Genomic DNA, 144,179 nt, shown 5'->3' with positions numbered 1-144,179 from the left:
GGGGCTATTTTCTCTCTGTATTTCTCAGGCACTGGCCAATGCTGCATTCAGCAGAATTAAGGAAATGTGGGGAGACCAGATTAGGTTCACCAACATTATTATTTTGAGATGTCAAAGTAAGAGCTGCTGATTGTATGTAGGAACTTGGATATAAAACATCCACATTTTTTCAGAATGTTGAATTCAGTTAAAATGCCGCTGCTAGGAGAAAATGTGCACAAAAATATGCATATTAAAGAACATTATGCAAAAAAGGAGGTAATTTCCTATGGAAATGAAAAATGCAAGAAGGGGAAAATGTATCTACAGCACTGAATACAATAAGACAATGGTGCATAACAATGGATGCAAAATTATACCAAAGTTTTCTCCTGAATGAGTCAACTGTGGAGCTAAAGAGAATTTTTGCTTTAAAAAGTGAGAAATTGGGCAAAAATGCAATCGACAGACATCCAACACCAGCATTTGTTCAACGCTGATTCCAAGTGTTTCTGCTCCCAAGATGACAGTGCCTATCCCACTGATTACAGCACTGCCTTTCCAGGGCTAATTCTTCACTGCAGTTTCCTAAAAGTTAAATGAACTAAGAACTTGCCTTCTGTTGAATCAGATCTTTTACTTATATAAGGGTCTTCCTTAAGACTGAGTTGAAGTGGTTTCCACCAGTCCTTGGGCTGGCCAAAAAATAAGCTGACAGAAAACGTACTGCCTCCATTTCCAGTGCTTCTTGTTCCACAATACCCAGGCTGGCAGAGTTAAGGACAGGAACTGATGGGGTGCCCCTGACTTCATTTCCTCTCCCACCAGGTTAAACTCTCAGGTGTGGTATGGGGTAAAATGGGGCAAGTTTAATAGGTCCTCAGCTTTAGCATCCTGTCATATTGCCCAACTAACAGGTAGCAAGTGCCAAGAGAAGGCACCAGATGAGCTGCATTAAGACAGGCAAGCACTATGGAATGTGCCAGGCAGACATTATGCCAGCAGATGCCTCTCTAGAAGCCAGATGTTTGGTCTTTTCTGGACCCAGGCCATAATGACCATAAAGGGCAGAGCCCAGTGACTGGAGTAGAAAGGACAGGCCCTCAGAAACCCAGTGCGGCCAATAGGAGCTGGACAGCTTCCAACTCTTGTCTGTGTCAGCAACCAAAGCATTAGTGAAGCACACCAGATTGTATCCAATTGTGTTGGTAGAAAAAGGAAGACCCTACTTTAAGACTGGAGCTACTAAGAATGCCTCAGGGGCTGGGGATGAGACAAAGGCAATGCCATAAGTAATTGGAGAAAAAACAACATGGTCACTGAGGTATATTTGTGCCATGATGAAGAGCAAGTGAGGAGGACCCCTTAGTGTAGTAGTATCTTTCTTCTACAACTGGCAGTAGCTCTTCACAGTTTCAAGCAATTATTTTCACCCTGCCTGAAACCTGAAACATTGGAGATGCCAATATTTTATGCCAGGAGTGGGACGTGTTTCTTCATCCAATAGCCATTCTCTTCTATTTTCTTCTTCCTTACTCTTTTTTGCCTTGATGCTCTTCTTATTAGTGACATCAACACTCAAAGTACATAATACAAGATTTAAAAAAGAGTTTGAGTTCTGGTTCAACATTTACTCTTGAATTGGTACATAACACCATTTGGAGTACAACTTGATATGATATTTGAATTGGAAAACTGAACTGTTTATAGTAACATAAATTAAACCAAATATGAATTATTGCTGAAGTTTTAGTAACACATTTTATGAATTAGTTTTCTTCATTTGTTAAACAAGCCTTTTGGAAGTAACCCACTTTGGTTTTGTTGCAATCTTTTTTTAAAAATGCAAGTGAGTTGGATTTACTGATTTTCACTGTGTAGCTCATAAGGGCCTGTTTATTTGATTCAGCCAGATTTACTAACTGTTAAATAATATTTATTTATTTATTTATTTAAATTTGTATGCCGCTCATCTCCCCCAATCGGGGAGGGGGCAATAATTTTGAATTTGAATTTGCTTAAATAAGAAAAAAAAAATCATTCAGATTTCAGCCAGGATAGTTGCAATGGCTATCAAAATGAGCTGTGATATGGTCAGTTCTTAGATCCTCAGTCATGTAAGGTCTTGGAGCAGTTTTACATATGACAGTGCCTCCAAGGCTCACTTGGCAGATCACTTACTATGGGTCAGAAGACACACTTTTCTAAATCGAGCGAGTGCTTAAATTAATGAATAAGCAAAGCCTGATTTAACTGTGTAGAATAGAGTCTATTCCTGTATCAGAGGAGAAGACAAGAACCTCACTGCAGAAGACAGGGTCTTTTTATTTGCATCTAACTTCTCTACAATCCAACATCCTGTCCTTTCTTGTCCACTGATAAAGGGGCTTGCCAAATACTTCTCTGTTTGCAGCAGAAGTGCAAGGCCCAGGCTTTAAATACTCCAATATCTATTTTTGTATCCAACAGTCAGTTCCCAGGTGGTTCTGTGTTCCTAAAATTAGAAGTGATTAAACTAATAAAAGTAGAGACCAGGATAGACTAAGACAAAATAGGGTTGTGTAATCAATCCCAAACAAAAGAAGAGCTGATGTGGATTACAATTTGCTTCACCTTGAAATGAGAACATGAAGTCCTCCACAGCGAAGGAATCAAAAGTTTGTGTCTCAGTATCTGGATGGCTGTCTGCTGCTGAGGAAGCACATTATTGCCTTTGAAGAGCATTTGGTGCCATTACTTCCCACCTCCCAAACAGTCTATTTATTTTTCTTCCCCAATTACTCTTCCAAATCAAAAGATTTTACTGTATATCAGCTGCTTTAAGATCCAGATGTTCTGATCTTTTTTTACTTCTGTAGACAAAACCAATGCATTGTATCTCAGCAAACAGTCAAACTGAACTCTCAAATTCTAAAAATTGAAAGGAGGGAGGAGACCAAATTTTTGGAGAGTCTCTCCTTTGGATGCAGAACTCTGGTGTTAGCATTTTTAAAATGTCAGCCTGTAAAGGTTGTTTGTCACACAATGTCTTCAGCAGTATCCAGTAGGTGCCTCTAAACATTATACTAGTGTATTCTGGGCACCATTTCAAAATATTAGGGCCTTTAAAAACGTCACAGCAAAAATACATTACAATTTGAATACTAGAAAATAAAATACTGGAATAGAAGTGTTTCCTCGATAGCAGATATCTGAAACATGTACAACAAATGCCACACAACTGTACATCTGTTATGCTCTTATTGTATCATCTAGGGGGAAAAACACCACTTGATGTTCAGTGCTCCTAGGAGGCTCCAACATGTTTTTGGGGGGACACTCAGAACATACTTGTAACAGGGTTCTTCTTCCTCCCTTGTGGCCTCCTAACCACATCTCAGTCTCATCCCATGATTACGATATTCTGATTCATGAAAGATAGGTTTCTATTTCAAATCTCAAATTACACCAGGCTTGTACCTGTGTTTACTACCATGAACAAAGATGCACACCACTCTTGCTATTTTCTTTCACACAACGTTTAGCCTAAAGTAGAATGCAAACTTTGCTTAGGATTATATAACTTTATGGTTAATCTGAACTCAGAATCAAGAGGTTGTTGTGGGAATAAAATTGGGAGTAAAGTCTTACGTAAGCCTCCCTAAGCGTGTACTGTAAATGTAACTAAGCGGCTGCAGCAGTTAACACTTTGTTGTTTTTCTTCCCCAACATTCCATCTTGGTTGTAAGCATTCTATTGATGACTTTGCTGTCGGAAGTTTTGTTTTCATGGACCATTTTATTGCAAAATCATGCATTATCCCCCTGATGTCAGATTAGTTTGCAAATTCATATCCAGTAAGTGGATATCCATAGTAAGTGAAAAACCGGTACAGTACACCTATGAGGCTGAATAAGAATTACACCCACTTTAACGTAAATTAGTACAGTAAGGTAAAAGCCTATATGTGTTGTTACTTGCATATATTTTGAATCTTAAAATTGTCTGAACTTCACCGGCTCTCGCTGATCTTGGGATCTATGTCTCTTATTATGATAATGCACTATCCCTCTACCAGCTGTTCTTTCTCCTGTTTATGTACAAGGAACTCTAGGATCAGTAGCTCTAGAGAGAATATATCACATAGGAAAGTTCCGATCTCTGTGCTTCTCCAACTATTAGATTAATTGCATAAATCCACATTTACTGTCCAAGAGAAGGGCCTGGCTCTGCAACCTGCTGCTCAGAATGTGACTTCTTCTGTTGCAATACTGCTTGTAACTGACTCCAACAAATCTCATAAAATATAGACAATGTGGACATAAAAACAAGGAAGCAGCTTTCTGTAAACATCCTGAAACACTATCTAGTATTTGGCCTCAAATTTTCCCTCATGATAATAAAATTACAGGCTAGAGCATGTCCCCACCATCTCTTAATCTGTTTCTAGGATCTGCCTGGACAATAGAAATATGGGCCTCCATGTCACACTTTTCCAACTCTGTTGCACTGACACTACAGCAAACTGTCTTAGTCATTTCCAGTGGTACTCAACAAGATCTAATGAAAGCTTAGGGTGCCCTTAAGAGTGCTTATGCTACAAGAAGAGGCCATTTTCTTGCTAAGCGTGAGTAGATAATTGACCATTGGAGTTCTGGTGCTTTTCTTAGCTTGGCTCCTGCATTGATAGGTGGTGACATTTTGGAATTCCCCATCTTGCAGTCCAACTGGCAAACATTTAATAGAACTTGGAGTGGCTGACTCTGCCGATGACAGAAGCAGGTGAAGCAATGGACAGATTTATTTGAGCCTTGGCAGTAAAACCCAAGGCACCCTATCTCCTATTCTTTTCTGAACTCCCACACCCAGTCCCCCACCATGCAACTCACTAAGTACTTGATTGCTAATTGCTTAATGAGCTGGTGAAACAGAGGAGGAGCTGCTTAAGAACAACTGAAGAATTGTAGGCAATTAAAATCAATTGAAAGGAACTGAGAGGAAAAGAATGAGATTCACTTGGAAGAAGTTAAAAGTGCATGAGCACCAAGGGTTAGTTTGGGTGGGAAGTACTTGTGGTAACTGCTATTATCTCTGATTCTTCTATAGTTATGAAGTAACTTTCTCAATTAGTTTCTCTAGGCCAGAGATGTAAATCTTCCTGGTATGGCATTTAGCCCCCAGAGAATTCTTGCCCGTTAATTGGAAAGGGGGGAAATTATTAAATACATAATGAATTCTATTAATTCTATTTATTTTTTATTAAATGTAAATGAAGTGAAATGTACTTTTTGTTTTGATCACACCCACTACTTTGGTGAATGTGGCCCCCAGAAAGTTAAGGGTGTTCCTGGGCCCAGAAAACATTGCACATTGTGCCAGGATGACTAATGCTGCGTTATTAAGTTACTGATGGTAATAAGTTAACAACAACAAAAAATGACAAGGGAAGGATGTGGTTTCATGATGTTTCAAAAGAATAAATTTTATTGCAGAAGATAAATGAATTATTTTTGATTGAACTATAATTTATTTTTCACTCCTTTAATACCAGCATGAGTTCACTCATCGTCCAAACTCTCACAGCCTTTATTTGGACCAAGCTTAGTGAGACAATTCTGAAGTTATATTTTGTTGTCTCAGCTGTTCTTATGAAGAAGGCAAAGCCAAGGTCTCATGGTTTGTCTTTCCTCAGTTAACCTGTTCATTGTCCATTCAAATGCACTGGTTGTCCATAATGTAAATTATGTATCCATGATAGAAAGTGAAAAATTGAGAAGGACAAAAAAACTAACCTTATATAGCTATGGTTACAGCTAGGGATTGGTTGCAAGCATCCCATTCTCATAATCCTGATCTCTTTCAACCCCACTGTATGGACAATAAAAACAAAAGCCCTACAGAGAAGCTTACCCTGATAAAGGGCTTTAGTTAAATAAGTGGACATTCGCTTGCCTATCCTGACAAGAGACTACTCAGGGCTGCTCTTGCATGGAATGTAGACTTACTTTTACAGTAAAAAGCCCTCAGTAACTCTGATCCTCTCATCCATATTACATTTTTCTCCCAGGCATCACTACAAATTGTGCCTTCATCTACTTCAACTTGATTGCTTTTCAGAGAAGTTGGCCTTTGCTTTTCATAGAATCATAGAGTTGTAAGTTACCTGTGAGGTCCTCTAGTCAAACCCTTGGCTCAGTGCAGGAATCCCTAAAGCATCTCTGATGGATGACCATCAAGTTTTTCTCCAGGGAAGGATATTGCACCACTTTGTATGGCAGCCCATTCCTCTGGCTGATAACTCCTACACCAAGATGGAAAAGCTTGTCTGAAGGGAAGGGAACGTGATATGTCATCCATGTGCTGAGAGCTTTAATAAAAATAAAACCATGGATGATTAAAGTTCATGCCTTAGTGAAAGCCTTCATGCATATAGCTGTACATGAGGATATCCAAGGAGGGGTAATGTCATGTGAGCAAGGGTAATGTCACAATGCTTCTGTGCTGAACAGGTCATCCTTTGTTAGTTTGCCCTACTTGTGAAAATGAGGGTTCAGGATAAGGGTTGCTAAAGACGAATGAATGGTAGGCAAGTTATCATCAGAATCTGGAGAGGCTGTTGCAGTAGGCGGCATGTCGCCTTTTTTTTTTTTTTTTAACTTGAGCCTTAACAATCTTGTACCATCTTGCTTATAACAATATGGAGGCTGTCTTCAGCTATTTTCCCAAGAAAAATAATCTGACTGACAAGGGGGAAAAAGGTCCAAGGTAATGCAACCTTGACAGCATGTGAAGAGAAATAACGAGATGCCAGTCTCTATTTCCTGGGATTTTGTAAACATTTTCTGGTAATGTCACATCACTGGCCAATATAAGATAAATCAGAAGTTCTGGAAGAGTTCTGTATAATCTTTTGGGAGAAGTTCAACAGTTACTAAATAGATGTAGACTCACTGACACCACAATAGGTTTTATTATTATTACTTTATATTATTACCATTAATTGTATTGTTCTTGTTATAACTTGGATTTTATATATTTCCTTGAGTCTATATCAACCTGTGGTGGTAAATAAATCACATAAACAAAGAAACCTCTATTAGCACTTTACTCTTCACCTCTGCCGTTACAAACATTACAAATTTAGGAATCTAGTTTAATAGAGTCAGCCTTACTATTAAAGTAAAGGAGGAAAAAGGAACATCAATGGAGGCAGAACTGGATGTACCATGTGGCCTGACCTATACCCCTAAACTAGCCTGTTGTCCCCAGATAGGCAGAATGCTGTTCCATTACCAATGTTGATACAAGACTTAGCAGAGTTTAGGTTTAGCCACCGAAGTGAAGGAAGCTTTAGTTTTCAAACATGAACAAGCTGGAGACGCCATCTTATTTTTTTCACCTCCAGAAATAAATGTCTGGGCTAGTTCTCTGGTTGTCAGCTGTTTCTTGGAGGACACCAAAGCTAGCAAACTCATGCAGAGGCTTACTTGCAACAACAGTCCTGTCTGTGCAAATGCCCAAACCATAACCCTTCCAGCATGGAGACCCTCTGTGCTGCACTGAGGAAGAGTTACAATCTCTCCCAAGAGCATTTCTTTTGCTCTGGGAATGAAGTAGACATTCTACTACAGATAATAAAACCTAAGGTCTGCAGTGCTAACAGTTCCACACCCATTTGACATGCTCTTTACAAATAAATTATTGTTACCAAGAGGAGAATAGGCCTCACTGGACACCGTGCAGATTCTCCACCAATGAAGGACAATCATTTCCTTATTCCCTGTGATCTGACCATCCTCCACCTATCCCCCTTTCACATACTTATAACCTTGCTAAGCCCTGAGATAATCGCCCCTACTGAGATTAATGATCCGCTAGGGCTTGTGGACCCGGGTTCAAACAATGAAGCCTTTGAGCACCGCACCCCTTGCCTTTTTTCTCCCTGGGTACAGTAGCCTTTTGGTCCAATTTTTTTTTTTTTCAGTTGAAAGTCTCACTTATTCTAAAGCTGAATTTGGCAGCTAGCCCAGAGCCAGATGGAACTTAACTGCTCTCTAAGAAAAAAAATGTGAGCAAAGGGAATTAGAGCTGTAATTTCTTCATCAGGGCATTAATTTCTCTCCACACTTGCCTGCTCCCCCACCCCATCCCCAGTGTTTTCTCTCATCTGGAAATTGGTATGCAAAAGCCAAGGAACCTGTCAAGCAAACAACCGCCAAAACAACAATTTACAAATAATGTTAGTTGTGTTACATTTGGAGAAAGAAGACATAACTGGACCGAAAAACAGCCTACCTGTGATGGGATGATGGCATAAGAAGAAAGCGTGCAGCAATCCATCAGGCCATTTCATGTAGTTGAAATACTGTTGCTAAAATATTTGTTCTTGAAAACAGGAGTGACCGGTTTGACCCAGTCACTGGGGTGCCCGTGCTGGGAGGTTGTGCACTCGGACTAATCTTTGAGTAAATGGAATTGCTAACAATATTTTGATGAAGGAAAAGTTGAACTTAATTTAGAATCCTAGGTAGATGCAATAGGTAAATAACCCAGAGGGAAAATAAAATAGCGTAAATGTTGGTAGGGGAAGGATGTGTCTACCCTTACATTTTCACTGGATTTGGCCCAAAGTGAAATTGGAGGATAATTCTTCCAAATGAAACATCTGGGGAATTTTGAGGGCAGCCCAAAGATTTTTATAAGGCATCATTTCTCAGAATGTGGTTTTGCACCAAAGTAGGAATTTTCTTCTCCACATAAAGAGACAGAAGATCCACAGTTTAAGTATGTATTTTGGTAGAAAATACAAGTCTTTCACTTGAAACAGAAATGACAAGTCTTTCACTTTCCTCTTAACACCAGTGATAGCCAGGAAGTGGCCAGCTAATGGAAAGCACTGGCCCCCATTGTGTTAGGGCACAGGGAAATTCCTATTCTTCCTAAATCACTGAAAGGTGATAGGATACCTGTCAAGATATACTGCTATGTTTTTCAATTGTCACCAAACAAGTGAGCAATTGTTCACTGGGTAATTGTCCTTCCTACATTCAGGGTGGAAAAGAAATTCAGTCCATGAAGATTTTTCAATTACTAGAACAGTTTGGACAGTCTAACTTTATACACATGAAAGCTTAAATCTGAGATGCACACCATGCACATCTTGGAAAAAACTCATGCAAAAACATACACATGTGGAGAACATGCAAATAAGGCACACATTGGAGCAGAGTATACAAAGAAGAACATTTTTCTGCAGGAAATCTTGCTGGCAAAAAGTGCACCAGTAGAACAAAATGCTTCCTGAGGAGGATAACAAATGCACATTTATGCAATTTTTCCTGCCAAATTTCTGAACGGTTCGATGAAAAATTCAGGAAAACGAAAGTCAATACAATCCTTTGTAAGAAATAAGAGACTTGTAGGCTGTTGACTCAGGTGCCACTGCCTGTACCACCACCACCTGCTAAAAACTCTTGATAAAGGCAAGAATTCTCACTCCCACAGTAGGGTGGAATCCAGCATTTCCCACTTACAGGCCAGGCAGCCTGCTTTGATTTTACATCTGTCTAGATTGGGGACAGGGTGCAGTGGGCATGAGGGTGAGGGTGGGTAGAAAGATTATTTTCAAGAAACTCTGAACACAAAGCTATATCTTGAATAGCTGTTGGGTGAGGGATTGATGTGACAATATTTGTAGTAAATACGTGTGTGCTAGTGTTCCCATTTCTCCCCAGTCCTTATGCTAGTGGTACTTTCAGGCTGTACTAGTACAAGAGTCACTTAGAATTAAAGTGCTTTTGTTCACCAGTAAGTGCAAATGAATTTATCTACAAAAAGGGGCTGCTTGCATGCAGTTATGTTCCCAACATTATCAGGCGAAATCACTGCTTGGGTAACAATTTCCACTGCAGCAGATCCTATTGGTAAGACTGCCCAGGCCTTCAAACTGCTGGAAAAGTTCCCACAGAAACCGGTAATTAATGTCAGACTAATAAGAGTTTTTGCATCCTCCTTATAAGAGCTTATAAAAGAGAATATAATTTTTCCTGGAATTGATTACCTAATTCATGGCTCATTGTGTTAAGTTTGCCGATATTTATTTAGTAGGTTAGCTAATTGTTTGCTCTGGAAAATTATCATACAGTGCAGTGTTTCCCCATCATGGCAATTTTGAGGTTGTGTGGATTTAAAATTGTAGCATTCCACAGTCAGCATGGCCATTGATGAGAATCCTGGGAGTTGTAGTCCACACACCTGGAAGTTGACAAGGCTGGGAAATTCCAACAGAGCATTAATTTGTTTCTAAGGCTGCTGCAGAAATGCTCTGGACAAGACACCGTTGCAGTGATTGAAATCAAGGGTTGTCAGGTATGTAAGGTGAAAACCTTCCCCAACTTCAGAGTGGAAGAAGAGATTCAGGTGGAGAGATGAACCTTTGGGCAGATATAAATTAACCTACAATTAAATAAAGAATTAATAATTCAGGGAGTCTAGATCCAAATTAATCTTATTCTATGCAGTTGTGCTTTCAGAATAAATACAGAAATTAATGGGGGGGGGTTCCCCCTGGGGATGACAATATATAACAAAATTGCACCACTGTCATGGCATGATATAGGCTGCCCTATAATGTGTTTTTTTTTTCTCTACATTGTCTGTGACAACAGTGCAATGCCATCAATGAAGTACTTTCCTCAAGGAAGTTCATATATTTAATTGGTGATTTTGAAAGTGCAAATGCAGGCTAATTATTGCTTTTAAAAAAAAAAACAATAATAAAGTCAAAGTAGACAATTGGCTTTTTCCCCCCTGGAAGCCTTGTTTTATTTCCCTTTCAGTCTTCCCTGCTATTCCCAGCATCATTTTGATTTTCTTGATACGTCTCTAGTATTTATTCTTATAATGCCATAGAATGTTGCTATAACTTCTGTCTAATATGAGGAGAAAGGTCATTATTGGAGATCTGAGAAGGACATGCTCAGGAAGGCAATAGTATGTAATTTAGAGCCCAGGTGGATTACAGTGTGCCTATTTATATATTTTAAGCTTGCTACAATTGCCTCAGGAACAGTTTATCTGATTCAGTAATGTGACACACTCTCCCTTGTTTTGACAGTTGCTTCCAACTGATTATTTCAGTTCAGTGTATTTTGGAAACTGTTGCATCAAAGATGATGCTCTGATTCACAAGATTGACCCCTGGGGGGGGGGGGGATGTTGTAAGTTTCATATGCTCCAGTTTCCAAAATAGCAGATAAGTATAGTGTTTTTTGTTTTGTTTTTTTAAAAAATCCATATGTCTGGATTTGGATACCAGATACTTACAGAATCCTCAGACATGCCCTTGGTTGGATTACACCAAATTTGCAATAATGCTAACTCAGGGAGGGAGTTGTATCATGATAGTACTGTAATAATCTTGCAAGAAATCTCTGTACTAGTCTGTAATGTACTTTTACAACTTCTGTTTCATGGAAAGGACATACGAATAGCAGAAAGAACCTCATTGGTGTCATAACGGTCACCATGAACAGATCTATTACAGAACCAAGAGTAGATCCCTCTCCCTCCCCCAAGGGAAGCTTTTCCTTTGCACAGATTCAGTTGCACTCATTCCTAACTGGGGGGGGGGGGTCCAAATGGTCATTCACACCCTAGTCATATCACATGTGGGCTACTCAATGTGCCCTATGTGGGACTATCCTTGAAACCACTAAGAAACTATAGCTGATCCAGAATGTGGCGGTGTGGGCTGTGATGGGCATGCTGCAGTATGTCCATGTAACACCACTGCTCTCTAAGCTGCACTGATTGACATTTAGCTTCCAGGTACAATTCAAGGTGTTGGCTACCACTTATAAAGACCTTCATGGTATAGGGCCTGACTATCTCAGGGACCACCCACCTCTGATCATTTCTGCTTGCTCTGTATGATCAGAAAGAGTGAGCATGTTCCACATCTTGTTGATTAAATAATGTCACCTGACAGAACCCAGGACCCAGGCCTTCTCTATCATGGCTCATGCCTTCTGGAACAGCATCCCCCTAGAGATTGGCATGGCCCCCACCCTGAGTTTTTTTAAACGATGTTTGAAAACATGGCTTTTCCCCAGGCCTCGGGCTAGGGTGGGCAGTGAACCTTTTTTAGGATTCTATGTGTTAGATGAATGTTTCCTTTGTTCTACTTTTAATGTTGTACGCCACTCAGAGTCTTATAAAGTTGAGCAGTTCTGCATAACCAATCAAATTCTGCAAGCTGCCTACACTATGTGTTACCTAATACCTTGAACCCTGATGTCAAAATTTCTTAGTGCCCTAGACTGGTGCCAAAATGACAGGCATGTTTCAGAACATAGGACCATACAAGGCCAATCAAATTGTGGTCTTGGTGGAGCAGGTTAGACCTTTTCATCTTGCTTTGTATAGAATAGTACATGGAGTATTTCTTCCCCCATGCCTATTTCCATCCCAGAAAGAACCAGGGAAAAGAGGTGCATTGCACCATTCAAATACTGGTCCCTGATCTGCATTAAACAATCTATCTGGTTATGTTAATAGATGGGAAAAACAATGTTTCTGTACCTTTGTCAGATGTCTAGAAGAATGAATGCTGGGACCCAGAACATGCAAGGGAAGATAAAAATGCTGGCTTTTGCATAACTACTAAGTTATGGGTGAAATGTCCTCTGTTGCTTCCAGGTGTGAGCCACTGATATGCATTTCACCTGACTTCTCTTTGGGTTCCCTTGGACACTAATCTTGGCCTTTTTTTCCCTTCTGGAAAAAAAATTGTGATTTCAAGGGTGGGTGCCACTTTGCCTCTTCTGTGGTTAAAAAATAAATTTCCTTCCACACCTTCAGAAAGTCTGGAATTGTGACATCTGCTCGGTCAAAGTCAATAGCTGCTGCTGCAGCCCTTTCATATTGCCAGCTCACTCTACCAGGCCACCTGTCCAAAAGCTGGTCAGTTTTTCTCCTTGGCCTGACCTACATCTACCCTAGGAACGGACTTTCTCAAATAGACTGCCTTCAAGGGTTTTTTGCCTCCAGCATTGTGATTGCGGTTGGGGGGTGGAGGGCAGGATGCATTCGTTTTGTGTGTGTCGCGCGGGGAGGCTCATTCTCCTTTTTAGCTCAGAGTAGAAGCGCTGCAAAAATTGAAATGCAAACCAAAGTGGATGAGCCTTCCTCCTCCTGACAGAAGCCAGGACAAACAAAATGCTCTAGAAAGCAATCCTGACATATCTATCTGAAAGCCCGATCCAGTGAATGTCTTGAAGACTATTTCTGAGTAGACATGCACACCTTCATAAAATTTGGGGTTGGGGGCAGTAATCCTAGGTTGGAACTTCTCTAAAAATGCAATGAAGGCACTGACATGAATAATGCCATGTTCTCAAGAATCTGACAGATTCAGTCCTCCTGTACATCTATGTGAGTTGAATAAAAAGTCAGCAACAGGTTGCAAATGCATTCAGCTGATTGTGCTTACAAAGTTTCCTTAACAGTTGGATTTCTCATGGAGGTAAAGCATGCAAGATTGTTGAGCAAATGTTCTTACATTCCTTCTACCAGTAGACCTTAATAAGCTACACACACAAAGCTTTCGAAATGTCTACATTCTCACTAGTGTTTCAGGCAGACTTTGTGCATGTTCTTACCCCATCACGGTCTTAGGCTTTGAATATCTGTAGAAAGCCACCAAATTGCGCCAAACTTACTTCTTTGTAAGTACTTTATTTGAAGTCTGGCCTTAATCCTAAACTTAATTGATTCCATGAGTGTTAAATAATCATGCTTTTCCCTGTTCAAATATCTACCTGATCTTTTTGCATCATAGATTGCATTCCTTTACACCAGCCTTGACACTCTCCAGATATGTGACTTTCAACTCCCAGAATTATTGGGAATAGACAACCTCGCCAAGGAATTCTGGAAATTGAAGTCTTTACTTTTGTAGAGTGCCCAGTTTGAGAAAATAACTATGCATACTTGATTGGGCATAAGACCCACCAAGTAAACATGCTTCTAAACAAATACTTAGGATAGTAATGCATTGATGTATCAGCCAAACAAAAATAAAGCAAACATATCAAGCATTGTCCAGCAAGGTTAACTTATTCCTATAGAAAGGCAGTGTGACCATTGCAAAAGAAAATGACTGTTTGATTTCACAAAAATATTGAATTAAAATTAGCAGCTGGGTCAAACAAATATAACGCACATATGGAAACCCTCACAAGGTTAGTCACTCATAGTGAATTGAATAAAAGAGGAGAAATGGAATAAACATGGTAGTAACATCCTATATCTTAGCAACTGCAACATCTTAGCACAGGCTTTGTTCATACAGCATGGATGTTTTTTGAGCCACGTTCTATTAAAAATGTATTTATTTGTCCCAGTTCACATACTAACTTGATATAACCCATGGTTTTCACATTACACTTGCTGGGTTCAGACAATAGACAATAGGTGTGCTCTGCAAACCAAGGCGCTAACAGAAGGATCTGCTTTTGTATCCCATTCTAATCAAGGCCAATTTATTTATTTATTACAACATGTTTATACTGCCCTGCTTCTCGTGACTCAAGGCAGTTTACGCACTAAAAATACAATTACATAATACATATCATAAGAACCAGTTTGGTGTACTGGTTAAAGGCACCTAACTGGAAACTAGGAAACCATGAGTTCTATTCCCCTTAGGCATGAAACAAGCTGGGTGACTTTAAGCCTTTCACACACTCTCTCAGCCCCGAGAAGAAGGCAAGGTCAAACCACTTCCTAAAATCCTACCAAGAAAACTGCAGGGACTAGTCCAGACAATCTCCGGGAGTCAACGTTGATTTGAAGGCAACAACAACAAACATGGGCCAGACCCCTTATATACCCTAGAAAACTGTTGGAACGAGATGGTTTTGTGGAGCGCAAGCAAGATGGGGGAGCACGTTACCTCAGTGGACACGATGTTCTACAATGTGAGGTACACCACTGAGGAGGCACAACTCTAGGTATCCATCCCTTCAATCTCATTTGGGGCATGGACATACAGCAACCCTTCTAAACATTTGTTTGCTTGTTTGTTTGTTTATTTGTTAGAATTATATAAAGCCACCCTTCTTGAAGCACAACTCTGGGCAGCTCACCACAACAATAACGCCCCCCCCAAAAAAGCAATAGAAACAATAAAACCAAAATCTAGCATTTCAGCCACCCTTCTTTGATGTATCCAACAGAATCATCCCTAGACTCCAACCTTACCCTATCCCAATGCTTAGGGGAACAGCCAGCTCTTTACAGTCTTCTGGATCTGTTCTGCAGGGCAGGGGATGCTATGGAAAAGACACACTTCCCAGGTCCCACTAGATGGCAAAATTTAAAGGAATTATTGGAATGGGCAGATACCCCCAGAGAGAGGTGGTCTCACAAATAATGTCACTCAGTGCTTTAAAGGTGATAAGTAGCACCTTGAATTGTACCCAGAAAAAGATTAGGAGCTGGTACAGCTCACACCACGATGGTGTAATATAGAGAAACCAGGGGGTACCCAACTCTGCACACACCCCAACGTTCTGGATGAATTGTAACTTCTGGGTGGTCTTCAGGGCAGCCCCATGTAGAACTCATTGCAGTAATCCAACCTGGAAGAGACCAAGGCATGAGTGGCCATGAGCAAGTCTTCCTGATCCAGGAATGGGCACAACTGTCACACAAGGTGATTCTGTGAAAAGGCCCCCTGAGCCCATAGCTGGCATCTGCTTTTTCAACCCCCAAACTGTGCACCAGCTTTCTTCAGGGAGGTGCTACTCCATCCAGAGTCAGAGATCACATCACCAGACCCAAGTGCCAAAAACCCAAAGCCACTTTGTTTTGCTAGGGTTGAGTCAGAGTTGGTTCTTCCCCATCTGGATTCCCCAGATCCTCACAACCTCCAGACACTGGATCAGCAGTGAAGTGGCATCACCTGCCCAGCCAGGGGTGGAGATGTCTAACTCCCAATCCCTGAAACCTGTACAGAAGGATACCATGGTCAGTAGTATCAAAAGCTGCTGAGAGATGCAGCAGGGCCAGGACAGCTGCACCACTTTCAGAGGTCATCCACGAATACAACCAACGCCATTTCAGTAAATCTCACGCAGTCAAAATGGGCTGATTCTGGCAGGAGAGATCATCTTGCAGTCCTGCTCAGCCATTTAGGCTTTAAAGGTTAAAATAGGCACCTTGAATTGGGACAGAAATCTTTTAGTAGCCAATGCAGCAACCCTATCAAAGTGTCACCCTTCTGAATCTTCTGCCTCCTATCAGCCATCAGGTTGCTACATTTTGGCCCAGTTGCAGCTTCTGAGTCATTTTCAAGTCCAGACCCATTTAAAGCATGATGCAGTAGCCTAACTGCAAAGGGATGGGGATAAGAGTCAAAGTTGCAAGGAGATCCTCCTGATCCAAAAAGGCCTGCAATTGGCCCACCAGCTGAAGCTAGGCAAAGGTGCTCCTAACCATGGCTTCCATCATATTTCCAACAGCTGCAAATCCAGGTTATCATACAGAATGCTAGCACACACCAGCATGACAAGTGGCAATGCTAGGGTTTGTAGCTGTATACAGTTTGCTGCTAAGTAGGAATTAATGGGTGAAGCTTTTAAAGAACATAAACATCAGGCTCTACCAGGGATGTTACTAGTAAAATTTGGCATAAACTGAAAAACTGCCTATTTGTGTCTTTGTTTGTGTGTCATAGCACTACCAATAGCACAACCATAGCACAACCAAAGAATAAAATTACCTTAGAGCTCCTAATTTCCTTTCCCTTTTTTCCTCCACTGATTTCAGATGAAGAGAGAGAGAGAGAGAGAGAAAGAAAAGAAAGAAAGAAAGAAAGAAGGAAAGGAAGGAAGGAAGGAAGGAAGGAAGGAAGGAAGGAAGGAAGGAAGGAAGGAAGGAAGGAAGGAAGGAAGGAAGGAAGGAAGGAAGGAAGGATTGTGTTTCTAGTGGGAAAGAGCAGTACAGTTAAAAACGCTGTAGCTGTTTCCTGTGAAGACCTCAGCCTGGCACTTCAAAGTGTCCCCTTAATAAAGGCCAGCAGGAAGTTCTGGAGTTCAACCTGCATAACCAAAGGAATGACACAACTGGTTGGTTTCCAGGAATTAGCTCATGTCAAGCCTGCCACACACATCTCTACACTGTGTTCAGATAACAGGATCAAGCCAAATTAATGAAAACCACCTTTCTTACAGTATCACTACATGCATCTTAATCATAATGGCAGAGTTTTCAACCTGCCAGTGCTTGTCATTATCTGATATCCAAGCAAAAGGATGGCCCCAGGCCATGTTCTCTTTGCATTTTGCAAGCCAATTGCTAATCACTGCGTTCATTAGTCTTGTTAGTTAACTTCATCCCTCTGCCTTAGCCAAGCAAAACCATATTGGGACACTATTCAGTTCCCTTACAGAAAAATAGGGGGAGAAGGAAACTCTATTTCTGACCAAGTATTGTTTGGAGATTAGATAATGTAGCTCAATGCTACATCCTTGTTGCACCACCACGTAAGCCTTTCATTCGAATCTGGGCCCTTTGAACTGAATTGTTTTCCTACAAGGAAGCAAGAAGAACCACCATTTGATGAACACCAAGAATGTTAAAGGAGGGAGGGAATGTAACAGACATAATAATTTTAGAAGAGGTCAGATCATTAGTTCAGGATGATCCTGAAACTATCCAGGAAAATTCATACAGAAATTAGGCAATGTGCTTCCCTCCAGTTGTTCTGGACGGCAGTTATCCTATTTCCTGACAGTGGGTCATGTTAGCTGGTGTTGATGGGCAATGCCATCCTCAACATCAGGATCCACCACATCTGCCTATGTGGCATACTTCTACTCATCACAGTTTCATCATAAACTCCAAAGTCAGTCTTTGTTAATCAGATATTTATAACTGTAGGTGCTAGGAAAAGAAAAACATAACTGAACAAAAACAGTGCCAAGAATGTCTTTTCTGCCTACCCTTGCTATCTGCATTTGTCTTGTGGATAGTGTATTTGACATGGTTCCTGCACGGTCACCCTTTTGCACTGTGGAATATGACAAAAACAATTTCAATAGTATAACGGGATAGAACTATTTAGGGCCGTATGGGCAAAAACAGCATCTTGGATTGCATAATATATGCCTGACCACACTTACCTGTGAAGAAATGAATGGCTTACTTTGTTGTGGACCAACTGAGACTTGCAAAGCTAAGGGACTCCAGCTTGCTTTGTTATTGCTTAAAAGTTGGATTTGGGCTGGAAAGGAAAACAGGATTCTCCTGGTGTTTGGAAGTTCTGTCTGCACATTAATCAGCCAGGTGCAACATGCAGGATGACACGGCTGAGCTGGCATGACCAGATCAGACAATAGGTCATAGCAGTTTGTTAAACTTCTGCCCCAACAAGTTCTGCTGTTGATTGAGAGAGAAATACAAGCATATCCTGGCATGAGGAAAAAGGTTTGATAAAACAGATGCTTATTCTGATGCCAAGAGCAAAGACCAAGCCAGTGGCAGACAAATCAATCATTTATACATTTGTGATTTGCATAATATGTAGTTCGCTTTGCCAGGCTATAGGGCACCCTAGCTCAGGAGTGAAAAAGAACATTGATTGTGATTTAGCTGGGATCAAAGTGCTTTCATGTATTTACCAATTATGAGACTCATCTGTTCTGTTCCTTCTGAAATCGGACTTTCAGCCATTCAGCTTAGTCTGAATCCCTGACTCTCTTTCTTAGTCCCTCTGCTACAAAGCTTCTCACTTTGGATTCTGTGCATTGTCAACAGCTCTTTTGGATTAAAATAAATTATGTCAAGGTTCATGCAATGGCAATTAAAAGAGGGAATAACATGCAAGAAGATCTATCTTGAAAGAGATATGCTTGTCACAGTTATGGCAATAGGAATGGACAAATAAATGTGCATTGGCAGCGGTTTTGTCTGATTGTACTTTTGTATACCCAGTAACAGCTCTCAGTGTGCATTAGGTTGTGTGGCTTATGGAATCTCTTGTTTGCTGCTCCTGTCTCTGCCATAAACCTCCATTTTACTGCTCATGTAAGGCCTCAGAAAGTCATTAAAAAAAATCAAATAATGAAAAAAAAATCAAGATATGTAGTCAGGACACAACACTGCTATCATGTTGCCCTGTGCTCAGAGTTACAAAGGTACTGGCATTGAATTTTAAAATTTGGGGAGATGATGGTCTTGTAGTGCTTACAAGTCCTTACAGTGTGATGTGACATTTTAATTGTTGGAAGAAGGAACTGCCCTTGATGAAAGCAACACCTGGCAAAGCCATAGTGGTGAAGTGACAAATTTGGCTGTTCTGAACAAAGCAGTGAGCATGCTTGAAATGCTCTTTAACGAGTAATAACAACATGTGCCAGGGCTGTTGTTGTTTTAATCTTGAGGATTGATGTGGGTGTTGAGAGGGAGAATAATCATTTTAAACAGCTGGTTTACAAATACTCCCAGCCAGGCCACATTAAGGCAGCTGTTTGCTTTGCTTATGGGCTGGGACCTGTCTGTATTCTTAGGTGATTCTTTCAAACAAGCAAAGACTTTTGGATGCTGTTCTGTTTTGTAGGTGCCTCTCTATTTCCCTTGCTCAGCTGCCAGCTGTGTTGATGGTCTGGGGCTCCTTGCTCGGGTGCACTTGTTAGCACCTGCAGAATATCCATGTATCGTTGCAACCCACCCTCTCCCACTCACTCTGTTTGTTCAGTGCTCAGAATGTACAGGATCCCAGGGATACGAAAAGGGGTCTGCATTCCTGCATTCTCTGTGATATTCACTTCAGCCCGTGTCACTCAACCTCCTATCTCAAATTCATTCGGATTCTCAAGTATCAATTAGAGGGACCACACGCAGCCGCTCCTCAGAGCTGGTGCGCCGCCAAGCTCTGACACTCTGCTTAGCCTTGCTCTGCTTAATTGTGACATCTACCCTTGGTGTGCTTCCAAGAGGTACTCAGAAGAAGAGGGCAGTGGCAGACACTTTGGTGGCTGAGATGGAAAATCCCCCTGGTGTCTCTTCTGATTGAAATGCCAAGGTGCTCTAAATAACTGAGAATAGCCAGAACTCGCTGCAACTGGAGCAGCTTGTACTGATCAGTGGTCCAACCAACCTTGAGGCATTCTGTATGGATACAACAAAAGCATGTGAATGGCACCTTTCAGTTGCTAGTCAAGGGTTGGCAAGACTTTTGTGGCCATGAAGGGCAGAAGAGAGCGTGTGGGTACTGCTATGCCACCTCTGCAAGAGAAGATGAAGCTAGAATGTTCCTAGTGTTTTTTACTAGAACCTGTCTGAGGTTTAACCTATTTTACTTGTTATGTACTGGAGAAAAGTAGAAAATTGCCTTGCGGTGTGTCTTCATTTTACCCTGAGATTTTGACAATGCAGCCAAGTTGTCCACCTTGAGCTATGTGCTTAAAGAAATCCCAAATAAAAATGGAAGCTAAAGTTCAACAGTGCTCTGAGCTGGCTATTATTACTTGTTTTAGATGGAGTCAAAGGGGAAATTTTTGTTGTCATCCTTTGACTTCAAATGGGAGATTTACTACATTTTCCAAGTAGTCATACACTGAGTTCAGAACATCAAACATTTTTGATGCCAAAAAATATAGCTAATTATCCTGATATGTTGATGAATCTAGAAACTGAATGCAGAAACTGGCCTGCTTCCACTTTCTAACATTAAACTCCAAATGAGTTTAATGTTTTTTTGGGAAAAAAGCAGCATAAAACCCAGTGTCAGATGTTTCCTCCAGGGCAAATTGCATGAAGAATATTGGAAGTAGTTTTTGATTTGGTTTGGTTTGTTTGTTTTGCCTTCCTCAGCAGTGCATGATTTAGTTTATTTGTGTCTAGCTTGATTTATGCGTTTCAGCAAATAATAATTTACTTTCTGCAATTACTACTGGTGTAGGTTTGCTCATTCCTGGTCTTTATACTACAAATCACAGCCTAGCTCAGCACGTCAGACATTTTAGTCTCCAACACGGGGCTGCTCAGAGATCTGGATTCAAAGGGCAAAACCAAAATGTGATTCGGAGCATGTGTGGGCATGCCTATTGCACCTGTTGGGAACACCTTAAAACAGTTGAACCTTTTCCTGGACTTGTATGGCTATTCTCCTTAGGTGATACATGTTCCAAGTGGGGAGGGGGAAGTGTAAAGATATAGTATACTTACAAGCAGAGGGGTGGAGGACTTTCCAGTATTGTACCCTGAGGAATGTATAGTTTGGAAAAGAAATCTAAAGAGCAAAATTCTGAACTGAACCATAAAAGATTATTATGGAAAAGCTTCCCACAGTGGAAAATAATATCTTCGGGGCAACGGCATAGCCGCTTGTGAATCAAATCACTCAGTGATATGTGTAGGAGATCTTAGATCTTTTTAGAGCATGGGTAGATTACCTTATGACATGCGTGGCACATATAGCCCATCCAATAGGATGACCCTGGAGATCAGAGCAGGGGCCAGGGAGTGCAGGAGTTTGGTTACAGAGGTTAGAGGAAGGGTGGTGTGCCTGTACTGTGTGCATTTCTCTGCTCAGGACATTGAATTTGGGGCTTTTTTTATTTAGAGTACAAAGAGATTAGATGTTCGTTGGCAGTTACTAGATTAAAAACAACATTATTCTTTACACCTTCTTTGTCCCATTAAACTTCTTTCCCAGTTTTTTTTTTAAAGCAGGCATTCCCATCCCCCCCATAGCTTCTCTTCTTAAGATGCAAAATCCAAACTCAAAGAAAGAAGTTACTGAAGGTTCCTAATCTTTACATCATTCACAACAAGGTCCCAACCCCAAATCATCAACAGTGCTGTTGTTTTCTACTCAGGCAGAGGATGAAAAGGTAGGTCATTCTAATCCATGTCCTTCCACCATCTCCTTCTTGGAACACAAAGTGTTCCTTTCCCATCTGCAGACAGATCACACCCTTGCCTGTCAACTTTTATCAGGAAATATTATGTTCTCTGTTAGGGTCGAGACATGTAGACAGCCTCTCCTCCCCTTCCCCCCATCCCGTAAAGCACCTTTAGCTATGATTTTGGAATGCTCAGAAGCTGTGGGGGAGCCTTCAGTGTGATGTCACTGCTAGAAGGTTTAAGCTGATCATGAAACAGGGAGGTGACATTCCAGCAATACTTCACCTGTCCAAAGAGATCAGCTCAACTGATTATCTCAGTCCTTGTTTCCTCTGGCTCTGGTTTGTTATTACATACAATAACTATGGGTGAACTTTACACTTTTTGAGATACTTCAGGCTGGGAAAATCAAGCAGCCTAGAAAGACATGTATTGCCACAAAGGAAAGTACATTTCTGCACAAAGTTTGGAATGTATATGTATAGATCAAAGTGTTTGGATAATCACTATACCTTGGACAGAAATACAAGGCATCATTCTATTACGGACTGAAAAAAACACACACAACAGATCCTTGTGGGAATTAATGTGTTTCACCCCCAGGGAATATTTAGCAGTATAAATATTAACTACAAGCAGTCTGACTCCTATCTGAACCTCCTATAGAAAATCTGCAAAGGTGCTGGACTTACTCTGTATAAAATAGCCAAAGTAGCAGAGGGTTATTTGCAGAGATGTTACTTCTCACACAGAACTCCTTAGAATGACCATGTAAACATTGGTTGTTATCTGATAATCATTCCAGGAAGAACTGTGAGAAAGAGAACATCTTAAAGTGTCCCATGCTCCTGTGAGCACCACCAACTTTTTAAATATTAAGGAACTGAAAATGTAGTAGTCCCTTTGGCCACCCAATACAGTGGATAAGTCTAAATGAAGCACTAAAAATTCCAGTTCAAGTTTTTTTTCCCCTCCTCTGGATTTTTCTTTAAAGAAGCTATAGGGGAAAAAGCACCTATTGGAAGTAAGCCCATAAAAGCAAACAGTTACATGGAGTAGATATTATCTGATTTACATATCCGTACTCATCATAATGGGGAGGTCTGTGACCTGTATGTTGATGAAATACTTGAAACATTCTGTTGCTTTCTGTTCCTAAGTGTCTCTACCTTTAAATTAAAAATAAATTAGCAGCCTAATGTATTATAATGTATCATAAATGAGAAGGATATCCTCTGTAAACATGACACCTTAAGATTCAGAGATAGCTGTAGGATATACAAAAGCCTTTCAATCCATATTAAGTAGGGAAAATGCACAAGAAAATGTATCCCAAGTTCTAAATATAAGATTTGCTGGAAAAGTAACTTGCGGTCTAACATCCAGACAATAGATATGGAATAGATTGGTCCTTTTGCAACACCATGAAATGCACAAACAATCAAATGTATATTGTTCTGTGCATCTTCCCTGCCATAGTAGTGAAGACAAATGCTTCTTGGGAACCCTGAAACCTTCTTTCAAGGCTTAGTAATAGAAATTGAGTCTTTTAAAGCCTCTCAGCATGGACCCTATCTGAGCAAATAATTAATCTTTTGCAAAAGTTCTTGGTTTTGAAAAGTCCATGCTATTCCATCCAGATTGGAGTGGTCTTTGGACTGATGAAGAGCCATATGGTTGGGGCTCAAGGGTCATGTCACACATACTTGTTCATTGTTTCATGTGCTTCTTGCAGCCCTCTCTAAGCTAGACTCCATTAAAAAGTGAAAGGCATGCTTGAAAGCTCTCTTCTCTTAAGCAGATTTAAAGTTGTTTATATATGGTTTTGATAAGGTGTCCCCCATGGATCAAGACAAGGGAAGAGCTGCAAAGGGCTTGTAGAGACACTTCTAAAGCCTTTTTTTTTTTTGTACTGTGATAACAGCTAATCATGGCTTTATGTTGAAAAAGAGAATGGCCAAATCTTAATATGTCCTATTCAAGTGAAATAAACTGAAGTGAAAAAACAGAGGTCATAAAAGGGTACTGTCCATTGTATCTGGAGGGAAGGGTGAAAAGAAAAGTCTGGCCTCATTTCAGTTTTATCTTTATTTCCAAGTCTTGTCTTGTTTAATTCATAGAATCCAGAAGACCCTAGCAGGGGTAGGAAGCCTGTTGCTCTCTACAATAGATGTTTCTGAACCACAATCCTAACAGCCTCAACCAGGCATAGTTGGGCATTGTAATTCAGCAATATTTGGAGTGTCATAGGTTTCCTCAACTATGCAAAAGGCCAGAAACAGATTTATATGGTCCAGGTCAGTTTTGCATGTGTTCATTAAGTCTTTTCCATTCCTTTCAACATCAGTTTATGATCTTTAGATATTTTATTAATACTATTTTTTTTCAACGCCTGCTGAAAGGAGTTCTGGATTTCGGCTTAGAAGAAAGGTACAAAGAAAGGAGAATTGCAAACATATTGTTGTATAAACTTTCTATGAATTGCCAACCAAAAGAAGGAGGATTGTGCTGTCTTTGGCCTTGCCAATAGCATCTGACTACCCAGTTGCTGCATGTAATGCAACGTTACACCCTGGCTGATCTGAACAGATTGATAAGGTTGGAGGCACTTGCTCTAACTTGCCAGTTGCTGTGTGTACATTGCATCACCTTGAGAAAACACTCCAGATCCAAATCTGATTAGAGAAACAAGGATGTGGCTAAGAATTATATTGTTACAAACATTTAACTTAAAATGGACACATGGGATACATAACTAACACCTGATTGTGGGCTTCATACTTATATAAAAATTGGATACTGGAACATGTCCATTGGTTGCAAATTTCAGGTGAATTCCAATGTGTTTGGAACGTTTATGTATTTCTTTCAAAACATTCTGATTTAACCGGTTGATGAATCAGAATAGAAGGCAGCCATTTATACACGCACAAAATGAGAAATGTATTTATCTTGCTGGTAAAGAAAGCAAATATAAGATGTACAGGTCTCAGAGAATACAGGTCTCAGGTATACAAGATATTTTAGCTTGATGACTCAGTAGTGTCCAGGGCCAGAAAAATAATTTCCCCCCCTGCTTCTCTTGAGACTGTTAGTTATACTCAATAGGACATGACATATCAGACAATGTGGATTCCTTTTAGAGTGCTAAGAAAAATTAATCTTGAAAAGAACACTCAATAGCTGAGGTTATTTAGTCTTACTTTTAGTGTCGAGAACATTGTTCTCTAGATCTTAGAGAACCCATTCTCTAGAACCCATTTGCTTGAGCCATCTACATAGACATTAATCAACTTTATACCTGCAAGGTGTTTTGTTTTGTCTTTTTGTAGGGAGGAGAGTATTTTGATGAAAAATAATATAGAAATGGGGTGATTTATTTGAAGTCTTGCAGAAGGTGAATCCCACCTCAGTACAAATTATCTGTGATCTATTCTTCTTCACCAATCAACTATGCTAGGTTTCTGTACCAACTCTGAAAGCCATTGTTTTGTCTTTGTCCCCCCAGATGAGACAATATATTCTTCAGGGAACAACCCTGACCCTTGATTCCATTGACCTTTTTCGATGGTGGGTCATCATTACACAGGCAGGATCCAATATGTATGAATGATTGGAACCACATTCCAAATAACAATAACTATTGCAGCTGACATGATACCCAGCTGAAGAAATTATACCTTGAGGGCAGATTTCAGAATTCCATGTGCATTATTGTGCAATAAATTGGAAGTCTGCAACAGCTGTTAATTAAGAACACTTATTTATATAAGATAGCAGGTATCCTACATTCTGCAGCTAGACCAGTCTCGCAACAGATTTATTCCCATTTGTGACACATCTGCTTTTAAATACCCATGTATGAATCTAAGAAACTTGGCCAAGGAATGGCTTCCAAAGTTATGATGCTGTCCACGCTACTGTGTGGAACAAGCTGTAACATTGGTGCACATGTAGCTGTATTGTTTGCGGTGTAAAAAGCTCAGATAGCCAGAAATTCATCTCAGGAAGACTTTGACTAATTTGGAACAGAAGCTTGGGCTTTATTCCAAAGCAGGCAAAATCTTCCGCAGATGGTGGGTATGATTATGGTTTTATTCCATAGCCACACCTCAGCCCTATATATGTTTATAAGGAAGCAAAACAATATTTTCAATAGCACAAACTCTTATAAATATGCATATAAAAAATATTATTCTAAGCACTGGCTGCAGCATCAAGGGAATTGAAGCAGTGGATAGTAAACTTTAAGAACAAGAAAGTTCTATTTTGAGAAATTATGACCCTAAGGCATGGTTTATCCCACTCTTGCTTATAGTAAATAGCTCAATTGTCTGGATCAGAATTCAAACAAAATGACATTACTGCAAAAATGCCATAAGTGTGTGTGTGTGTTTGGATGTGGTATATCTACATGGAGAGAGAGACACACATACATACATCCTAACCTGGAGGACACTCTCTCATTGCTCACATTAAGTAATCATGATTATGGAATATCATGGATTGAAATAACGATCAAATTCAACTGTATTTCTCAACAAGCTTTACAGAACCATAAGGCGCTTATCCAGCATCATGAAACCTGTGAGAAATTATTTTATTTAGTTATCACCACACAGTTTGCCTCTGTCTGTAGACCTCTTCTCTTCTCTTCTCTTCTCTTCTCTTCTCTTCTCTTCTCTTCTCTTCTCTTCTCTTCTCTTCTCTTCTCTTCTCTTCTCTTCTCTTCTCTTCTCCTCTCCTCTCCTCTCCTCTCCTCTCCTCTCCTCTCCTCTCCTCTCCTCTCCTCTCCTCTCCTCTCCTTTGATCCTTGACCTATTTTCAGTAAGTAAACATGAGCTCATATGCTACTTTATCAGTGTGCAAAGCCAAGTATTGACCTGACTGTGTAAATATAATACCATATGACATAAGGTAAATAAAATTATTATTCAGGCACTGTTGTTAGCTATTGAGGTGGCTTGTGGGCTCTTATCTACATTTAGAGAATGGTACCTCCCAGAATATTACATAAAAGCTAGAATTAGAAAGACATTTGTGTGCAAAGGCCATTACAATGCCAAGGCCATGCAAATGCCATGATTGTTTTCTCCCCCACGCACCAACTTATATTTTATATATTCAGTATAGCTCTGTACCTTTTCCATACAGTTGCATTTTGAAGCACTTTATCACTCTCACTTATCTCCCCTAGCATTGAAAAACAACACCAACACAACAACAAAACTACATCACTTGAAACAGTGTTGGCTTCCTTCAAAATATACAAGCAATTTTATCCATGAAAGAACCTTCAGTTGACATCCAATGGCAATTTAGGGCCAGGAACTGAATTCCCTTGAAATTATTTGGTTTCCATATATGTTCCAGATTCCTTAAAAAGCTTTATAGCAGCTTTCCCACAACTGGGAGGTTGAGGAGCTCCAGAATTACCAGCCATGTGGCCTTTGATGATAAGTTAACAGAACTTCTGGCTTCATATTAAGTTCAGAGGAATCTCTAGTTCTTCTTGTTCTCTTGACCTATTTGTCAAATATTTGCATATTCTAGCTTGCTGCAACACATTATGCACATAGTATCTTTTCTTGAATGTGTATCTGAAGAATAAATATTTAGACACTGAGGGATGAAGTTTAAGACCATTGAACTAAGCAGAAATGACTGAGGAACAGGGCACAACAAATGGTTTCATGTGTAACTATGGAGGATGTGATGATCTGAATTGACTTTGGGTCATTACATTTAATTTTTTTTTTCTTGCTTATCCATAAAGAAAGGAACAAGAAAAAGAATGCATTACAGATGGGTTCAGATCACATTCTGAATATTTATTCAGAACAAGTTGCCTTTAAACTTTGCTAAGAATACAGTAATTCTCCTCCATTGAATATTTCCTTTCCATTCTTTTATTATAATGTGAAATGGTGCTTCAGTTCTCTGGGAAAGCTTGTGGATCTCCTCCGTTCTTGTATCTGATAACAGCTGCACTAGATAAATGAACAGAGAATTAAGTATATGTTTTTAAGAAGGGTACCAGGAGAATTATGATTGTTGTATGTTATCATCTGGCTGACCATGGAGAGTTTAATTATCTCTCAAAGTCCACTCATATGTACAGGCTGCAGCTGCTACTAGAGGAGGAAGAGAAGAGTTGAGCCCAGGGGAGGTATTTAAAAGAAAACCACCATATCATTCAGTGGGAGAAAATTGGTATGCTTCACCATATGTAACCTGCATGGATGGGCAGCAGTGAATAGAGTGCAAACCTCTGTCATTCTCTACTGAAAAGTATATAAAAATGTGTCTTTCAGTGATTATGCATCTACAAAAAAGAAAAATAAATACAATCAGACTAACCAACTTAATTTGGTAATCACATATGCTTTCTTGGATCTTCATCCACTTTAACAGATGTTATGTAGGAAAAAAGTGCATATTGGGGTGGCTACCTTTTAAAATGTGCATATTGGAATACTGTATTTTTCAAAGGAAACTTTAGAGAATAAGGCATAAACATTTTGTGTACCAGGAAAGTTGCAAACTGCAATATGTACAGCTTTTCCAATGGTTTTTTTTTAATTAAAAAAAAATGTAAAATATGGAATAGGACTTAAAAGCCCATAACACAGGAACAGTCCAAAATTAGATTGTTTCACTCATCTCTAATCCAGATATGAGTTTGTACCTAAGAGTGTAATGCTAACTGCTTAATGCTGCCTACTGGAGAAGATTGGCAAAGACGTGTCTTTGTAGATAGCAAGTTCCTCTGTTCCCCTGAAAACAGATCAGTGATGGCTTCCTGACCATGCTAGCCTGCTATTAACCAGGATAGCTGATTTCCTCCATTTCAACTGGGCAAATTTAAAGTGAAGAGACTGAGAAATTCAGCCCTATCTTCTCTTGTGGTGTAAGTTGGCATAGCTTCAGATGTGATACTAAATCTGCCATGTTGCTCTGCTCCAGCACCACATAGCTTGTTCTCTGAGTTAGGTTGGGAAGAAGGACAAGGTAGTCCCACTAATAGCAGGGGAAAAGAACTACTGTCTTTGCCAACAATAAATTGTTTCTCTTGATGTTATTTTCCTTCTTTACCATGACTTCAATGGTATGTTTAATTCTAAAGTAGTAAAAGGAATGGAAGAGATAGTCCTGGGGGTGGAGGGAGGGAATGCTTCAGACATTGAGATGTCATTCAGCGTCATCCAACCATGTAATGATATAACTATGACTTGCTGATGCTACAAGATGCTACAAGATAGTTAATGGGGAAGCTGCTTTAGAGATGTTTAGAAAACAGTTCCAACATATTTATTTATCTCAGCAAGAGTGGGATTCTGGTTTGTCCCCAAGGGCCTCTTCAGACAGAAATGATGGGGGAGGAGGGCAAGAAAAGTCTTTACTTGATGACCTAGACAAACAAGGACATCCTATTCCTCTCATTTTCTCATTCTTGCTGGCTGAGTGGAACCAAGTTACTAGAGAGAGATGAATATGATTAATGCTACCAGATAGCTATGAGTGAGCCTGTCCTCTCATGTGTCTTCCTTGAGGACTTTTCCATCCTACATCCCTTACGGCAGATTGAGTTGCAGCCTTTGGGGGGGGGGGGGGTGCCATAGTTCCTTTGCTCTTGGAGATGCAACCATGCTGCTGTGAGGAAATTCTTTCTTGGTCTTGCCTCTGCACTGTCTCAACAGCCTCCAGCAATCACAATGGTCTTTCAATACCGGATTCTGATCAGCCCCAAAACTTTACAAGCAGCTTCAACAAACCCCCACAAGCCCTCTCCAGCACACCTATGCCCTGAGCTATATTTACTGGGACAAACTACTGTACTGCTTTTGATGGCAGATATTTAAGTCTCCTGGCAGATAACTATTACATCAGATAAGAAGGTTGTGCTTCACTCCACTCTCTGTCATGTTAGTGTTCTACACATGATGGATTGTTTGCCATTTTCACACAGGAGCTCAGGAATATCTTTAAAAACTGATCGTCTTCCAAGCAGAGTCTTCCTAGCTCTGCCTTAGAGATATAAAGAACCAGACCTTACAATGTCTTGAATTTTATAAAGCAGCCTGCCCCCTCATTCCCCTTACCATATAGCAAGTATCTCATGTTCTTTGGAGAATTTGCCAGTCTATCTGAAGATTGTTCACTTTCCTATCCATCTCTCTTCATTCCTATAATTATGTCTCTTTTTAATGTTTGGAAATCTGCTGACAGTTAAAATGCAGAGTGATACTTACAAGTCATAAATATCTCAACTCTCCATCTTGGTAAAGGATCTGTGGAGCCAAATTCTTGGAAATACAGGCCTACGTTCCTAGAAAACAAGGCGATTTGACATTTTTATAGAATGCTGAAATATATTTGGAAGTTTAAGGACTGTGGCCATTCTATGTCAAAAGGTATTTCATAACAAAACACCATCGTGGCCCATTTATAGAACTAACATACTGTGCTTCAGTAACTGTGGATAAAACTGAACAAGTTGCCTGCCTATTTCAAACAACACAAATATCTCAAGCAGTCCCTCCAAAGGGCTGCTTCGTAAGACAAACACAGATTGGAAACAAAAGAAGCATTGGCGGAGAAGACCAGGAGAAAAAGCCATAAACTGTAAAGCCCGCCACTAAGTATCATGGACTCAACAAAGGCAAAGAGGTATGATTGACAGCTATATAATTTTCAGGGCTGAGCTAAATGGTATGGGTTTTTATTTGAGAAAGAAACTTGACTCCCATGCAGAATGGCCAGAATGAACAGAACCATTTTTAAAAAATGTGGAAGTGGTTAAAAATAATACAAGGATATTAGACTGAGCAAGAAGGTTACCACAAAATCCATTGTAGTAGCCAGAGGCTCTTACCAAATCATGGATCAATAATTGGGAAAAGAAGGCTAGGAAGGCATCAAATATTATCCAGTTGGGTTTCCAAGTTAAAAGCATAATTTTACTTTGGTAGAATTCAACACAGCTCCATTTATTTTCATCAGAGCACTTAACTGGAAAAGCAAACTGTTTTGAACAACTAGGAAGATCAAACTTCCAAGAACTGGTAAAGAACTGCCTTTTTAGGATGACTATCAGTATATAATTTTGTTGGCTTTTAAAAATCAAACTGTACTTCCAATATTTTGAATATCACTGATTGCTGCTCTTTTGCTTGTTTCCTTTTTTTTTTTAATGTATTTTTACTGTTATTGTAAGGTGCCTATATTTTAAATATATTGTTTTCAGTGTAAGTGCAGTGTAAAATTACAGAAGATTAAGGCCATCTGATGCTCCTCCTCCCCCCCCCATTCTTACTATGGGACCAATATAATGTTGAAGTAAGAATGGGGGCGGGGGGAGGAGATGGCGTTTAATATTCTTTTGTGCAAATGGTTAAGGAGCAATCTCAGTTGATTAATGATTTTTAAAAATAGTCCTAATAAAACATCCTTAATGAAAAGATAATTTTCCCCAAATGCTTCCTGAAAGTACACACAATTGTAATCCTTCAGTGCCCTGTTCCAATTGTTAGGGTTACTTGTTCCTTCTTTTTCTGGACTAGTCATGTCAATAATCTCAGATAATCAGGGATCACATAGAAAATGAGATAGCTCATGATATTGGGAAGCTAACAACCCAGCATCATGAAGATCTTGCATTATGACACTGATAACTTATAACAGAAACTGAAGGTAAGGATGAATACAGTTTTGTATGTGTGCATTTATGTCTGTTTCATTTCATTTCTATACTAATCTGTGGATTTTGTTACTAAGATCCACCTAAAAATTGCATTCTTATATACATAGCTTGTATAAATTTTCCTATAAAATAGTATTTTGGATGATATTATCTCTGAGTGTGTTTATGAAGATTCTCAGTCATCCAGGTGGAATTGTCTGGAGGTTGAGTCATGGCAACTGGACTTCTTTTCTTTTTGGTGAGAGACGTTTCGCTACTTGTTCAAGCAGCTTCTTCAGTCTAAAAAAGTTGGTTAGGGGGACCCCATAAAAGTCTTCCAGGGTGGCTGTGTTTCTTACTAGCATGATAGGCTCGTTGAAGGGATCTTCATCTCCTATTGTCCTACTGTCCCTTCAATGAGCCTATCATACTAGTAAGAAACACAGCCACCCTGGAAGACTTTTATGAGGTCCCCCTAACCAACTTTTTTAGACTGAAGAAGCTGCTTGGACAAGTAGCGAAACGTCTCTCACCAAAAAGAAAAGAAGTCCAGTTGCCATGACTCAACCTCCAGACATATCTCTGAGTGTGTTTTCTAAATATCTTTACTCTTCTGGTATCCTAGAGGAAACAGCTTGTCTGAATGGGTGATCCTAGCCAATTAGGGATCATAGAGTGAACAGAACAAGGTAATGGTCAATGATATATGACTAGATGTGATTTCACTGAGGTCAGGTGATGACAGTTGGGAGTCTAGATACAGCATGTTGAAACAGGCTTTCAAGAACCACTCACATATTCTGGCAGCTATGAAGAACGCCAGAAGGAAAGCTCTTATCGGCAAGGATTTGTGTACCTTTTTCAGCAGTTAGTTTCAAACTTGGATCACCAGAAATGTGATTTGATTCTTAAATGATCTCTAGATTCTGCCCCACACATAAACATGATCTTTAGAGGAATAAATATACACATGAATAAATTCAAGATTATATGTCTATTTAGCTGCAATACAGAAGTTGTGTTCCAGACTCATTCTCAATGTCATCAAAAATCTGATAGATTTAAGGTGCCATCATCTTGCAGAGGTCGGTGACAGAGCTCCCACTGTGCATCTTCCAAGCAAAAAATGACTGAAGTGGTTCATGGAACCACATATGTAGATGTCTGGTGATGCTCACTGTACTTCATTCCCTGCCCATACCTCCCAAAACTGAAGTGTAGTTACTTAGCTTTAATGTTATAGTGCCAAATTGCTTTTCTTATCAAATTTCAACCCTGTCAACATTAAGCAGGAATGAACTGTATACATTCAGGGACAACCTTATCCCTAGATTGCCCAGTTATTTTAAATGGGTCTTTATTATTGAGTGCATTCGTTTATTTTTAAAATAGCAACCAAAGCACTTCATTATGTTACGGATTGGACTGTGTCTCCTTCCCTTACTATAATGGCACAAAATGATTAAAAAAAAAAATCAAGAGGCATAACAAACCAATGAAACAAGAAAAACAGCAAACCTCTTCATGTGACATTATTTATAGAAAGAAAGTGGTCCTGACGCCACAAAAGATGTTCTCGAAATGCTTAAAAGAGTGAAGAGTTTTATTCTGACCAGAACTTTCAATCAAACTTTCAATTTCTATCATTTTAGAAATTCATAGGAGATGAGGGACAAATGGGGAATCTAACATTGGAGCCCTGCTTCCCCTCTCCCCAAAGTGACAACAGTTCCAGCTGGTTTGTTTTTTCCCTGTTAATTGAAAACAAATGCATAGCTGGAGGGCTCTGAGGCCATGGGGTAAGAAATATGAAGATTTTAGCAGAAGAAATATTGGTCTTCCTTAGAAGAATAAGATCTGAACCAAGTGCTATGTCTCCTGGTTCAGACAGTAGGAGTATCAGATCCGAACTGACAGAATCTGATACCACTATTAGTCACAGAATTTCATTGAAATGGTCAGCTGAAGGCCCAGATCATGCAAAACTGCGAGCAGACGGATTAGAAAGAATTCTATAGTAGTGAACCGCAAAATATCTTCTGCCAAACATCAGTAATGATGACTACCCATGGCAAATCTATCTTTTGCTGACAATCAAAGATTACCCTTTGTTGGTTTAGCTAGTGTAGAGTTGTAATTCAGTGTACTGTTCCCAGAGTAGCCAACAAGATTCAAGGAGGACTTGAGGTCAATGGTATTTTCCCATGTGTGCTTCTCAGAATCTGTTTATTACCTTTGATTCTTGTAAAATATAGACATTTATTTGTTAGGCTTACATCCCACCTTTTGATCAGGAGTTCAAATCTATGTACATGGTATCCTCTTATCCCATTTTCCCTCCCAAAAATAACCCTGTGAAGAAGGTTATGCTGAGAGTGACTGGCCCAAAGCCAGCCAGGGAGCTTCCATGGCTGAGGGTGGACTTGAACCTGGGTGTCCCTGATCACAGGCTAATATCTTAACCACTATGCCACATGACTTTGTAATTAGAAGTGTGATGGAATGGAATTATGAAGTCCAGGCTCAGGGAGATAAACATTTTTTTAGCTCCCCAGAAGAGCATGGGAGGAACAAGAGGATGAGGCTGGCACCTCCCTGAGGAATTCACACTGTTGTGGCTGGCTGACTTTGGGAGCTGGGGTTTCAGTCTGGGAAGATTCTTGCTAGAGGTTGTAGCTAATAAACATAACTGGACTGAATTTGCATTGTCTCTTGGAGTTCCTTGGGCTAAGCCTGACAAGAAGCCATTGATAACTTCATTCACTATGAATTGGTCCAGTGCTTTTAAACAAAACTCTGGTCTACCTCTCCCCTCCTAGGTTTCAGGAGAGCATTTCAGATCTGGTTTTCCATCCAGCCCAGGAGGAAGTTATGTTATGAATGTTGGGATGTATTGGTAGACACACAGCATTGCATGTTCTTCTTTGTCCTGATGCTATTGTTGGGAATTTTTTTTTCCCCATTATTCTTTTGGGCTTTTTCCATTTTTCCTCAAGAGCTCAAGACAACTCACATGGGATCTATCATCATTTTCTTTTCATAGCAGCAACTCTGTGACCTAGGGGCTTGTTGAATAAGGCAGGAGATAGCTACCAATTTTCTAAGCAAGGTACAAAAAGCTTCCTTCTTTTTTACCTGAATGCTTTAAAATGTATGCTACATCAAAAGCTGGAATAAAATCAGTACTAAAGCTATTTAGATTTTCAAATATTTAGTAGTAGTATTCAAATTCATCAACTTATGGGCAGTACCAATAATTCAATATACTGCAGGAATAGTCAAGTCGACTTGGATCTTGATAACCTTAACCAGTAAATTAGAAAATGGATGACTATGAATAATGCCCTATACCCTTGTAGTAATGGCCACAGATCATGTCTTCCAAGAAGACTGGGGAAAGCATGTTTACAGGTAAAACAAACTGTAGAGGAAGAAAAATGAGGGTTTACTGATTACATCAAAAGAAGTAAAGGCATTTTATTAAAAGAGTCTCAGAAAGAAGAGCTGTTTGCAGAAATGGAATCTAAACATGGCCATAAAAAGCAATAGCTTGATATGATGTTGGAAAATTGCAAAACCAAAGCACTCCATGGCCACATTTTGAAACACACTAAAGGAAATTTGGCCAACATGGCAGCAGGTTAAGCATGATCCTTTAAAAAAGGAAAGAGAAGGAAGGTTTTTTGCTGTTCCAGAACAAGCACTACAAGCAAAGGTCATCAAAGCAAAAAATAGAAAAGACCAATCCTTCATCCTTATGCTGAGATAAGGATGAAACTGTTGACCACACAATAACTGGATGCAACAAAATTTCACAAACTGATGACAAAACAGGCATAATCAAGTTGAGAAAACATTACACTGGCACTGATGTAATAAGTACAGATTTACTGTCAGTAAGAATTATCGGAAATGCAAAAGGACAGATAAAGTCATTGCACATGGCAGAGCAAAAAATATTGTGGGATTTTAAAATTCAGACTGGTTCAATTCAGTTCAGTTTGATTTAGGTGCTGCATGACTCCAAACGATTCTGGGTGGCTCACAATGTAACAAAAAAGATCAAACACAGCAACAGTTCAAACAAGACCAGCAACACAAGTAAGGAAGCAGATGAAGAACAGGATGGCGAATCCGACCAACAACAAAATTCACAAAGAGCTCGTACCAAGGCCTGGGAGAACAGCCACATCTTCAAGGCCCCCCAGAATGCCATCAGGGTGGGAGCCACCTGAACTGCAGGGGGAACTTCATTCCAGAGGGCAGGTGTTACAACTGAGAAAGTGTGCCTCTGAGCCCGAAAGTTGACACTATTTAATTGAAGTGTGTGCCAACCCTGTCAGTTTGTATCTGAAAGACAGATGTTCCCTCAAATAACCAGCCCCTATGCCCTATAGGGCTTTAGAAGTCATAACCAACCCCTTGAACTGAACCCCGAAGCAGACCAGAAACCAGTGCATCTCGCAGTCTGCTTCCTGATTGACACCAGACATTGCTTGAAAAGAACCATGTTTCATTTAGTGATATAGCCATTCCAAGAGACAGCAATGTGGAAGAAAAGGAATTTGAAAAGATTACAAAACACCAAGAGTTGCAAATAGAGATCACAAAAATGTTGAAGGAGTCAGCAGTGGTACCAATTGTTATTGGGTCAACTAGGTGCAATACCACTTAATATAGCACTTAGAAAGTATTTGGATTGCCTAATATGGGAATTTTGTAAGCCCAGCTACAAACAACAGCATTGTTGGGCACCTCATACATAATTATATGCTATCATTACCATTCCCAAACACTTGAGTATGGCTCAAATCAAAAGGAAGAAAATTGGCCAGCATTGACTATAACACATAAATAGTGAGAATGGAATATAATAATATAGTACCATCATTAATATGATGTGTAACAGAGAGCATTACCAGATGTGTCTTCTAGTTCAGAAATTGAACTGAGCTCTCTGTTGATCAGCTGTTAGCATCACTGAATATTTTCCATTACACTAAACTTGGCTTCCTCCTATTGCAATGATGAGCTTTTATCCAAAGTGTTGCAAGATTTCATGCAAGATTTATTGAATCTGGAGATGCTTCGGGTTGTCTTGCAGTAGTATAAGTAAAATAGGCCTTTTCTTGCCTTGTGAATGAAATGCTTATAGGCAATAAAGGGAAGTAATAGTAGAAAGAAAAAAAAAAGATATTCAAGCAAATTTCAAATAATATATTTCAGGCTTAAATGGTAGATTCACAAAGTTACCCAACCGGAAGTTCTCATGTTTAATTTTTGAATGCATTTTTGTACCTGGTAATCTTAGAATTATAGTCTTAACTTCTTCACCTAACTGTAATACTCTGGATCCTGTTATGGAAACTGTTTTTTCCCCAAACTCTTCACACTGGCTAGTTTCTTTTCCCTTGGAGAAGCTCAGAGATCACATGCAGACACGTTACTACCATTTAACCAGCAAAGATACCCTAGCACAGTGTTGTCCAAACTTGGCCACTTTAAGATGGGTGGACTTCAACTCCCAGAATTCCCAGCTGGGGAATTCTGGGAGTTGGAGTCCACTCATCTTAAAGTGGCCAAGTTTGGACAACACTGCCCTAGCACAACTGTCAGTCTCTGTATATGCATCTGGTTTGCTGGCAACTCCTTGCTGTGCCAGGTACCACATTTTAATTACCCATAATGTCTCAGTATGTCATCAGGGCATTATGGGAAATCACCATAGCATTCCCAAACCTCCAGGCTGGATAGCACTGCTGATAGCTTGCCATGGCCCATTGTCATAACCTTCCACCTTCGAAGGTTACATTGATGAGGAGACCTGCTTGTAGTATATCTGGATGAGAGAATAACAGTCACTCATTGGTCCTGTTTGCATGCATACGTATCTGGGTCATGGGGAATGATAATGTGTTTTGTGAACTAGCAACTTAAATGACTTGTTTAACCTAGCCAGGGTTCATTTTAGTCCCTGGCAGACCTAGCCTTTGTTGGAAGTATGAATTCAGTGGTACTGAAACTCCATCATTTCATATCCTACTGACCACAAATGAGCAGTGGAGTGTAGACAGAGAGTAAAAGACTTTCTTTTTAGAAATAGGGACTACTTTTAGGGACTACTTTCTGTCCCTTCTTTGTTGATCACTCTGCCTGCTTTCTGACTAAAATATTCTTAATCTGAGGTCACTATCTTCTGCATTTTTCCCAACACATATGTTCAGAGTATGTGCCCTTTGTCTCATTTCCTGGTAGGATGCAGTTATCTAGGTGATAAGCTTTGCCCACCCCATGATGTATTTCCTGTACATAAATCTCCTTTCTGTAGTAGTTATGAAACCTGCTATAATAATCCTTGCCTAGATTAAATTCCTGCTCCCAGGAATGCTCAGACGTGCATACAGAATGCTTTAACCTAAGTCAATCTTGTTTTCAGCTGAACTAACTTTTCCTGACCAACTGAGTCTCTATCTGTCACTTAAACAACTTACTGAGAAATGAGTTGATTCTCCTCACTCATAAAGAATGGGACAACCCCTTAGGCATCTAAGCAATAGGGATCACATCTCTATCTCATTGTTCCTACTGGAAGGGCTGAAAAGGAGCAGAAAGAGAAGAGTTGGGTGAGGCCCCTGGGAAGTTTGTCATGGTGGTACTAATCCTGATTGTGCCATCATGAATTTTAAAAAATCCTCTCAAGATGGACCCAAGAACTAGAAAGAGCCATGACAGTCTTCTGTCTTCATGCTGTGTCATGTACTAGTTGGGCACAAAAATGACTGGAGAGGGGATAACATGCAAACATTGCAGTATCAAAATCTGAACAGGCTTCAAGTTCTTTGCTTTAAGCAAGCCAAATAAATTTTAAAAAAATGTTTGACCATCTCCTGCCAGACCTTCATCTCATTCTTTTTGCCACCCAAAAGGGAAATGATGGGTTTGAGCTCCTGAAGCAAAAAGGCCTAATTTTAGAGAGGATGGTGACTTTGAGGAGCAAGCAACTTGGGTGGGAGCAGTAACTGCTCAGTGAAATACTTTGAGTAATTTAAGTTTCCTCCAGAGTGCAAAGCAGAGCAGGCAAAAGTATGCTCCAAGCGAAGTTCCTCTACAGAGTCACTGTTGGTGGGAAAGTTGGAGATTATAGTTTATATAGTATAGATCATAGACAGTTCTGAAAAACCATCAACAGTACTACATTTCCGTCTCTGCTCCTTTGCCAACTGCCAAGTTTGGATTACCTTTCTGAACCTAATACTTCTGAAGAATTTGATTGAAGGGAATATACAAGCGCTTTTAATATAGCTCCAGGTCCACTTAGAAAAGCCCTGGTCCTCCACCTGTGATTTTTCCACATGTAATTGCAAGCTAACCTTATCCCCTGTAATGGGAAGGCTTTGAAGAGTTCAGAGGTTCAGATAAGCATTTACAGAACAGCTGCTGAAGAAGACAAAGGGGTAGAAGACAGCCTGGGGAAAGCTGCTAAGAGTTCATAACAAACTTTAAAGGTAACCAGAGCTCTCGGAGAGAGATGAAAACAAGAGGTAAAATGTTCACATGGAAGTTTTCCAGGCACAAAGGAAATGGAGTTATTTGAACTCACAATCCAGTGACCCATTTTCTCAAGGCAAACAAAGCATACAAGAGTTGGAAAACACAAGGGTGAATGGCTTTCCTTGCTGGGAAACCTGCACTTTGATTCTTCCAGAAGGATTTACACAAAGATGGGGGCATTCTCTACATGCCGAATTGCTGTACACAAGCAATACACATATACACATACCTTTGTCCTAGCAAGATTGGAGATACTGCACAGGTTGTTCCTTCATCTGCATTGTTCTTTTTCCATGATTGCTTTGATGATGCAATGCTTAACCATAAATTACTCCTCTTGAATTGATGCTGAGCTTGGTTTTTGGCCTTTTAGTTAAGGAAAAAAAAAAGGGGAGAGCAAGAACATGATAACTGAAGATTATGAAATGATGCATGGTATGGAGAAAGTGCAAGGTGGATGGACTCCGTTACTGTGGTGATGGGTACACCATTAGAAGACCTGAAAGACCAGGTTGCGGACAGATCTTTATGGAGGAAATCTATCTATGCAGTCACTAAGAGTCAACACCACCTTGATGGCAGATAATCAATCAAAAACAGAGAAGTAGGTGAGTGAATCTTTTTCCATCATATCATACTAGGTTCCAAAGATACCTGAAGAAGCTTAACAGTTAGACATTTCAGGAGAGGCCAGTACAAGTCTTCCTTCACATAGCACACAGCAGAACTATGTGCTTTGCAGCCATGGCCATCAGCTTTGATAGCTAGTCATAATAACTATATGCTACCTGTGAAAGCAGGCACCACATACCTCTCAAAATGAGTTGAACAAATGGCTGATTGCCAGAGAAGTCTTTGATCCATTCAGAAGGACTAACTTTATCTTCTTATTAACATTTGATCTATCAGGTTGGAAGTGTAAGAATAAGAGTGCAATACTTCTGTGTACTGAAATGTGCTTTTTAGGTGGCAGATAAACTTATTAACTCTGAAGATAGTAATAAACAGTAAAACTATCTTAGAGGTTCTAAACCTGTCTGTATTTTCAAAGATAAAAATACTGCTCTAGAAAACGAGATGGGTGGCTTCATTTGATAACAAAGTCATTTTTTGCAGAAAATGAATACTAAAGAACGTATCATTGTTTTGCTTATCTGGAATAGGCCATTTCTAAGAAATTATTTTGCTGGTCAGCAGAACACTTAATACATTTCTGGGAAACCTTTTAGCTTTGTGTTTACACTTCAGGGTTTTTGCATTGCTTTAGAAATTGCACTGTCAAGTTTTGTGCTGTCTTCTGAATCCTTGCAAAGCATATTCAACTTTTCCATTTGCAAAGAGATTAGTATAAGGACCCAAAGCAATTTTCCAGCAGCTTTTCCTCCTGTATAGGAGGAATGCATCTCAATGCTTAGCAGAGGGTACGTGATATAATATACATGCTCATAGTTTCTATTTTCACTTTGGGTTTCCCAGTTGGTCTAAGATGCTGATAGTTCCCAGTCCCAGACTTAACCATAATTTCAACTGGGAAACTGTCAACATCTTAAACCAAGCTAAATCCAAAACTGAGAAGGAATTCCTGGTAGCTTGGTATTCAGACAAGTCAGCCATCAACAGGCACATAGAGATAAACAATATCTACACACTATTAAAAAAAAAACAATAAAAAGGAAACAAAAAGACAGAACACCTCCTTGCCAGTAATCAACCCGCAGATAAGCAGGGAATAACACCAGGATTAACACCAGACAAACAATCAAGCAGTAAACAACAACCTAATCAAGGAACTATCAAGGAGAAAAAATACCCCCACCAACACTGACAGGGCAAGCTACTGTATATAAATAGAGAGCAAACCCCACTCTCTTCTAACACTGAAGTTGTTACCTAGTCCGGTAATGAAACGTCTGCAAGAAAACAACCAAGCTCAGAGAATCCCAAGGACTCCACACTACTTTAAATTATAATTTCCGAGCACTATACTGTCTGGGGTCTGAATGATGTTTTTAGCTTTGTGAACTATTGAAGTTATTAATTGTATTTTGCTGATTGTGTTTTATTCTCAGGTCTTATATAGGTGATTTTATCAATTGTTGTATGACGTGATATTGGTTTTGTCATGTTTTTATTCCAATTTAGGAAGGGGGAATTAGACACCACTCAGAACTAGTTGGGATCGGAGTGGCCTATAAGCCAAGTGTATAAGATGCAAAATATTTTTAAAAAGACTTTTGGTTTCAGCAATAATAATTTCTGACACTGCTATAGGAAGAAGCCCTGTTGACTGAATGTGCTTTAATTTATTTATGTTTTGTCATGTTTTTATATATTTTAAAAACTGTTCAACTGAGAACTCTTATAGATTAGAAGTAAAATAATAAGTTTTATAGAGTTTTTTTCTCCTTTGCCCTATCTACATGCTGGCTTCTGTAATAAATTCAAGAATGTCCTCAGAGGGAAGGTGACCGTGGCAGTCTTTTAACTGGATATTTCTTTGTGAAATACAGGCTCAGAGAAGGAATATCTACACTAACTTCCAAGTATATGGAAGTATTCTGGGACAAGGGCAAGGCTATATTTTTCAAACAGACACTTCATAACACTTAATGGGGATATACAGTTATAGAACTACTGTCTCAGATGCTTCAATCTTCATAATGTACATTTTAATTTAAATGCAGAACCAGGACATCAAATGTCACATATATGCCCCTGCCCAAAAACAAATCTGTCACTAAATCACAGCAGTTAATTTGCCAGAGATTAATGAGATTATAACACCTGAGCCATAGGACTGGGCTTGATTGAAGATGATGAGTTTAAAGTAGACCAATCAACTATCAAGAATCGCACATATGATTCTCCTCTGCGTAGAGGTTTCTGAGATTAGCACTGAATATGTTATTTGAATCAAGCACTTACCTAGCTCTTTGAAGTCAGTTGCACCATAGGAAATTCATCACAAATGGATTAACTTTGATGTCAGAAGTAGAATTTTAACCACAGGAACTCAGAAGGTTTTACTGTTTAATATCAGTGTGTGGGACCTTTGGATAGACCGCAGAGATGTACACACACTATAAACATCTGTATAAAATAAATATGCACACAAAGATTGCCAGTTGCACCTGACTGTTGCTGTCAAACAATGTACCCACATTCACTTCTTTGCCTGGAATTCCCTGCTTCATTGCATATGTCAACCACTAGGGTTACTAGACTGGTTGTGAGGACTAGATCTGGTGAAGTCAGATGGAAACAACCGGAAACCAGACCTATATTATAATCCCAAACTGCCCCTGTAAACCCCCCCCCCAAAAAAAGTTGAGGCTGTCAGCCATTTTCATTGCACTGGCAGGAGAAGAGGTGCTAAGCTGAACCTTGCTTCTACTATTCATATGGCTGAGAGCACATAGCAAAAAGTTGTTGCCCCAGGCCCTACCCTTCTGTAGAGATAAACCTTTGCTGGGGAACAACCAAGGTGGGGATGGCAGGAGGAGAAAAAAAGAGCCTCCAACCCCAGAAATTTCCAGGCCAAAAAACCCCCACACAAGATCAGGCTAATTTGAATCAGAAGCAAACTTCTGATTCAGAGGGACTGTTACTTTAGAAGAGACAGGTACAGTATAGCCGACTGCCTTTATGGCTTAAATCAAAAAGTATGATAGGAAGATTTTAATAATGATATATTGTTTGTCAAAGATGTAAGATATCTGTAGACAATAGACAGTCCCCTCCTTATCTTTTTGTCATTTATACTTTTTTACCTCCTTGATATAATTGCATTACCTCGTTAGCTGCAGCTTTTCTAATGTTACCAAAATACATTGGTGTTATATAAGTTAGCCAATTCTTAGACAAGGGCTTTTCCCCCAAACTTCCAAAGTCCTTGATAGGAATTGCCTGATGTCTTCTGTGATTTTTCTCCCCATTCTTTTTCTGGATGGTTCATTCTGCTTCTCTTATTTTGTCTTAATGAAATGGCAAATTACCTTTAATACACACATACACACATATACAAAAGAGGAAAGCTGAAATGGAAGCTATTCTGTTTTCGTAATTTCTGTTTTATTCTTCTTAAACAATTCTACCATAACGCTGTTTATGAACAGTGAGAAAATAATATGCAAAAAAAAAAAAAGACATTATTCTCTGGATACTAGGTGGGCTATAAATATTTCAAACAAATGAAGAGCAATCATTTTGCACACACTTTTCCCTGAGTGTGGTTTTTTCGAAAGTGTACTTTCCACTCCTAAAGCACAGTGTCATACATATATTTCTCTATTTTACAATTTAATATGAGTATTTTTTTATTTACAGTTTTTTGCAATATTTCACAATATTCTCAAAAGTATGTATTTTGATCAGCATGTGTGTGTATGTCAGATTTGTCAACTTACCTAGCAGATCTGAAATAACTTGCTACCTCACATTTCTCATGCGTTCTTAGAGAAAAAGGGTGGATGTGACGTTGGACAGAGTATGTAATTTTTCTGGTTACATATGCTTAGGCTTGGTTGCTACCTTAGTTGGAGCAGAGGACAGAACAAGGACTTTGAGCCCAAGCATCACTGAAAATGTGGGCTTGAGGAGAGGTTAATGCAAGATGGGAGAGGCAGAACAACATAAATGCTGTCAGAGGAAGTTCTAAACATAAGTTGCACCAAGGAAAAGGAAGTCTTTTCTTTTAAGGAAAGGGAAAGGCTTTGGCGGGTGGAGGATGACAGAGTTGGAGGAGGAAGGGTCTTGTGCAATATGGTGCTGAGTTATATGCAAGTGCAAAGAGAAAGAAAAGAAATCAATATGAAAGGTAAGGACAAGGTCTTTATGCTATATTTGTGAACCAGGAAGTCCCATTTTGCCCGTCTTTATAACTTGTTGATGTCCATGGAAATTTTGAAGGAAAAAAAAATTCTTATCCTGGATCTGAGAGTGGACAGTGAGCCTCATTTTTGCTTGTCTTATAACATTCAAATGGGATTCTTAATTCCCTGCATCGGTCAATGTCCACATTTTAAACATTCCATGCTTCAACTTTACAACCCCTTTCCTTCCCTTTTCTGATCTGAACTTGTTAGTACACAAACTCCTGGGGTAGCTACTAGCCTTGCTTGGCTCATTTTAAAGAGGGAGTCCCATTTTCAGGCTCTGGTTCATCAGTGCATCAGGAACACTTGCATTTCTCCCCCTGCGCAATGCTCTCTAACCAGCCAGTTCCACAAATACAGCCCAGCTAGCAAAGAAAAGCCAGTGAACTATGAAACCAGTAGTATAATTCAGCCTTGCTCTGTACTTTAAATAAAATCAAAATACATATTGGAAGGTGTTGAGAAACACATGGGGCTGAGAGCGACAAGAAAAAGCACCCCATTCATCCAACATTTCCAGGTGGAGGGTCTAGAGCTGAGCCGGCTTTGGCAATCTTCTCTCTGTAACTGTATATTATACAAATGTTATTGGAAGGCCAAATTTAGGCATTGCAAGAGGAGGAGGGAATGAAAAAAAGAAAACACCTTGAAAGATAAATTGGTCTGTTTGGGAACCAGATCTCAAGCTTTGCCTTGTGCATGTCTTAACGGATGTTGGAGCTGCTCCCAAAGCCCAGCCAGGCCATTTAAAGCAATAGGAGAAAACCAACATATTTCTTTCCTCCTGTTGTGTACAAAGGCCTTGGGGGAGCTTGTCTTCCAGCTGATTTGGGAAAGATCAGTTCAGACAGCTCCACTGTTTTTCAAGCTGCCTTCATTCAGGCATTTCTCTGCTGAAGAACATACACACACACACACATATGCCTCAGATGCTTCTGGGGTGCTACATTTCATTCCTAGCCATTGTGTCAGCTGTGACAGCACTGCCAATGCAAGCCCAACTTTTCTGCAGTGGAAGGCTGCAAAGAGAACTTTAGGAAAGGTGGGCAATGTGCTCTCTCTCTCTCTCTCTCTCTCTCTCTCTCTCTCTCTCTCTCTCCTTTTCCTTTTAGGAAGCTAGCCTACTACAGATTTTCCCAATGAGAAGCTGCTGACAACCCAGGAACTTCAGGTTTTTGGAGACTTCATCTGAGAAACACTACTAAAGGAAGAGATGTTGCATGATGAAAGGAAGTCTGCTGGTAGGGGTTGTTCTTTCCACCACCCAAACTCATATCACATGTGATTCTCATTCCTTGTTGAGAGTAAATCTAGGACTCAGTTCAGAGTAAACTCACACAAGATTGGACTACAGCAATTTAATTATCTCCCACCAAATTCAGTGGAACTTAACTTTTTCCATTGATTTCAGGAAGACCTATGTTTGATTAACTTGGTCAGAAGCTGCCAAATGTATACGGTGCACTAAATATCTGATCCTTTAGACTTTGTGGTAGGAAAGTCCTTTTGACAGTTATGAACTTATACCTTAATCATTCTGAGCCATACATTACCTAAATGCCCTGGAGAAATTTATTGAAAATGAAAAGTAAGAAGCAATGCTGATTCTTAGTAACACAGATGGAGACATTTGGTTTGCATTGAATGCACTGCAAATTTACTTATTTATATTTCCTGAACCACAATGTCAACTGAATAGTTATTTTTCAAAATTTGCACTTCTCTAAATGTTGCAGTCTAGTTCTCTAATGAAAACAATGGGTGCAAGATGTGTATGAAAAAGTTTTGTTAGGGTTTGGTTTTGTTTTTTAAAAAAATCAATGTTGATTAATTGCATTAGGGAAACTTGCATACAAGATGGCTTTGTCATTGACCCTGAGGCCCTGATAGCATGGGTGAGCCCATGTCATGGCTTGTTTGAGCGGTTGTGAGTCTTCTCAGCTGCTGTTTTTATGCTATTCTTGTTGTTTTTAACTCTTGTTTTTAATTCTGTTTTAATTGTGAGCCGCCCAGAGTCATGTATATGAGATGATTCTATAAATTTATTAACTAACTAACTAAAATAAAGTAAATAAAAATATGTTAGAAGGTCTACACAAAATACAAGGAGACTTCAAACATTTTTAAGGAATCAAAATCTGATTCAAAGAAATGGCACATTTAGCCCTGGGGAAAGCTGAAACAGAAGCCAGAGTTGGCAGATTTTTCCATTCTTTCTCAGTGTCCAATAATCAGTTCCCCAGTTGTGACATTTGTTTTCTCCACTATTCAAAGAAGAACCTGAAAATCACTTGTTTCTACTCCAGCGGAAAAAAAATAATAATGAAGGACTGCTATTCAGAGTGTCGTTGGAGAAACTGTCACAACTGAAGAAATGGTTGAGTTATGATAAGAACAACTGTGAGTTCTGCCCTCTCGAAGCATGAATTCCATTCAGTAGGGAAATGTGAATTTTCTGATTTTTTTTTAATGGAAATTATTTCCATTAAAGCAATATCTAATCCACAGATATATTTCAGGAGACTGAATCTGTAACAGGACAAATATTTGCTAATGAGGACAAGGTTTCCTCAGAAGGGAAGGGCCTTGGTTTTTTTCAGCAATGGACCTTAACTAAAATGCATGTTAGAAAGTGCAGCCTTAATAGTTCTCAATGGTCTTATAATTCTTGTTGCCCTTCTATGAACTTGTTTCTGTTTGTCTCCCTGCTTTGTATAATGAGGTACCCAGAACTGAGCCCAGACCTTGAGGTAGGGACTGACGGAATAAAATGGAACAATTTCTTCCAGGAATTAAACAAACAAACAAACAAATGATACCTCTGCTGATGCAATCTGAAATTATATGTTTGGCCTCATTACACTTTTAACTCATTCTTGGTTTGTATCATATTGACCTGGCAGGAAGACTAGACATTAAATGTGGAGAAGGGGAGGTGAGTGTCTTATATTTGATGACAAGCTGTTGGAAACAAAGGAGTAAGCAAGAAGTACCAATGGCTACAGACACGGCTGCTGCCAAGCATGGATGTCTTTGAAGATTTCCCAGAATATTAGCCAGCAGCTCTGGAAGGAACTGTTTACCTAGCAAATGTAACACTTTTTGCAACATGCAGTATGGGTCTCCTCTCCTCTCCTCTCCTCTCCTCTCCTCTCCTCTCCTCTCCTCTCCTCTCCTCTCCTCTCCTCTCTTCTCTTCTCTTCTCTTCTCTTCTCTTCTCTTATCTTCTCTTCTCTTCTCTTCTCTTCTCTTCTCTTCTCTTCTCTTCTCTTCTCTTCTCCTCTCCCCTCCCCTCCCCTCCCCACCCCTTCCCATCCCCATATGGATTTTGATTTGAAGGAGTCTTTATTTTTCACTGTGTTTATAGATTGATTTGTGATCTGCTCTGGAATCTTTTCAAGTGCTGGTGTCAGATTGAGTCGTCTGTAGTTCTCCAGAATTTTTACACACACACACACACACACACACACACTTCACAATTGCCTGGTAGCATACATACCCTCTTGGTGTAAAAATGGAGCCAAAAAAAGAGCTGAGCATTTTTTCTTTGTATCCATTAGCACTTTTCTATATTATACCATGGGATCAACCTTGGGGTTCCCATGGTGAGCCTCTAAGATGGTTGTACAATGTCAAGTGACTGTAGTTCTCCTGCTAACTTTAGTTTTTTGCCTTTTAATTTATCTTTGAGTGTTTATGGTTTTTAATTATTATTATGTTTGTACGCCACCGAGTCATGTTTTGTGCTATGTAAATGTGCTAAATAAATACATATTGATTCAGCTGCTGATACACAATTTATTTTTTCTTTTTATTCTGAAATATCTGAAGCTGTATTCTTCAGATAGTTTAATTGGAGTGCCATTTCCCCATGTCCTAATCCATCTTTCCTTCCTTCCTTCCTTCCTTCCTTCCTTCCTTCCTTCCTTCCTTCCTTCCTTCCTTCCTTCCTTCCTTCCTTCCTTCCTTCTAATGACCTCCTTATTCACTTGATATTTACTCTGACTTCTGACAGGTAGATGTCCTACCTCTTAATGATGAGCTATTGTTGTTGTTTAGTCGTTAAGTCGTGTCCGACTCTTCGTGACCCCATGAACCATATTGCGCCAGGCCTTCCTGTCCTTCACTGCCTCCCTGAGTTTGCTCAGTTTCATGCTCATTGCTTCAGTGATGCTATCTAACCATCTCATCCTCTGCCGTCCTCTTCTCCTTTTGCCTTCAATCTTTCCCAGCATCAGGGTCTTCTCCAAAGAGATCTCTCTTCGCATTAGGTGGCCAAAATATCTGAGCTTGAGCTTCATTATCGATCCTTCCAATGAGCAATCAGGGTTGATTTCCTTTAAGATTGACTGGTTTGACCTCCGAGCAGTCCAGGGAACTCTTAAGAGTCTTCTCCAGCACCACAGTTCAAAGGCATCAATTCTTCGGCGCTCGGCCTTTTTTATGGTCCAGCTCTCACAGCCATACATTATTACTGGAAAAACCATAGCTTTGACTATGCGGATCTTTGTCGGCAAGGTGACGTCTCTGCTTTTTAATATGCTATCTAGGCTTGCCATAGCTTTCCTCCCAAGGAGCAAGCGTCTTTTAATTTCATGGCTGCAGTCTCCGTCTGCGGTGATCTTGGAGCCCAAATAAATGAAGTCTGTTACTGCTTCCATTTCTACCCCTTCTATTTGCCAGGAATTGATGGGTCCAGATGCCATGATCTTAGTTTTTTTAATGTTGAGTTTCAAGCCAGCTTTTGCACTCTCCTCTTTCACCCTCATCAAGAGGCTCTTTAGTTCTTCTTCACTTTCTGCCATTAGGGTGGTATCGTCCGCATATCTGAGGTTGTTGATGATTCTCCCTGCAATCTTAATTCCGGCTTGTGATTCTTCCAGCCTGGCATTTCTCATGATGTACTCTGCATATAGGTTAAATAAGCAGGGTGACAGTATACAGCCTTGTCGTACACCTTTCCCTATTTTGAACCAATCGGTTGTTCCGTGACCGGTTCTAACTTCTGCTTCTTGGCCCGCATACAGATTTCTCAGGAGACAGGTAAGGTGGTCTGGTATTCCCATCTCTTTAAGAATTTGCCACAGTTTGTTGTGATCCACACAATCAAAGGCTTTTGCATAGTCAATGAAGCAGAAGTAGATATTTTTCTGGAACTCTCGTGCTTTCTCCATGATCCAGCGAATGTTGGCGATTTGATCTCTAGTTCCTCTGCCTCTTCGAAACCCAGCTTGTACATCCGGTAGTTCTCGGTTCATATATTGCTGAAGCCTAGCTTGTAGGATTTTGAGCATAACCTTGCTAGCATGTGAAATGAGTGCAATTGTGCGATAGTTTGAGCATTCTTTGGCGTTGCCCTTCTTTGGAATTGGAACGTAAACTGACCTTTTCCAATCCCGTGGCCACTGTTGCATTTTCCAAACTTGCTGGCATATTGAGTGCAGCACTTTAACACCATCATCTTTTAGTATTTTAAATAACTCAGCTGGAATCCTGTCATCTCCACTAGCTTTGTTGTTAGCAATGCTTCCTAAGGCCCACTTGACTTCACTCTCTAGGATGTCTGGCTCAAGGTCAGTGATCACACCAGCGTGGACATCAGGGACATTAAGATCTTTCTTGTATAGTTCTTCTGTGTATTCTTGCCACCTCTTCTTAATCTCTTCTGCTTCTGTTAGGTCCCTGCCTTTTTTGTCCTTTATCATGCCCATCTTTGCACTAAACGTTCCTTTCATATCTCCAATTTTCTTGAAGAGATCTCTAGTCTTCCCCATTCTATTGTTTTCCTCAATTTCTTTGCATTGTTCATTTAAGAAGGCCTTCTTATCTCTCCTGGCTATTCTCTGGAAATCTGCATTCAGCTGCTTATATCTTTCCCTTTCACCCTTGCTTTTCGCATTCCTTCTTTCCACAGCTATTTGTAAAGCCTCATCAGACAGCCATTTTGCTTTCTTGCATTTCTTTTCTTTGGGATGGTTTTAGTTGCTGCCTCCTGTACAATGTTACGGACCTCCGTCCATAGTTCTTCAGGCACTCTGTCTACCAAATCTAATCCTCTAAATCTATTCATCACCTTCACTGTGTACTCACAAGGAATATGATCTAAGTCATACCTGAGTGGTCTAGTGGTTTTCCCTACATTCTTCAATTTAAGCCTAAATTTTGCAGTAAGAAGCTCATGATCTGAGCCACAGTCAGCTCCTGGTCTTGTTTTTGCTGTCTGTATAGAGCTTCTCCATCTTTGGCTGCAAAGTATATAATCAATCTGGTTTCGGTATTGACCATCTGGTGATGTCCATGTGTAGAGTCGTCTCTTGTGTTGTTGGAAAAGAGTGTTTGCTATGACTAGCTTGTTCTCTTGACAGAACTCTATTAGCCTTTGCCCTGCTTCATTTTGTACTCCAAGGCCAAATTTGCCTGTTATTCCGATTACTCCTTGACTTCCTACTTTAGCATTCCAATCCCCTATGATGAAAAGGACATCTTTTTGGTGCTAGTTCTAGAAGGTGTTGTAGGTCTTCATAGAAGCGGTCAACTTCAGCTTCTTCAGCATCAGTGGTTGGGGCATAGACTTGGATGACTGTGATATTGAATGGTTTGCCTTGGATACGCACTGAGATCATTCTGTCGTTTTTGAGGTTGTACCCCATTACTGCCTTTCCCACTCTCTTATTCACTATGAGTGCAACTCCATTTCTTCTAAGGGTTTCTTGCCCACAGTAGTAGATATAATGGTCACCCGAATTAAATTCACCCATTCCCGTCCATTTCAGTTCGCTGATTCCCAAGATGTCGACGTTCAATCTTGTCATCTCATGTTTGACCACATCCAGCTTGCCTTGGTTCATAGATCTTACATTCCAGGTACCTAGACAATATTGTTCTTTACAGCATCGGACCTTCTTTTCGCTTCCAGATACATCCACAGCTGAACGTCCTTTCGGCTTTGGCCCAGCCGCTTCACTCTTTCTGGAGCTACTTGGAAATGCCCTCCGCTCTTCCCCAGTAGCATATTGGACACCTTCCGACCTGAGGGGCTCATCTTCCGGCATCATATCTTTTAGCCTTTTAACATTGTCCATGGGGTTTTCTTGGCAAGGATACTGGAGTGGGTTGCCATTTCCTTCTCCAGTGGACCACATTTTGTCAGAACTCTCTGTCATGACCTGTCCGTCTTGGGTGGCCCTGCATGGTATAGCTCATGGCTTCACTGAGTTACGCAAGCCCCTTCGCCACGACAAGGCAGTGATCCATGAAGGGGGATGAGCTATTATAACATGCCAAAATGGGAAAGCTCCATCACTGTTAGTACTAGCATTTGAGACTCTTTGACTTTATACAAGACATGATTTTAGCACTGATTAAAAAAAAAAAAATCAGTCAATTTTTCCCACCGATACCTCAAGCCTTCCTTCACCCTGGCAACAGTACATCTTCTTGGTTATCAATTACAAGTGTGGCTCCATTAATCTTCTTGAAAGGAAAATATTTTGGATACAATGGCAACTCTAAAAAATTTTCCCAAAGAGATGACATACAAGAGCCGGCTCTGGTGCAAAAAGTAGTTCTCTTAGGAGTTCTGTAATGACAGCTTACAAATGCCTGAGAAGATTGATGGGATCTTTTGGCTATATAGTAAGGCTACACTTTCCTGTGTATAAAAATGGGTCTTTTGCTAGCCATGGTCTATAACTTCATTAAGTGTATTTTTCTTGGCTAAGGCACCAAAGTCAAATGCTCCATTTTCACTTCATTTCCCTCTTTCCTGAGAGTTGACCTCAACAATGAAGGAGGGGTGTGGTTCAGTAGATCGACAGCTTAATGAGGATATGAAGGACTAAGGATCCCGCCTCTGCATTAGACACTGGGCAGCTCATTCACTCTGACAATCACTCATCTAGGCAGGAAGAATAATAGCAACCCATTATAACATCGTCATATTAAATGTTTGGTATAATATTTATAATAATATTGAGGAGCAATATAATTTTTCATCAATGGCCAAGGCTACCAACTTAATGCCTGCTAGACAAAAATCTGGTGGATTGCATATTGAGTAGTGGTTCCTGTGGCCTGGGGTATTAGATGAAATCTGCTAGGAGTAAGAGTGTTTATTGTATTGTTAAATTGCCCTGTAGTTTACAATCCACAACACCTCTTTGGGGAGATATGGAAGTATCATTTTCTTGCATTCTGCAATTTCTTCTGCAGTAATTTCTGATATGGTATTCTCTATTGAGGGACACCCATGTTAATGTCTAGAAGATATGACAACAGCAGACACATATCTTTCAACAACACCAATCTCTTATGGTAATATATAGGCAAGAGTGGGGTCTGAAGAATCAAAGCAATGTGTAAGAGGGAAGACTAACCATTTCTCCCTCAATCTTTCTTTTATCTCTCTACTGCTTTTCCCTCCAGGCTGTTTTCTTCCAACCTACAGCAAAACTCTTTAGAATGAAAGGGCCTGTGGAGAAAATTCAGGGAATTAATAGGGAAAGGTGGTGGGAAGAGTGTTGGACAGAGGAATTGTTCTGCATTTGTGTGTAATAGTTTTCAAGCCATTTGATGACAGAAGATTTGTTTTAGACATTCATTTAAAGGAGAAGAGAATGGTAAATAAATTCTTGTGGGTGAAACAGAGTGTTCTTGCATTTGCTTAATCATGATGTGTCCGAGAAGCATGTGTGAATGCTCCATTTTTCATTGTACAATCACCTTTCCATTAGTCTCCAGCTTTGCCATCCAGCTTCCCATCCTATAGTCATATCCCAAAGGATCTGGGGAATTCACTCCAATGGGCATTTTTCAGATTATACAGTGTGAGCAGCCAGGGCAATTTCAGAATGATGGAAAGAAGTGTGCCCCCCCCACAACCCCCCCCCCCAATCAATATCAGCAACTTTGTCACCTCTAGACATAAAATAAGCTTTACAGTACCACCAAGGGAAATTCAAAAGGAACTCTCAATCATACAAAGCCTCTTTTATAGGGGATAGAAACTTATAAAAAAAATTACAGGTAGATCATTGAGACATTTATTTCTAGGCCTCTCTGTCTTTCATACACACACATCTAAAAGATACTTGGGACTGGAATAGATGCCCAAATGTAGCACTGGTATGCAATTCCTTAAAGCAATGTATTGTTCCTAGATTCAGTGATAGCTGCAGAGGGTAGCCATTCAATCCTGAAAAATATGTGGTTGCTTTCAAGAATTGCAGCTCAGTATTATATTTGTGTGTCCATTCTAGAGCATCTTTTCAGACTAATCTTACTGAATATATCCAATAGCAAACTTAAATCTTTCTGAGAATCAATATCTAACCCCAGAATCTGAATTCATCTCCTTAAGGATGATGGCAGTGGACAACTTATTTAGAGTTGGGCTTTTTTCTTTTTTCTTTCTAGACAAGTTACATCATAGGGTCAGGGCTGAGAAATTGAAAGCAAACACTTCAAGTGCTCCACCCAGTGAAGAGTGAGATAAACTGGATTGACACATCAACTGTAGGGATCCAACTTGAAGGCCATTATAGTTAGTTCAGGCTGTTTGTGGTTCGAATATTGTCCATGTAAGAGGAATGATACAGTTAAACTCCCAACAGAAAATCTTGCAAGCAGCCATGCAAAAGTGAGTTTGTCTATCCCATTTAAATGCATACCTTTGAATAACTGTTTGTGTTGTATAATGATTTTGATCCTAAATTCTCTCCTGAATTCCAAACTAATTTGGTATTGCTATGTTTACTCGATGAAAGAATATTTTTGTAAAAAATGTTGGTTCATGAGGCTGAATTACAGAACATATTGTCCTTTTAAATGAGAACTAGGTGAAAAAAAATCACAAGGAAAGCATAATTGCAAAATAAATAAAACAAAAAAAAGTTTGAAAAAATAAAATTTTTAGCAAACCACAAAGCCTTCTTTCTGTTCAAAGCTTCTGCATGGCTGAAATTTTCTATGTGAATCTGATACCACCCCTAGCCTGCATTTTTGTAAGAATTCATTTTTCTTAATTTTAAACATATTTTATCCCAGAATATTATAAAAATATGTTAAATGCTAAGATATATATAAAGAAGTTAATCTGAAAACACACACCACAATTTTCACCTTATTGAAGAAAAGTACAAGGAATATTTTGTAACTTAATGATATTTTGCTTTAGTAATGAATATTTGTTATTTGTATGTCTTATGAAGTGTTCTTCTGGCAAAGACATGATTTTTCAATACTTGGAACCAACCTTTAGCTTTCCAATCTAAAGTATCCATCAATGCAGTATCAGTTTGTAGGCTGCTTTGCTTAACCATAGTGAAGAATAAATGACAGTGTCTGGGTTCAAACAACATTCTAAGTAATAACCTAACAAACCATATGATAGCTGAATGAGATACAGGAATGCTAGCATACATGACACACGTATAAAAGGGACAGTTCCTTGATCATTCAGTCACAACCACCATCTTCCTTTTTTTACAACCTCCTTGGACACTCCTGCATGGAAGAAACATTTTGACCTGGGCTACATTTACTTTTGGCTATCTCTCTTTATTCAGATCACCACTACCACCAACAGCAACCAAGGTTGTCATGTAGCAGATATCTCCTTCTGTTCATGTGCTCTTGATTTAATACTAATACACTGGAGTGCTGACACATTGTCCCCCTTTAATTGACAGCTGAGTTTGTTGCCCATCTACTGGAGAGCCAGAGTGAGCAGCTCATCCTTTCCCCCCTCCTTTCTCAGGTGTGCTTTCTTTCTTTTTCCTTTTTGGACCCACAGGGAAAACCAGGCTAAAGAAATTGCCCTTTTCCTGTTGGGGAATGTCTGTCTGTTTCTCCTTGGCTCATAACCTCATTCCATTTGGGAGCCATATTGTGGCAGGAGCAAGGAAACAGCCCCTAAATGGAAGCTGGAAGAGAAGCATGCAGGAAAGTTGAACCACAAGTTCAAGAGGCCAGAAGTAAGATGCATCCGCTTCCTGCCTGGCACTCTCACTTGACAGATCATAATAAACTTGAGGTGAAGTAGGAAAGGGAAGGCATAAAAGGACAGGAGCGGGACTTTCAACTCTAAGCAAAGTATGTCCAAGAAGTAACCCACTGGATAATCTCTGGCTAAGGACCTGAGCAGGAAAGGATGCATTCCTTTCAACATGTTGGAAGATGATGTTTTGAGCCATTTAGAGATTTTCTCTTCAGGCATCCAAAGCACATTGTTGCTGTACTGTTTATCTCCACATAACTTCAGTGATTCTAAAAGCTACTCTTAGAAAAGAAATTGTAGCCTTCCACAACTTGACTTTTCCCAGGTCACTTGGACTTAACTCCCACCATCTTGCGACAGCATAGCCATTGGCCAAGCTTTCTAGAAATTATGAGAGTAACCATCCCATCTGTACAGCCCAGGCTCAGGAGGGGGAATGCACTGGGATTCAGGTGTCCCCCCTCTCCCCAGGGGAAAGATGGGAAAACTAAATTTCAAAAAATGAAGATGATTTGTAAGTTGTTACAACTTCTCCTGTCTCCAGAGATTGTAATTCGTTGGAAGCACATGCTAAAGGATTCTGAACAACAGCTTTGGGATACTCTACCCATGCTTCTGAATCTGTCCTTAAAAATAAGGAAGGGTGATCTTATCTATTTCTAAGCAGAACTCGAGCAACTCATCAGAATGCCCCTCAGAAGAATTCTCTTCCTTCAAATTTCATTCTCGGAATTGATCAGCATGTGACCACTGAAAGGAGAACATTTATTACACTGGCAAAGCATATAGTGCTTTGTAAGAAGCCCCATTTTAACCCTTAGCATCTGTGGTCAAAAACGTTGAGACAGTAGTGGGCGATGCGGGCAGGGAGAAAGTGATGTGGGAGTTGCTGAAAGACAGATGAGCAAACACGCTGACTTCATACCATGCAATCTCCCTCCAGCAGGCTTGGTAAAAAGGGACAATTTGACAAGGTGTGCAATGACACAGAGCATAGTTAATGAAGGAAGGTAGATCCTGAGAAAGTCATTGCAACACCCTTCAGATTGTAGTTGGAAAATCTCATGAGGACACCCACCGAATGTAAACAGTTTGGAACAGTGTTTTGTACTTTTCACCATTTCATGTCTTCCCAAATTGAGCCTGGAGGTGCCATGTGGAAAGAACAGAAAGCTATCATTATAAATGGGGGCCAAGCATTCTGTAAAATTGTTCATTGCACCAGTTGAGAGGCTGAGGGTGTGTGTGGAAAAGGAGAGGCAATTAAAAAATTTAAAAAGTAGCAGGTGAGGAAATTCTGTTGATTTTCAGAATATTTCAGTGAAAATGAAACTATAATTTTACACGTCCTCCAATTTTAGTTGCCTTTTTTACTTCTACTCATTATCATTGTAAAACAAAGGCATGCCCACTCATAAAAGTTGCTCTCATCCATACTGCAGTTGAAGAAGGAAGCAATATCGTCAGATAGTGTGTTGTTAATATTTATTTAAGAACATTAAAGACCCACTGGATTAGTCCAAGACTCCATCTGGTTCAGCATTCTACATCATACAGGTCTTTTCCTTGCAGATGTATTAATGTGCATTCTTCCACTTCTTAAGTCAATAGAAGAATATGCCAGCATAATTTGCACTGCCCCAGTAACCTCAATTTTGCTTAGTAATGAGGCTTATGAGCAGTCTTTGCAGCTTTACTGCAAGGCAATTGGTAGATTCTCCTGGCTTTGTTTCCCTCTTACCTGTGCTTTCTCAGCATGTGTGGAGAAAAAGCACAACCCACTGTACTTCTTAACATGTGGTAGGGCAGAGTGGGGTAGGTGACTAGGATGGAGATCTTAGACACCTTTGAGTCACCCAAGTGAGAAATCACCAGGGCACAGATGCTCTGTACCAGTAGCCTATCACTCAAGCTACTTCTGAACATGGTCCTACCATCATCTGAAAGACTGATGCAACCATGTCCAAAAGCAGCCCCGTTGACAGATCAATGGAACAAAAAACAAGTCCATTTCACCCTGGCTCATTTTCTATTCCACTGACTATCAGCTGAGTTATTTGGGGCCAGAGGTTTACCACTCTATCAGATTGGTAAACTGGTAGAGATTTCCTGGTCTGTTACTTGAGCTAGAAGGGGAAACTGGCATAACTTTCTATCCAATCCCCCAAAAATCTCAAACTGATAAGTACCACAAAAAACTAATTTAGGACAGAAACAGCAATACTGTACATCTCTTTCCCAGTTTTAACCCAACACTTTTTTTTAAACAGGCAGTTCTACTATACTTTTGAAAGACTGCTGAACACATGTTTAATAACAGGTTTAGTAGTCTTCCAGGAAACCAGTATACCAGGGTAGATAAGAAACTCTAGGAATGTGTGAATGGTGCTTTGCAAATAATGGATCAGACATCCTTGATCAGGAAATGCCTCCCCAGAAAGCAGGTGACCAATACCTCAGGTAACCCAAGCCAAAATGGCCTTGTGTTCAGGAATGAGGACATAATCTTGGCAAAGGTATGCAGGAAGAGTTAAGGGGAAATAAGAGACAACTCAGTCCTAGGAAAGGAGAAGGTATGAGAAAGAAACTCAGAACAACCTGCCTTGATTCACTTTAGTATAAGTGGGGCAGAGAGAAACTCTGGCAGGCTTTTAAGATTCTGCTATCATATCCTGCAACAATAAAATAGCATTCCTGGAATCCTTGCACAGGCTGTTTCCTGCCCTGGGCTACCTCAAAGGGCTGATATCATGGAAGGCCCAGCCTAGTGCACAACGGTGGAAGAATAATGACATTCCCACAGTGGAGGGATGAATTGTGAAAATGTCAGAATTTGCAGAAATGGCAAAACTGTCCTGTTTGGTCAGAGAAAAAAATGACAAAAACTTTTCTGAAAGTCTGGAAGCTTTATATGGACTTTTTGCTGAAAGAAGAAAGAAATGAAATGATGATTTGTGGATTTAAAGATTAAGAAAGACATGGATTAAATGAAGGGACTTGTATAACATCTAAGAGGGAGGAGGGACAATAAGGTTGTAGTTATCTGTTCAAAAAAAGGTCAGAGGTCATTAATATATTTCTTACCTTTTGTTTTTTTCTCTCCCCTTTTCATTTCTTGCACTTTCTTATTTCTCTCTTTCCTCCTTCTTTCCTTCTTTCCTTCTTTCCTTCCTTCCTTCCTTCCTTCCTTCCTTCCTTCCTTCCTTCCTTCCTTCCTTCCTTCCTTCCTTCCTTCCTTCCTTCCTTCCTTCTAATGACCTCCTTATTCACTTGATATTTACTCTGTGAATTCAATTGGCCAACACGAGCTGATAAAATGCCAGCGCCTGACTAGATCACCACCAAAATCATGAATGAGGCATCATAGATGTGTCACATGATGCATTAAAACATCTTAAAGTAGGGTGCATAAACACTATTAAGAAACATATAATACAAGCAAATAAATCACTATAAACTAAACACATTCACTATAAATATCGCTCAAACAAATATATGCAGAGATGCAATGTATGTGGGTGTATGTGTGCATGTGTGTGAAGGAGGGCAGAATAATAATGGAGCTACCATATTTTTACATCAGTGAATTATAAATAATGTTTCATTGTTGTACATTTCTTTTTTCTGAGCATAAAAATCCACATCTCAACTACATTCAACATAGCAATTATATTCTACAAATTTTAAGCAACTGATACAAACATTTGCTCAACTGGAAATCTGTATGAAGATGGTGGAGGAACTCCTTTTCAAGCTAAGAAGGATTCTGATGGAGAAAGGGAAGAGCAGGCTCATCTCAAAGTGAGAGCTGCTGAGAGCAAAGAGGATGGAGGGCTACCATTGATAATAAAGTGATAGGTGGCACAAGAACCTGAAATGAAGCGTTCCAGGGACAGGACAGAATAGGAACCAGAACTGCTCCATGCACGCAAAAGGGGGCTGACCCCAGTCCCAATAGCTATGCCAGCCTAAAGCCAGCATACTGAATTTCATCTTCATTTCGTCTTCATTGCTTGTTCTCTCTCTCTTTCTCTCCGTCCCTCCCTTTCCCTGGGAGCCATCTGTTTGGCTGAAAAATCCAACTAATTCATCTCTCCCATCTATTTGCCTGGTCTGATTCTCCCCATCCTGCTTACAGTAGCCTTGCCCTTAACATACTCTTTGTCCTGCTTGTTAGATTTTTGCTTCTTGTCCCATGTTTTTGAAAGCGAGGTTAAAACGTTTTGTTTGTAAGTCGCAGGGATCATTTTAGAATTTTTCACATGACAGCTATTGTTGGTACGTTATTATATAGGCTGGCTTGTTTTAACCAAGTTTTCTCTTTGTGGGTCATGATGCCGTGAAGAAAAGTGCTTATTATGGTACGCTGTTGCTCAGAAATGGATTATCATATACAGTAGTGATATTGCTTAAATATATCTTTGTAGTTTTCCATATGGTGGCCACTGCACAGAAAATGGCTCTTACCATCAGGGTCAACGCAACCTGGTATGCAAATTTTGTGTCACACAAGGGCACCGCATGAGGAGTGGGTGCTAATTGCAAGTAAAAAAAAAAATTCAAAAGCCATGTGACATAGTTACCACATAGCACAGTTACTGTATATAGAAAGAGACTGAGAAAAAGGAGATATTTTGAATATTTTAAAAATGTTTCTTTGTTTTTGTGGGGAAGTGGAATTCTGCATAAGGGTGCCTTGTATGCCAGCAACAGCCCTGGGTCTCACAGGTGCTTGGGTGCATATGTGACTTTGTATATGAAGAAATATCATATAATTTAAGATGTTTTTCTGACTCTGAATCTTGAATTTTGCTCTGTGGATTTCCAAATTGTTAAATCTGAATTTTTAAATAAGGATTTTCTTCAATTAGGTGAAAATATCTGGAGTTAAGATCAATTTTCTGTCATTTTAATGTAGTTCAACTCACACCTATAAAAATGTGATTCCCCCCCCCCATTTATGCATAAACACTCTTCTAAAACATAGGCTGAATTCCATAGCAAAGGCTGAAAAAAATCGTTCAGCCTTCAAAGGTCACATTTCAAATCTCTAAATGTAAACACTGAATTTCAGTATTTCAGCACTGATTTAAGAATTCTTTCTAGACAAAACCCTGAGAAAACTAATTTCAAGGTGAGGGATTTGCCATCCAATTGGAAACTGAGGTGGGGTTTTGTCAACACCTGCTATCGTTGGGAAGACAAATTTCAAACATAGGACACCATCCGACATGTGCTGACTCTGAAGAAGTGAATTGCCCTGATAGTCTGTTCTCTCAAAAAGCTGCTCGTAACTTTTATAGCCTGAGCTGCAAGAGGATCACTGCATGAGATGTGTCTCAAAATCCTTGCTCTGTGGAGCCATTCTCACTTAAACCAATGGAGCCAGATTCTAATCTTCCCGTGTACCTTGAAACCCAAAGTGCTTCACTGTTCATCAGCAAAGCAGACAGAAACCACACCGGCACGCCATTTCCTTGTATACACAATTACTGACCTCAAAATTCTTTGCGTTTCAATCTTCACACATCATGTTTTATAAATTCTCCAATTTGCACTGTCAACTGAAAAACCGAAGAGAATTTGCAAATGCCACCCTGAGACAAGGCAAATGTTGTTCCTGCAGCATCTAAGGTGTGTTTGTGTACACAGTTCTCTTTGTTACTGAGCACGGTGTATTTTCAAACTCCCTCATCCGAAAGCACTGGCCCTTGGAGCGCTTAATGGGTGTGCAGACAAGCTGCCCAGGCTGAAGCTGTGAATGGAATGTGGGGCGCTCATGCAGACTTTTCGTTTGCCTTTTGCCATCTTGTAAGGTGTGAGATCAGAAATATTTTCTTGAGCAATCCTATCTGTAGTCTCAGGAAAATAGTAAATGGTTTGGAGTTGCTAGAGTAAGTTAGTTTTGCACATGAAGCGAAGTGATACTTTCTCCCTGATGATGCCTAGAGTTACTTATACAGTGGCATATAAATTTGATCAATCAATCAATCAATTAAATTGTTGGGAACAGACAAATGTCCTTCTGGATCTTGCAGCTTAAACCAACTATTTCTTATCAGCTCTTGATATAACTGAGATTGTCACCAAGGGCAGACAGAATTAGAGTTGTGCAATGCTTCAGATTCAGTTGGAGCATCTATGGCTGTTTGCAGTTTTTTAAAGCAGCTGCCTAGGAAAATATGTAGCTACTTTAATGAGCTAATGGCTGGTACTATGATAGTATTTCCACATACTCTAAAGCACTTTTTTGAAATTAAAGCCGAAACACTGTATGGACATAGAAATAGTATTATTTCAACCAAATTTCCAGTGGTATATACTTACAAGCATGGAATCCTTGCATATGTATTATTAGATAATAATACTGCCCATATTAATCTATGCATTTGGACATTTGCATAGCCCTAACCCTCTGTCAAGCACATTTAGCTGCCTAATAACTGTTTAATAGTTTTTGTTATTTTTGTTATTCTTGCAGTGCTTTGTTGCTGAATGGCATGGATAGGCAACTCTTGGATCTCCAAAAGTGGACTGCAAGCTCCATCATCCTTGACTAATTGCATATTGGCTGAAAATATTGGGAATTGGAATTCAATAGCTCTATCCTCCAGGTTTGTGCTGTAGTTTACTCCCTCTGTATTCTTATATTTTAACTAGGATAATGTAGCGAATACATTCCACAATAAGAATATATAGCATTTATTACCACTTGCAGTTGTTACACATGCTGCTCCCAGGTTCGGCTTATGGTCACTCACTCACACACTCACAGCCTGTTGAGGCACGCGGATCTTGTCAGCCCCCCTTGCTTTCTACCTGGGTTTTCCAGATAGGTGCGGCTGGAGCAGACAGACACACAACTATGGTCAACAGCCGGGAAATAATTGGGGACACACACAAATCACTTCCAACCGAACACTGAGGCACAAGAGGTTCTTTGTAATACACGGAGACCCAGTGAATTTAAAGTAACAGCAAAACTTTACTGGTTGCAAGGTACATTTGCTCTTTCTCCTACACACACACATGCACTCATCCACACTTACCCTCGTCCCTCCCAACTAGGCTGCCAGGCACTAGCTAGAGGGACGGAAGCCGCCAAGTCTGGATCCAAAGGTGACTCAGTTGACTCAGCTCAGACAACTCAGACGACTCAGACAACTCAGAGTGGGCGGGCTTTGGGACCCCTTTTATCCCCAAAAGTACAAGAGATGGGATTGGGGTGAGGGCCTCCATGTGCTCAGGCCCAACCTCCTCTTTCTGGTTCAGGTCATGTGCTCAGGCCCAACTTCCTGGTTCAGGTCCTTTGTTTTTTTTCCTTAATTTTCCTTAACGACTTGCTTCCTTCTTATCTACCTCCCTGAAGGGATCTCATAGATAAGATTCCTGGCTTTTGTCCTCTCTGCTTATGTGCCTGCTTCATCTTTAGGTTATGGCAGCTTCAGCCTAGTTTCACACAGTCCTTCTGTTTCTTTGCATTGTTTTGTCTCATATATTCTGGATCTATATATACCTAGTAAGGAAATGTTACAGAATATATATACAACCATATCAAGATTCTTTTTTCTGCAGTATTTAACTCATATGCACATAAGCAGAAGCTTGATACATCTACATGTAAAAGCAAGTAAAATAGCTTTTTTTTTTTTCTTGACAGAACTTTGTCATAATGGTGGAAATGAAAATGAGTCAGCACCCACAGCTGGGAGATGATGGAAGGAGAAGCAGGAGAAAGCACAACTGAAAGGGGGCTGTTCTCAAAAACAGAAGGTGGACCATTTTTATATTTATATACTGCAATGAATGCTCTACATTTTCCTATCAGCATCTCCAGAAAAATTTTCCAGTCTTTGAAAATTTGAAGCTTCAGGTGCAGCTACCAGAATCCTCCAATCTGACAGAAGAGAAAAATTACCAGATTCATAGAAAGTAACATATTAATCAAACATAAGCCGTTTTATTCCATGTTTGAATACATTTCAATTCTATTCAATCAAATTTAGTTTTTGTTTTTGCCTTGCCCTTCTTGTTCCTAAGTTTCCCCTTGTTGACAAATTCCCCAAAGGAAGAACTGCATATTGTATTAGTTACCTAGGAATATACCACGTTACTCCTGTTGTTCACCCAACACATTTCAAGGCTGTCTGTAAATGTGTTGTAAAAACGTACCCCCTGCAATCTGAGTGGGGGGAAAACCCACTCAAAATGAAACAAATCAATCAATCTGTGAGCATTTAACAGCATCTATTGAAGTCACAGTCTCTCCTTCTTCCATTGCTTTTTCCAAAACACTTTAAAAGGCCTGCTGGGGGTTTTTGCTTGCTTCAGCCAGCAGCTAAAATGAAAAGATTAGAGGTTGAAATGTTTAGAGATCTCTGAGCTACAATCAGGTCAGGCTGGATGATGTCGAATCCATCCACACCATCCAATTTTCATTAACCAACCCTTGGCATAGGACAATGTGTGATGGTTATGGATTGGGTGATATTTGTCCAGATCAGACGCCTGGTATGATTTGTCAACTGGCTATGCAGTGTGCCATGGGAAGCGGATGAGTGTGCAAAGGGGTGCATCCTTTAAGAGGGGGCAGGGTAGAAATCCTGGTTAGAAAAGAGAGATTAAAATATTGATATCCAGATGGGAATGCTGAAAATAGGCAAGGAATTGGCATGCTTGGAATAACCCTCTAGAATGAAAGGTATGCATCATAGGAGTTGTCAGGCAATACTGCCATGAAATGGGCCAGGCTGAAAAGTCTTCCAGCAAGTTAGTCAATGCTCAGGCTTGATGATCTCACCAGGAAGTGAGTAGTTAGAAAGTTCTGGACTCATGTAGCTCCACATGTTATTTTTAGGTCTCTATCTTCTCCCCACCTCCACCCCCATGACTACTTCTTCTGGTCTTCTACCTTCCTATTGTTCCTGCAAGAAGGCATTTTCTATCCCCTTTTCTCAATATATATTGGACTGCAGGGGAGTGCTGTAAGAAAAGAATAGGATCTAGCAAATAGGCTGCCATTTCATTAAAGCCCAATATAGAGGCCAGCACACTGATCTCTTCTAACATCAATTATCAAGAGTTACATGAATAAAACTTAACATAAATCCAGGCAGCCAAATAATTGGCAGTTTATCCAATGGCTGTCCCACCTATTAGGAAGTTCCTATTCACCAGGTGTTATTATTAGGACAAATTTATATCCAGTTGAGCTGTCACCATGCAGAATTGGTCCTATCCTAACAGTATGATGCAGTAATCAAAGAGCTACTTTCTTGCTCTGGTAGATGTCAAAATAAAAGATGGAGTTACTACTGGGCACATGAACTTCCTGAAGAGGAATTGCGTGCTCCTGCATGGGATTTCATACAAGGTAAAACTGAAGCAAGTGTGATGCTTCCCACTTAGATCAGGGAAAATGCCTGAAAGCTTTTGAGGGCAACCCATAAAACTGAATTAGCAGTATATGATTACTCAAAAATAAGTCCTGCTAAACTGAATGGGACCTGTGTGAAGGGGAGCAGCTGTTGGCAGTGTCAGGTTGCAGTCATGTGGCCTGTATGATGATGTTCAACAGCTATAGAATGCATAGGATTTCACCCTCCAACTCAGAACAAGAAATTGGATGATGGTGGAAACTTCCTGAAGCCAGTTCCTTTTGGCACTGGGTGAGTCAGAAACAGTTAAAAATAAAGAAAAAGAAGGGTGTATCTTAAGGAATCTGCTCGATCCAGTGCTCCCCTTGCCATAATGTGCTAGCCCAAATGAAGGAGAATGTGCATCAGCTCTGGAAGTGGCACAGGATTAGTTCCACTAGTAATTGCAATGTGGCGGTGGGTGGGTGGGAATCTTTTAACTTTTTAAACACTGAAAATGTCTGGGAGGTAGTTCTTGTTAAAAAGATGAAAGAAGACTCCTCCCTCACTTTCACCTTTATGTAGCTGGCAGGGGTTGGAGAATGTAGGAGTTTTCAGCATCAAAGGCAGAATTGCCCTATAAGATGAGCTGGGGAGGAGACGATTCTGCACACCCCTAACTGCTACCTTTGTGCTTTGAGTTTGTGGCTAAAATATGCCATCCTGTTGCAAATGCTATGTGTAACTGTCTAGTGTTACTGGGCTACATAAGCCCAACTGTGTTTGTTTAGGAGGACATGGGATCAGGGAATGAGAAGAGGCTTCTCATGCTGTTTGTAAATGCTACATTTTAAAAAGGTACATGGGAAAAAAGGCATCATTCATAATTCCTCAGGTCTCCACAACAAGAAAAACTGTTCAGTGAAATATTGCAGAGTCATGGCTAGGAAAGAAGCAAAATTTAGTTTTAGAATGGGTTCCTTACGTACACACTATTCATTGAAACAAAATTAAGGTATTTTACAGAGTAGTATTATCTGGTTGTCAGTAAATAAACCAGTTCTGTTTTGAAGGCAAAGTAGTCACATATAACTTCAAAAAAAAAAAACATGTCCCCAGTCCTGGATTAGGGTGCCACAACATTATACCTGTACCATTGACCAATCCATCTATGACCAATCCAATCCAATCCAATCCATCCATCTGTCCATCCCTCCATCCATCCATCTGCCCATCCATCCATCCATCCATCCATCCATCCATCCATCCTTCCCTTTCCACTTGACGTTTTACCTGAAGGATAATGTTTCTTCCCTCTTTCCAACACTGCTTTTGCCATAGAATGGGTTGTTCACTGATTTTGTGCTGCATCTATTTAAGATGTTCATATATATTTCTTATGTAGTATTTCATACTGTGGATCCTATACATATTCATTAAAAAAAAACAACTGTAGTCTGCTTTGAAAGCTCTTGAGGAGAAAAGCTATTAAGGATATTACCATAAATAATCAGAATCAGAATGACTGAGTTTGTGAAGGTAGATTAAAAATGAATGCAATGGCTACAAATGCAAATTGGTCATCGTTGGCAACATGGTATTTGCCAACTGTTTTGAATATCAGCTAAAATTATCTTCTGTTGGCAACGCTGGCAAAGGCTAAGGGGAACTGAAGATCTGGAGATCACCACCAGGCTGCCTGTTCCTGTTCCTTCACATCTTTGGAAGAAAGAAGAGAAGACAAGATAAAGGCAAAGAAATGCAGCCACAAAACTCTCCTTACTGGGTACTGTTCAGATTCATTCAGTTTCGAAGCTTCTGTAGGAACCAATATTTAGAATCGTAATTCTTTATCCCTTTGTCAAGGTAAGTGCACCTAGTTGGCAAATCACACCTAAGCTATTTGATAGCATCACACAGAGATCTAGTAGGAGCTCTACTCTGTTTATTTCTATTTAAATGACAGGGTGCACAACTTGTGCGTATGCATCACCCACAAAGCTTTGGATGTGGACTCCAAAGCCCCTACAAAATGTGCCACCAGATTTAATTTAAAAATTACTATTTTTAATGGAGCAGAAGGAAATTATTAAACACACCTTAGAAATTGCATTTCATTTATATTGCCCACTTCATCTTGGCTTCATCTACATTCTGGAATGGAATCTCTGGCCTGCCCCTCTATGGCCAAGCATGCCCCTTCCTGCTGTGCTAATTTGGTAGGCATCTTATCTGATCATTTGTATTGTTTCCATCTGCAGTTGCTCTATTAGTTACTACTGCTTGCAGGAAAAAAGAGGTCAGTGGTTAGGATACATTGGTATCTCGGTTCACAAACTTAATTCGTTCCACGATTGTGGTCGCCAACCGAATTGGTCGCGAACCGAATCAAATTTTCCCATAAGGTTCAATGTAAATAAGGTTAATCTGTTCTGACCCCTACGAATGTGGTCGCCAACCGATTTTGGTCCCCAAGCGAATCAAATTTTCCCATAAGGTTCAATGTAAATAAGGTTAATCCGTTCTGAACCATATGTATTTTATTTTAAAACCACAAAAATATGAAACAAAGTACAGTACAGTACGAAGAGAGAGAACACTAACCTTGCTTGAGGCGACTTCTGGCGTGGAGGACAGGAAGGCGGGTGGGGAGGTGGTTATTGCTTGGAGGGAGAGTCCCCCTCGCCTACAGGAAGCCACGACTACATGTCACGGCAGGGAAAATGGCCACGGGTTGTGTTTGTCACCCAATGCAGAGTTCGCAAACGGAAGCAAAATTTTGCGAAAGGTGCTGTTCGTGAACCAAATTGTTCATGAACAGAAGCGTTCATGAAGCAAGGTATTACTGTACCTCCTTTGTCTGCTAGTGGTCTCTATTTCAGTCCTTCATGCCTCTTAGGAGAACAGGAAAAATCTCCAACCTGAAACTCTATAGAATGGTGATTAGTTAATGCGAATAATGCTGAGCTAGAGAGAGAGAGCTGATCCTACCAGGCATAAGTCCTAGTCCTACGTCTTTATGTGGCTGATTGTACCATGGTTCTTTTACATAATAATTTGATTTATATCTTTAATTGCAAGATATCTAGAATTGGACATAGATGCCCAGCCAGGAAGTAGATGCATAGTCTATTTAGGTAATAAATCTACAAAGAGACAGAAAAACCTACGTTATTGGTGCCTACTGCTTCCTCTGACTGTCATGTTCCTTATCCCAAGCTTATTTTGAAAGTGAAGTCCTATGACTTATGGGCTGTAGAGAGGAGCTAAAATCTGCCTTTAACACCCACATGGACAGCATAGCTTACAAGAAGAATGCCTAATAATTAAGCTTCCTCAGTATTGTGAAAGACTTTCATTAGAATAAAAGATGGCTTGTGTCAAGGGATTGTCAAGGGCTTGGCTTCTTTTCCTTCTTCTTTATGAGAGGGGGTGGGGGAATGGGACAGTGGCAGGGTGTGCTCTGTGTGTGTGTGTGTGTGTGTGATGGAAGCAGTAGAGGGTGGGGATGAAGAATAAACCTGCCAGCACTGAAAAGGCGTTTGAGGCATTTTCCTGAGGCACGCTGGGCATTAGTCAGCGCTCTTCCAAGCCACAGAAATGTGCCTTGGCTTGTCTGAAATTACAGAGATGAAATGATTAGACCACAAGCCTTTGCCCTCTGGACACTGGCCTTTTGTCTCCATCATATAAGGATACATTGTTGATTGTCATCCAGTCCTTTCTTAGGGAGCTCAAGTCCCCCTCCCCACTCTTTCTCTGAACCCTCCCCTGGGTTGGCTTGCCTGAATATGCCATTTCTGTGTGTTGCTGCTCCAGTGCCCCTGACTGAAGATTATTTAAAATGCATTTTAGCTAACTGGCTTGTTTTAATCAAAGACAGAAGATCACCAAATGCTCTGCACTCTCCTATTCCTTGAAGGCTTTCCCCTCTGGGGAAAATGGGTGAGCAGGAAACTGGTGTGCCAGCTTTTTCTCCTGTCTTGCTTTACTAGCCCTTTTCAGAGAAATACATCAGGGAAAACAGGATAGTGGGAAGAAGCAGAACAGGGCTAACTTTGCTGGCAGGGCCCAAAACTCCACACAAACTCTGCAATAGTTTAGATAGAGGCTGCGTGCAAATGACCACCTGAATTCTCCCTACATTTTCAGCCACAGAAATTGGGAAGAGGCATTTGATCAAGCTTCTCCATCAGAAGGACAGGTTCTCCAAATATTTCTGTGGCTGGGATTCACTGTTACTTTGGCAGTAGCATGGTCCCTCCTTCCTTGCCTTGTTACCATGGCAAGCCTAATCACCATTTGGCATCCTTTGCAATATCCAGAATTATTTCTGAAAATAAATAATGCGGAATATTTATTTAAATCTTCGCGTTCTCTCTCTCTCTCTCTCTCTCTCTCTCTGAGAAAAAGGAAAACAATGGTCTCAGAGAAAGAAAGAAAGGCATTCCTTTTGAGAAATTTGGCTCTGCTCTAGTTTGGATTACTGGAAGTTACTCCATGCGTAGAGTACTATCAGATTTGAAAAACTGAACAGATCTAATGGATGGGTTCACAAACTGTACTAAGGCCTAGCTGAACTACTGTATAGTTTTATTTGTTTAATTTTGGCTTATCAGCTGTAGCATATTTTCAAGAGCCTGAACCTTTGGGGTAAGGGTCAGATCCTTCTTAATGAAAGAAGCATTATGCACCCTCCAAACTTGGTGGCGCATCAGTGCCTCCACTGACAAAATACAGAAGCATCTCTGAGGGCAAGGTCTCCTGAGACTTACATGGTCTCCATATAGTGCCACCTTGAAGCATGTTGTTCAGCCATGATGTTTCAGGGCTGAACATCAACATTGGCAGCAAGATAATGAATATTCAAGATGGCAGCATATAGGGTTCTTGTATGACATGGGTATTGGTGAAAACTACCTCCATACAGGCATCATTACCTCCTCTGCTTGTTTCAGAGGAGATAAGTAATATACAGTATTTGGAAGTAAATAATATTGGACTGGGAACAGAAAGGTTGAGCCAACTTTGCCTTGGCCATCTGTGAAAGCCCACAAAGAGTAGTTTTCACCCACCCTTAAATGTTGGGTCAATGCAAGATGCATTTTTCATTCAGCAAGCTTCAAAAAATGTTTCTGTGGGGAACTAATTGAATGAAAACACCCTGCCAATGATAAAGGAACAGACTTCTCTTGAGCATGTAGTGTTTTTTTAAGTACAAGCAGAAACAATCAAACCAAAAGCCCAGCCAAACTAATAAACTGGTTAAGATTTGCAGCTGTCTTTATCCAATTTGTGTCACTTTTGCATGATGTTAGTAAGAAATGCATTTTTTCATGATCGCGCACATTAAAGAGATAGATAGATAGAGAGAGAGAATTTGCATTCATCTTTACTCTCCCTAGCACCAACAAACTGGAAAGTACAAATTAGCTGAATTGCCTTAACAATGAGACCTAATCAAATTCTCCAGCATTGCTCCAAGCTTGCATAAAGAAACTACAGTGGAATCATTGGTCATGAGATGGTTTTCTTAAGCTGCATTTGTTTCTGCTCCCACCAAACATAGAATGTTCTGCCCCTCTGAATGGAGGACTCACAGGCAAAACAAACTCTCAAACAGTGCAGGCAGTTACAAGAACTAACCCCTTGGAAAGTCACCTGGGAGATTTTGTTGAAGCCAGACTGCCTGGGCTGTCATCCCACCATCATGCATTGCTTGGATAGAAGCAGGGAAAAGGATATGTTGAATTTTAAATAATGAAAAGCAATCAAACTTAACCAAGTAGATCTGGGCAATAGAATGCTTGCTATACATCGTTTAAGCAGTGTATGTTAAATGCCATTGACAATGGTCCTTTTCCTTCCTGATTCCATTGATTTTTTAGTGTTTCTTTTATCTAGATGAAAGCAAGGGTGAAGAGAAGCAAGAAGGAAGAGGGAAAGCATCAGTGAGCGTGTACATGTGTTTTACACAATTTTGGGTGGGGGAACATTCCTTGCTCTCTTTTTCTGAGCTCTTCCACTAATGGTAATGGATTACACATCTAAAGCTGTAATTCTAGGCACAATTATGAGGGAGTAAGCCTACTAAATTCACTGGAGCTCACCACCAAATAAAATTAGCATATGTCCAGACAGTACAATTATAGATCTCAACTTTCATGAATGGGTTCATAATGTAATGAAGGCAGTAATTCTGCATTTATTTACATGAATGTAAGCTCAAGTCTCAAGAAGGAAAACATAAAATTGCATTGTAATGTTAAGAAGTTGCTGGATTTAAGTGATTGGAAAGATCAATGAACGGACAGATAAATTCATCGTTATTCAGGATGGTCCAAGATAATACTTTAAATAAAAATATGGTACTGTGTTTAAGCTAAGTTAACCTTAAGAATGGGGACTTAAAATGCAGAGCAGTTAGTAAAACAAAATTAGGGAATGATAGTTTCAATTAATCATTATGGAATAAACCACATGATAATGTAGGGTTTCTTCAGCCTCAGTAGGAGAACACCTTGCAGAGATTCATCTGTGTTTGTGATTTGCCTCACTAGAGAACGAGCAGACTTTTTGCAGTGTCCACCCTGGACCTATTCCAAGGTATATTCCTGCAGAAGGAATCACTGATCATCCAGAACATGGGCTCCAATAGGACTCCCAGGGCTAGATAGAGTATCAATATGCTCTACAAGGGGCATTCCAAAAATCAACTGCTATAGATATATCCAGCCCCTCCCCCCCCCCCCAGTTTCTTTCTTTGAAGATTACAATTTCTCTGTTTATGAGACTGGAAGAAATGACTGATCTGGGGCAAAGAAAGGGCAAAGCTTCCCAGTCTTGGGCTTTTAATGTTGGACAAATCTGCTTGCTATTCCCACTGAGAGTTGTCCTAATAATTAGAGTAGGTAAGTCAACGAGTTCCTGTGAATCAAAAGAAAGGAGCCAACGTACCTTTCTTCCATTGATGGTAATCTCTTTGAAGATGCAATTACAGTTACAATTTTTGCCCCATCAATTACAGGTCTGTGTTATGAATAGGAACACTGTCAGATTTGGAAATATTCAGATTTTAGTGATTGCTTTTTTTTTTTTTAAGTGCCATCTTCATTTTTTATCTAATTATAAAATTTGTATGCTGCCTGACTCCAAACACTTCAGCTCCCTTTAGAAAATCAGCTTTTGATAGTCCTAAATGAAATGTTGGAACACTTTACATAATGCAGCCTATCCAAACTGGACTATATTTTGTGGTTTTGTTTTTTGTTTCTAAAGATTCCTAATAACCAGAATAAGTGGATATACTGACTAAAATCTTATGCTGATTCAAATGAACCATGTTAAAGGGAGAGAGACAAGGCAGCCAGGGGGTGGGGTGGGGGTGGGAGGGGTGGGGGGATATATTGCTTTAATATTGCAGCAGACCTTTAATACAACCTGTTATCTTTTTATGTCTACCAGTTTCTTTCTGTTAGCAAAACTGGTGCTATGATACATACACATGGATTATGCTCAGAACTATACTTCCCTCATTTTTGCAAAGAAGCAAATATGGCAGGTAGGCTAAACATGAGCAATAAGATATGAAAATAGGGCCTGATCAGCATATTATCAAAACAAAGCCAGAGGATATGTATCCTTGGCCCATTAAAAGAGTTTATTTTAAACAGTATGCATATTATTAGACAGGCCTCCTGCTATGTCTTAGAAAAGTTATGTCTTTTCTAAGGCTAAATTCCTGCAACATTTATTTTGCTAGTGAGTTGGTCTGTTACGTATTTTGCACACAGTGCCAAAGGAAAATTGATTTTCAAAATACTTCAGGCATATTTCTATAAGGAGGAAAGATCATGCTATGTGTAACCTTAGAAAGATCTACTCTAGAAGTTATTATACCAGAAGGTGCAGTTTGGATACTGATCCGACGATATGGAAAACTGTATCTTTCTCTTGTGGATTAGAAAATATTTTGGTTGATATGATGGTGAACTAGTTTATGTACTTGTTAAGGGCATATCTCCTCATTTTTTATTACCTTTATTATTTATTTGGTAACTAGAGAAGTCCTTTTGTCTTTCTTCATTTAAATTACTGCTTGTGATAATCAAGTATGGGTCTTTTTTAAAAAAACAGAAAACAAGAATTCCTTTATTTTTCTCCTGAGGGAGAATAGGTTCTCAAGCAAGTTGAAAAAGAGCTAAAATCTTTAAGATCAGCTGAATGTTTTCCTTACCAAAAGAGAAAGTAATAGAAAAAGAAAGCTAGTTGGAGTTGCTTATCATTTAAAAGTTCTTTCCCATGACTTGCAGTCTTTCATGATTGAATTTATGTAGATAAATGTTTTAGAACTGAAGCAGAACTTTGAGCAGTTCAGTTAAAAACAAACTTACTGAACTTGAACATTCTGATAAACAACTTGCCTTAGATGTTGAAACAATGTTGAAAGTAAATGAAGATGCTCAAGATAAAATAATCCATGTACAGGCTGTATTTTTGTTTTTAAATGTTCCTTATAATGCTAAGTGAGGTCAGTTCACAGTTGTCTTTATGGGAACATTTATATGTGAGATTGTTTTAACTGAAGCTGGAATATAAACTTGAAATCAAAACTGCTTATTGTGTGAATTTCTGTTTCCATTTAGCATAAAAATCTAGTTTTATAGTGAGAATTTTAAGATTTACAATATAAAAACACATCCTACATTTATCGCAGCAAGTTGGATCTTTGGAATTTAATCCAAAGAAGATGATGGTTCTCCCAGGTCTGCCTCAAGAAACAATTCAGAAACAGAAGTTATTCAGGAAAATTTGTTTGGCAGCAAAATGAAAAACAATTACATATTTTGTTTCTTTTTTGAGCAATTGTTTGCTGATCTATGACTTCTGCTATGAAGTTTTTGATTCAGAAGTTGCTCTGTAGCAAAAAGAAGTAGGAGGCTTTTGGAGATTTTTTTTTCTTTTTCATATCTTTTAGAGAAAAATGGGGCAACTTGTTCAGGGGAAGGTCCTGTACTGTATTCTCAGGAGGTCTAGAAGCTCTAGTACTAGTGCTTCTTTGTGTTTTCAGCTTTTTAATTTTTTATTCATATTTTTCTTTTGGTTCTTTAAAAGTTATTTGTATTTTAATTTCCTTTTAAGTTCTTTCTCTTTTTTGTACTTGCAATTTTTCATGTTTTAATTAAAAAAAAAAGATTGTTTAATGAAAATTCTTTTTATTTCTTCCCCCCACCTTTTCTTTGACCTATAGAAATACTGAAGGGTTTAGCCTCCACATTTTTTAATATTATGTCTTCCTTAGTTGTAAAAGGCCTTAGATGGTTTCCCCAGATTTCAGATACTTATTAGATTGGGATGTTTAAATCTGAAGTTGTTGTTTTTTTTCCCCTTTGTTAACCAGAAAGTTTTATCCTTTCACATGAGAAAATTCTTTTATCTGGTATATGGGTTGATCAAGTACGTATGTATTACTAGAAATTCAGATATGCCTTGGGTACAGTAACTTTGACTGACAAGTTTCAAAATTTGTAGTGGAACAAGAAATAAGTGATCCAGAACAGTATTTTTTTACACTGGTGAGTAATGCTATAATAACCATATTGCAATGAATTATTTATGGCTGTACTAGGAATCATCCAGTTGGTTTATACAAGTGTTTCAAATGTCTATTTAGTTTAGTTGTGTATCATATAGTTTTAGATTCTTTGTAGATTAATACTGTTCCAGCTAAATTTTATTCCCACATGGAAAGTGCTACAAGCTTATATGCTGAAATTTAGTATGTTGGATACATGGTGACTTTTAAATCTTTCTCAGCAAATATTTTTCAATCCCATATTAGATTTATTGTCAACTTGATTTTTTAAGCATCTTAATCCCTGGTCAATTGAAATGATAAATGTAATACAGTCTTTATTGGAATATTCAAGCATTCTCCAGGACCTCTACTGATTATTATAAGAAAAAGTTAAAGAAAATGCTTTACAAAAGAGGTGGATCTTGTGGCTTGATAGCATAATGCTGCCTTCACTGTCTGGCCTCTGCCCCCCACCCCCACCCCCACTGCCCACCCCCACCTTGGACATCCTGGTTGTTTGTGATGATTTGAAGGCATATATTTATGATTGTATTATTGCATATTCTTCTTGGAAAAAGGATAAAATCTGAGCAAGGAAGTTTGGAAAATAAGTTTAAGGTACTTTTGAGTACATAGTCAAGACAATCTCAGAAAGATCTAATCTACTAAAAGTGATTATTAAATCCTATGATGAAAAGCCCTATAATTACTGTTTATGAAATTCTATCGGTAGTGAATTAATTGGATATGCAAACTTCAGTGGTTGAATGGAATAAAGAATTAGAGATAGCTATTTTGCCTAAACAATGGGAAGCAGTATTAATATTAATATCACAAACATCAGTAGCTCTTAGATTAGGTCTCATTCAACAAAAATAATATTTTGGACTTAGTGAATTCCATTGCATTCATAGAAAAAAGGCTTGCATAAATTATCATGTTTTTGGAGGCAGTGAGATGTGTGCCTCATTTAAACATATGTTTGGATAGCATCCTATAATTGTTCCATCTGGAGTGGAAGTTATTACATGTATTAATTCCACTTTGAGATAAGATTGAATATTTTCAGAAGTTCATATTCTTTTGAATTATATTCCTTTCATATGAAATTTGACATCTGGACAAATAAAGTAGATTCTCCACGGCCTACTTTTAGCTAAAAGACTGATTCTTCAGCATTGGAAAGATAAAGTATGGCTTCAGGTACTCAACTGTCTGTTGAATGGATGTTATTAGCAATTTATCAACAAATCACTTATTGACATAAATGAGCCCTGAATGATTATAATGAAATATGGCTACCATTCATTGAAATGCTCATGTAGAACTTTTATATAGGTATATGTATCTGTGAATATATGCCCTGTATCTTTTTTTTTCTTTACAATTTTGTGCATTTGGGCGGGGATGCTTATTCAACCAAAGCACCCCCCCCAAGAAAAGGAATTTTAAAAAAGATTACCTAACCCAAAAGCAGATCAAGGTTTTATGTTTGCTAAATTGGAACTTTCTCCTGTTTATGCACTTAATACAGGATATTCACTAAATCAGATTAAACAAACTTTGGGGGAGTAAAGGGAAAGACTCGTTATTCCATGAAAAATCGCATTGTAAATGTTAATATTTCAGTTTGATTACCTGAGATTAAAATGGTTATAAACAGATGGTTAAATCCCCATGAGTGCATGAGGCAAGATAAATATTGTAAAAATAAGTATTACTTCAAGATTGATGTGTGTCCTTAGAGAAATTCTTGTGTTAAAATCTTTAAGGTATTTCAAGCAGATTGATAAGTTACTATGACAGTTTCTATGGGAAGGATCAACCTCTAGATCTTTTTTCCCAGTCTAAATTAAATTTTTCAGATGATGAATGAGGTTTTAACTTTCTCGATTTTCAGTTTAGTGATTTGGCATACAGTTTGACTTCTATTTCTTTATGGAATTCAAATAATCAAGTCCAAAAATTAGGAAGTTATTATGTAACTTCTCTTACATCATGGCAGAGTCTTTGTTCTTTTTTAAAATTTTTGGGTCAACTTTCTATTTGCAAGAATTTTGTAATACAGAATCTGAATATCCTTTATTAACAAATCAATGTTTAAAACTCTTAAGGAATATTATTCCTTAATAAATTAAATTAAATTAAAATAAAATAAAATAAAATAAAATAAATTAAAATAAATTAAAATAAATAAATTAAAGTATTAGCATTATTATTTATTAAATTTATATGCCACCTGACTTTCAGCACCTCTGGGCAGTTACAAATGATTTAAAACATGAAAACAAGACAATAAAAACAAGAAGACACAAAAGAAGGGTAGAAATGGCAGAATAACAAATCAGGTGGAAACTAAAGAAAGCAACCTAGATTACAAGGAAGCTTCAGTCATCTCTACCAAAGGTCTGGGTGTAGCCCAGGAGGTAATAGGAGACCAATTTCATCTTTAGTTCAAAAGTTTGTGAGTTCAATTCCTGGTTCAGGCTTTGAACCCCATAGAATAAGAACTAGCTATGTACATCTGACAATTCTTAATCAAGATAAATAATAAAGTCATGTACTGCCTCCTGGTGGTCAGGGTAAAAACAGAGAAAAATTCCCCTCTTCCCCTTCAAGAGGTGGTGATGGAAGTCATGTAAAACCTCACACATGTATACGTGTAACATACATGATACGTGTATCCCATAATGTAGCATCTGTATATCTCTCCTAGATCTTAAGGGGAGGTGGACTATATAAACCATTCTGACAGTTTCAATAGAATTTTAGAAAGTGATAGGACTGGAAGTTTTTGTAACATTATTTCTTCCGCATGGTTGTTTTGTTATCTGCTTCCAAGGTGTGCATTGAGAAGGAAATATTCTCCCTCTCTTTGTCCTTGTGAACATGTACACAACTGACCCAACGTTCTTCTAGAATCGCACAGTGAGGACTTTCTGTGAAATGTTCACGTTTCAGTTGAAGTGAAGTGTGTCTGAGTGAGTGGGTGGATGGGTGGGTACGCCCGTAGGTGGAGGAGAATAATTTAGTAAGACAAATGAAAATGCTCGGCTTGGTTTGTTCCTCATTATTATTATTATTTTATTACTTAGAGCATGTATTCTTCTATGCAGAGTCCTGCAAATGCATGTTGTTTGTACTGGCATCCAATATTCATTTCTCATTCTCTTCACATACTCAGAATTTCAGAAATTAAGTACACTGAAGCCAATTTGTGAGCTCCACTTCCCCAGGACAACAGATGCTCTTGCACCAGCCAAGGGTACATAGGAAACAAGTTCAGGGTATGGAGTGTAAACTAGAAATTATAAATTGCCATGAGAAGAAAAGTCTGGTTCATAGTCCATCGAAGAATATAGCTTTTACAAATAGTGAGACTAACAACAGAGGAAAATCCAAGCACATGTTGAAAATGCGTAATTATATTCAAAGAAATTCAATTTTAATTTAGTTACTGTACCTTTTGAATTTCTGAAATGTTTCAGTTGAGGGCTAGGTTCATGTATCCCACCAATGTACTAACAATATATAGCATAGGTTTGTGTGTTGAACAAAACCCTGCCTCTCTAGTGATTTCTACTTTAAGAAGCTATTTTAGATCTGAGAAATTATTGTATTATCTACTCTAACTGGCTGAGAATCACCTGGATTGGCTTCCCTGTCCTCTGCAGTCTCCCCATTTTGCAGCAGAAGAAAGCAGGTAAATTACTATCAGTTAATATAAGTTTCTAATTCTAAAACTCTGGTGAGCAAAGATGAGAAGGTTGTTAAATTGGCATGTTACAAAGAGAATGAGTATATAGGAAAGGGAAGGTCATTGTAGCATGGTATAATATAATATGATATGAGAAAAAGAAGGCATCATGGTCATGAAAAGGGAAGGCGTATACACAAGTGAATGCAGAACAATAACCACTACTAAAAACCAAAGAAGAATTGACTGTGGCCATCAATCATTAAAACAGAATGCCTTTTACAGATACCTGGAAATCAGATTTTTCCAGGAAATCGGCATAAGACACTAGATTGTGAACTGGTACATGCAATGGCAGCCAGGCAAATCCATTTGCTTTCTGAAGAACTGATAAAGATATAAGGCATGTTGTAATAATTGTGATTTTTTATATTAGGCCATAAATGGGCAGATGCTTTACAAAACCTTCAAGGAAGCTACCTTACATCAAGGTCAGATACATTGTCCATCTATGTCACCCTTCTATCTTCTGAATGGTGGGGGCTTCCTGGGTGTAAGGCAGGAACGTTCTCATCACCTTCCACTTGATTCTTTGGGAACCAATCAAGGGTTTGAACCCCATAGAATAAGATTAGAGTAAGAAGTCCGTCAAAGTCTAGTACTGAGCCATGTTCTCTTCGTCTACTTGCCAGACGGATGGTGCATGCAGAAATGGCAAGGCATTGGAGCATCAGTCGTGCTTTGGATTACGCTAAAAGTCCGGCAATGGAGCAAACCATTAAAACCAGACATTCATTTAAAGTCAAAAGGAAGTGGCAGCAGCACTACTGGATAAGAAGCCCTGCTTGAGCAAAGTTTACTGAGGTCAGTTCAGCAGCTGCAGCCTCCCCAGCAACAGGATTATTCCATGTGCTGCCAAGCTATGCAGCAGTTCAGCAGGTCATTCCATTTCCTGGGTCAACCAAGGATAATATCCTGCTGAGATGCTGAATGGTTTAAAAAACAAAAGCAAAAACAAGAACTATGAGTTTTGGAAATGCAGCCAGGCATTCATAAGGTACCATGACATGCTGATGTCTTTGAGAAAGGAGGGAGACATTTGATCATTTTCATCAAAGTAAGAGGAGAAGGGTTTGCTTCAAGGGTCCCTTGTCTTGGAAGGTTGTGCACCTGTCTCCCGGGACATGCCATTCCTATACCTTCCCCACTTCTTCCCAATGAGAGCATGAATTTTGTGACCCTGTGACAGATGTTTCAAAAACGGTGGGATGCTTGGGGTTGACTGCATTATTCACAGCTGTCTGAACCACAAGCGTGTCCTACAGCCTGTCCCATGAATGTGGCAATGAAACTACAGACTTGTACCCTGTACTTTGTCTAGAGAGTTCTGTTTATGCCACATCTTTCTTGTAGCTTGTCATGGGACTTTTGTGGGCTCTTAAGCTTCTCTTTTGATTTAGAAAGGTCCTGGCAAGACTAATGTCATCAAAGGCATCAGCAGTTTCACTGCAGCTACAAAGGGCAACATTCAGTTTAGTTGTCAGGGTTCCTTTGGAGATTCTGACTAATTTTTTTACATCTAGGTGTACTTAGATTAATGGAAGCCCTGTGGTATAACAGAGAGGGGGAACCTGTGGCTCCTTCAGATGTGGCTGAACTACAGCTTCCAGCTTCTCAGTAGGTTCTGCTAGTCCAGCAGCATTTCCAAAGCCAGAGGTTCCCCACTACTGTGCTGATTTAACAGGTGTGAACTAAAATACCTGGTTCAAATCTTGAAGAGAAGTGGGACTCATTTAGTGGCCATGGATGGAGTAAACTAGAAAAAAAAAACATTTCTGGTATTTGTGCAGATAGAAAGTATGTACAGTAAGTTTCAGTATTAAGGAAACTGATATCTAAGAAAACCTACTTGCTCAATCTATGGCCCCACAATCTGCACTGACATATGAAGAGAGGCTATTCATATCAGAATGAAATGTTACTTAGCACACTATGCTGTCAGCTAAGAATTTTTGATCTGTTGTACTTTAGATAACGTGCATGAAGCACAGCCTTCTCTTCGGCCTCAGAGGTCCAACTGCATGTTGCACATAGAAAGCCAGAGAAGAATTGGCCTCCGTGTACAGCTATGCAGCTGTATTTTTTTTTCCCATGCCAATATGTTGGAGGAATTTGTAGCTGTTGCTTGCCAGTCCAGGAATTAAAGTGGGGGGGGGGGGTTCTGACATTTTTGTTTTTTCTGGATTTCTCATTTAACCAACCACAATTTCTGTTTGGCTCCATTTCCATATTAGTATATGTATTCTGCTGAAAAATGTCTGCATGGATATTCATAGAAATTTTGTGTGCAGACTTCCTAATGTGGGAACATATTTGAAAACAATTTTGCTTCATAATAAAATACGTCTATATACTACTAAAACTCTTGTGTCTGTAACCTTCAACTGAGTGAAACAGTGCATCATAGGGCAACAATTTTTGAACCAAGGTACCTCAAATGGGCTAACTTACAGAATGAATCCAGAATCTGGGACCCATTACTTCCATGGGATTGAAATTTGGGAAATTTGTGGCTACTTCAGCACATGTGTGCTGCTATGCTGCACCAGTCAACCCAAGTCATGTGATTGTCATGAGCATATCCCTGGTCTCTTTCCTGCCTCCCTCTGTTTCCTGTGCCCAATCAGCTGGTGGCAAGGCTCAATGAGTGAATGGCGATTGGCTGCTTTGGAAATGAGGCAGAAATCTGAAATCTCTTAATGGTTATGGGCATTGAAGGAAGGATGAGGGAGTGACTTGGAAGCCTGCTGGCAAGGTAGGGCTGGTTGGGGGGTGCTGGCAGTTGATGGGTGAGCCCTCTTCCTCCCTCAAGGGAGGGGGTCCTTGGGGACATGCCAGAATGAGGAGCAGGGGTGCAGTTTTCCTTGCAGTCTGCAGCTCCCTTTGTTCCACTTCCCCCCAGCAAAGTTGCAGCAAGTTCTGTGGGTCAGTCAAGGAGGAAGAGGAGGCTTCATGGAGGGGGGGTCTCCTGAGGGTTGTAAGGGGAGGGCAAATGTCTAAATTATATGTAGGAAGGAGGGAGGGAGGGAGGGAGGGAGGGAGGGAGGGAGGGAGGAAGGAAGGAAGGAAGGAAGGAAGGAAGGAAGGAAGGAAGGAAGGAAGGAAGGAAGGAAGGAAGGAAGGAAGGAAGGAAGGAAGGAAGGAAGATTTCTGATGCTCCCTGCCAACTTCCCACAAGCAAAATCAATTGGGAAGCCAGCAGCAAGATGTAAGTCATTCACACATTCATTGCTTTTTTGCCCTTGGTCATTCTGTTTCTCTGTTTGGGTAAGGAAATATCTCTGAAACGATGATCCAATGGGTTATGGGTTGTCTAATGTTCTCTAATGTTGGCATTGCTTTTCCTAATGTGTACCAAGTTTTGTATTATTCTAAATTGTGAAGTGCAAAATTCTGAAATGTACATTTCAGCATGCATATGTATCCTATGGTATGTCATACATATATAAAAAATTCCCCTCCTACCCCTATGGGTGGTATGTGTCTTCCTCAATCTCAGGTCCTCTACCAGAGGCCTGGGAGTTTGAAGGTTCTGCGCAGTATCTTCTGGACAGAGAGCTCTGATGTTGTTCCTGGGATCTGTTGGAGCCACTCTCCCGGCTTAAGAGTCACAGCCCCGAGTGCTCCTACCACCACTGGTACCACTTTGGCCTTCACTTTCCACATCCTTTCTAGTTCTTCCTTCAGGCCCTGGTACTTCTCCAGCTTCTCATACTCCTTCTTCCTGAAAGTGCTGTCACTTGGCACCACTACATCTATCACCACTGCTGTCTTCTGGTCCTTGTCTACTGCCACGATGTCTGGTTGATTGGCCAGTACCTGCCTGTCCATCCGAATCTGGAAGTCCCACAAGATTTTAGCCCTGTTATTCTCCATGACCTTTTGTGGAATCTCCCATCTGGACTTGGGAGGGTCTAGCCCATATGATTGGCCACCTAATGCGAAGAGAGATCTCTTTGGAGAAGACCCTGATGCTGGGAAAGATTGAAGGCAAAAGGAGAAGAGGACGGCAGAGGATGAGATGGTTAGATAGCATCACTGAAGCAATGAGCATGAAACTGAGCAAACTCAGGGAGGCAGTGAAGGACAGGAAGGCCTGGCGCAATATGGTTCATGGGGTCACGAAGAGTCGGACATGACTTAACGACTAAACAACAACAACAACAAGCCCATATGATGTGCAGATGTTCCTGTACCCAATGCCAGCTACTTGGTTGTGACATCCAGTGTATGCTGTTCCTGTCTGCATCTTACACCCTGCCACTATGTGTTGGACTGTCTCTGAGGCTTCTCTGCACAGTCTGCCCCTTGGGTCCTGTCTAGTGTGGTAGACCCCAGTTTCTATGGATCTGGTGCTTAGTGCCTGTTCTTGTACTGCTATGATCAGTGCCTCAGTGCTGTTTTTTAGCCCAGCCCTTTCCAGCCACTGGTAGGATTTCCTAATGTCAGTCACTTCAGCTATCTGTCAGTGGTACATCCCATGCAGGGACTTGTTTTGCCATGGCACTTCCTCTGTTTGAACTTCCTCCCATGTCTGCTGCTGCCTCAGGCATTCTCTCAGCAGCTCATCTTTGGGTGCCATCTTACTGATATACTCCTGGATACTCCGGGTTTCATCCAGGACAGTGTCTTTGACATTCACCAGACCCCGTCTCCCCTCTTTCTGGATGGTGTACAGTTTCTGAGTGTTGAACGTGGGGTGGAAACTTTCATACATTGTGAGGAGCTTCCGGGTCTTCACATCGGCAGCATCCATGTCCTCCTTTGGCCAGCTCACCATACCAGCAGGGTATCTGATGACTGGCAGGGCGTACGTGTTGATGGCATGGATCTTGTTCTTCCCATTGAGGTGGCTCTTCAGGACCTGTCTTATCCTTTGGTGGTACTTGGATGTTGCTGCCTTCCTTGCCTCCTTATCATGGTTCCCATGTGATTGTGGGATACCAAGGTACTTGTTGCTGGTCTGTATGTCTGTATGTGGTCTTCTGGTAGTTCCACCCCATCAGTCTTCACTACCTTCCCTCTCTTTACTACCATCCAGCCACACTTCTCCAGTCCAAATGACACCCCAATGTCCTCACTGTAGATCTATGCCAGGTGGATCAGTGAGTTGATCGATGTCTTGTTCACTCTTAGCATATAGCTGGATGTCATCCATGTATAGGAGGTGGCTGATGGTAGTTCCACTCTTGAACCTGTACCCATATCCAGTCCTTGTAATTATCTGGCTGAGGGGGGTTAAGCCTATGCAGAACAGCAGCGGGGACAGTGCATCACCTTGGTATATGCTGCACTTGATTGCCACTTGTGCGAGCTGTCTTGAGTTGACTTCCGTGTTGTCTTCCACAGTCCCATTGAGTTCTTGAGGAAGGTCTTTAGTGTCCTGTTGACTTTGTATAGTGCCAGGCATTCACAGATCCATGATTTTTCCTAATGTGCAGCTAGTTGTGTATTATTTTCAGTTGTGAAGTGCAAAATTCTGAAATGTACATTTCATCATGCATATGTATCCTATGGTATGTCATCCATTACACACACACACACACGTATGCATGCATATATATACATACAGTATGTATGTTTGCGTGTGTGTGTGTGTGTGTGTGAAAAAGGACTGAATATGAAAAATATCTTGTCCTTTCCTAGATGAGGAACTGACTTTAATGCCCATCACTGCATAAGCTCTATCCTGCCTGAGTACAGGTTCTACAGCAGCAAATGTTCAGATTACAGGGTGAGGCAGTCCATCAACACTGGGGATTCCCTTGCCAATCTTTATAAGGACACATTGCAACCCATCAAGTAGTGAATGAAAGTAATATGGCAGAGGATCTGGTAGACTGATCTCTTAAGTCTGAATGGGAACAGACATGTTTCCCAGATGATGAACTTGGTTCATCACTCTAAGTAAAGTTTTACTCCAATGACACATCATGGTGCTAAAATGGGAGTGGGGGAAGGGTTGAAGCTAGAGAAGGGTCTGCTGTTTCCCCAGCTGTGCTATTAGGATCTGTCTTGCACACTGAATTGAATCACTTTCAAGAACTTGGGAGAAAAGGAATAAGATCATAATGATCACCCACAATACTTAATGACTGAAGGTAGGGATCCTGCTAAATATGGCAACACATCTTATAAAAAGCTATGGCTGAGCTTACAAGAGACAGTTTTAGTGTGATTATGTTATTATAAAATGGATTGTAGGATACTCCTTTCCATCTAGGGAATTATCACCACCGAAGTGAGGCTCACCCCTTCCCTGCTATCACTGGAAGTTCCTCAAGACTTGGTTGTGTTGTCAGGCCTGGGGGTCTTTGGGAACCAGAGATATTCTTAGATGGCTCCACTGTAATTGATATTCTGCTCTGTCTCTGGGGTTTGTATATTTTAAAATCTAAACTTTTAAATTTTTTGATAAAGTTTTTATCTTTTCATAATACTTGTTTTTATCCACTTGTTATTTTATTTAATTGTTGGATGCCACCCAGAGTTGCTTTGTGTGAGATGGGTGGCTATATAAATGTGACTTATAAATAAATTTGTTAGAGACATATCCTGTCTTTCCTCCAGGAACTCAAGAGAACACACATAGTATTCATTCCTCTATTTTTTTCCCCACAACAATAACCCTGGGATACAGATTGGGCTAAGAAGGAGTGACTGGCCCAAAGTCACTCATTCAGTGAGCTTCTATGGCTGAGAGTAGACTTGGACCTCGGTTTGCCACATCTTAGTCCAACACCATAAACATGGCACCATAGTTGTAATCCATTTATTTATTTATTTATTTATTCATTCATTCATTCATTAGATTTCCATAGCTGCCTATCTTGGTGAAATAGAAAGCAGGTGGCTGGAATGCTATTTCTGAGAATGAAAGACCCAAGATCACAATTGCCATTCATTGCTTGAGTGGTCAGGTTAAGTAAAAAAGCCGTTTGCAGCCTAATTTACCTTACTGGATTTTTATAAGAGGTATATTTGACATTTCAGGTCAAATAACCTAATCATCTGATCTGCTTTAGACCATGCTTAATTATTTCTAAAAGGTTCCTATCTCTGGTTGTTATAAATGTAACTTGGGTTTCTTGCAGCTTAATCCTGGATGAATCTATGAACAGGTTTTGCCCTTTCCTACTGAAATCAAGATTTTCCTTCCTCATAACTTTGTTTTTTCTCTACTAAAATATGAAACTGTGCCCTGCATTTTAAGCTATCAAAATACAATATTTTGTACTAAGTCCAAACACAGACACTGAAGAAGGCCAGAATGTTCCTCACTAGGACTAAGCTGAAGAAGGTAGTAAGTACTAATACTATCCACCTACTGATTATCTTTTATTCCCCCTGCAATTGTTTTGGAAGTGTTCAATTAAGCCAGCATTGCTTCTTAGGCCAATTTAGCTTGGTTTCTTTTCATTGATAATACTGTGCAACTAAATATGTGTGTTTAAGTAATATCATGACCATCACATTCATTCAATGATCCCTGATTGGATGGAACCAATCTAAGAGACTGGAAGAAGTCCTAATGGTAGTACTAGGGTCAAGGAAGTAGGCAAACATTTCAGCAGGTGGAAAAGTATCTGTTGGGAAATAAACATAATGTCACATGATGCTTTTCAGGAAATAGCTTCACTCTTCAGAATTTTCAAATCCCAAATTATATTGAGTGAACATTTAACCGGGGCCTATTTTCCATCACATTACAGTAGGCCACTTTTCACTTTGCCAGACTAAAATAAATTTGGGGAGTTTTGAGGTGATGACAAGAGACCCAGTTCCAGAGCTTGGTTACTGAAATTTGAGAGAGGAGGCATTATAAAGTGGGGGGCATCTCTGTTTTATGTCCTGTGGAATGTTGCACTTTCTTTCATTCATTGCTAGGCCATTCTGTGGAAATGGAAGGCATTTGGAAAATACAACACAGGGTGTCTTACTTTTTCAACTTTTTCAAGAAGCTGCCACCACTGAAGCCCAGGTCTTCCTGAGGTCTTGAGAGGAAACCATCACATTCTTCTTTAGGAAGAAGGCTTTGCATGGCCAGGAGCTGCCCCATGAAGGGCCAGGCCAGGCACACTTTGTCAGCAGTGGGAGCAAGAAGATGGTGAAGGTCAGCTGGGGGCAGCGGAGCACATGGCAGCAGGGGCCACAGAGTACAGGGGGCCAAAAGATGGGGGGAGATAGGAGGGTGGGGGCTGTTGAAGTGCATCTTGTGGTTATAAATGCAGGCGGGCTGCCAAGCACCTGAATTTTGATCATATCACCACAGGGGCTCTCCAACGGCCGTAACTTTGAGGACTGAGTATAACTACCATTTGTTCGGCGCCATCATAACTTTGAACGGTGTTAAGCAAGGACTTATTTTTTATGTATATTTTATTAATTTATATTTAGCAAACATGCTCCCTTTTTTCCTCTTGTGCAAATTATCTGAAAACAGTTGAGGATTATGAGATATTTCTTATGTGCAGGCTTCTTAACAAAGTGCGACAATGGAGTGCGACAATTTGATTGCACAGTATAGTAAACGGCTGGTTTCTTTTTCATTTTTCTTTGCTGTCCTGATTGGACAAAGAAGAAAAGAGGGCTGGTTTGACTTAGAGGAAATACTTCATCATTTTCTCAAATTGTACAAACCTGAACAATCTCTGTTGAAACTGAATAAATCTGGCAGCCCCTTTGAGATTAAGTTAGTAGTCAAATTAAGCATCTGGCCCCAAAATTGAATAATACGGATTTTACTTGTTAAGTTCTTTCAGTAAGCAGAAGATAAATGTCTCCAGTGTAATTAAAGAATGACTGCACCCAAGTTTATCAGCATAGCTCCAATTACCAGCAGCTCTCTTTCTCTGGCTATCCCAAATATATGGCCAGTTGACTTATATCTTAAGAATAGCTTAGTGTGTGATCCTCCTAAGACTTCAGCATGTTGCTAATTGCAACAGATGACATGATTGGAGCTTGTCTGCTGAAATGAAATTGGGCTAAAACTCTGCTTTTGGTTTATTTGCACAGACACTATTCCCAGAAATGTTATAAGGCCTGGTGTGGTAGACATCTCCAAGACTTAGTTTTTTTCTCATGTCAAAAAAATCTTGACATTTGTTCACTAATAAGATAAATGGAGGCAGGTGGATTGGGATTAGTACTTCAAAATATATCTCTCAGTAGCAATTAGCAATTCAACTGCCTTCATAGCTAAGAGTTAGATTTGCAGTTGGTCAAAACCTGGTCCAGCACCACATATATCTGAAGACATATATAGCTGTACCACTGCAGGTGCTGATGATTGATAGGTCATACCAGCTGAGGATATAGCCCTAACTGATAAAAGAACTAATTTAAAACATTATAAAGTTAGCACTAAACATATGGATGGCTTGGCTGCTTACAGATATGCGTGAGGTGACTAAAAAGTAAGTGGACATCCTAACTGCAATGACTGATAGTCAGCTACAGCTACCAGCTGCTGCCATAGTGGAGTGGAAACTATGGAAAATCCATCACAGGCATTGATTTCATTGATAGCCGGCTGTGCCACCCACATTGCCAGTTCCACTTCACAGTAGTGCCACCACCCTGACCAAACAGATGGACATGGTAATCTGTTCCATGGCTACCATTCTGACAATTCTACATGACAAGTATACCATCAGTGGAAGAGCCAGGGAGCATTATTAACCCTGACTTTACAGGCAACCTTTTACTTGAAAAAGCATGCTCATAGTCACAGTCTTTCCAGCATTTAAAAAACCAAATTTCAAATGTCCTCTTCTGCATCTAAGAAATGAGAAGGACATCTTCTGCAGCATTGGCAATGCTTGCATTTCCTCCCAAACTGTTTCTAAAAACAAGGTTTACTGTTCGAAGCCACCTAATATTACCTATTGCCAGCATTTTTAGCTTCTAGTGGCCATAACTATCTCCCAGTAACTTACACCTGAGTCCATGTGATCTACCATTTATCAGAGCTGACACCTTTGCTTGCCATAGCTATGCATATTCATTCACATTCATGCATATATATGAACATACGGAACTGCGGATTATAAACTCTGGTGGCAATTGTGGTATCAATAATATTGAGAAAAACTCTGGCTACAATTAGAAGAATAGGCCAAGCTGCAAAAATGGCAAACAATAATAATTTATGAAACTTGTATACCACCCAGCTCTCAAGGACTCTGGGCAGCTCTCCCCAATATTTGGATTAAGACTATGTGCTTTATATATGAATGAATGTGTGAGTTTATATTATGATTTGATGGAGCAAGTTCATATAATCAGTACTCCAGCAGCACCAACACCAGCTGTTAATGGTTTTGGCACCCCAAAATAATATTCAGTTTCTTTTAGGCTGAATGTTGTTTTTGCACTGAGAGTAATAGTTAATCCAGAAATTATTAAAATCAGCAAGAGCTTTGCCATTAACTTCAAAGGGTTATGTCTGAATTAAAAAAGGGACTTGGATTATTCTGTGTTTCCATACTATTGTTATTATTATTTTAGTACCACATTCCAAATGTTCAGAAGTATGAGTGTTCAGAAGTCTCGTAAATGAAAGCAAAGAAAGAAACATTTGTACCCAGCAGCTCAGGATATTTCCACCCTCTTAAGATTCCTTTTCATTTTTTAGAGGAGGAGAGTGCAGAAGTTCATAGCTAACAAATGCCAGCCCCACTTGTCCTCCACCATACATTCTCCAACACCCAAGCACTCCCTTTTCAAAGTCAGTCACCTGACCCATCCATTTGCAGGATACATTATTTTAATAAAACAAATGACCTGCTCCCATCTCTCCTCCATGATATTTTGAAATGAGAAAGAATTAAGCAAGGCCATTAAAAGAGAAAGAGAGAGAGAAAGAAATAATAATAATCCTTCCTGCTCATTTCCTCTGGCAGGGAAGAGGTGGGATTGAATCCAGACCAGACCTAAAGCTTTAATGTACTGGTATGTTAAGTCTCTGTCAAAGTTACATTTGTACCATTACAAGATTTGAAATCATCCCTTAGCAAATATTTCACAGCAGGCGTGGGGACGGGAAATTAAACATATCCTGGAGTTTCTTCATTTTTCATTTGTCTTTTCTAACCATTGCAACCTCTGTGTAATGCAAAGACAATGTGCAGCTTTTTTAAAAAACAGCTTATATTGAGATTTATGTCTCCTTTTTGAACTAAATGCTGTAGAAAACCAGGGCTCCAGTACTGTTGTACTAAGGATTATGTCATGAGTCATTTCCAGCAGTTCAGCTTTCTTCACCTCCGTAGCCTATTGATGGTATCAGATCACCCTAAAAGCAGATTGTTATACCTCCCAGAGTCCCCTATTACTGAAAACCAGCAGAAGAGTTTTGTCATTTTGAGGCAGGAAAGATAGGGACATTGCAGTGTATGCTCTACAACAGGTTTCTAACTGAAGAGCCCTCCTTAAACCTTCCCCCAATCAAAACATGGAGGACCCAATGCTGAAGCCCCATTTCCTCCTCCACCCCAAATATTAAGAGCATCCCGTAGCACCAAAAGGTTGTCTACTTCTGCCCTAAAACTATGAGTTTCTTTGGAAAGTAGTACATTTATCTGGAGAAGGAGAAGGACTTTAGAGAAAACCATGATATTGCAAAGGGGGTAAGATGGGAGGACTTAGTTCCACAAATCATTGACCATATTGGCTGGGGATGATGAGAGCTATACTCTGAAATATCTACAAGGAACTAAGCTGGTGGAGGATGAGGAGATCCAATAAGCCAGAAATTTGTTCAGAACTATATGAAGTGTATGAGTCCTAGAAACTTCACAAAATTCATTCTGAAATTCAGGATATTTCTCAGCATCCAAATTGATATAGAAAGAGCTATCTACATGTAGAAAGTTTAAATGGAAAAACTGGAAAGTCTGATCTTTGTAAAGCCTGATCTTTTTGTTGAGTTTAAATGCAAATAATATAATTATTTGTAGTACTGTATTATGTAAACTAAATATTCCAAATTATCTATCTATCTATCTATCTATCTATCTATCTATCTATCTATCTATCTATCTATCTATCAATCATCTGGAGCAGCTTAAAAGCCTATATGGTTGGGGCCTGATATATAGGCATTACCACAGTATTCCACAAATGAGCATGGATGTCAGCACATGTGTTCCAGAAGCGTCAAGGGCAAGTGTAGCCCTCAAATCCTTGATTGTGTCCCAAGGAGGCTGTTCAAAAAGCTGCCAACAACTATAAAATGTGATAGAAAGGGGGAAGTATGAACTACCCAAGAAGTAATATATTCATTTTAATGTTATTTTAATTAAATTTGAATAAAATTAATTCAAAATTCATTTCCATTCTTGCCACATGTATTTCTTTGTCCTAGTGCCACCTACTTTTTGAAATGCATATTGCCCAATGGACAAGTGTGCCTGTTGGCCTGGAAAAGTTCCCCATCCCTGTCATACTTGAACTGACTTCGTGTTAGAGCAGTCAAGCACCTTCCTATGGGTAAACATTGTAAGCCTTTGGACAGGCTTTCAAAGAAGGTTGTCAGATGTTTTTGAACTTCTCATTTGGCTATCATCAAATTAGCTGTCAAGGGCATCCAGATGTTTCTGAATGCCCAGCAATCCCAACCAGCATAGCCAATAGACAGAGATGCTCTTAGTCATAGTTAGTCACAACGAGCGGGGTGTAGATTCCTGCTCCTGTCTAGCCTAAGTCAGTGTGGCTGGATCACCATTCAGAAATCCATCCAAAGATTCAATAAATCTGATAGCAAGTTTAGGATGACTAGTGAACGAATAAAGGAACCATGAGATTACAAATATGTGAATGAAGTTGGGATAGAGTCAATGAGTGAACCTAGGACATTAAGACAGTGACCAGAAAAGGGAATTCTGCGCTTTATGTTTTAGGATCAAATGCTGATCTATTGTTGAAGCAATATCTTAAACCATTCCCCCAACACTTGCCTAAAATTCTAATGGTCACTTACAGGTATTTGTAGTATATTTTTAAAAATGAGTCCATTTTTTTCATTTAAAAATTCTTATTCACTTTAAAGAACACTATTTAAGGAATGGCCGCATTTGTACACCAATGAAGCACAAGGCCAGGCCTTTCTGCACAGGAACTGAGAGGGAAAACTTCAGTAAAATTACATCAGTGAACAGATGGCATGTGGTGACTGCCTTGGAAAAGAAAGCTGGCCATTCTGAATGGAAAACATCCCAACTTAAAGGAGTGTTTTCATTTTATTACCAGTGTCCATAGCATCCCATTTCCAAGGCTGCTTCTATGATTTTAATTTTTATATTATTAAAAATAGAAAAGAGTAGGTCTCAGGAAATGTGCACATTATATGTGACATTTTCAATGCCTGCCAGGAAAGCCTCTAAACACCAGGAGGGACCGTTGCATCTCTGGATTTATTTTTGTATAATGCTGATTCTGCGGGTTGTTTCATACCCACTAAATTATATGTGCCTACAAAGCCTTCCTTCTCAATATGTCAAGGAGCACTACCCTGTGCAACTTTCTAATGATTGATCCCCAGGGTAGTTACCTCTTGCAGATCACCAGATAGATAAGCTATCTCAGCTGATTGGCATATCCAGGATCATCAGTTTGGGACTCATCCTGGCAACAAGGAAAAGTAGCAGTTGGGGAATTGTGACGTCTTCTCTTCCTTTTTTAAGAGGAAAGGCTGCAGCTTTATGATAGAGCTCGGCTTTACATGCAAAGCTTCCTAATTCAATTCCTGATATATCTAGGTCACACTGTGAAAACCTCCTGTCTGAAACTCTGAAGAACTGCTACCAATCTGTGTAGACAATAATGAGTTAGGTGGAGTAATGGGCTGATTTAGTCTAAGACATATTCTGATGACATCCATGGCCATTGCTTGTTCATGTATGGAACAGAACTTTCTGTTCATGCTTCCTGCCTCCATATGGCTCAGGACAGCCTAGCTTGTAACAAGGTTGGTCTCTTCTAAAATAGATGATATGCTATTGTGGATTAAATCATGGATGGCCCTGGCTTGTTTAGGGTGGTAATAGGATCATCATTTATAGCTTAGTAACTAAAAAATATTTTAACGCATGCAAAATTATGGTTGCTTGCTGACACTGAGCTGACACAATTATTAGATATGGCAGGTTTCCAGTAATCAGGATGTTTTTGTTAATACAATCTAACCTTCACCATACATTTTGTGGTAGAAGTATCCTTATTATTCTGGTTCCCAGCGATAAATGAGTGTCTTTATATAGTAATACTGTAGCTTATTTATCTTATGACAACATGCTCAAACATTAAGACAATGCAAAAAGAGTATCTCTTTGTTCTGTCTGTAAAAACAACTGAGTTATTGAATACAAGAGGGAGGTTCTTCTCTCTGCAACTCTAAATTCTATTGGATTATCCACCCATGGGAATTATATCTGATTCCAGCATTCATGTGTCCTTATCATTTTAATGCTACTTAGTTTAAGCCTCTCAGCATATTTAGATTTAAGACTATGTCACTCTATTGAATCTTAGGACACATCTACACTGCACCTTTAAAATGTTCCCGTCCTGTGCTCGTGTCCGCTTCACTCTAAATTGGTTTAAGAAAATCCTGTCCAGACTGAGATGCTTTGAGGTAATACAATTACCTCAAATGACTGGAGAAGAGATGAATCAGTGCACTGCTGGACTTATTTAAAAAACAAACAAACAAAAAATCCAGTGGAAACTACCTCAAGTGACTAAGAAGCGATGAAACTGTGCACTGCTGGATTTGCTTAGGAAAAAAAGTGGAAAAGTAGGTAGCTCAGGAAAGAAAAATAATAATTAAAAAAACCTGCCTGGTTTCAAACCAACGAAGTTCTATAGGCCAGGCAAGCATTATAACTGCTGCATTATCACAGGACCACTGTCAAAGGTAGCTCTAGGAGATGTTTAGGCATGGTGAAAACATTGGCTCAGTTGAGGAGGTATTTCTGCTTCTTGGAAGTTGCTAGTCAAAGTGCAGGAGTCGGTGTAAAAGAAAGGAATACACCACAGGCAAAATGGACAGCAGGGGAATAGTACTTGACTTAGAAAGCGGAGCAGGAACAGGGACCTGGAGGTCGCTTTTCGGGTGGTGAGCAGTGAGCAATGTTGTCTATTCCTGCCATCCAAAAATGGTTGCTGGCCCATACTGACAGCGGAGTAACCCTGCAGTGCTGATAAGCCTTTAATGTTTGCTGTCCTGAGCCCTGAGCAACTACAAAAACAAGTAAATAAACTAAACTTTTGCCCCAGTGTTGAAGCTTTCTTCATTTGGCAGTGAGAAAATGTGTTGGGAGAACTGTTATTTTTTAGATAAAACTATTCTTGGAAAAGCCTCAGAGCAATAGATGCTTTTAAGCTCTTTTCAATGCCTTAAGCTCTTGAATTCAATGTGTTTTGATACTTTGCGGGGCATACCATGAATTGCCCTCTAAATAATCTATGGAGGATTTTAACATTTTTCTTTCTCGCATTTAGTTTCTCTGCTTGGCCTCTACTTTATGATCAAGACCTTCCCGCTGAATACATACACGCACATATACACATGCATAGACCATTTGCTAAGAAGTCTTCATTTTGCCAACAAAAAGTGGTAATGATGACCAGGGGGAGAAATGCAATTTGAATGACAGAGATGAACCAAAATAATTCTTAATGAAAACCTTTTTGAAAAAAATGTTCCCCCAAAACAATATTAGAGTTAGTCTGGTGTCCCACAAATAAAAATAAAAATGCTATAATGGACTAATGAAAGCAGGGAAGTTGATGCAAGATATTATTAGAGTGACTCAGTGGCTGCTGAAACTTTCACTGAATTTGGTAGCTGGGGTAATATTTTATATGTGACAGAGAGAGGGAAAAAAAAGTTTGACTGATGAGTAGTAAGCTCATTAGTAACATGGGAAGCTAGCTTTTCTCAAAGCAAGTGATTTGTCCACCTGGCCAAATGTTACCTACTCAGTTATGAAGCAGCCCTTCATGTTTCTGCATCTAACTTCTTCCAATCAGCTGACCCTCTTCTGTGATTGAATGGAGAACCTCCAGCATGCAATGTAGGTGTTCTGTACTAAGCTCTGTCCCTTTTACACCATCCTGTGCTCTACATTCTACAGAGATGGAAATTTGCTGTGACTAAGCTATGGACCTAGGCCACAAGCTTTCCAGCATACCCTTTCTAAACATTTTGACTTCTAGAAGGTTTGATCCTTTTGAAACCCAAAGCTTTGTTTGATACTTTGATTATCCTATATTGGATACCAATACTTTACTCTCTAATATAGGAGTCAACAATCATTTCTAGTCATGGGTGCAATCACATGATCTTGCACAATGACCCACGTACCTCCGGCATCAACAGCTGAAAATTTCTAAGATTTTGGCAAGTTCTTCCCTAATCTTGCAACTGAAATCAAGACTTATATGATTTTGAGGAGCTTTCCTAAAATCTTAGAAGATTGTAGTGTTTTTGCATGAGATCTTGTGGGATATTTGTGTAGCTTAGAGAGGTCTTATGTGGAACCCCCCAAATCTCTTGAGATTTTGAGATCTTGTAAGATCAATTATTTGGGGTGGGGGATGCCTCCAGGGATTTGGTGAGTCTCTTGGTGCTTATCAGTGTGGAGTTTCCAACCCCTTCTCCTAACAAAATGTTACGTTTTGCACAATGCCAGATGCAAGCATTTTGCTATAGAAAGGGGAGCCCAAATAAGTCTGCTACGATAGTATGCAAAGAATAATTCCTTCCTCCATCAGTTTCTTCTGCACCCTCCCCTCCCCCGTGCCACTTTGCTTCAACCTTGTGACTTGGCTCAGATTCTGGAATATTCTGATTCTGCAATGTCCAATACTAACATCAAGCATATTAGGGATTTTGCCTCTACCCGCCCAGTAATAATATAGTGGTAGAGCAACAAGATCTGGGCTTCCTTACCGTTATTTGTAACAAGTTTTTCAGGTCTTTAAACTTACATTGAAATTATTATTTCCTGACCCTCAAAAATTATTGTGGCTCTTTTCCCCTGAAGTCCTACAGTTTTAAAACAGGCTGGTTAAAATGTTGATAGTAAAACTCTCTGGTTTTGGATTACTTAATTGCCACTTCTTAACTTCCTATGCTTAAATATAAAAAGAAAGGTATCATCATTATACCATTATTCTTTCTTCCCTTGGGCATCTGTATCCCATCCCTCCAGTACCCACACATATGGTTGCCAGATTTCCTTCTTTTATGAAGTAGTCTTTATTTCAGCCAAAATTAGAAATCGCAGCTCCACAGGATGTAGCTGTACATAAGTATGTGATAGCTGGTGTTTGGTTTTTATTGATAAATGGGGGGAGGGACTGCTGTTCAACTTCTCACAACCATTGTGAAAAAAATACTTAAAGTGCTTCCATAAGAGACTGCAACAATTCCTCATTTGGTGTTGCACAGCTTCAAACCCGTACTGTCATCAATATTAGGCAGCTGAGCTAATTTATTTCTGATTTGGCTTCAGGTCAACGTAAGTCACGCAACTTCCATTCTGCAAACTGTAACGCTGAAATTCTGGAGAATTTGATACAGCCCATTTTTTCATTGATGGGAATGCCAGCCAATCCTCACCTCCCAACCCTTTGGCTCTCTCCCCAACCTAACCCGATAAGCCTCCATAGTGTCATGGTGACCTTGCTCTGGGCTTGAACTGAGCAGCGTGGCAAATTTGTAGATTATGATTAGTTTCATTGTCTCACTTGAGAAACAAAGACAGCAGGGATGCCAGCTGGCAATATTGGCTATCTTTCATTGGTCAAATGGAGGGAGCAGTGGTCACCTTGTCTGGAGTCCTTGGTTATGGTGAGGACACTCAGGGGCAATTAGGAGAAGGGTTCTGAATGCTTGGAGAACGTTTGAGCAATGGTGGCCATGTTTGGGTGGAAATGTCCTTAGTGAACCCTCAGTCTGCAATTTCACAGTCTATGTACAGTTTGGAGATTTTGGGACATTCATAGTGTTTAACAACATTTCATGTTTAATATTATCAAACAGGATGATGGGTTTGGTCCCTTGCTAGCTTTCATTCTCTTAGTCCATTGTTCTTCATCCATCAGCATGATTTATCAGTGTTGTTTCATTTAATATCAGTTTGTCTATTTCTGAACCGGATATTTGGTCCAGCATGTTTCTGGCAATTGGTTAGAGAGTTCTCCTGATAATGAGGCTGAGGGGTGAATGTTCAGTTGGGAACAGCTAAGAACATTCAGATGGTTTTTTGTTTTTTGTTTTTGTTTTGTTTTGTTTTTTTGCTAATTGGTGAGGGCCTCTTTTGCCACTCTCCACTTAAGAAAGTGTAGAGAGTAAGGAAGATGACCATGATGAAGAGAGAGAGAGACCTGTTACCAAAGAAACGAAGAGGGAAACATTGCTTAAGCCCAAACAATGAAGAAGGTATGCATAAATGTCTCAGATAGACCCCCCCCCCCAATTCATATGAATATAAGAAACAGACTTGCAAGATTCTGTTATAATTTTTTTTTTCCTTCGGTGCTTTCATGTTGACTCTGGGTGACTGTCTGGACAAGTCCGTGCAGTTTTCTTGGCAAGATTTAGGAAGTGGTTTGCCCTTGCCTGCTTCCTAGGGCTGAGAGAAAGTGACTGGCCCAAGGTCACCCAGCTGGCTTCATGCCTAAGGCGAGACTACAGTTCATAGTCTTCCAGTTTCTAGCCTGAAGCCTTAACCACTACATCAAACTGTCTTGCTCTGTTACTATAGCCAATCTTAATAAAAGTAGTTTTAGTCTTCATGTGGAGTTGATTTCTTGGTCTGATCTCCATCATGGGGCTGACAGAAAGCCAAGCCATTCTTGCAATAATGGCTTGGCGTGGAGTTCAGGTGCTCTGCTATCTTTCTTTAATGAAAACAGGAGACATGATAATTGGGGTTTGGTTAAGTGGAAAGAGAGAAAGGAACCTTGCTTCTGAATTATAGCAACTAAAGAATTAAGGACACTTGCCCCCTACCCCTGGAAATTCCTATGATATTTATTAGTGGGATGAGGGAGAGGCTGAAAGATGCAGAAATTCTCCTTTCCCTCGTTCACAGTAGTCAAAGGCTTGAATAGCAGGGACTTCTGTGGTTTGTGTGTGTGTGTGTGCAAGCACATGTGTGTTAAGATAATAGCAGTGAGCATGCAATTGAAGCATGTGACACACTACAAAAAAAAAGGTGGGTCATTGATTACAGGATTGCAGATGCCGTCTTGACTTATTTGACCCCCCACACCCGTGTTTGCTGCATTTTGGCTTATTTATTTGCTCCATTCTTATACCACTTTTCATTTTAAAAAATACCAAGCAGTTTGCAGCCATTTTAGAACTTACAATAAAACACTGAATAAAACAAAAACTGTTTACAAAATGATCAAACCCATAATTTAAAAATAAGCAAAGGAGGAGTTGGTCAAAATCAAGGGAACGCCTGGATGAATGGATTTGTTTTCAACACTAATCTGAGCCAACGTTTCTCAGAAGCATATATTCTTATTTCTTCCTTATCTTGACAACCTGTTACAGAAGACTGTCCCTCTCCTTCCAAATATTCAACTAAATGGTTCCCCCACTTTCCTTGATTGGGTAGGAAATATGAGAAGATATTTTGTTTCAATCATTGATACTACTTTTATTCTTTGTCTAAAAGTACAACCAACCATTTTTAATAAGTGCACATGTAACAACTGGGCCAAACTGTTGGAAAATTACTGCAGGAAATTTCTAGTTCAGTGTGTACCACCCTATATTCAAATCAGAGCAAGCTCACAAACCACTCACTTGAGCTAGCAAAAAATATAGCTTGATAGTGATTTATCAGCAAACATCAAATATATTTAACTGGCAAAAAAAAAAAAAATGATAAAAGACAGGCAAAAGCAGGGAGAGGCATGAAGAACAGGCAACCTCTTGGAACCATTCCTGGAGATCAGAGTTTATAGGGAGATCACGCCATTCCAATCCCCCATCAAACACCAATTGTCATAAGAAAAACCCATTAGTCTCTCCGTAAGTCCTTTCTACAACAATACTTTATTCTCATTTGGGGCATAAAATTCCCAAAGTCTTAGTCCCATGCAGATTAACTTCCACCCCAACAAATCTGCCATGGTCATCAGTCAGTACAAGTTTTGGGTTTAGTTGGGGTTTATATACAGAACAACTTCATTTTTTAAAAGTTTTTGCTGGAATAAATTCTTCATCTAAATTTGTATAAACCAAATATTTTATGTCCTTTTTTCTAATATGTGTCTCTGGTAGGCAAATTGCATCTTGCTTCAATTTTTTCAAATAATTATTTTTTTCCCTCTTTTGAGGAGCATTTGCTCCATTTATATTCCATGTTAAGCATTTGTAATCCATAACCAAGCCAAAAATTTAGAAAAGTCAGTACCTGTTGTGCCTAATTCAGTATCATCCCTTTCAGTTTCCTGTTGCACCTGTTGAGGTTTTTGTGTAATCTCATCTGGCATCTCCATTTCAGTCTCCTCCAATTCCTCCTTAAATTTTTCTAGAAATTCCCTTGCCTTCTGGACAGAATGAAGTCGAACTCTCTGCTGTTTAAAAGTAAAAATCACACCTTCCAATTTGTCCCATCAAAATGGAATCTTTTTCTGTTTTAATCTATCAGTCAAAAAAAAAAATACTCTTTTCTCTTACGCAAAATTCTAATAGGAATTTATTTAAGAACATTGACATCTGTATTATCAGTCTTCAGTCTTGTATTAAAATGCTGCTGCAAAACTTGATCCCTTTTTTCTTCCTGCAAAGTGCACCAAGACATTGCTTGGAACATTTCTTATTCTTGCAAATCTTGTATTTATTCTATATACTTTATCAATTTCTGCCTCTGTATCCTTCTCATCCCATTCAAAAAAATTTGCTAAAGCTTTAATATGAAGGCAAAAGGAGAAGAGGACAGCAGAGGATGAGATGGTTAGATAGCATCACTGAAGCAATGAGCATGAAACTGAGCAAACTCAGGGAGGCAGTGAAGGACAGGAAGGCCTGGCGCGATATGGTTCATGGGGTCACAAAGAGTCGGACACGACTTAACGACTGGACAACAACTGAACAAAAGCTTTGATAACCTTTTCTCTAACATTTTCACCAGAATCCTTTGGAATTGCTCTAAATCTCAAACAAAATTACTTCTCTCTCAGTTCCAGTAGTGCCAAATTATCTAAGTTTGTTTTCAGCTCTCAGACTATAACTTACTGTCCAGAATTTCCACTTTGTCATTAATTTGTTTTACATCTTCAGTCCCTTGTTTTACAAAGTTTTCCATCTTCTTAATTTTTTTCCATCTCCTCTTTCATCTTTACAAGTCTTTCATCCATTCTTTTTTCAAAAACTGTCAGTTTAGTATCAAGTGATTCAGCTAACCTACTGCCCAGTTCCCCAAACATTTTCTGAAGCAAATCTGGTGAAATTCCTCTCTCTCCAGGTTGCTGTACCAATCCTTTCCTCCCCTCTGCTGTTTTTACTGCTTTTCTGGTAGCTGCCATAGTAATACTGTAATCCAAAGGTGAAAGTGTCTTAATTGCAAGGGAAAGAGTAAAAGGCAAGCCTCCTTTTTTTTTTTTTTTCCATCTTCCTGTGCACTTAATACTTTCATCTCAAATGACACTCTGAATTTACAGTCAGCATCACAGTCTGGCTCAGATTACCTTTATCTTTTGTTTTGTAAAATCCACCAATTGTCTGCACTCTTTAATTGTAAACAAAAAACATTCCCACAAAGGTCTGATCTGTTTGTCTATTTTAATTCAAATTTGTTCAAAAGCACTTTCACCAAAAAGGAATCTTTCAAAATTATTTACCCCTATATCTGTTTTAAACTTTCCTCCATCCACTCCTTGTTACGCTTTTTGCCATAATCTTTAAATCCTTGAAAACCGTTTTTTCCTCCCTTTTTAATCCAGAAAGAATGTTGACTCACCAAGTGGAATTCTCTTATCTTGCTGCTCAGAAAATCTCTCTTTAGCTGTAAATTAATTACACCTGAAAGTGTTTAAGAAAGTGAGGCTTTTGCAGATAGGCTGCATTATGGCTATGAGCTTGATTGACTCCCTTGACTCCCAGCCACTCCACTCACAAGCTGACCACAAAAACTGCAGTTCCTGCAGCCTCCTCATGAGGAGCAGCTGTCCAGAGTACAAGTGGACAATCTCATTATCTTTTCTTGTCCAGATAGACTGCACTGGCCAGAATTTGCTGTCTGGGTGCCAATCTCTGCCACATGCTGTCCCTGCTCCTTCAGGGATGTCTAGTCCTCTGTGGATCCTCACCCAGAAGCCAGTTAATAAAACAATTTTTAACAGGCAGAGCAAGTACAGATACTAGAAGGCAACTCCTCTCTGAGTAGGCATGTGAGAGAACGGCTCTGTATCTACCCTGGAGACCCCTGATGATGCAACAGGTACAGTTTCATTCCATACCAAGTGCAAAATGCACATGATAAAATGGGCCCAGGCCACTTTATTGAAGGGCCTTATCAGATTGTTCATATGGGTGAAAGGCCCCAGCTCCTATGAAACTATGTAGAAAGCTTAGTGTAAATGCAAACCAATCAGAAGCACATTAAAAAAAAAAGCCAAACTTGTAAATTGATTTGATAGGAAATCTTTATCTCTTTTCTAGATGCCATTAAAGTTTTGTCTCAGTATCTGGAGACTATAGAAATCTGGATGGGGAGAACAGGCTCAGACTCAGCCCTTGTAAGACCAAATGGCTATGGATTTAGGGACCATCTTGATCTGGAGACTTTGGTTCTGGATGGTTTTGCACTGCCCCAAACAGACCTGATGTACAATTTGGGGGGTCCTCCTAGGCTCACTGCTCCTTCTTGAAGACCAAGTGGCATCTGTGTCTTAGAGGGCATTTACAAGCTCCACCGTCTGTATCAGTTGCAACTACTTTTCAGTTGGGAGGCCCTGCTCATGATTATTCATGCTGTGGTCACCTTGCAATTGGATTATTGGAATGTGCTCTACATAGGGCAGCTATTATGATCCCTTGGAAGCTATAGCTGGTCCAGAACGCAGCAGCACAGGTAGTTAAGGGGATACCTGGTATTATTATTATTACTATTATATTTTTATCCCACCTTTTTTTATATATAACGGAAGGCAGCAAACATACCTAATTCTCCTCCTATTTTCCCCATGACAACAACTCTGTGAAGTGGGTTGGGCTGAGAGAGTGACCAGCCCAAAGTGACCCAGCCAGCTTTCATGCCTAAGGGAGGACTAGAATTCAGCCTCCTGGTTTCTAGGTCAGCACTGAACCACTACACTAAACTAGCTCTCACTTAAATTTTGAGATTAGCTGGCAGAAGATATTGAAAAATGTTGGGTTATATGTGTGTGTGTATGTGTGTGTGTGAAGTCTGACATACTGTATATCCTGCTACACCAAACTGGTATGCTCATGTAGCATTTCCACTTTGTGAGCTGTGCTGGTTACCAGTGAACCTGTGGGTGCAATTCAAGGTGCTGGTTCTTGCCTATAAAGCCCTTCATGGTCCAGGGCCAGGCTACTTGCTTCTTTGGAGTCCTTGGTGCTCTCTGAGCTTGGTTGTTTGCTTGCAGATGTTTCATTACCCAAGTAGGTAATGACATCAGTGCGCTAGATGATGATGTTGTACCTCGATGTTCTACCTAGATGATGTTACCATCAGTGTACTGATGACATTACCTAGTCGGTTAACGAAACTTCTGCAAGCAAAAACCAAGCTCAGAGAGCACCAAGGACTCCACAGTTCAACTCTGAGCTACAGATATTCTCTTCTGTTGGTACTTGCTACTTGTCTATCTCTTATTCTTTCTGCCTACCTAGTAAGATCTGACAGGATTGGCATACTCCAGGTCCTGTAACTTAGGATATGTCCTCTGTCAGGACCCAGGAGACATGCCTTCTCTGTCATTGCCTTTGGAACAGCATACCCCCCTGAGATTTCGTTGCCCTTGACCCTGTCTGCCTTTCAAAAGACATTAAAGACCTGGCTCTTTCCCCAGGCACTGGGCACTGGGTTGGGGAATGGTATAATTCCACTGGCTGAATTTTTCCTGGAAATTTATGCCCTTATGCTTCCATAAGTGCTGCCCACTGACAATGTTTGCCACCCTGAGTCATGTGTCAAGCAGGTGGCTATATAAATAGAATTAATATAGATCAATAAATGAATATCAGATGAGAAACATGCATAGGTACAGCATATGAAGATATTTGTTTTAAAATAGGATTTGGTGTATGTGCTAACAATCTTGCTGGAGACAAACATCAGCTAGTATATAAGAATATTCACTACATTAACCTTTGAAGCATTTCTGAGTTTTCCTCTAAACTAGATGATATCATTGATGGTAGTGCTTTAATTATCAATGTTAAGTATCTTTGGGAGGTTCCATCTCAACAGGAATGCAATAAGGTGGTGGTCCCTTTACTTCTGATGGGGTGACTCTTGCATCACAGGAGGCCTGAGTCACAGAGAGGGCTTAGTGGCAAAAGCTGGACATCCTCTTGCATTTTCTGCAAGGAACTAGGGAAACAATGGACATGACCTTATGAAGAATGATCACTGGGATTGGTTAGATCAGTCTATCTTGCCTTGGCCCTGCTGTGGCCAGACTTAAATTTCCAATAATTAAGGCAGATCGGGACATGTATCCAGAAGTGTCCAGGGGACAAGCTTAGTGGAGATCTGAAAACAAAACAAAGCAGGACATATAGTTGTCAGACACAGCTGTGGGATTGAAGTCCTACCCCGTTTTAATGTGTACCACACCCACAAAGGAGAGGGGGTTTGACTGCACGGTTGCAGTCACCATCTTGACTTTTCTGACCTCCCCCACCTATAGTATATCAATTTCCTTTTTCACAAGTAGTATTACTTGTGTCATGACTATTTTGTCAAATGCTTTGCGATAAGAAAGATATATTACATCTATAGCAATTCCGGAATCTACAAAGGAAGTTTTTCTGAGCAAAAACAAAAAAAAGTTAGGCTGGTAAGATTTGTGCTTGACAAATTATTGCATGGTTTAGAGGTGAGAGGGGCAGTAGGAATATCCTTGAGAAACAGGAGGGAGGGCCACAGCCAAAACAAGTGTCAGATGAAAGAAATTTGAGTCCAAAGCAGAAATGTAATTTGAGAAAGCATCTTAGGCTTGACCCTCCCTAGTTCTCACAAAGATACAGGGACGGAGGGGGAAGCACATTCAGACTTCAAGATTCTGTTACTGTAACCTTATAATAAAAGTAGTATTAGCATTCATAACTTTGGTTTTCTAGTCTGTTCTACCTTGAAGGGCTGACAGCAGCCCTTATATTTACTTATACACAATTTTTTTTTAAAAAAAAATCTGTTCTAGAATCTTCCAAGATGTTGATGTTTGACTGATCTGTTGGTCCCTGTTTCCTCCTATTTCCCCTTCTTTAAGAGAGAGATAATAATTGCTGTCCTCCAGACATCTGATACTCCACCTGTTCCAGAATTCTCAAAGATAATGCCCCAAGGTTTGAACAGACCATCAACAGTTGTAGTACCGTAGGAAGCAATTCATTTGGCCTTGCAGATTTAAATTCATTTAAAGTAAATAACTAGACCCTGATTATGTTTCTCTCAATCTCAAGTTTCAATACTATCACTTTGTTCTGTTTTCATCACTGCCTGGTGAAGTACCTATCTTCTTCTTGGAGAGGACCATCTGCCTCTTTGTTGTTAATAGTTTGTCTTTTCCACTGAATAGCTGGTGTACTGATCCTTTTTGTTTTACTTTGAAGATAGCTAAAGAAACCCTTTTTGTTGTTCTTAACATCCATTGCCAACCTCAGCTCATTCCAAGTTTTAGCTTTCCTGATACTCTAGGTACTCTTTAGACTAAGCTCCTTATCTCTACTCTTTCTTTGTGACGGGTTCCTCTTTCAGCCTCCTATATATGTCCTTTTTTGGTTTTGTTCTGTTTTCAGATCTCCACTACGCTTTTTGTACAACCTTATTGGTTTCTTCTGCTGTTTTCTATTTTTTTCATTAGAATTGTTTACAGCTTCAGTACTTCCTTTTTAAGGAACTCCAATCTATCATTAGCTCCTCCAATCTATCTTTAACTCCTTTTCTCATGAATGATTGTTATGGAATCCTATGTATCCATAGTTCTGAGTTTAGATATTCTAAGACTGGTGAGCCAGTTTGGTGTAAAGGTTAAAAGTGATGGATTAAAAGCCAGGAAGCTGTGAGGTCTAATCCCCTCTTAGGTGCCCAGATGCCAGCAGGGTGACTTTGGGTCAATTACTCTTCCTCAGACACAGGAAAAAGGCAATGGCAAATCACTTTTGTCCATACAGTCACCAGAATCAAGACCCACTCAAAGGCATGCATGCACACGCAACCCAAAAGTCCAAGGTACATATTTGACTATTCCCTGTTTTAGTTTCTGTTATGCTAAAAAACTCCAACATTACACAATCCTTTCCCCCAGTGTTTCTACTACTTCTGTTTTCACAACTAATTCTTCCTTTGGATTAGTATCAGATGTAGGATAACTGATCCTTTTGTGCCTTCCTTCCCCCTCTAAAGCAGAATGTTATCAGCAAGACATCAAGAATTTCCTGGAATGGCCATGTTTGGCAGAATTTGTCCCACAACAGATGTTAGAGTAATTCAAGTGTCCTATTGCTGCTACTTCGTGTATCTTGGAAAGATCTGCAACTTGCTTTTGGAAGGTATTATCCACATACTGTCCTTGATTGGGTGAGTGACAGTATAGTAGACACCAAGCACTGTATTGCTTTCATTTGTCATTCCATTTATTTTAACTTGGATGTTCCCTACAGTATAACACAGTCCTTCAGCTCAAAGTTCTGAGCAGGTGTAAATACTTTTAACACAGAGTGCATTTTCTTTTTTCTTTATCTTCTGTCGCTTTTGAACAAACTGTTTTACAAATAACTTGCAAATGTGCGCTCCATTTTCCATGTCAAACACAGCGACGTTGGACTTGGATACAGTTTTCAGATCTATATTCACTGTAGCTTAGACAATCTATCTAGCATTTACAGCAAATCATATGAGTTCTTTGCCAACAACACCACAGTATCTGCATATAAAAGTATATGTACATTCATATCCCTAATCATCACAACAAGCATTACTTATACATTTATCCACAACTATATTAAACAACCCAAAAGATGTATCACAATCATTGTCTTATTCTCTTTTCCGTGTTGAGACATTTGCTAAACATTCCCTTATCCTCACAACTAGTTTACTTCCATATAGAGATCTCCTTGCATGCCAACATATTGCTGCCCACATCTTACTAACTTAGTGGTACATGTTGTTGTTGAGTCGTTAAGTCGTTAAGTCATGTCTGACTCTTTGTGACCCCATGAACCATATTGCACCAGGCCTTCCTGTCCTTCACTGCCTCCTGGAGTTTGCTCAGTTTCATGTTCATTGCTTCAGTGATGCTATCTAATCACCTCATCCTCTGCCATCCCCTTCTCCTTTTGCCTTCCATCTTTCCCAGCATCAGGGTCTTTTCCAAAGGGTCCTCTCTTTGCATTAGGTGGCCATATCTGAGCTTGAGCTTCAGTATCAATCCTTCCAATGAGCAGTGCACCAACACACATTCAGAATGTGTGTCATTCTTTCAAATCTCATGTATTTTTTTTAAATCACAAGCTGATTAATTCAGAAGCCCTGGTTCTCTGCTAAAGCAACCAAGTTACTCAGACATTTCATTCTGAAAACGTTCTAAGTGCTTCATAGCATTCATACTATTTTGAAACCATCTGCAATATTTATTTTCTTTGAAAACATTTTGTGTGTTATTTTGGTTTCTGTATAACAAATTACTAAACTCTAAGAATCATAACAAACAATAACAAAAGGGCTTCCTTCATTCTACTTGAAAGGCATATGAGATGAAAATTATAGTAGCAAACACAGGTAAATACAACAAACACCCCACCCACCTACCCCCCAAAAAAAACTTCAAGGAGAAAGATATAGTTCTAGAAGAACTGAATCCCAGTCATGAAAAACCATTCATTATTAAGCTAACAGACCAGACCTCTCTATAACTGTAGATTTTAGTCTACCTCCTAATTCCTGTCTCCTGTCCCATCCCACTGTCAAAATTCTGTTCTCCCTATATCTTCATCCATATTTCAAAGATAAAGGTAATCATTAAAGAACATGGGGAACTTCTCCTGGAAAGTCATATTAGAATTAAGTGTGGAATGGGATCAGGAAATATTTAGTATGACATTATATTACAGTAAAAAACCAACTCTCTAGGAAATTGTTTAGTGTTCCCCCCAAATACTGATCGTTACTGATCAAACTTTATCTTTTTTTTTTTTACCTCTTCCTCCTGTTTTTTTTTTACTGTAGATATTGTGCCTCATAGTCTGTTCTGAAGGTCTACAAAACATCTGCTAACAAGGAACATCATAGGGGCATTGAGGGGCAGCCCCCTTCCCCCAATATTGCTCACTGCCATATGAACAAGGTAACATGGGAGACACATAAACATAATTCTGTTTTGTGAAAACCAAAACCATCACTGCAAACTGAGATTTGATTTTGGGGGAAATCAAAACTCTGATTTGATTGGGTTTCACATGGTGAAGTTGCTTATATCAGCAGATTTCTTGTCTGTTCTTTTTTAAAAAGAGAATTGATCTGTTCTAGCACATTGTTAGATCTGGCTCTCAGAAAATCACATCATCCTCATAAAACAGGGAATGTTTGAACAGTGCATAGCTGTAACTTTTTAAGCACCCTTGTGTGGCTATTCATGTCCTGATCTGAACTCTAGAAACAATACACCGGCCAAGCATTCTTTTTGCTCAGGCTTATTCCCTTAAAACTCAGAAGCCTTTTGAACATTATTCTGAGTATTTTTGGACTTGTCATTATGTTTGGAAGACATTAGTCCACCTGCCTTTTGCATTCTTTTTTATTTTTTTCCCAATAACCCCTTATTTACATTTTTATCACTTTGGGGTGTGCTGTTTTTTTTTTTAAAAAAAAAAAACAGATTCCTCTGGAACAGATTGTAAAGGCAAATCATTGTCCCCTTGCAGGATTTTTTTTTTTTTTTAGCCTGCTGCTACCCATCCTGCACATTGAACACTGAACATTTATTTACATAATGAACACCATGTATTTACATACTGAAAGCCACTTGAAAAAGAGTTTGAAGATGGATAAAACCTGGCCAGAAGCACCAGATCTGAATGTGCATTTAAATGATTACACAGAGAAAGTATAAGAAAGTGAGCATGGTCTAGGATGTTGAACACAGTGTCCTGCTGCAATCAATAGGCTTTAATTCTGCCTAAATTTTGCCTTAAATAAATAGCTGCAAAAATGTAAGCAACTGTGAGGTAGCTCAACCTCTGAGGACGACCTGGAATAAGTAGAAAATCCCAAATGATAAAGCATTTCTGCATCAAAGGTTGGTTTCAGAAATGAAAGAAAAACCAACAAAAGTATGGTCATTTATTTGTGTACTGCATTTCCATGTATGCACACATAGCACACACATGGAGCATAACAGAAGTTACGAACCTTGTGGCCATCACTGGATGCTTTCAGCTTAAGGGGAAAGCACTGACCATGGTACATCTAAAGACAACCTGAGGCTGTCTCATTAATGGTCTGTGGACAAGATAACGACAGCATCATGGAGACACATTAAAAAGAGAAGAGAGGAGATATTCCCAGGGCATGTCTGTATCGTGCTTACATGCAAATGAGGAAAGACCCTTACTCCACTTGTTTCTTGTCATAATTTCAATGTTTTGGGTACCATTTTAAAGGCACTTGCAAGGCAGATTGCCATGAAATGAAAGAGAGGTAAGTCATAACTGAGATCTAAGCCAGAGTGTTGAAATAATTTTTAAAAAATGGAGGAAGGACAATGGGTACTTGCTGAACAGTTGTCACTATAAGTTTTTCAACCCTGTCTTTGCTTTCAAGGCGAGAAGGGACTTATTCTCAAATGAATTCTAGGACTGTCCAGATTTCAATGAGATATGAGTGATGTTTTGTGGGTTGTACACAAGCCCATTGGAGGCTACAGGCTGAGTGCTTATTATCTGCCTTTACTATTGTTCTTGTTTGGACTCAGGGGGAGGGGTGTGTTTTCTGAGCCCAGAAAATTTCATGGATGAGATAAAAACATTTGCAAATATAAACGAAGGAATTGCTGGATATGATTGTCCTATAAAACCACAGGGAGGGGTTTTAGCATCTCCAGAATTTATGGAAAGTTGTTATCATGATTCTTTTTTAAAACAGAAAGCTTGCTGGGGGCCATGCAACTCTAAATTAAATCCAAAATGATAATAAATAGTGTCAGCTACAGGACAAAAAGTCCTCATTTTATCTTTATTTTCATGGCAACCAGAAAGTGGATTTGAGGTGAAACATCTGTTTTGATTATTTTTCTCTTGCTTCTTTCCCTTAATAACTTTTTATTTTATTTTATTTCCTTTATTTTATATTGGGATATCAAAGCTTACATCAAAGTATGTGCATCATATGATGATCCACCTATCTTTTTTCACCTATCCTTCATAAAAGGGAGATTAATATCTGGAGATCATAAAACAGATGGCACCACCATCCATAAGATTATTCCTTTTATTATAGTTATTCAGTAAAAAGGACAAGTATATTATAAATCACTATCAGATGTGTTATGTATTCAATATTACAGAACTGAAAAACTCAGTTGGGTTTTCAAAGAAAGATTCTCAAGGAAAGGATTAGATTTCTACTTAGTGATGCTCATAAAATCACATGGATTTGCATTATTACATCCTCTTTCTTTCTTTCTTTCTTTCTTTCTTTCTTTCTTTCTTTCTTTCTTTCTTTCTTTCTTTCTTTCTTTCTTTCTTTCTCAATTTGTATGCAAACCCAATCATAACAACAACTTTAGGTGGCATTTGTATTGGGATTAAAACCATAATGTAAGAATAAAACTAAAAAATATACTGTGAAAGATGGGAAACTGCATCAAAATGAATTCGTTCTCCTTTTTGTGGTTTGCTATGTCTTTATGGATGTGCCTGTGTATATATGTCCACTCCAGTTATATACTGGAGAGCAGGACAGTCAATTCTAGGTATATCTAACTATTTCTAGATTTGAGACCCCTTCCTCCATTACAATGATACTGTAATACCCTTAAAATCCAATTGAATTTAAGATTAATTTGAATTTTGGTTTAGTATACTATCCTGCTTGCTTCTGAACGGGATGGGAGAAGTGTGCGATCTACTACTCTACTCTCCAGTTAGGCTCCCATTCAAGAAAGGGCAAAGTTAGACCTACATATCTCACACCCGAGCACTCTGACGGAGTCAATGGGGATTACAGAAGAGTGGAAGACTGGGGTAAACCCAGGACATCTGAAATCTAGGAACTCTTTGTAAACTGAAAATCTATGGCAGTGAAACCATTTTTCACCCGCCCTCAGTGCAGTGAAGTTGGGGTGCAGTGGATCAACATTTTTCCACAGTTGACATCATTTGTATGATGGTGTAAATCCCCTAGGATGCCCTACTCTTTGATTCAGTGGACATTCCTGATTAACGGGTGCCCCCTTCCTCCAAACAGTTTATTAAAATGAGGTTTTGCTGTACTGCAAAAATAAAATTGAAAGCGAATTTTAGAGTCTTGCGTTTAAAGACATGAATTAGACTATTTCCCTGCATCTACCCAATGATGTCCGATAATTAGCCAGGCTCCATGCTTGAAAAATCCATAATTCTTGACATCTTTACAGATTCCAAATACTGGAGATATAGTAGTCAGTTCATAACCATATTAACATTTGGATGTCAGCTCCAAATGTGGCCATAATAGGAAAAGGCCACATATATGAGTTAATGTTTCAGATCCTGAGTTGCATCTTCAGAAGGAAGGCAGAACCAGATGATTTGTGTAGCAGAAATTATCCTGGTAAGGAGAGAGCCACAAACTTAAGCTGATGTTGCTTTATTGCCTTCCTTGCAAATCACCCTGGTAATAGGATGGAAGGGCTGTACGTGTGTGTGTGTGTGTGTGTGTGTGTGTGTGTGTATTCCCACAAATTCCATGCCCTTTTGGGCATGCTGAATGGGGCAAATGGGAACTCAAGTCCAAAAGGTAGTTTTTAGATTTCCTACCCTATAATATAATTGTATGTGGATTTTCTTAAAATATTTAAGCCAGTCTAAGCCATGTTTAGGCAGATATCTTAAGGCAGATATGTCAAGACTAGTACCTCCTACATTCTGTTTTTAATATTTTTACTAAATTTTTTCAGTACCATAAAAGTATTAAAAATCAAAGGAAAAATAAGGAAAAAAGAAGATAGGAAACAGAAAAGAAGTAAAAAGAAAGAAAACATAGAATTATGACTGCTGCCCTTCTTTCTATTGAGTACTTGCCATCTTACTCTTTCCCCTCCCTTTTTAGCCCTTTTTAATCCCTACATCCATAAATTATCAGTCTAGTCTTTTTCTTCTTTCAACACAAAGTCCATATAAGGCTTCCAGCCTTTTTTTGAAAAAATTATATTATTCTTTCCTTGACCAAACTGGTCAGCTTCGCCATTTCCATGAGCTACATCAATTTTATAATCCAATCTTCTACTGTGGGTATTTATTTATTCTTCCATCTTGTGCATACAATAATCTTGCTGCAGTTTCCATATACAATATTAGTTTTCCATATTTCTTTTCTAGTTCAGCATCCATAAAACCCAATAAAAATAATACTAGTTTCATCATTATATAAATCCACAGTATCCTTTGCATCATTGTATGAATTTGCACCCCAAATTTATTTGCTTTTTCACAAGTCCACCAATGCATGATAGAAAGTCTCCTCTTCCTTGTCATACTTCCAACACTGGTTTGATATTCCTTTGCACATTTTTGACTGCTTAGCTAGTGTCATATACCAATGATAAACCATTTTATAAAATTTCTCTCTTAAATTATGCCACAATGTAAATTTAACACCAGTTTCCCACATTTTCTCCCTTATATCCAGAACCTCCTACATTCCTAGAACAACATATCTAGAGGGCACCATATTGGAAAAGTTTGGGCTATGGCACTATATACATGCTTTGCAAAGAATTATTTGAATTATTAAAAAAAAAAAAGAGTTACTGATATCTAGTATTATGACATACATGTCTGCTGTTTTGAAAGAAGAGATTATTTCCAAAGTTGCTTAGAAGCCCACGTCGCTAGCTATATTAATACAGAATCCTGTTTTGATTGAAAGACTCCACATAAAAGGCACCAGTCTCCTAAAATGAAAATAAAATAGTTATTTTTCACACTACATACAACATACACAGATCCTTTCTGTACTATTACCAGGGTGGTTTACAAGGAAAGCAATAAAACAGTATCAGCTTAAGTCTGTGGCTCCCTAATTTCCAGGATAATTCCTGTTATGCAAAGACATCTAAGATGGTTCTGGCAATGGTTGTGTTAGTCACAAAGGCAGTTTCCTGCTGTTACATGGAAGCCATGGCTGGATTTTTAAACAGAATTATTTTCCAACCAAAAGAATGAGTTGTATAAAGAATTGAATTTAGCTCAACTGTACAAAGTTTGGCATCCTAACTGGGGGGTGGGGGAGAGACCTTGGGGCAAGTTGTAGTGACGTCTCTGTTCCACCTACAGATCTGAACATCTGAAAAATGGTGGTCTCAAAAGAACACGAGTAAAGGCCTGAAACATAGCAAGGTTGAAAAGGAACAGCCTTAAGCAAACTACCTGGATGAGGGCCATAGCCTCACACATCACTTCAGGGAAATATATTTGATATGATGCTGACATTTTGCCTGGTATGGTTCAAGATGATCTTTGGCTTTGAGGTATTAGATGACAAGCTTTCCAGTATCCTTTAGGAATCAGTGTGTCTCCAAATGAGGATTTGATTAAATTTTGTTATAAAAAAGTTATTATAAGTTAACTAAATATTACATGATAATTAAAACCACATTTCAGGAGGCTTAATGATTATATAACAATCTGACATGGATCCCTTAAAATAGCCATGAGGCTACAACAAACATGTTCCCAATCAATAATTGGCACTTTTCTATTCATCTCCTATTAGAAATGTTGTCATGTTTACTTAGGATATATATTTCATTACCAATTAAAACCAGAGCACCCCCCCCCACCCACTTCTCTCAAGTGCAGTCATTTGGCATGACTTTCAGCCCCAGAATGGCCTTGTTAGAACTTGATTTCAGTACCATACACACCAAAATTGCTGAGTTTTAGAACTGAAATGGAAGTTAAAAATAATCTCCTTACAGCACCCCCCCCCCCAAAATTATCAGAATCCAGATTTTCCCAGTTCATTTCTTTTTTCAATTCAAAGTGTCCTTCATGGCTTGAAATCACAGTCTGAAGGAATACTTCTTCCCACATGTTCCTATCACATTTCTTCCCTCTTCTCTCCTAGCTATGATTAGGGGAGGGCTGATCCCTTGGCTTTCTTGAGACCTAGAAACCAGAAAAACAATGGTTTTCATTTTTGCAATGAAAAAAATAGTTCATCAAGCTTCCAGCGTACTAGGATGAAGAACCACAAGAAGTTTCTAATATGTTTCTTTACATAATTTTTCAGCCCTATTATCCCCTGTTGTTGCTGCTAGTAGTTAAGTTTAAGGAGTGAGTTCACAGAATGGTGGGAAGGCAATTGAAGCAGTACAAAGTCACATTTAGAATGAGTCAGCTCTTTCTGAGATTTGAAAAAATTTGGAAAGATCCCAAACTTTTTCTGAGCATTTTCTGAAATGCTCAAATAAAAGCTATCCATGAACTTTTCATATCTCTCCCCTTGAGCCATTATTCATCTCAATTTTATTAAACTTTACAGTTCCTCTAAATTAGGAAAGATTGTCACATCTGTATGTTACCCCACACATAATTTAGAAAAACCTACAAAATCACAATCTGGTGGTCCAGCTACTACAACCAGAAACCTCTGCAAAATTTCTAAACCTCCCCTGCAGCTAACAGACCACTCAGCAGAAGTGGGCCAGCTACCCTCAAGCAGTAGAAACTCTGGCCTATTACCTACTGTTAAAATAAGATTTAGCTGCCCATTTGGTCAAATTTTGTATGTGGAATGTAGGAGGACAATATGGCCTTTACTTCAGGAAGCAAAACCTCTTGAACTAACCCCGTCACTTTTTCTGGCTGCTTTATAGCAAGCTTGATCACACCTGAACCTTCAGCATACTGTGGAGCTATAAACCTATTATTAATATGCATGACATACATTTACTCAAAGGCTCTTCAGTACACTTAGCAGGCTGATGGAATAAGAGGACAGGTTTCCTTACTGATCTGCAACTCATTACAAAATCTGCAAAACAATGTAGACAGAAGTACACAGACAATATTCAGAGCAGAGGAAGCTTTAGATTCTATGATGTGGCCACTGTCATGTCTGTCTGCAGTGAGACATGGCAGGAACCATAAAGAATACATTTACAAAAGAGAGAAAAGGGGAGAGGGGAGCAGCAAGGGAAGATGGAAAGCAGATGCAGCTACAGCTACAGCAATGTGTCTATTTATTTTTTTGGCAAATTGCTGAATCATGGTATACTGAACTCCATTAAAAGGACAACACACTACAGCCACATTTCAAACACTATTCCAGTTCCCATATTTTGGGAAGGAGTATTGTAGAGTGGGAAACTCAAGCAAAAAAAGGGGTGAAGCATACATATATACCTTTGCAGGATAAGCAGTATTATGCAAAGCACAGAAGAGAAGAATTGGTAAGTCAGTGAAATTAAGAAGGAGAATGAAATATAGCCAGAATTAGCTTACAACAATACCATTCACTAGACCACTCCATTCTTTTCATGTCTGCAAACCATACATTGACTCAATGCTTTTTGTTCTTTAAAGTTTTCATCTGTCTTTCTGAGTATGCCATCAACTGACTCCAACCATGGCTTTCTTGCCTTCAGCTCTCAACTCATCCATTCTTCTTTAATATACAATCCATTCATTCTTCCTTCATATATTTGTTTTGTAATTTAATCTTCATTCATTCTCTTTATAAGACCAAATCACCTCGACATGCATCTTTTATATTGCTCCCTCACATTTATTCAGCACCCATTCATTCTTGACCCTCTCTCTCCTTGTTTTGCCATACACACTTCTTAAATAACCCATCCCAACTGCATTCAGCTTTATGTTTCCCTTGGCATCCCCCAAACTCAATTTCCTATATCAAATCGGGCAGAAGCACACTCTTATACACAGCTGCTTTTATTTCTTTCAACGAATATTCATTACAAGCAACAGATCATAAACTGCTCATTGCCATCCTACCAGCACTAGCCCATCTTACATTTTCTCTGTTTCCCCATCTTTAATAGACATGCTACCAAGGCACACAAAATCATCTATTTACTCTATTTTATTTTTTTTTACCATATATGTTTAACATGCAAATAGGCATTCCATTTTCTCTGTCAGATGCAATTACTTTGGTCTTTGGTTATTGTTTTTTAAATGCATACTCCTCACTGCATTGTATAATGGATCTCACATTTGCTGCAGCTCATATCAGTTCCCAGCCAGTATCACGGCAAAGGAATGAACTAACTTCCATTAAAAGCACATATATACAACTTTTTTGCAGATGATCTGGGGGAAGGGTGACAAGAGAAATGTGATAATAGTTTATAAACAATACTGGACTAAATACATCAGGGAAAGAGGGTGTTTGCTCTTCTTACCCAATTCTTGAATTCAGGCCATTCAGTAAAAGTACTTGGCAGAAGATTCAGAATAGACACATTTATGGAATAACATAGGTAGCAATGGCCCTTTCTGTAGATGCCTTTAAAAGAACATTAAACAAATTCATGGAAGATGAGTCTCATCATGGCTGCTAGGCTGTTGAACTTCCACACAGTTGGGGAACACTGGGATGGGGAATGATGCATGTGTTCCCCCTTTAATCATTGGATAAATTCTATTCATCAGTTCTGTTTCGCAGCCCCTGCTAGTGGATTTCTGTGGAAAATGTAGTGTCTTAGTAAAGATTTGGTTTCCACAAGGAACTATAGTAGATTCTCAACAGTTTGATGATATCTAGACCTGGATGCTTTTGAACTTAAGTTTTTAATTTGCAGTTCAGTGTTCAACACATATATTATAGGAATCCCCATGACATTTGATCACATTTCTTATTCAATGCTGGGTTTTGAATGACCTGATCTTGGCTTTGCTGCACTGCTGCTGTATTAGCAATCTATCTAAAGTTTGTATAGATTTTGCTACAGTTTTCAGTTCATGTATTTTTCTTTCTGAGTGGTTAGCGGCTCACATCAGGGAACATGTGTGCAGATTAAATAACAGAACAAAGAAGGATCATTTTTGATGCAATTGTATAATCACAGCAGGATTTCGTTTTGTGCTGATGTAATTGCCATTCCATTTGCTGATGTTATTAGATAACTTTTATGAAAGGGGGAAAAAACAACATTTAAACTGTGGCAAAATGTACATGCACCAGTCTTGAACTATCTTACAGTATATGTGGTCAGAGTCCAATATGCCTTAGTTAGAGCTAACACATTAAAATGACTAGTCAGAATAATAATTTCCCTAAACTTAAAAGTCAGCCAGCATTGTTTTCTTATGATTACCCTATTTGGTTCTACCCAGGATGGAGAAAGGGTTACTACTGGGAATATCAAAGGGGATACAAACTAAGTAGTTGGAAAGTTGTGTCTGTTGGAGGCTGAAGAGTTCTGTGTGTACATGTGAGCATTCCTGAGAGTGGGAAGCTGATCTGAGTAATAATTAGTGAAGCAGGTTTATAACTATAACAAAAAGGAAGTTTATTTCAGGAACTACAGTACCTTATACTGTAGTTCTAGATACTAGAGACAAAGTCTAGTACCTAGCTACATTCTTTGACCTGGAAGTCAAAGAGTAAGTGCTTTGCGTGTGTGTGTTCTTGGAGAAAATTACCCTAGTTTCCTTAAGCACCCTTCCCTCTTCTCAGTCACCTAAGTGGCCAGGTTCAGGTTCATCTTCAGCTCAATCAGGACACAAGTTGCAAAGTCTCCAATACGTTTATTAAGAGTCTGCAGAGCCTGGTCAAGTACCCAAAGAACACCTGGTTAATGTTTCTTTGGGTAAAACCCTGAACACATGGATATCCATGCTTGTATAGACAGTCTGAACGCAAGGAAATACAGAGAAAGGGGTCACATTGGCTATTATAGGCATCTATTCAATTTCACTCATTCCTGCACAACAACAAGAAGTCTTCTCCTTATGGTTACGGTAGTTAGTGCTTTAGCTCTTGGGGGGTTCTGCTGTTTATAATAGCAGCAGTTGTCTCCAGGCTCCACTGCTAACTGCGTCCCAGTCACTTGCAGGAGCAGGCTGACCCTTTCCCTTGGTGTGCACGTGACTTCTGGAGTAGCAAAAGAAAGTGGAATCAATAAGGCTAAACAAGCTTCTGTTCCAGATTCATCCCCACGTATTCATTTTCCACTGTGCGTGAGAGAGAGGGAGAGGGAGAGGGAGAGGGAGAGAGAGATGCATGCACTTCCTGGAAACATATACAGAAAGAATGTATATGTTTCCAGGCAAGTGACCTCAGATGACCTCAGATTCACAAACTCTTAGTTAATGACCTGGCAGAGTGATATAAAAGAGAGGACACAAAGACAATCCTTCACTCTTTATTTAGACTTTATTGCACCCTTGGGGTCAGTAGGTCCTAATATGCTGAAGATTCAATGCCACAGGATTACAGTCTCAAGGCAGGAAGGGGAGCCAATAGAGGTGGCTTACATAATTGGGGAATAGTATCTTAAAATCTTTCGTGAGAATTTGAAGGCTGGCAATTTTTTATAAGGAAACTGTCCTTTTTTAGGACAAGCTTTCTCTTTATTCTCCTTAATTGGCTTTGATAGTTATCCTCCATCCAGAGAACAATGGACCAGTTGAACAGTTTTAAAATTTACATGCCAAAGTTATTCTTCTGAATTGTCTATATTCTCCTGAAGTGTCATATGATTTTTCCTTGGCTTCAAAGGAGACTTAGTTGAAAGATTCTTGTAATGATCTGCAAAGCTAATGACAAGTTTTATTTTGCCATTTGAATCTTCAGCTTCATCACTAGTTCAGATCCTTTAGAGTTCATGGGAACTTGGCTTTAATGTTGCAGTCATGGTTTATGTTCACATCACAGCTCTTTAAAGCAGAACAAGGTAATACTGAGGCCCATTGGGCAACATTTTGAGAAATGAGGTTGCTGCAAAAAGGCAAACTGGAAGAGGAAGGGAAGGGAAGGGAAGGGAAGGGAAGGGAAGGGAAGGGAAGGGAAGGGAAGGGAAGGGAAGGGAAGGGAAGGGAAGGGAAGATTATGAAGTCCATAATATTCTAAAATTCTGACAATCAAGAAATTGTTTTTAAATCATGGGAATGTTTTAATGGCTTATTTTCATTTCTAGATAATATGGGAATGATGTTGAAGATACTGTATATTGTCAGGCTTTTTATCATAAGCATAAGAACAATAAACTTAATTAAAAGGAAAAACATAGCAGAACAAAAGATAAATGACTCCCATGATATTAAGCCTTAAACTAGAGGAGAACAGATTCTAGTATTTGAGTTCTAGACAAGTTGAGAAAATCCATAGACAAGTAACACATGTCATGAATGATAGTAGTTGACACAATGCATTTTTAGACTCAGAGCATTTTACTATCACCAAGTATGCTTTCCAGGATGAAAAATCATTATTATTTGCCAAGGTAATGTTCATGATTGCAGAAATAGGAAGGGTGGTTTTGTACTTATCCCACCATCCTACTACACATATCCCAATCTTTGTATCCACATACTGCATAAACAAACCAGTTCTCCTAATTTGACAAGAACAAAAGCCCATTTATCAAAGTACTGTATGCTTTGATATTTCTGATTTAACACAGAAGAACTAAAGGTCATAGATAGTACAAGCTTTACTGAAAATAAGAGGTTCACCCCAAGGAAATGTACCTCTGCATGCTCATAAATGCTGGACTTCAACTTTGCATCAGCTTCCTGCCCATAGAAACCTATTGACCACTAGGGCAAATAAATGTAGAGATAATTGGCAGATAATTAACAGAGAGCCAGTTTTGTCTAGTGATTAAGGCACCAAGCTAGAAACCAGGAGACTGTGAGTTCTAGTCCCGCCTTAGGCATGAAAGCCAGCTGGATGACTTTGGGCCAGTCACACTCCCTCAGTCCCTGACATCAGGCTTAGGCAATAAACCGGGTGGTCAATTCCTGTCACAACCAATGGATCAACATTCAGTTGATCTGGGGGGGGGGGAAAAAAAGTGGACCCTGCACATGCGGGAAAAAATGATAGAATGAAAAAAAATTGGCAGATAATTAATATTGTCTGCCTTTCCTTTACATCTCTTCATGCAGCATGCCTCCCATTGGTTAGAGTGATATTTTCAGAGCTTTCATCACTTCCTTCCTTTCTCAAGTTCAGTTTTCTTTCTCTTCTGATTCTGCCCTTGGTAGTTGGAATACTTACCTGTCTTGCCTGCTTTTCATAATGAAGGAGTGCCCACTACAGGATCTTAGTGTAGATAGGCTTTCCTATCACCATGTTATTTTCTAAATAAAGCTTGTGCAACTTTTTCTTTTGTGCAAACACCAACTTTAAGAATACTTTCTTCTACTTCTAACGTTAGTGTTTCTCTCTCCATACTTTCTTTCCGCTGTGTAAAGCTGTCTGCAATTCAACAACAAAAGAGGTGGCTCTCAGTATCTGATCTGACTTCATTTGATAATTTTGAGGGTTGAACTCTTTGAATCAAGGAAGAACTTGGGTGGAAATACAGTATATTGAGCCTGCTAATTATGAATTTCATCAACACCACACTGAGGAAACAGAATGCGCTTTATATAACGTAGCAATTTTAAGAAGTCCTGCATGAAATGATAATTGTTGAAAATTATAGTACAGTTCCCTTCTAGTGACCTGCTGAGGTTTGTATCAATTTCCAGTAATACAGCTCAAGCCATTTTAGTTTTAGCCATCTCTGCTTTTGTGGTAAGCTTCTTCACAGTATTAACCCTTAAATCTTTTCAAAAGGCTAAACCCCTCTGGCAAACTTTGTACTTTGAATGTAGGAGCCTTCCAAGTTACAAATTGGTCATTGTAGAGAGTTGCTTGAAGTATTTGTCAGCTGCACTCCAGACTAAATCCTTTCAGAACAGCTTACTTAAATTTAAAGTAAGGATTAAATCAATACGATGCATTAAAAGTAGTGGAAAATAAGTTGTAAAGAAAGTCTGATTATAACTAGAAATTTCCCAGGGGAAGTCTCACAAGACTTAGAAGACTTAGTGGCTTGTAATGCCTTGTTGAGAAACTTCATTAATAAATATTAATTATTTTTACCTTCTCTCAGAATTACTTATTTATAATTCATTCATTCTTTTGGGGAAATATTGCAAAAGAAACAACCAAGAAACTGGAGAAAGTTGACAAGATGCATCTTTATTTTTTTTTTAAAAAATGATAATCATTGGATACTTCTCCAGAAAGGAAAAAGGCACTTAGGTAGAAACAAAAGCAGAATATATGTATATTTCATGTGTGTGTGTGTGTGTGTGTGTGTGTATGACTAATTTTCCTGTAATTAATGAAGAATAACCAAACAAGGTTACATTATAAACACATGAACCTGCATATTGCATAAACTTTTTTACCTTGACAGCAGACAAGAATTGGTTTTAACCAGCTAGAAACTATGGTGATCATGGCAACTCATCAAGGTAACTAGTTTATCACTTCAATTTGAACCATGAAAGCTCACCAGGCCATTTTGAGAATATTTCTTCAAGCCTATCTAGTTTCTGCTTCTGTCTGCATAATTTGTTTCATATTTCTCCTGTTATTAACTAAGTTCCCTCCCCAATTATTCATTCATTAGATTTCATCCTGGAGCTCAATTTTTCTTCCTATAGATTGCCACAGTAACCCTGAGAGTTAGGTTGGCTGACAGAGGGTAGGTTATTAGCTCAAAATGGCCTGGTGAGCTTTTATGGTTGAGATCGAAGTGGTTCTACCCAAGTCTAGTCCAATTCAAAACATCAGTGGCTACATTTAGGCAATGTGGCTGGAATCTGAAATAAGCCATACCTCTTCAAGATTATTGCCTACTTTGGTGATTTTTTTCCTCCAGAAATCTCAGCTTCACGAAAGAACCTGGAGAATTATGCTCAGCAAAGTCAGCTATGACTTAGTTCCATGGCTCACCACTCTCTCATACTTTAAGGCAGTATCTTATACATTTGCTTTTTACTTGACCCCTTCTTTGAGTGCTAACTTATATGTGTTCACTTTTTCATACAAGCACTCTTTGAGTTAAATGTTGTTCTTACCCAACAAGCCCCAAGTTGCTGTTCTTTGTATTAACAAAGAGGGACAGGATTGGGAGGATCCGTCTGATAAAAGAGCCATGATTGCAATCAAATGGTTTTTGATGTGTGCAGCTGAGCATTATGCTTATTATTCTTATAAGTTCCCAGAGGCAGATTAAGAGGAGGGGGGAGAGCAGTGGTGGTCTCTGTGGTTAGAAATCTTAGCCTGTTAAATGAAACAAAATCTCTATCAGCTGAAGGCCAGGTCTCAGTTGGAAATAAAATTTGATTTCAATTTTGCAGGAATGAATGATGTGCTTCATGGGTGACAGGAAATTTAACAGCCATATGCAGCAAGGAAAAAGGCAAATACAGTCTGTGAAGAATATGCAGTTTAGGTTCAAAACTGGGCCTACTGAATTTGGGGATATCGTAACAAAATAGATGAGAAGTGCTGCAAAATCTTCTGGCTAAAGTCAAAGCCTGTGGCTTTATTGACTCCGACACTGCCTGTGATAATTAAGACCCAAATGGTGCAAAACTGCAAAATTGCAGGCCTGCAGTTTTTAACAGGCAATAATGAAGTGTACAAATTACATAATAATTATGTCTCATTTCTGCTTGCAAGGCAAAGCATTATTTCTTTAAGCATGCTTATTGTTGCAGACTACTGAATTAAAGCGGAGAGAGATTAAGTACACAGCGATTACAGGTTTAATCAGGAATCCAAACCCAAGTTCCTCGGGGTGGTGCTTAGTGAATCTTGACTTAAAATACCTGTTTTCAGTTATGATATATGGTTAGTATTATGGATGGCAGCTTATGCCTGGAAAAAATATTTCGCAATGTTGCTGTCATTGTAATGAACTTAAATTTTTTGTCATCATGATACACCTCTATGTGAATTGTGTATCCATTCTGCTTTGGAAGTAATCACTTTCTTTCCTATTTAATTTCTTTAGTGCTGCTCTGGAATTATGATAAATTACTTACAAATTGGCCACAATTAATCTGTTCTGCTCCTTTGGGAAGGAAGAGCTGTCATTATTGTTTTAATTTCACTATTTTTTCTTTGACTTTATAATAGATGGGGGGTTTTTTAATGAAAAGAAGCAAACAAAAAGTAAACAACTTATAAAAGCAATCTCTTCTAACTCCTCTTGGACCATAATTAATTAAGTGCAGTGTTTCAGTAATTTTAGAAATACAATGGACAAAAAACAAGTAAAAATTGAAGCTAAAAAAAGAAAGCTTCCAATTAAAGTTGCAGGGACCCTTTGATGAACTAGATGGACTTCTGAGTGAACATATTCTGGGCCTGTAAAGTTAGATGACATGAGAAGTTGGGCACCATTGGATACACAGATCCCCTTGTCACCTAGCAGGGAGACAGTTCTCCTGTCAAAAATACTTCCTGGTTGCCATGCTTGAAGCCATCTCCAGCAACAGTGCCAAAAATGGAGCTTCAAGGGGTGACCATGGAAATATTCCAAATGAGAATTGGAAATTGCTCATGCCTGAGCACTGGTATTCTTAATCATTTTTATGGAGAGAGAAATTGGGGGGAAAAAAAATTGCCACTGCTTGTGGTGCTGGTTGGCATGGGCAAACTGAGTTTAGAACATGGCAGGGCTACAAATTTCCAAACTTGATCATCAGTAGGAATACTATGCTAATGATAGGGGTGCCAGAGGTGTGGCCTAGAGGCTGCCATTGGCTCTTTTTTGCATTTTGGGTAGATGGGGTGGTGGTGGTTCAAGACACCAATGGTGCATTTATATGATCATTGGAACTCCTGAACTGCCCCTCCAAAACTGGGGCTTGATTCTACCCATTTTTAAAATTAATTTGTTTAAAACCATAGAAAGCCTTTGTGCTCCCAGACTGATAGAAACAGCATATATCAGGTCCATGTCAAATGGATCTAGCATTTTAATTTTATTTTAATTTTAATTCCATTTCAAGCTTTCTTTCTTTCTTTCTTTCTTTCTTTCTTTCTTTCTTTCTTTCTTTCTTTCTTTCTTTCCTATCTATCTATCTATCTATCTATCTATCTATCTATCTATCTATCCATCCATCCATCCATCCATCCATCCATCCAAGGCTCTGGGCAGCTAAAGCAGGACCTGTAGGTTTCTTGAGGTTTCTGAACTACAATTCTCATCAGTCTCTGAAAGTGAGGGATGCTGGGAGTTGTAGCTCACCAGCTTTGGAAGGGCCACACAATCTTCCCCTGAAACTGAACAATTTTGAACAGAATTATAAAAAATAAATTGGAATGAACCAATTCTTACTGCAGAGCAGCTAAGAAAGAGACTTCTATGTTCTTTATTTGGACCTCTAATGGATGTCCTCAAGACCAAGGAACACAAGACATTATTGCTGATGCACACTGGATAATTGAGAAAACCAAAGAATATCAGAAAGAAGTCACTATGTGCTTCATTTATTATAGAAAGGGCTTTGATTGTGTTGATTATGTCAAGCTGTGAAAAGTGCTCAGCATAATGGGAATCCCAGAACATCTCATTCTCCCCATGAGAAACTTATATACAGGGGAGGAAGCCATAGTACAGACCAAACATGGTGAAACAGACTGGCTCCAGATTGGCAGACAAGGCTATATACTCTCCCCTTATTTATTCAACCTATATGCTGAATATATATTAAGGAAAGCTGGATTAGAAGAAAATGAGCATGGTTTTAAAACTGGAGGAAGAAATATCAATAACCTGCACTATGGGGATGACACTACCCTGATAGCTGAAAATGCAAAGGATCTGCAAGCCCTATTAATAAAAGTCAAGGAGCACAGTGAAAAAAATGAGACTAAAGTTAAATATAAAGAAGACCAAAGTAATGACAACAGATAGTACTTTTGATCAATCATCAACAATAATGTAACAAGCAGTCATGAAAGCACTGTAGACTAGCACTTGGTAGAATAGCCATGAAGGCCTTGGAAAAGATATTCAAATGTTGTGATGGATCTATACCTACAAAGATCAGAATTGTGCAAGCAGTGGTATTCCCTCTGACACTCTATGGAAGCAAAAGCTGGACTTTGAAGAAGCAAGATAGGAAGAATATTGATGCTTTTGAACTTTAGCATTGGAGAAGACTCCTGAGAATACCATGAACAGCCAAGAAAACAAACAAATGGATCATTGAGCAAATCAACTCAAAGTTCTCACTTGAGGCACAAATGATCACATTCAAATCATTCTACTTCAGACCCATTATGCAAAGACCTAGCTCTCTGGATAAGGCTCTAATGCTGCGAAAGGTAGAAGGGAAGAGAAGAAGAGGATGACCAGCAGCAAGGTGGATAGACTCAGTTACAGTAGCAATAAATGCACCATTGGAAGAGCAGAAGGACCAGGTTAAGAACAGATCATCATGGATAAAATCTATCTGTGTAGTTGCTAAGGATTGATAATGACTTGATGGTGCATAATCAATCAAAATGGATGTCCTTGGCATTTACATTATAATGAGAAGAGTGGGTGGTTGTCTGCTTTGAGTGCGCATACATACATTTGTGTGTGTGTGTGTGTGTGTGTGTGTGTGTGCACCTTAGAGTCAGTGTTGACTCCTGGCAACAGCCTATACAAGTCCCTGTAGTTTTCATGGCAATGTTTTTGGAAGTGGTTTGCTGTTGCCTGCTTCCTAGGGCTGAGAGAGAGTGACTGGCCCAAGGTCACCCAGCAGGCTTTGTGCCCAAGGTGGAACTAGAACAGTCTCCCACTTTCTAGCCTGGTGCCTTAACCACTACACCAAATTGGCTCTCATATGCATTTATACATGCCTGTATCTCTTCCTTTAAACAAACTACCCCTGGAAACAGAATTCCATATTTGCTTACAATCCTTACTATATTTCCACAGAAATGGTAATAAAGAATTCAGTAACTTGCCATACATACATATATACATACATATTTATATATTTCTTTTCTGTTTCTTCTTTACCAGATGATTTAATGCCCTTCAACTTGTCAGTTTGGAAGCAATTTGACAATTGTTGCCCAACACATCTGAATTCAAATAATCCAGATGTTAAGAGAGATTATTTATATTGCAAAATGTGCCCTTAAAATACATAAAATCAGGGAACACAAACTTAGCTGCAAGTGATTAGAACGGGAAGAAGTATATGATGGTAGGGTGGTATAGGAGAAGGAGGGGAATAAATATACAGAGAAAAAACAGAAATGATCATGTATGGTAGTCATTTGGTGGGTCTTAATAAAAGGGTATGTATGGTCGCCACTTCTATTGTTTATCTTAAGAGGTAAACATTTGGGGGGAAAGTGGGGAGAGTATCCATAGATAAATCCTTGGAAAATATTTTCTACTTTTTAGGGATGCTTTTGTTTCTGCATGGATTCAAAGAACGTCCATCTTACTTTCTTACAGACTGATCTAATTCTCCTCTAATTTTGCTGAAAGTGTGGTGGAGAATAACAGGCCCACCAACTTCACTAAACTCCTTTCAAATTCCACAGACCTCAAGGAAATTGTCCTATTCCCTGATCACATATCAAAGAAGTTGTGGGCCTGATCCTAATTGTGTGGTTAATTAAATAGTAATAGCCTGAACTATGATACCTGAGTCGATACCATAAAGCAGATTTCGGATTTATAATCAGAGTGATATGTGATTGAGGATGATGCAATTCTAGTGTGACCAAGATGTTTCTGTTACATGAGATCCAAGGCTTTCTATTGTCAAGACAAAAATGAAGCCTGACCAAACTGCAAAGCTTTCATGTTGATGAATGTTATTGATTTGCTTCAGGTCACAGTGCTAATCATGACATATTTTTACAGTGAATAAATCAGCCCAGATTCAATTTGAGACTAAAAGGCAACAAAATTCTATTTGAACGAAGTTGAATTTTAGTTCAATAAACAATTTGTCCATAGGCTATAACAAGAAGCATCAAAATGTCTACAGCTGCCTTGTTTTATAGCAGAATGGGATGAAAATAACAGGGACGGTAAACTTCAGAGAACAAAGTTTCAGCAGAGAGCTCCAAGATTTCACTGAGATATTTTTAAAAAAATATTCCCCCAGCACCTTTTTTTTTCTTCCAACCCAACAGAATGTTGGAAAGAAAGTATGTAAAGGAGTCAGAAGTCTGCTTCTCCGTCTGTCTGTCAGCAGGATAACTCTTTGAAAACAGAACAGAACGGAATCAAATTTGAATGCCAACATTAGCAAGCTGATATACAGTTGCAACACATTACTTAATTATATAGAAGAAAATACAGATGCCTATATTATATTATAATAGATGATGTAAAGAAATAGTCTGTTATATGCACAATAGCCCAATAACAGGTGCATTATCTCGGATCCTTTATGCAAGACTCAGTCACTTTCCAAGTGAACCTGCCTAAACAAATCCTAGCAGAATAGTGAAATACAGACAGCAGAGCAGAACTTTCCAAAGTAATCTGGCAGGCAGAAGTGATAAAATTCACTGGCTACCTATTCATGTTGATATCAGATGGCTTTTTATACACTCAATCCACTCCCCAGCTTTATCCATGTAACAAGGAAAGCTGCAATATTGTTTGAGATTGCAATGCCAGAAAGTCCAGTGAATTTTTGAATTGCATCTGCATCTCTCTGATGGGACTTAATTTCTTGCTCAAACTGATCTGACTGAATTGCCTTGGAACTGAACTGACTCAAAACTTTGTATAGATTTAGCATTCTTAATGGCATAATTAATAGGCTATTTACTTTTGGACTAGCAGTGAGGAATCTGTGACCATCCAGATATTGTTGATCTCTGAATCTCATCAGCTGCAGCCAGGATAGCCAATGGTCAGGGTAACAGGAATTCTAGTCTCACAACACCTGGGGGAGCACAGAGGTTCCCCATTCCTATTCCAGCTTCTCTTTTCGTCTACCATTTTTAATTTTTCCTGGAAGGACATATGATTGTTTCCTCACTGAAATGAGACAAATTTCAGTGCAAACAATATAAAAGAAAGATGTCATCATGACAGCACATGTCATGATATCATACAAATAACTATATAATTTTCATCAGTCATATGATGTCTGATGCAAGTATGTAAATCATGTCATTTGTATAAGGCAGCATGATAGACAGGTTGTAATTTCCCCCTTGCTTCCCTTGCAGATGCCCATGAATATGCTGTCCAGATTTACAAATATAAGCCATGGTGCATTCAATTCAAGAGTAAACCAAGAGTTCCAATTTCACATTCTAATACTCAGTATCAAAGGGAGTATCTCTACCTACACCTCTGTGTCTAAAATCTTCAGGGGAAATGTTGCAATGGACGTTTATATGGATTAAAGAACTGAAGTGACTCCTTCCACTTTATCAGCATGTGAAAAGGTAAATATATCTTCTCACTGTATTTGAAGGTGTGTCTATTGTTGTTTTAAGCTTGCTTTTGGGTATCTTTGGATGCCTTAGATTAAGGTTTACCGCAACCATAGAGAAACAATAAAGAGAGCCAGTTTTGGGTAGCGGTTAAGGCTCCAGGCTAGAAAGCAAGAGACGGTGAGTTCTTAGGCATGAAAGCCGGCCGGGTGACTTTCAGTCACTCTCTCAGCCCAACTCACTTCACAGGGTTGTTGTTGTGGGGTAAATAGGAAGCAGGAGTGTTAGGTATGTTCATTGTTTTGAGTTATATATAGAAAAAGTGGGATAAAAATTGAATAACAATAAATGATTTTTGCAAAAATAACAATGAAACCGAGGAACAAAGCAAATCCTACAGCATAACTGAAGAAGCTTGAGAAAACTTTGTTTGAGAGCAAAGAATGCAAGTGACTTTGCTGAGGTTATCCTGAGGAATACCTTTGTGGTAAGTGTTAGCAAAGGTGATAGAAAATATTAAATCTCATGTCCCATTCATATCAATGAAAAACGTTATTACTAAAAGGCTTCTACTAATTTCCATAGGGCTGAAATACAGTCACTTTCTCTGTATGTGGGTTAATTGAGCCCAAAGAGTATGTAACCAGGCCTAAAGCCCACAGGCCTTGCATGCTGGTTTTTCTGTCTCCTCTCTTTCCTCAGCCTATGACCTTGTCAGACAGAGTGGCCTGAAAAGAGGCATGGATCCTGCAACGTTTGTTTCCCTGAATGTTGACACTTGATAAGCTTTCTTATCAAAGCTCCTGATCACATTGAAAACACTTCCATGCTGGTGTTTGGCACCATTCTGGGATCAATTCCAGACCTAATTGTTCCCAAAACATGATTAGCTTTCAGGTTCAGGGTCCATGTATTTCTGATTCTGCTCCAGGGGACCTGAAAGAGCAACAAAGTTAATATATTCCTTTGAACTGCTGCATTTCTAGTCAGATCATTTCTCAATTTCCTGGGAATTCCTCATCTTAGCTCCTTGTTCCTAGGCTCAAAATTGCCATTTCTCTCCCCTCCCCTCCCCTCCCCTCCCCTCCATCCCCAAGAGATTCATCATTCTCTGTTGAGGGCTTGTATCTTCCTGAATTCACTGTTTCAAATTTAAGCTCCCTCTTCCCAAATCCAACCCTCAGGCTTGCAGTTGTTGGGGAAACCGCCTGGTTGCAAAATTGCCAACATACTTTTCTTTCACCTTCACAGCTCAGCAAGGTTTTTAAATGCAGCAGAAGGATGGTGGCAAGTAACTAGGAAGCCGTTGGAGGATTTCAAAACTTTGGTTTACACGTTTTACCCAAAGTATCCCATTATAACAATGTCTTAATTTTTTTAACAAACCAGGAGACAAATGGATACAAATACATCTACTGAGAAACATGGAGAGAGAGGCGGTGGGGTGGGGTGGGGTGAGGGAGACATTGGTAAGACATTTGATTTAATTTTTAATTTAATTTTTGCATGGAATGGGGTAAGGTCCTGTTAAAATTCGATTCAGCAGCCCCAGCCTCACCCAGGTCATCCAAAAGAAGTCCAAATACCACTGAACCATTTGCAGCACTGGACCCTGAGACTCTAAAATATGTCTATTATATCTGGGTTGCCCCTAACCAGATCATCACTAGATGGCAGCCGAAAGATACAGAAGATCTAAGTCTTGGTGGCCATCTACTGGTTGTCAGGAGTTCTGCAGCCCAGATATATTGGCTCTTCCTGAATGAGCTTTCCCTTTGACCAGGATTCGCTGTCTGATTATCAGCACACATGCATGAATGATGCAGTGCTGGCAAGACAAATCACCATATTCACAGTGTTTACTAAGGTGGGGTGAGTAATTTCAACTTTGCTCGTGCCAAGGAAGACCAAGCCATATGGATAAATTACACTGAAACCCTAAAGCATGGAGGATTTTCTGCCAAGAACGAGAAGATCTGTTAGGTGGGGAAGCCAGTTAATTAAACATGTGATAAATGAATATTCTAGTACTAGCACACTTCTTGGCATGATGTACCATAACATTATCGTTTCATTAGCTGTCAATATGCTAAAATGTGCTTTTATGCTCCACCTGAGGTGTAGATCATTTGGGAAGGAAAAAAAAGGCTAAAGGAAAATGCAATTGATTAGATTAAATTCAACACTCACTTGAAAGCATTAACTGGTGAGAAATACCCCACCCCATCACATTGCTTTCTTTTTCTCTTCCTGAACATGCTCTGTGAAGAAATCCTCCCACTTCAATCAATTCAGCCAAACAGAAATGGGAATCTTATTTTCCAACGGGTGTCCAGACTTTAACTGCAAGGAACTGCAAGCGCATGCAGGAAGGGCTGGCTGTTGGGAGTGCATACTGGTGAAAGGTTGAGTCATTATTAGCTAACCCTGGATTTCAGGATTGCTCAGATCTGCCCTTAATTGGTTGTGGAGAAAGGTTTGGATCAGTACTATTCAGATAGGAACTCTTCCTAGTGGCTGGCTAAGTAGGAGTCATTGAAAGCTTTCTTTATACAAATTTCAAGAGAGTTTATGGGAGGGGTCAAAATCACCTCGAACATCAAGATGTGGGAACAGAACTAGTTAATGGCAATATTTTCTTAACACTGCCTCTCTTTCCAATTGTTAGAATAAAGTGAGTGCCTTTAGAAGTCTTGCATGCTTGAAGACTATCTGGAAGGATTAGCAACTCTTTTGGAAGCATGCAGAAATGATTTTGGATAACACTCTGACAAACCATGGCAAAGCTGTAACAAAACAGAAATCACACACTCATCCCTGGTCCCAGTCTGATCAGATCACCACATAACTACCCTCTACCCTCTAGAGGGTAGAATTTATATTCAAGAGGAAGATATGCAGAAATAACCCTCCTCACAATCTCTCCCCAGCCTGCCAAACAGCAGAGCAGTGGGCTTATGGAGAAGATTTAGGGGACTGGGTGCTTGGGGCAGGCCAAGTCACTGGTTTCCCACTCAGGCTGTCTGTGACCAGAGACATGAACAAAAGGGGATCTGTGCAGTTAAACAGGTGGGACAAAGAACATCTCCCACCTCATATGCTATTGCTGAATACTCAGTGATATGTGAAATCATAGCAAGATCATAGAGTTTTTTAATGAATAGAATAGAATAGAATAGAATAGAATAGAATAGAATAGAATAGAATAGAATAATAACTTTATTGTCATTCCACTATACACTATACGCCAAGTGCATAATAAAATGATAATCTTATATTGAATCCAATTCTTCAGTCGATTAGCTCAGAAAGTTATTTTTGAGTAATAGTTTCTCCCTTGCATCACAAGTAAGAGGTCTGACGGACTCTTGTGAAGATATTTAAACTGAAAACATATGGAATTATGACCAGGACATTGAATAAATATGGCATAGGGATGCATAAACAATTTAGTCCTTACCCCGAAAATACATTGTCCTATTGAATATTCTGTTAAAGACTCAAATTTGTTTTTTTTGGGGGGGGGAGGTGGATTTATTATAACAATGTAGCTAATAACTTTATTATTTTTTTAAAAAAAGAAAAATAATAACAAAAACTAATACTGAGAAAAGAATATAAAAAGAAAGAAAGATTAGAAATGAGAGATATAGAAGATTAAAAAGTGTGGAAAACAAGAAAAAGAAGAAAAGACTCAAAATTGTTGAAGGCCTGATATATGTGACCTCTCTGGCAATAGCTTTTACTTCCCTTCCATAAGGAAAAAGAATCTTAGATCTTTTTCCTCTTCACCCGTTTCTTGATCATCCACATTTTAAATATATTACTAAATACAATTAGTTCAAGGAATGAGAAGATTTAAAGGATTAGAATTAATAATATTAGGGCAATTGGACACAGCAGCCTAAGCTGCTTTTCTCTTGTGCTGTTCTTAGCTGTTCCTGAAACCAACTTCACACATTCCAATCAAGATTCTGTTATTTTGGCATCAGAACAAAGTGGGTTGGGGCTCAGTCTGGACTGTGGCCACTGCAAGCCCTGAGTGGTTGTTCCCCTGTTTCTTGCCTTTCCCAACTCTGCAGGGAAGGCCAGCATTACTGGCTAGCTGGTGTACGGGCAGGTCAACCGCTGCCTGCCTTATTTTGGGGGCATTGCTTCCTCCTCCCCACTGTTGTCCTATGATTGTCAGATGTTTGCACAGAGGGATAACCTGCCCCCCACCATTGTATTCCCTCATTTAATCCTAATATTGTCCCCATCTTTTTCTTTTTACTTTTCCCCTTGTTGAACCACCATGGCAATGATGCCACCATGATTGCAAGGAAGAGTTTAAAGGATCAAAAGCACATTTTCCCCTGATATATTGCTCTATCCCCCACCCCCCACCCCCATTTAACTATCTAAACCCCAGTAAGACCCTAATATGCTTCAAATCTGAAACAGTTTTTCCTGGGAGTTGTAATAGATAAATAGAAGAATGAGCTTCTAAAGGAGGTAGAAAAACATGGGGCAAGAAAGATCCATTAACTTAATGGCAATCATTGGATCAACAGCAAACTAATTTTTTTTAAAAAAAAATAGCAGCTGCTGAGAACTGCTCATCCTGAGAGTCCAGGATGAAATGGTTGCACGGGGCAGTGATCAGCTCTGGATGGGGATAGTGCAGCCAAACGCTGTAACCAAGTGGGGCTGAGGCTGTTATTAGATTTGAATGAGGCACTGCAGATCATTCTCTGAAGGGCTTAAGATGGCTGAGGTTGAAAAGCATCATTTCTGAACAACAGCTAGATTGTTGTATGATTATAGGTGTGGGGCATGGGCTTGGAGGAGGGAGAAGGTGATATCATATGTTTCTGCCCTCAAGAAGTGGTAGGTGGCCTGTCTGGTGATAGGGTAAGTAGAAAGTGTGGATCTGCCCTTACTTAATGACTAATGGAAATCCTATTTTTACTGAGTATATTCTGCAGAAAAATTGGTCCAACTTGATTTCAAATGAGAAAAGTGCAGTCATTTATTCTTAAGCTCATGAGATCAATCAAGAACATCAACAATGTTTGATGAATTGTATATATTCACATCATTTAAAATCAAAAGTATCTGTTTGTTACTATATAAAACTTTTATATCCAAAATAACAAGCTGACCTGAAAATCTTATACATGGAAAGAGGACTTGGGATTTGAAGTTAATGAGTTAGCTTGGATCTTTATGGTATAGCATTCCTTTTAAATCTATTTAAGTAAGTCATCAAGAATTGATTATAAAAATAGATCATTGATGGCCTTATACCCCTTAAAATGGTATTGTATTAATCAAAGTCTTTCTGGATTGTGTTGGAAGAGTTATAATCTAATTGGTGCTTGGCTAGTGTACCATTCCTTTAATTACTCATTTTGGATGAATGTTTTTCAGGAAATTGGAAAAAATCCAGAACACTTCAATCATTAGTTCTAGCGCAGTTTCATTGTAAAGGATGTATGAAATGGTACAGCACAAGACATTAATTGAATTTTGTTTTGGCTGCCAAATTTATAATAACAAAACTCTTTCTTTTTATTATTTAAAAATATTAGAATTATCATTGGCTAAAAAATCACAGCAACAAAAGAAACTTGAAAACTCCCTTAATTAAAGATTGTTTTATCTATGAATGGTCTCCATTTGTAGCTATATCAACAAAATAATTCTTAATAGATTACTTACATCTATACAGATTTCTTTTTGGATAAGAACATTGAATATGAATACATATCCATCAAACCTTTACTCTGCCACAGTCTCTACCCTGCCAAACTCTTGGCAACTAACATATTATAAAAAAACAAAAATTCAAACATCCATGGTTAGATTAAAACCAGTCACATTAACAAAATGAAATCAAAATCTATCAAAAACAAATAATCAAAAAATCACCACAAAGATAAGAATAACAAATCAAAAATAAAGAATGAAAAGAAAAAAGAACAAGATGGAATATTAAGTTTACATCTAAGTTAAGAAAAAGCCCTTGGAAATAATTCAATTTTTTGTCAAATAATTTTTAACATTTTCCTAAAAAACCATATATAACAGATGAAAGTGAAAATATATGATGGTATAAATCACCACTTCAATACTGAGGTTCATTCATTATTAATTTAGAAGAAGGTTTTCATTATGTCCAGCTATCTTCTTTGAACTGGGTCTTCCAAGTAATTTTAAGATTCTATATCATTGTTTCTGTTAGAGATGAAATATTGGAAGGGACACATCACAAAGGACATATCAACTCAAACCATTCTTATTACATATATTTTCATTCTCAAAGGGTTTTTGGGGGGGGCTTTTGTAGTTTTTGTTTTCTGGGTATTTTTGTTATATTTTTATTTTCAAAGTATTATTGATTACAGAATTTTTAAAAATATCAAAGCACAAAAACTTCACCATTGGAAAGGTGGGTAGACTGTAGGCAGGCTAATCTGAAGTATTTTTTTGTCTCAAGTATTTTAGGATTGGATTACAGACCCTGTAATTTCCAGTGAGAATAGATAAAAAAAAGTAGGAACTTTTCCAAACCATGGACATCTGCAGCAACTGGAGGTTTAATCAAAATATTGAAACGTGCATCATTATGTCATGATGGAAGCTCTACCCTTTACATACCACGTGAGATAGTAATGCAAGGGGCACAAAATTGTGATGCACATTTTGTCATTTGTCTTCCCTTCCCCCAACCCTGGATACCCATGCTCCAAACCTCCAAAATCCCTTCCCCCAACCCTGAATACCCATGCTCTAAACCTCCAAAAAGCCACTAAATTCAAGATCTATCCTAACTAATCTGTCATTGGTCATTGTCTTCCCATGTGGCCTTCAATCACCAAATGATGTTTTAAAGACAGTGCCGCCTATAGCCACCTAAAAGTTCTCCACCCCTAAATTAACATAATAAGAATAATAAGAAAAAGAAAAAGAAGCCTGTCCTGGGTCATAAATGATTATAGTCCAATCCCATGCTTTGCAGTGTCAAAGAAACAATGCATTTCCTGAATGAGGATAAGCTCATGACTTTTCAAGACCTCCACTAATTCCCTTTCCCTGCATTGAGCTTCATTCTTGGAGGTATGAACAAGACCGATGCCTGTGATACTGGAGTTGGGCTTAGATATCACTGATTTGCATTATTATTTCACCCTTAGTATGATCTACCACTAAATCCAGAATCATGGTCTGAGATTTTACATCTCGGACCCTATATGGGAAGAAACAATTAAATCATTCCACTATCACAGTGAATGAAACTATTTTATTTATTTATTTTAGGTGTCAGTATGACTTCCCATTTAAGGAAATCTTGAAGTGGTTTACAGTTAAAAATCACAACTGCAATTAAAAAGAAAGGAGTAAAACATAAAAGATTTTATAAAACCACACATCAGCAGGGAAGGGCACCCAGAGCAAGCCCTCCACAGATGATCTCAGGCTACAGATAGAAATAGATGGTATTCTTTCACATATTGTGGTCTAAGCCATAAAGGGCTGGATAGATTCAAACCAGCATCTTGAATAGGGACCAGAAAATATCTGGGAGCCACTGAAGATCATAAAGAACTAGTGCGATATGTTTATATTGCCTGGTTCTGGTGAGTAGTCTTGCCCTAATATTTTCTACCGACTGAAAACTGTTTTCAAGGATATCCCCATGTATAACACATTTAGATTACCACAATAATGCATTGCAATCATCTGAATCAACAAATTATTTTACTGCAGTCATGGTCCATAGCATAACAAAATTAAAGCACCAATGCTATATTCAAGTGAGAAGTTTTCATAACATGAATATCTGAGTAAAAGTAGCTCTATCCAAGGAGGTATACCAATCTAAGCTAGTGAAAACTGTTTTATGCCACAGAAATAAATAAATAAATAAATAAATAAATAAATAAATAAATAAATTCCATTCCATTCCATTCCATTCCATTCCATTCCATTATTGTAACCAGGCATGATTCAGTGATTCCACTGTCTCATCTGGACCTGATGAAAAGGGGGGAGAGAGAGATGAATGTCATCCACATATGGATGACATTTTAGTTGAAACCTCCAAATTCTCTCACCCATCAATTTCGCCTATATGTTAAGCAGCATGGGGGATAAATGGGAACTTTGTAGAAGTCAACATGGTAACTTCATGGGGTTGAGCAGAAATTCCCCATCATGGCTTTTTGGATACACCCATCCATTTGTAACCAGAACCACTTCAAGGTTGTCTTTCCCACACATAAGTTGGCAATCTCTCCATATCCTGGGCAGAGGTATCAAAAGCTGTGGAGGGGTCTAGGAGAATCTAAAGGGTTGTACTCTCTCTGTCTCTTTCCTGGCACAGATCAGTCAAGTCTGTTTTAATACCCAGACCAGGCCTAAAACCCAACTGACAAGGAACTAGAAAATCTGTTTCACCCAAGAATGTCTGGAAGAAGGTCAAGCCTCAAAAAGAAAAAAAGAAAGGGTGGGTGGGAAGGAGACAAAACCCTTCTTTCAACTAATAGGGAAGCATAGCTTCCTACTACTGCATACAGCTAAACCCCTTGTGGATCTGATGTGGAAAAATGATTCCAAGACAGTTCTCTGGACTCCTGTATGTCAAAAGACCTTTGAACCATAAAGGCTGCTATTAGCAAGGGCTGTGTGTTAAAAGGGGAATCAGTGGATGAAGCCAAAGATATATGTTTCCAGATAGAAATGAGTAGCAAGAAAGACTCAGGAACAGGCCTTGCTGCCTTCTTTCCCTCCCATTTGAGCCTTTCCTCCAGCATCAGCATGACAGAATTGCCAATAAAGCTGCAACCTTGATACAGGTGTGGGAGGAGAAGCATGTTTTGGAGCTCTGCAGCTACCAGCAAAGTACATACAGCAGCCAAACGAAAGAAGGTGTTTTTCCTTCAGAAGGTCCAAAAGAGAGGAAAAGAAGTATAGTAGCCCACTAAGCCAAAGCACAATGTAAAAAAGGTGTGAGCACTCTACTTGCGGGCCATTCACAGAAAAAGAAATCTCAGAGAGAGAGGGGACTTAAGACAGAACAGGCTTAAGGAAGAAACGCTGATTCATACTAGTAATAGTTTAGAGCACAGTATATAGGTAACAGTAATAGTTTAGTAATTGTCATAGTAATTATCATAGTAATAGTATAGAGATAGCAATAGAATAGAATATAGGAAGCACTCCTATATCACTTTTATATATTTGTTTTTACAAGATAAAACATCTCCTTCCCAACCCTTATAGGGAGATATAAAGAAACCATTTGTCCAGGGCCTAGTGCTTTTGTGTCTCTCCGAAGTCTGGGTCAATCTAATTGGGTACAGTTTAAAAAAGAACCCATGACAGAGATGATGATGAGGGGTCTAAGTTAATTTACCCCGAGGTGTAGAACACATTGTGTGATTCAGATGTTGGCATGATATAAGAGGAGCCCACTTACTCTGTGATCAAGTGTCAGGGCTGGGTGTTAAAAATATAAGGATATAGAAGGGGACCACTAATCTCTAGGCATTTGCTGTTGAAACTTAGTTACCAAAGGTTTGCACCAGTTGTTATAATAAAGCTTTGTTATTATTGTGTTTTCCCCCTCCTGTACAATTCTATGACTAACCATGTGTAAAATGGAAGGAATCTGAGTTGCCTATCTTCATCCAACTGGACACAAACATCAGCTGGCAAAGGACTGCTTCTATTTTCTTCTAAATGTCAGAAAACATTAGAAAGACCCATCAAATCTGCAACAGATTTCTGAGATCTCTGGGGGCAAATACTTCACCACAGGCTTTTCTTTTACTCTCTAAGTGGGGACAGCGTTTGCATTGCTGAAAATAAAATCACTGTTTAAAGGCTCCCAATGATGCCTGGAGTTTAGAAACTTCTTTCTATATTTTCAGGCAACCAAAGAAACTCCCAAATTAAAATGTTGCAAATACTGTAGGATATGGAGTGGCTATGCCCAAGTTTGAGGTTAGAAAGTGAAGCAGCCACCCTCATATCTTAGGATCAATGGATCACCTCTGCTTTATTCATACATGTCACTTTCATTATTTATCCTGAAAATGATAGCCTCTCCAGGGTTGTACCTGTGTCAATCCCAATTCCAGCAAACTATATGGTGCCATCTCCCCTGTCCTGAAAAGACCATGTATCAGATGAATCCAGAAAAGCCTGGATGGACTCTAGAAAAAAAGTGGGATTAGCTTTCTTTTAAGGAATAATATCGCATCTATCAGTTCTAAGGAAAAGGGGATTAGGACATGCCTTAAAGTCCCTGGCAAGTACCGTAAGGATCATTATTTGTAGTTCACTAGCAGGCTAGTAAAAAGCTGTCTCCTTATCCAAGCAGTTGGTCCAACTTCATATTGAACCTACTCCTACTGACTTAGATGGCGTGGTGTTATATGCACCAGCTGCAGACACCCACCCACTGGCTGTCCACTTTGCCACTGTGTGAAGCAGCCCAACAACAGTGCCGTTTACAAGGATATTGCATGTCTCTGCTAGGGTTAAATAGGGCATCCCCCAACAATTGCATGAAGGCTGGTGTGCACGTGTGGAGCCAGTTCACTTGGTGACCAATGTGTGCTCCCATCAATGGTAAGCTAGGTGTGTGGCTCCAGCAGTAGTTCTGTTCCATCTGTATGTGAGAGGATTTCATATGAAGATCACTCTTGATATGTTACTTTTTTGGATCTCTGTGTTTATTATGCACTCCCACCAAATTCAGTATAGAAAATCCAAAGAGTGACCATCTGGGGTGCACTATATACTTATGTTCAGAAGGAAGAGGATCATCATGGAGAAAATCTACTGATGGCACATAATTTAAAAAAGCAGAAAGAGGCCTGTATCAATTTGCTTACTATATATACATCTAGTTCATGATCTCATGGTGACTAGAAGAAATCATGAGATGAAGGAAAAATAAATTACACCTTAATGATTAAGCTGTTAATAACAATATGTATTCTACATATGAGAAGAAGGAAATGTTGAAACAGGAATTGTTGTTTTCCAAGATCCATCAAAAAGGCAAAGCATCTTGTTAATTTTAAGACAGCAGTGAAATAGGTGGAATGATTTCTTTTAATTTGCTGTTCCTGTAGCAGTCTCAGAATATCAGAAAGTCAGTCCTCCAAATCTCCAATGCTTCTTCTTCTGAACAGTCAGAATGGGAGAGCTGTGGCTGCAGAGAATGGACGTTTACTCCAGAGTGGAGTGTATCTAGACTGGCACAAAATGGCAGCTGCTTTCCCCTTGTGGCAGGAAGGATTTTTTCTCTCCCTCTGCTTTTCAGAAATTCTGGGATTTCTATCTTTTCCTGAAGAGTGTAGCAACTTATATTGCTAAGATTGTGTTATCTTATATCTCTGACCTACCCCACTAGGGAGAGGGCTGATCTCAGCCTATGGTCTGCTCTAACATAGATACCACCATTAATTATTACATAGACAATATTATTAATTTGCTACCTCTGTAGATTCTCCAGTGTCTTATATTTTAGGTAAGTGCCTAGATAAATGGCAAACATTTGCTATAAAATTACAATAATACCCTGTTTATTAGTCAGTGTAATAGTAAACCAGGGGCAAGAGTCAAAAATGAGGCTGCAAAGCCAAAAGCATTAAAAAGCAAAAATAAAACAGTGTAAGGGTCTAAAATAGGACACAAATCATTCTCAGAATGCCTGTAAAAATAAAACAACCTTCAAAGTGGACTGAAAAGGCAACATTTAGGTGCCAGGCTAGCCTCTCTGGGGAGGCCGTTCTAAAGATGGGATGCTGCTACTGAAAATGGTCATCTTTTTGCAGCCCTCTGCTTTGCCCAGGAAGAAGCAACAGATGGTCTTAATGTACGAGTAGATCCATGTGGGAACAAGCATTCTTTCAGATGACCTAACCTTAAATCCTTTAGAGCATTTAAAGTTTAAATCAGCATTCTTAATAAAGTCTAGATATAGTTTGGAAGCTATTGCAGATGGCAAAGTCCCGAAAAGAATATAATCATTAAAACCTAGTCACACATGATTAGTTAACTGAAGTTTCTGGACTGTATTCCATGTGCTGCACTAAATCAATGGAAAGACGAATGAGGGGAAAGTCTATTGCCAGAAGGCTATAGCTATTTCTGCATTAGAGAAGCTTCTTCTAGCACAGTGTTTCTCAACCTCAGCAACTTTAAGGTGTGTGGACTTCAACTCCCAGAATGCTGGCTGGGGAATTCTGGGAGTTGAAGTCCACACACCATAAAGTTGCTGAGGTTGAGAAACACTTTTCTAGCATCACCCAGCCATTGCTGAAGCAATATAAAGGCTGTTTTCATCATTGTTATATTAGTAAACAATGGTTTGATGATTCTGGGAGTTAGAAGTGACCCCTCTCTCTCTAGTTAGGGTTGTAGCCAGTAGATAGCTTGCAAAAGCCATCCCAAGCTACTAAGAGTCCAGTTGCTTAAAGCTTGGATTTAAGATCACTACCAGACTTGGAATCTGATCTTTCAGGGAAGGTGCAACTCCTTCTCCCTTCCACTTCATTGGACAGATGAAGGATACACAAACAGTGTCTGGATTGATTCCTAACTTATTGGCTTCCACCTAGTCCTTGCCAGTCATTGGTTCACAACATCAACTTGGTCCCCTGTATATGCTGATGACATTTAAAGTATGGATGCAACATACAGGCAGTAAAGGTTCTAGAAATGTGCATTTTAAAGGAAAATGCACAATAGGAAATGCAAAGAAAGACCATGGGAAATGCACTATAATGGGGAAAACTGTCTTTATCTAGAAAGTATTTACTAGAAAAGCTTATATGCAACATGCTAAGAAGAAATACACAGAAAAATATGGGTGAATTTTCATACAAAACAAATTTGCTAACTTAAGAAATGGTTCAAGGGAATCTTTGTGTTGGAAAATGAGATTTGGCTATTTCTAATCATAGATCCTATTGCCATATAATCTCTCTTAATACTTTCAGTGATGTAGTGGTTAAGGTATTGAACTGGCACAGGGGAATCCCAGATTCAAGGCTACCTTCTGTCATGAAGCTCACAGATATTGTTGGACCAGTCACTCTCTCCCACCCCAACCTACCTCACAGGGTTGTGGTAAGGAAAAATGGAAGGAAGGAGCACTATGTACACTGCTTTCAGCTCCTGTATGAAAGGCAGTATATAACTCTAATGAATAACAAAATTAAATGTTGAAAAAATAGAGGATAAAATAGAGCTGCTACAGGGCGAAGTGAATAATCCTAAACACCAATTTCTTGGATTGGCCATCTATCCATTGCAATGTAGCACCTTTATATCTCAGTTTCCCTGTCCAGAAGAATGCATTTTATTTATCTGACTGATGGATTGATTGATTGATTGATTGATTGATTGATTGATTACCCACCTTTCTGTTCTGGTGAGCATTCAAAGCTCATGACAAATGTTAAAAGAAAAAAAAGAGAGAAAATGTTAGAAATACAAATTAAAATTAACAACATAAATACTAAAAAAAATCCAACTGTTAAAGCCTGATAAAGTAAATATTGAAATCCCCCAAGATAAAAAGTCGAGGCTGGTCCAGCATCATAGCAGAAATCACTTCAGCTACCTCAGGAGTATCTCTGCAATGTTTGACATTACTAGAGTGCTGTATGGAGCATTAGGCTAAGGAGATGCAATTTGCAGGCCCCATGGCCACTCCATCTCCTTGTCCTCTAATCTTAGCTTGCTGAACCACATACTAGCTGGCTGATGAACACTCTCTTCTCTCAGCCAGGTTTCTGTGACACAGGTCAGTACTTAAATTAAATCCTGGATAGTTTTACTGATCTAGTATTAAAGGGCAGGACTTTGAGGTTGGAAAGGCCACCATTGCTATCACTTTGAGTTCCTGCAACTGAGAGGAAGGGAGATCAATGACCACTCTGCAAAGGCCAGTTTGCAGCCTCCCACCTGCCAGTTGCTATCTCAATATTCACTCAGTTGCTGGTTGTTATCTCCCAAGCCATTTTCCATGCACCACTCTCCTGTTTTCCTGGGATATCTCTGGCCACAAGCAACCAGCCATCCAGATTCTCTCCCTGTCCTCTGAGAACTAATGAAAGTGAGGTACTTTCAGCATATTGGGGAACACACCATCTATAATCACACTGCCTTAGGCCCAATAAGCTAGTGCAATCATGAGCAAATAGCTTTTGCTAGGTCCACAGAGTCAAAGGTCTGTTCCTATGTAGAAACTGTTTTTCCTAGGTAGCAAAGCAGACAAGCAGACACAGTCAATCAGATGGTGCTATACACTTCCCCTCCCTCACCGTCTACCACCGTCAATTTGGGCCCTGTGATGGGCTTCTTTTCATGCTCTACTCACAGGGGAAGATACTGTGATACTATGGTAAAGGTATCAAAAGGGTTGATAGATCCAAGGGAATACAGATTATCCCACAGAGGTTCAGAAGGGAGGCTGGAGATATATTGGAAATAGCTTATAAAATCAGTAGAGAGGAGTATGCGGAAAATATCAGCAGCCACTCAGTTGAATACTTGCTTGAAAAGGAGATATTGGTAACTATTTATTTTTGCCTTCTGGTTTAGAGTTCTTCAAGTTAGTTTAACTGTACTGGGCATAGATAAATTTTGTCTTGGTGCCTGGAGCTGAAATTGAAAATCTTTAGATAACGTTTCAAGTAGAAATTACATATTTCTCTGATTTCTCTGAGTATGATTAAAGCTTGAGCTGACCTTGGCTGCTGGTGACTATCTGAATGCAACCATGCAGTTTTCTTGGGAACAGTAAAAAAAAAAAGGTTTGGTATTGCTTTTTTCTGGAATATTTTTTTACATAGTTTAGCCTGCAACCTTTGAATACCCTGGAGATTTTCCCTCTAACTCTGCTTAGCTTTTGAGCCCACTAGTCCCCAGTGAGAACTTAGCCTGTGAAGCAGAAATGGATGGAATCCATGTAGAGGTTCATATCTGTACTTCTCTTCCATTCTCACAACAGTTCACGATCACAGCCATACCACAATTTTTGTAAGTTAAGTTGCTGTTCATGCCAGGAACAACTGTAATTATTACCTCCAGCACGTGGTTTACAAACAAAATTCCCTATGCCCAGCATAACTGCAAAGCATTTCTTTAAAGGCAGGTCCTCTGTTTATGCATGCATGCAGAGTATGAAACACCATGCTTTAATGAAAAGAAATCAAGGAAGACTGCATGCCATATAAAGTTAAAAGGAAGGAACGAAGGAGTTGGATGAATACATTTTGAAATACTGTTTGAGTAAGATGAATGGATTGGTCCTTGTAAATCTTGATCAGAAGCCAGGAATAATCTGTTCAAAGCACAGGGACTCCTTTGATCTCACCTTCTTCCTCATTTTGTCACTCTGAACCACCATGGAATATAATCTTCATGGGGAAAAGAAAATGTGCCTCAGAGGGCAGGAAGGAAAAAGGTGACGAGAGCCAGTGAAACAGAATCTGACAACAAACATCATTGGGCAAAATGACGCTAAGCCTGCTGGCCTGCCAGTGGAAGGGTTTGCTCACTCCCTTTTTTCCTGATGAGCCTATTGATTCCTTTGTTTTTTGTGCCATGTAAGTGGATCAATGACATCTCCAAAATTAAGTTCCTTCGGTCTTTGAGGGGAAGCTCAGGAGCCAGGAAGGCTTGGTTTTCAACAGATCTTTCCATGCATCTGGATTGTGTAGCTTTAAAACTAATTTTAGAAATCTCCAATGTAACCAGAGCTCTGAATCTGGATCACTGCAACAGTTGATCTCGTCAGTCATGCTGTTTTCTAAGATGGGCAGCCATGTGACTCTGGCAAGCCCACAAGCTGGAGATGAGATTTTATTTCTATGGCATTAGGCACATCCCGTCCAAATATATTAATATATTAGCCTTCAGCAACATAACCCCACAACAAACTGGAGATGCATCTGTATAGATCTCTTCTTTATAGGTTTGTCATTTGTTTATTTAAATCATAGAATTATAGAATTAGGATGAACCCCATAAGTTGGCTCTACTGGCATCAGGAGTGCTATTATTTTGCTACTGATTCAACTTTCTATTGTGCCATGCTCCAATAGATACAGGCCATCTTTAAATACCTTCTAGTTCATATTCCAATCTAATCGGTGGAGTGAAATGTTTCATTTCTAGAGTCAAATATGTATCCGTCCCTCCAATGAGAAAGATCCAATAACTCTCTAGATAAACAAATCCCATACTCTCTGACCTTGCTATTGTCATGCATTTTCTTGGGAGGCTTTTTGGTTGCTGATAGCTAAACTTAGAGACCAGCTGGGAAAAGTCTGCAAGACATTTTGCAAATGAAATAGCTCCTCTCTGTGCTGACCATATCATTGCTATTAGAATTGTTTCCGTTAAGGCATCTAGAATACTTTCTAGTCAAGCTGTAGGTGACATTCAATAGGACTTATCCCCAGATAAATATTTACATGATTACAGTCTTAATCTAACCATGTTTTAATCTGTTGCTTTTATGTTTTGCCTTTCACTAGTCTACCTTGTACATGTGTCAGAAATCTGCTATGATGAAAGATGGTATAAATTTCTTTAAGTAGGTAGGCAGTCTCTGTAATGGACACTGATGGCTAGAAGATACTTGCTTAAATGAGAATGGATGCACTGTGATGACATAAAGAAGTCCCATTTCACAGCACAGCATTTTGGCATGTTCTCTTAAGACTCAATAATATTCAGGACATACCTAAACCATAAACTTCTTTATAATGTAGGTTCTTTTAGTGTCAAACAAGATAAAATACTTTTATATGGATGGGTTGGAGAGCAAGTCCTGGAGACAGGAGCTGTGCAGATCTTTGGAAATAATTTGGTAAAGATACTTCAGAGAACACAGAAGCATTAATGTACCTGTCTGCTACTCTTTAAAGGAACAGTGTCTTTTACCAGGATCATAAGCTGCCTTCTGAAGCTGCTATGTGATCCAGGAAAAAAACACAGCTGATTAAAAGAGTTGTAGACAGATGCTACATTCATACCTACATATGCTCTAAAACATTATTTGGAACAAACTCTAAAGAATTGCACAATTCTACAGCAGACCAGCAATTTTTGTTAAAAATTATCTGTTCCAGATGTCAAATACACTAGGTACAGCATTGGAATGAATTAAACAGGGGCACTGTCTGTGATGCAACAGGTATGGAGTAGCAAGAACATTTCATCACCATTATTGGTGTAGGCTCATACAAGTGGTAAGTCAGTCGAGCTTCATTTCTTAATCACTTTTGAAATCGTTTTTTAATTGCTTTTCAACTATTAAGAACCTTCAGATCTGCAAATTTTACAACATTCACTGGGTGAGTCTCCTTCAATCTTTGGAGAAAGAAGTTTTAAGTGCAAAATGAAGGACTTTTTGAAAAAATGGGAGGGGGGATAAACAGCAAAAGAGTGATTAGAATTTTGATTTCAGAAAGTTGTAAACAGATTAAGGGTTTAAAGGGATTTGAAATAATTTTGAAATTAATTATAAGAAACCTTCCTGTGGGAAAGTGCTTTTGTTTAGGGGAAAAAACCAAACAAACACATGATAAGATGGGACTTTGAAGGT

The sequence above is a fragment of the Python bivittatus genome, unplaced genomic scaffold (assembly GCF_059951505.1).
Source record: "Python bivittatus isolate LINGU-HERP-01145 unplaced genomic scaffold, Pbiv_v1 ctg000480_np1212, whole genome shotgun sequence".
Lineage (NCBI taxonomy): Eukaryota > Metazoa > Chordata > Lepidosauria > Squamata > Pythonidae > Python > Python bivittatus.
This window is presented reverse-complemented; position numbering follows the sequence as displayed.